At 37.0% G+C, this 144,179-nt stretch overlaps 7 protein-coding genes and 1 long non-coding RNA gene across 8 annotated transcripts; all 8 read left to right on the top strand.

Annotated features, from left to right (window-relative positions):
- The first annotated feature begins 58,476 nt into the window (after window positions 1–58,476).
- Window positions 58,477–60,645, top strand: LOC115925335. The gene is made up of 3 exons (XR_004064634.1): window positions 58,477–58,517; window positions 58,836–59,075; window positions 60,509–60,645. It is a non-coding gene; the product is annotated as an uncharacterized LOC115925335 (long non-coding RNA).
- A 4,863-nt stretch (window positions 60,646–65,508) lies between these two features.
- Window positions 65,509–69,640, top strand: LOC115925251 (flocculation protein FLO1-like). The gene is made up of 4 exons (XM_030988881.1): window positions 65,509–66,673; window positions 67,562–68,173; window positions 68,552–68,865; window positions 69,539–69,640. The coding sequence occupies exons 1-4, from the start codon at window positions 65,509–65,511 to the stop codon at window positions 69,638–69,640; spliced, it is 2,193 nt and encodes a 730-aa protein (XP_030844741.1).
- A 59-nt stretch (window positions 69,641–69,699) lies between these two features.
- Window positions 69,700–74,845, top strand: LOC115925249 (mucin-5AC-like). The gene is made up of 5 exons (XM_030988879.1): window positions 69,700–69,844; window positions 70,616–70,893; window positions 71,332–73,552; window positions 73,625–74,661; window positions 74,780–74,845. Exons 1-5 carry the CDS (start codon window positions 69,700–69,702, stop codon window positions 74,843–74,845), a joined length of 3,747 nt encoding a protein of 1,248 aa, XP_030844739.1.
- Window positions 74,846–75,087: 242 nt separating this feature from the next.
- Window positions 75,088–84,067, top strand: LOC115925248 (mucin-3A-like). Its single transcript, XM_030988878.1, has 8 exons — window positions 75,088–76,648; window positions 77,294–77,905; window positions 78,056–79,264; window positions 79,568–79,846; window positions 80,321–80,728; window positions 80,975–82,684; window positions 82,988–83,223; window positions 83,945–84,067. Exons 1-8 carry the CDS (start codon window positions 75,088–75,090, stop codon window positions 84,065–84,067), a joined length of 6,138 nt encoding a protein of 2,045 aa, XP_030844738.1.
- An 83-nt stretch (window positions 84,068–84,150) lies between these two features.
- On the top strand, window positions 84,151–88,254 carry LOC115925247 (papilin-like). The gene is made up of 3 exons (XM_030988877.1): window positions 84,151–85,114; window positions 85,289–85,959; window positions 86,155–88,254. Exons 1-3 carry the CDS (start codon window positions 84,151–84,153, stop codon window positions 88,252–88,254), a joined length of 3,735 nt encoding a protein of 1,244 aa, XP_030844737.1.
- Window positions 88,255–92,582: 4,328 nt separating this feature from the next.
- LOC115925246 lies at window positions 92,583–93,520 on the top strand. The gene is made up of 2 exons (XM_030988876.1): window positions 92,583–92,911; window positions 93,197–93,520. The coding sequence occupies exons 1-2, from the start codon at window positions 92,726–92,728 to the stop codon at window positions 93,518–93,520; spliced, it is 510 nt and encodes a 169-aa protein (XP_030844736.1). The 5' UTR covers window positions 92,583–92,725.
- A 565-nt stretch (window positions 93,521–94,085) lies between these two features.
- LOC105443580 (mucin-like protein) lies at window positions 94,086–127,544 on the top strand. The gene is made up of 26 exons (XM_030989604.1): window positions 94,086–94,320; window positions 98,859–99,014; window positions 100,945–101,061; window positions 102,369–102,574; window positions 103,787–103,877; window positions 104,515–104,718; window positions 105,314–105,427; window positions 106,312–106,560; window positions 107,288–107,470; window positions 109,732–109,916; window positions 110,975–111,158; window positions 111,763–111,888; window positions 112,283–112,378; window positions 112,782–112,910; window positions 114,398–114,526; window positions 116,117–116,220; window positions 116,705–116,921; window positions 117,754–117,876; window positions 118,782–118,904; window positions 119,859–119,984; window positions 120,430–120,561; window positions 121,289–121,348; window positions 121,999–122,058; window positions 123,407–123,466; window positions 125,214–125,320; window positions 127,296–127,544. Exons 3-26 carry the CDS (start codon window positions 101,004–101,006, stop codon window positions 127,527–127,529), a joined length of 3,300 nt encoding a protein of 1,099 aa, XP_030845464.1. The 5' UTR covers window positions 94,086–94,320; window positions 98,859–99,014; window positions 100,945–101,003; the 3' UTR covers window positions 127,530–127,544.
- A 1,158-nt stretch (window positions 127,545–128,702) lies between these two features.
- LOC105443031 lies at window positions 128,703–136,152 on the top strand. The gene is made up of 5 exons (XM_030989603.1): window positions 128,703–128,731; window positions 130,100–130,235; window positions 131,479–131,641; window positions 132,979–133,023; window positions 134,030–136,152. Exons 1-5 carry the CDS (start codon window positions 128,710–128,712, stop codon window positions 134,066–134,068), a joined length of 405 nt encoding a protein of 134 aa, XP_030845463.1. The 5' UTR covers window positions 128,703–128,709; the 3' UTR covers window positions 134,069–136,152.
- Window positions 136,153–144,179: the final 8,027 nt, after the last annotated feature.

Genomic DNA, 144,179 nt, shown 5'->3' with positions numbered 1-144,179 from the left:
TTCTAAACTTCATAATTTTGAGGAGTTTTTGCTTAACTTACCATTTTGAAACATGTGAAGTAAATGGTGGTCATGAATTCAAATGTATGTTACAATATTTTCCTTGACTCGACATCTCTTCCATTTCAATGTATTATCACCTCGAAATTGACAAACATATTAGCATTCTCGTAGAAAATGTATTGATGTAATTTCCCTGAATTTCTGTTTTCTTGCAGACGATGAAGCACCTATTCTGAACTGCCCAAATATATCTTCTACTACGGATGAGGGACTCCATTCATCATCTACTGTTCTGCTGAATTCTACTGCAACTGATAACGTGGATTTCGATCTAGTTGTGAATTGCTCCCATTCATCCGCAGATAGATTCCTGATAGGGGACACCACTGTGAACTGCTCATCTACAGATGGTGCAGGAAACACTGGCACTTGTCTTCTCGTTGTCACAGTAACAGGTGTGCATATGATTATTCTTCATATCTAAAAGTTCTGTCATTGATCGAGTTTGGGATTTTGGGATATTTAATTTTTTTTTAAATTATAAATACTTATGAGTGGTTAGGTGTTCTAAACTTCATAATTTTGAGGATTTTTTGCTTGATTTACCATTTTGAAACATGTGAAGTAAATAGTGGTCTTGAATTCAAATGTATGTAACAATATTTTTATTGGCTCGACATCTCTTCCATTTTAATGTATCATCACCTCGAAATTGACAAACATATTAGCATTCTCGTAGAAAATGTATTGATGTAATTTCTCTGAATTTCTGTTATCTCGCAGACGATGAAGCACCTATTCTGAACTGCCCAAATATATCTTCTACTACGGATGAGGGACTCCATTCATCATCTACTGTTCTGCTGAATTCTACTGCAACTGATAACGTGGATTTCGATCTAGTTGTGAATTGCTCCCATTCATCCGCAGATAGATTCCTGATAGGGGACACCACTGTGAACTGCTCATCTACAGATGGTGCAGGAAACACTGGCACTTGTCTTCTCGTTGTCACAGTAACAGGTGTGCATATGATTATTCTTCATATCTAAAAGTTCTGTCACTGATCGAGTTTAGGATTTTGGGATGTTTAACATTTTTTGAAAGATAAATCCTTACGAGTTGTTACGTGTTCTAAACTTCATAATTTTGAGGAGTTTTTGCTTAACTTACCATTTTGAAACATGTGAAGTAAATGGTGGTCATGAATTCAAATGTATGTTACAATATTTTCCTTGACTCGACATCTCTTCCATTTCAATGTACTATCACCTCGAAATTGACAAACATATTAGCATTCTCGTAGAAAATGTATTGATGTAATTTCCCTGAATTTCTGTTTTCTTGCAGACGATGAAGCACCTATTCTGAACTGCCCAAATATATCTTCTACTACGGATGAGGGACTTCATTCATCATCTACTGTTCTGCTGAATTCTACTGCAACTGATAACGTGGATTTCGATCTAGTTGTGAATTGCTCCCATTCCTCCGCAGATACATTCCTGATAGGGGACACCACTGTGAACTGCTCATCTACAGATGGTGCAGGAAACACTGGCACTTGTCTTCTCGTTGTCACAGTAACAGGTGTGCATATGATTATTCTTCATATCTAAAAGTTCTGTCATTGATCGAGTTTGGGATTTTGGGATATTTAATTTTTTTTAAAATTATAAATACTTATGAGTTGTTAGGTGTTCTAAACTTCATAATTTTGAGGATTTTTTGCTTGATTTACCATTTTGAAACATGTGAAGTAAATAGTGGTCTTGAATTCAAATGTATGTAACAATATTTTTATTGGCTCGACATCTCTTCCATTTTAATGTATCATCACCTCGAAATTGACAAACAAATTAGCATTCTCGTAGAAAATGTATTGATGTAATTTCTCTGAATTTCTGTTATCTCGCAGACGATGAAGCACCTATTCTGAACTGCCCAAATATATCTTCTACTACGGATGAGGGACTCCATTCATCATCTACTGTTCTGCTGAATTCTACTGCAACTGATAACGTGGATTTCGATCTAGTTGTGAATTGCTCCCATTCATCCGCAGATACATTCCTGATAGGGGACACCACTGTGAACTGCTCATCTACAGATGGTGCAGGAAACACTGGCACTTGTCTTCTCGTTGTCACAGTAACAGGTGTGCATATGATTATTCTTCATATCTAAAAGTTCTGTCATTGATCGAGTTTGGGATTTTGGGATATTTAATTTTTTTAAAAATTATAAATACTTATGAGTTGTTAGGTGTTCTAAACTTCATAATTTTGAGGATTTTTTGCTTGATTTACCATTTTGAAACATGTGAAGTAAATAGTGGTCTTGAATTCAAATGTATGTTACAATATTTTTATTGGCTCGACATCTCTTCCATTTTAATGTATCATCACCTCGAAATTGACAAACATATTAGCATTCTCGTAGAAAATGTATTGATGTAATTTCTCTGAATTTCTGTTATCTCGCAGACGATGAAGCACCTATTCTGAACTGCCCAAATATATCTTCTACTACGGATGAGGGACTCCATTCATCATCTACTGTTCTGCTGAATTCTACTGCAACTGATAACGTGGATTTCGATCTAGTTGTGAATTGCTCCCATTCATCCGCAGATACATTCCTGATAGGGGACACCACTGTGAACTGCTCATCTACAGATGGTGCAGGAAACACTGGCACTTGTCTTCTCGTTGTCACAGTAACAGGTGTGCATATGATTATTCTTCATATCTAAAAGTTCTGTCATTGATCGAGTTTGGGATTTGGGATATTTAATTTTTTTTAAAATTATAAATACTTATGAGTTTTTAGGTGTTCTAAACTTCATAATTTTGAGGATTTTTTGCTTGATTTACCATTTTGAAACATGTGAAGTAAATAGTGGTCTTGAATTCAAATGTATGTAACAATATTTTTATTGGCTCGACATCTCTTCCATTTTAATGTATCATCACCTCGAAATTGACAAACATATTAGCATTCTCGTAGAAAATGTATTGATGTAATTTCTCTGAATTTCTGTTATCTCGCAGACGATGAAGCACCTATTCTGAACTGCCCAAATATATCTTCTACTACGGATGAGGGACTCCATTCATCATCTACTGTTCTGCTGAATTCTACTGCAACTGATAACGTGGATTTCGATCTAGTTGTGAATTGCTCCCATTCATCCGCAGATACATTCCTGATAGGGGACACCACTGTGAACTGCTCATCTACAGATGGTGCAGGAAACACTGGCACTTGTCTTCTCGTTGTCACAGTAACAGGTGTGCATATGATTATTCTTCATATCTAAAAGTTCTGTCATTGATCGAGTTTGGGATTTTGGGATATTTTTTTTTTTTTTAAATTATAAATACTTATGAGTTGTTAGGTGTTCTAAACTTCATAATTTTGAGGATTTTTTGCTTGATTTACCATTTTGAAACATGTGAAGTAAATAGTGGTCTTGAATTCAAATGTATGTTACAATATTTTTATTGGCTCGACATCTCTTCCATTTTAATGTATCATCACCTCGAAATTGACAAACATATTAGCATTCTCGTAGAAAATGTATTGATGTAATTTCTCTGAATTTCTGTTATCTCGCAGACGATGAAGCACCTATTCTGAACTGCCCAAATATATCTTCTACTACGGATGAGGGACTCCATTCATCATCTACTGTTCTGCTGAATTCTACTGCAACTGATAACGTGGATTTCGATCTAGTTGTGAATTGCTCCCATTCATCCGCAGATACATTCCTGATAGGGGACACCACTGTGAACTGCTCATCTACAGATGGTGCAGGAAACACTGGCACTTGTCTTCTCGTTGTCACAGTAACAGGTGTGCATATGATTATTCTTCATATCTAAAAGTTCTGTCATTGATCGAGTTTGGGATTTTGGGATATTTAATTTTTTTTTAAATTATAAATACTTATGAGTTGTTAGGTGTTCTAAACTTCATAATTTTGAGGATTTTTTGCTTGATTTACCATTTTGAAACATGTGAAGTAAATAGTGGTCTTGAATTCAAATGTATGTTACAATATTTTTATTGGCTCGACATCTCTTCCATTTTAATGTATCATCACCTCGAAATTGACAAACATATTAGCATTCTCGTAGAAAATGTATTGATGTAATTTCTCTGAATTTCTGTTATCTCGCAGACGATGAAGCACCTATTCTGAACTGCCCAAATATATCTTCTACTACGGATGAGGGACTCCATTCATCATCTACTGTTCTGCTGAATTCTACTGCAACTGATAACGTGGATTTCGATCTAGTTGTGAATTGCTCCCATTCATCCGCAGATACATTCCTGATAGGGGACACCACTGTGAACTGCTCATCTACAGATGGTGCAGGAAACACTGGCACTTGTCTTCTCGTTGTCACAGTAACAGGTGTGCATATGATTATTCTTCATATCTAAAAGTTCTGTCATTGATCGAGTTTGGGATTTGGGATATTTAATTTTTTTTAAAATTATAAATACTTATGAGTTTTTAGGTGTTCTAAACTTCATAATTTTGAGGATTTTTTGCTTGATTTACCATTTTGAAACATGTGAAGTAAATAGTGGTCTTGAATTCAAATGTATGTTACAATATTTTTATTGGCTCGACATCTCTTCCATTTTAATGTATCATCACCTCGAAATTGACAAACATATTAGCATTCTCGTAGAAAATGTATTGATGTAATTTCTCTGAATTTCTGTTATCTCGCAGACGATGAAGCACCTATTCTGAACTGCCCAAATATATCTTCTACTACGGATGAGGGACTCCATTCATCATCTACTGTTCTGCTGAATTCTACTGCAACTGATAACGTGGATTTCGATCTAGTTGTGAATTGCTCCCATTCATCCGCAGATACATTCCTGATAGGGGACACCACTGTGAACTGCTCATCTACAGATGGTGCAGGAAACACTGGCACTTGTCTTCTCGTTGTCACAGTAACAGGTGTGCATATGATTATTCTTCATATCTAAAAGTTCTGTCATTGATCGAGTTTGGGATTTTGGGATATTTTTTTTTTTTTTAAATTATAAATACTTATGAGTTGTTAGGTGTTCTAAACTTCATAATTTTGAGGATTTTTTGCTTGATTTACCATTTTGAAACATGTGAAGTAAATAGTGGTCTTGAATTCAAATGTATGTTACAATATTTTTATTGGCTCGACATCTCTTCCATTTTAATGTATCATCACCTCGAAATTGACAAACATATTAGCATTCTCGTAGAAAATGTATTGATGTAATTTCTCTGAATTTCTGTTATCTCGCAGACGATGAAGCACCTATTCTGAACTGCCCAAATATATCTTCTACTACGGATGAGGGACTCCATTCATCATCTACTGTTCTGCTGAATTCTACTGCAACTGATAACGTGGATTTCGATCTAGTTGTGAATTGCTCCCATTCATCCGCAGATACATTCCTGATAGGGGACACCACTGTGAACTGCTCATCTACAGATGGTGCAGGAAACACTGGCACTTGTCTTCTCGTTGTCACAGTAACAGGTGTGCATATGATTATTCTTCATATCTAAAAGTTCTGTCATTGATCGAGTTTGGGATTTTGGGATATTTAATTTTTTTAAAAATCATAAATACTTATGAGTTGTTAGGTGTTCTAAACTTCATAATTTTGAAGTTATTTTGTTTGATTTATCATTTTGAAACATGTGAAGTAAATAGTGGTCTTGAATTCAAATGTATGTTACAATATTTTTATTGACTCGACATCTCTTCTATTTTAATGTATCATCACCTCGAAATTGACAAACATATTAGCATTCTCGTAGAAAATGTATTGATGTAATTTCTCTGAATTTCTGTTATCTCGCAGACGATGAAGCACCTATTCTGAACTGCCCAAATATATCTTCTACTACGGATGAGGGACTCCATTCATCATCTACTGTTCTGCTGAATTCTACTGCAACTGATAACGTGGATTTCGATCTAGTTGTGAATTGCTCCCATTCATCCGCAGATACATTCCTGATAGGGGACACCACTGTGAACTGCTCATCTACAGATGGTGCAGGAAACACTGGCACTTGTCTTCTCGTTGTCACAGTAACAGGTGTGCATATGATTATTCTTCATATCTAAAAGTTCTGTCATTGATCGAGTTTGGGATTTTGGGATATTTTTTTTTTTTTAAATTATAAATACTTATGAGTTGTTAGGTGTTCTAAACTTCATAATTTTGAGGATTTTTTGCTTGATTTACCATTTTGAAACATGTGAAGTAAATAGTGGTCTTGAATTCAAATGTATGTTACAATATTTTTATTGGCTCGACATCTCTTCCATTTTAATGTATCATCACCTCGAAATTGACAAACATATTAGCATTCTCGTAGAAAATGTATTGATGTAATTTCTCTGAATTTCTGTTATCTCGCAGACGATGAAGCACCTATTCTGAACTGCCCAAATATATCTTCTACTACGGATGAGGGACTCCATTCATCATCTACTGTTCTGCTGAATTCTACTGCAACTGATAACGTGGATTTCGATCTAGTTGTGAATTGCTCCCATTCATCCGCAGATACATTCCTGATAGGGGACACCACTGTGAACTGCTCATCTACAGATGGTGCAGGAAACACTGGCACTTGTCTTCTCGTTGTCACAGTAACAGGTGTGCATATGATTATTCTTCATATCTAAAAGTTCTGTCATTGATCGAGTTTGGGATTTTGGGATATTTAATTTTTTTTAAAATCATAAATACTTATGAGTTGTTAGGTGTTCTAAACTTCATAATTTTGAAGTTTTTTGTTTGATTTATCATTTTGAAACATGTGAAGTAAATAGTGGTCTTGAATTCAAATGTATGTTACAATATTTTTATTGACTCGACATCTCTTCCATTTTAATGTATCATCACCTCGAAATTGACAAACAAATTAGCATTCTCGTAGAAAATGTATTGATGTAATTTCTCTGAATTTCTGTTATCTCGCAGACGATGAAGCACCTATTCTGAACTGCCCAAATATATCTTCTACTACGGATGAGGGACTCCATTCATCATCTACTGTTCTGCTGAATTCTACTGCAACTGATAACGTGGATTTCGATCTAGTTGTGAATTGCTCCCATTCATCCGCAGATAGATTCCTGATAGGGGACACCACTGTGAACTGCTCATCTACAGATGGTGCAGGAAACACTGGCACTTGTCTTCTCGTTGTCACAGTAACAGGTGTGCATATGATTATTCTTCATATCTAAAAGTTCTGTCACTGATCGAGTTTAGGATTTTGGGATATTTAATTTTTTTTTAAATTATAAATACTTATGAGTTGTTAGGTGTTCTAAACTTCATAATTTTGAGGATTTTTTGCTTGATTTACCATTTTGAAACATGTGAAGTAAATAGTGGTCTTGAATTCAAATGTATGTTACAATATTTTTATTGGCTCGACATCTCTTCCATTTTAATGTATCATCACCTCGAAATTGACAAACATATTAGCATTCTCGTAGAAAATGTATTGATGTAATTTCTCTGAATTTCTGTTATCTCGCAGACGATGAAGCACCTATTCTGAACTGCCCAAATATATCTTCTACTACGGATGAGGGACTCCATTCATCATCTACTGTTCTGCTGAATTCTACTGCAACTGATAACGTGGATTTCGATCTAGTTGTGAATTGCTCCCATTCATCCGCAGATACATTCCTGATAGGGGACACCACTGTGAACTGCTCATCTACAGATGGTGCAGGAAACACTGGCACTTGTCTTCTCGTTGTCACAGTAACAGGTGTGCATATGATTATTCTTCATATCTAAAAGTTCTGTCATTGATCGAGTTTGGGATTTTGGGATATTTAATTTTTTTAAAATCATAAATACTTATGAGTTGTTAGGTGTTCTAAACTTCATAATTTTGAAGTTTTTTGCTTGATTTACCATTTTGAAACATGTGAAGTAAATAGTGGTCTTGAATTCAAATGTATGTTACAATATTTTTATTGACTCGACATCTCTTCCATTTTAATGTATCATCACCTCGAAATTGACAAACAAATTAGCATTCTCGTAGAAAATGTATTGATGTAATTTCTCTGAATTTCTGTTATCTCGCAGACGATGAAGCACCTATTCTGAACTGCCCAAATATATCTTCTACTACGGATGAGGGACTCCATTCATCATCTACTGTTCTGCTGAATTCTACTGCAACTGATAACGTGGATTTCGATCTAGTTGTGAATTGCTCCCATTCATCCGCAGATACATTCCTGATAGGGGACACCACTGTGAACTGCTCATCTACAGATGGTGCAGGAAACACTGGCACTTGTCTTCTCGTTGTCACAGTAACAGGTGTGCATATGATTATTCTTCATATCTAAAAGTTCTGTCACTGATCGAGTTTAGGATTTTGGGATATTTAATTTTTTTTTAAATTATAAATACTTATGAGTTGTTAGGTGTTCTAAACTTCATAATTTTGAGGATTTTTTGCTTGATTTACCATTTTGAAACATGTGAAGTAAATAGTGGTCTTGAATTCAAATGTATGTTACAATATTTTTATTGGCTCGACATCTCTTCCATTTTAATGTATCATCACCTCGAAATTGACAAACATATTAGCATTCTCGTAGAAAATGTATTGATGTAATTTCTCTGAATTTCTGTTATCTCGCAGACGATGAAGCACCTATTCTGAACTGCCCAAATATATCTTCTACTACGGATGAGGGACTCCATTCATCATCTACTGTTCTGCTGAATTCTACTGCAACTGATAACGTGGATTTCGATCTAGTTGTGAATTGCTCCCATTCATCCGCAGATACATTCCTGATAGGGGACACCACTGTGAACTGCTCATCTACAGATGGTGCAGGAAACACTGGCACTTGTCTTCTCGTTGTCACAGTAACAGGTGTGCATATGATTATTCTTCATATCTAAAAGTTCTGTCATTGATCGAGTTTAGGATTTTGGGATATTTAATTTTTTTTTAAATTATAAATACTTATGAGTTGTTAGGTGTTCTAAACTTCATAATTTTGAGGATTTTTTGCTTGATTTACCATTTTGAAACATGTGAAGTAAATAGTGGTCTTGAATTCAAATGTATGTTACAATATTTTTATTGGCTCGACATCTCTTCCATTTTAATGTATCATCACCTCGAAATTGACAAACATATTAGCATTCTCGTAGAAAATGTATTGATGTAATTTCTCTGAATTTCTGTTATCTCGCAGACGATGAAGCACCTATTCTGAACTGCCCAAATATATCTTCTACTACGGATGAGGGACTCCATTCATCATCTACTGTTCTGCTGAATTCTACTGCAACTGATAACGTGGATTTCGATCTAGTTGTGAATTGCTCCCATTCATCCGCAGATACATTCCTGATAGGGGACACCACTGTGAACTGCTCATCTACAGATGGTGCAGGAAACACTGGCACTTGTCTTCTCGTTGTCACAGTAACAGGTGTGCATATGATTATTCTTCATATCTAAAAGTTCTGTCATTGATCGAGTTTGGGATTTTGGGATATTTAATTTTTTTAAAAATCATAAATACTTATGAGTTGTTAGGTGTTCTAAACTTCATAATTTTGAAGTTATTTTGTTTGATTTATCATTTTGAAACATGTGAAGTAAATAGTGGTCTTGAATTCAAATGTATGTTACAATATTTTTATTGACTCGACATCTCTTCTATTTTAATGTATCATCACCTCGAAATTGACAAACAAATTAGCATTCTCGTAGAAAATGTATTGATGTAATTTCTCTGAATTTCTGTTATCTTGCAGACGATGAAGCACCTATTCTGAACTGCCCAAATATATCTTCTACTACGGATGAGGGACTCCATTCATCATCTACTGTTCTGCTGAATTCTACTGCAACTGATAACGTGGATTTCGATCTAGTTGTGAATTGCTCCCATTCATCCGCAGATAGATTCCTGATAGGGGACACCACTGTGAACTGCTCATCTACAGATGGTGCAGGAAACACTGGCACTTGTCTTCTCGTTGTCACAGTAACAGGTGTGCATATGATTATTCTTCATATCTAAAAGTTCTGTCACTGATCGAGTTTAGGATTTTGGGATATTTAATTTTTTTTTAAATTATAAATACTTATGAGTTGTTAGGTGTTCTAAACTTCATAATTTTGAGGATTTTTTGCTTGATTTACCATTTTGAAACATGTGAAGTAAATAGTGGTCTTGAATTCAAATGTATGTTACAATATTTTTATTGGCTCGACATCTCTTCCATTTTAATGTATCATCACCTCGAAATTGACAAACATATTAGCATTCTCGTAGAAAATGTATTGATGTAATTTCTCTGAATTTCTGTTATCTCGCAGACGATGAAGCACCTATTCTGAACTGCCCAAATATATCTTCTACTACGGATGAGGGACTCCATTCATCATCTACTGTTCTGCTGAATTCTACTGCAACTGATAACGTGGATTTCGATCTAGTTGTGAATTGCTCCCATTCATCCGCAGATACATTCCTGATAGGGGACACCACTGTGAACTGCTCATCTACAGATGGTGCAGGAAACACTGGCACTTGTCTTCTCGTTGTCACAGTAACAGGTGTGCATATGATTATTCTTCATATCTAAAAGTTCTGTCATTGAACGAGTTTGGGATTTTGGGATATTTATTTTTTTTTTAAATCATAAATACTTATGAGTTGTTAGGTGTTCTAAACTTCATAATTTTGAAGTTTTTTTGTTTGATTTATCATTTTGAAACATGTGAAGTAAATAGTGGTCTTGAATTCAAATGTATGTTACAATATTTTTATTGACTCGACATCTCTTCCATTTTAATGTATCATCACCTCGAAATTGACAAACAATTAGCATTCTCGTAGAAAATGTATTGATGTAATTTCTCTGAATTTCTGTTATCTCGCAGACGATGAAGCACCTATTCTGAACTGCCCAAATATATCTTCTACTACGGATGAGGGACTCCATTCATCATCTACTGTTCTGCTGAATTCTACTGCAACTGATAACGTGGATTTCGATCTAGTTGTGAATTGCTCCCATTCATCCGCAGATAGATTCCTGATAGGGGACACCACTGTGAACTGCTCATCTACAGATGGTGCAGGAAACACTGGCACTTGTCTTCTCGTTGTCACAGTAACAGGTGTGCATATGATTATTCTTCATATCTAAAAGTTCTGTCACTGATCGAGTTTAGGATTTTGGGATATTTAACATTTTTTGAAAGATAAATCCTTATGAGTTGTTAGGTGTTCTAAACTTCATAATTTTGAGGAGTTTTTGCTTAATTTACCATTTTGAAACATGTGAAGTAAATAGTGGTCATGAATTCAAATGTATGTTACAATATTTTCCTTGACTCGACATCTCTTCCATTTCAATGTATCATCACCTCGAAATTGACAAACATATTAGCATTCTCGTAGAAAATGTATTGATGTAATTTCCCTGAATTTCTGTTTTCTTGCAGACGATGAAGCACCTATTCTGAACTGCCCAAATATATCTTCTACTACGGATGAGGGACTCCATTCATCATCTACTGTTCTGCTGAATTCTACTGCAACTGATAACGTGGATTTCGATCTAGTTGTGAATTGCTCCCATTCATCCGCAGATACATTCCTGATAGGGGACACCACTGTGAACTGCTCATCTACAGATGGTGCAGGAAACACTGGCACTTGTCTTCTCGTTGTCACAGTAACAGGTGTGCATATGATTATTCTTCATATCTAAAAGTTCTGTCATTGATCGAGTTTGGGATTTTGGGATATTTAATTTTTTTTTAAATTATAAATACTTATGAGTTGTTAGGTGTTCTAAACTTCATAATTTTGAGGATTTTTTGCTTGATTTACCATTTTGAAACATGTGAAGTAAATAGTGGTCTTGAATTCAAATGTATGTTACAATATTTTTATTGGCTCGACATCTCTTCCATTTTAATGTATCATCACCTCGAAATTGACAAACAAATTAGCATTCTCGTAGAAAATGTATTGATGTAATTTCTCTGAATTTCTGTTATCTCGCAGACGATGAAGCACCTATTCTGAACTGCCCAAATATATCTTCTACTACGGATGAGGGACTCCATTCATCATCTACTGTTCTGCTGAATTCTACTGCAACTGATAACGTGGATTTCGATCTAGTTGTGAATTGCTCCCATTCATCCGCAGATACATTCCTGATAGGGGACACCACTGTGAACTGCTCATCTACAGATGGTGCAGGAAACACTGGCACTTGTCTTCTCGTTGTCACAGTAACAGGTGTGCATATGATTATTCTTCATATCTAAAAGTTCTGTCATTGATCGAGTTTGGGATTTTGGGATATTTAATTTTTTTTAAAATTATAAATACTTATGAGTTGTTAGGTGTTCTAAACTTCATAATTTTGAGGATTTTTTGCTTGATTTACCATTTTGAAACATGTGAAGTAAATAGTGGTCTTGAATTCAAATGTATGTTACAATATTTTTATTGGCTCGACATCTCTTCCATTTTAATGTATCATCACCTCGAAATTGACAAACATATTAGCATTCTCGTAGAAAATGTATTGATGTAATTTCTCTGAATTTCTGTTATCTCGCAGACGATGAAGCACCTATTCTGAACTGCCCAAATATATCTTCTACTACGGATGAGGGACTCCATTCATCATCTACTGTTCTGCTGAATTCTACTGCAACTGATAACGTGGATTTCGATCTAGTTGTGAATTGCTCCCATTCATCCGCAGATACATTCCTGATAGGGGACACCACTGTGAACTGCTCATCTACAGATGGTGCAGGAAACACTGGCACTTGTCTTCTCGTTGTCACAGTAACAGGTGTGCATATGATTATTCTTCATATCTAAAAGTTCTGTCATTGATCGAGTTTGGGATTTTGGGATATTTATTTTTTTTTAAATTATAAATACTTATGAGTTGTTAGGTGTTCTAAACTTCATAATTTTGAGGATTTTTTGCTTGATTTACCATTTTGAAACATGTGAAGTAAATAGTGGTCTTGAATTCAAATGTATGTTACAATATTTTTATTGGCTCGACATCTCTTCCATTTTAATGTATCATCACCTCGAAATTGACAAACATATTAGCATTCTCGTAGAAAATGTATTGATGTAATTTCTCTGAATTTCTGTTATCTCGCAGACGATGAAGCACCTATTCTGAACTGCCCAAATATATCTTCTACTACGGATGAGGGACTCCATTCATCATCTACTGTTCTGCTGAATTCTACTGCAACTGATAACGTGGATTTCGATCTAGTTGTGAATTGCTCCCATTCATCCGCAGATACATTCCTGATAGGGGACACCACTGTGAACTGCTCATCTACAGATGGTGCAGGAAACACTGGCACTTGTCTTCTCGTTGTCACAGTAACAGGTGTGCATATGATTATTCTTCATATCTAAAAGTTCTGTCATTGATCGAGTTTGGGATTTTGGGATATTTAATTTTTTTAAAAATCATAAATACTTATGAGTTGTTAGGTGTTCTAAACTTCATAATTTTGAAGTTATTTGCTTGATTTACCATTTTGAAACATGTGAAGTAAATAGTGGTCTTGAATTCAAATGTATGTTACAATATTTTTATTGACTCGACATCTCTTCCATTTTAATGTATCATCACCTCGAAATTGACAAACATATTAGCATTCTCGTAGAAAATGTATTGATGTAATTTCTCTGAATTTCTGTTATCTCGCAGACGATGAAGCACCTATTCTGAACTGCCCAAATATATCTTCTACTACGGATGAGGGACTCCATTCATCATCTACTGTTCTGCTGAATTCTACTGCAACTGATAACGTGGATTTCGATCTAGTTGTGAATTGCTCCCATTCATCCGCAGATAGATTCCTGATAGGGGACACCACTGTGAACTGCTCATCTACAGATGGTGCAGGAAACACTGGCACTTGTCTTCTCGTTGTCACAGTAACAGGTGTGCATATGATTATTCTTCATATCTAAAAGTTCTGTCACTGATCGAGTTTGGGATTTTGGGATATTTAATTTTTTTTTAAATTATAAATACTTATGAGTTGTTAGGTGTTCTAAACTTCATAATTTTGAGGATTTTTTGCTTGATTTACCATTTTGAAACATGTGAAGTAAATAGTGGTCTTGAATTCAAATGTATGTTACAATATTTTTATTGGCTCGACATCTCTTCCATTTTAATGTATCATCACCTCGAAATTGACAAACATATTAGCATTCTCGTAGAAAATGTATTGATGTAATTTCTCTGAATTTCTGTTATCTCGCAGACGATGAAGCACCTATTCTGAACTGCCCAAATATATCTTCTACTACGGATGAGGGACTCCATTCATCATCTACTGTTCTGCTGAATTCTACTGCAACTGATAACGTGGATTTCGATCTAGTTGTGAATTGCTCCCATTCATCCGCAGATACATTCCTGATAGGGGACACCACTGTGAACTGCTCATCTACAGATGGTGCAGGAAACACTGGCACTTGTCTTCTCGTTGTCACAGTAACAGGTGTGCATATGATTATTCTTCATATCTAAAAGTTCTGTCATTGATCGAGTTTGGGATTTTGGGATATTTAATTTTTTTAAAAATCATAAATACTTATGAGTTGTTAGGTGTTCTAAACTTCATAATTTTGAAGTTTTTTGTTTGATTTACCATTTTGAAACATGTGAAGTAAATAGTGGTCTTGAATTCAAATGTATGTTACAATATTTTTATTGACTCGACATCTCTTCCATTTTAATGTATCATCACCTCGAAATTGACAAACAAATTAGCATTCTCGTAGAAAATGTATTGATGTAATTTCTCTGAATTTCTGTTATCTTGCAGACGATGAAGCACCTATTCTGAACTGCCCAAATATATCTTCTACTACGGATGAGGGACTCCATTCATCATCTACTGTTCTGCTGAATTCTACTGCAACTGATAACGTGGATTTCGATCTAGTTGTGAATTGCTCCCATTCATCCGCAGATAGATTCCTGATAGGGGACACCACTGTGAACTGCTCATCTACAGATGGTGCAGGAAACACTGGCACTTGTCTTCTCGTTGTCACAGTAACAGGTGTGCATATGATTATTCTTCATATCTAAAAGTTCTGTCACTGATCGAGTTTAGGATTTTGGGATATTTAATTTTTTTTTAAATTATAAATACTTATGAGTTGTTAGGTGTTCTAAACTTCATAATTTTGAGGATTTTTTGCTTGATTTACCATTTTGAAACATGTGAAGTAAATAGTGGTCTTGAATTCAAATGTATGTTACAATATTTTTATTGGCTCGACATCTCTTCCATTTTAATGTATCATCACCTCGAAATTGACAAACATATTAGCATTCTCGTAGAAAATGTATTGATGTAATTTCTCTGAATTTCTGTTATCTCGCAGACGATGAAGCACCTATTCTGAACTGCCCAAATATATCTTCTACTACGGATGAGGGACTCCATTCATCATCTACTGTTCTGCTGAATTCTACTGCAACTGATAACGTGGATTTCGATCTAGTTGTGAATTGCTCCCATTCATCCGCAGATACATTCCTGATAGGGGACACCACTGTGAACTGCTCATCTACAGATGGTGCAGGAAACACTGGCACTTGTCTTCTCGTTGTCACAGTAACAGGTGTGCATATGATTATTCTTCATATCTAAAAGTTCTGTCATTGATCGAGTTTGGGATTTTGGGATATTTATTTTTTTTTTAAATCATAAATACTTATGAGTTGTTAGGTGTTCTAAACTTCATAATTTTGAAGTTTTTTTGCTTGATTTATCATTTTGAAACATGTGAAGTAAATAGTGGTCTTGAATTCAAATGTATGTTACAATATTTTTATTGACTCGACATCTCTTCCATTTTAATGTATCATCACCTCGAAATTGACAAACAAATTAGCATTCTCGTAGAAAATGTATTGATGTAATTTCTCTGAATTTCTGTTATCTCGCAGACGATGAAGCACCTATTCTGAACTGCCCAAATATATCTTCTACTACGGATGAGGGACTCCATTCATCATCTACTGTTCTGCTGAATTCTACTGCAACTGATAACGTGGATTTCGATCTAGTTGTGAATTGCTCCCATTCATCCGCAGATAGATTCCTGATAGGGGACACCACTGTGAACTGCTCATCTACAGATGGTGCAGGAAACACTGGCACTTGTCTTCTCGTTGTCACAGTAACAGGTGTGCATATGATTATTCTTCATATCTAAAAGTTCTGTCACTGATCGAGTTTAGGATTTTGGGATATTTAAATTTTTTGAAAGATAAATACTTATGAGTTGTTAGGTGTTCTAAACTTCATAATTTTGAGGAGTTTTTGCTTGATTTACCATTTTGAAACATGTGAAGTAAATAGTGGTCATGAATTCAAATGTATGTTACAATATTTTCCTTGACTCGACATCTCTTCCATTTCAATGTATTATCACCTCGAAATTGACAAACATATTAGCATTCTCGTAGAAAATGTATTGATGTAATTTCCCTGAATTTCTGTTATCTTGCAGACGATGAAGCACCTATTCTGAACTGCCCAAATATATCTTCTACTACGGATGAGGGACTCCATTCATCATCTACTGTTCTGCTGAATTCTACTGCAACTGATAACGTGGATTTCGATCTAGTTGTGAATTGCTCCCATTCATCCGCAGATACATTCCTGATAGGGGACACCACTGTGAACTGCTCATCTACAGATGGTGCAGGAAACACTGGCACTTGTCTTCTCGTTGTCACAGTAACAGGTGTGCATATGATTATTCTTCATATCTAAAAGTTCTGTCATTGATCGAGTTTGGGATTTTGGGATATTTAATTTTTTTTTAAATTATAAATACTTATGAGTTGTTAGGTGTTCTAAACTTCATAATTTTGAGGATTTTTTGCTTGATTTACCATTTTGAAACATGTGAAGTAAATAGTGGTCTTGAATTCAAATGTATGTTACAATATTTTTATTGGCTCGACATCTCTTCCATTTTAATGTATCATCACCTCGAAATTGACAAACAATTAGCATTCTCGTAGAAAATGTATTGATGTAATTTCTCTGAATTTCTGTTATCTCGCAGACGATGAAGCACCTATTCTGAACTGCCCAAATATATCTTCTACTACGGATGAGGGACTCCATTCATCATCTACTGTTCTGCTGAATTCTACTGCAACTGATAACGTGGATTTCGATCTAGTTGTGAATTGCTCCCATTCATCCGCAGATACATTCCTGATAGGGGACACCACTGTGAACTGCTCATCTACAGATGGTGCAGGAAACACTGGCACTTGTCTTCTCGTTGTCACAGTAACAGGTGTGCATATGATTATTCTTCATATCTAAAAGTTCTGTCATTGATCGAGTTTGGGATTTTGGGATATTTAATTTTTTTTAAATTATAAATACTTATGAGTTGTTAGGTGTTCTAAACTTCATAATTTTGAGGATTTTTTGCTTGATTTACCATTTTGAAACATGTGAAGTAAATAGTGGTCTTGAATTCAAATGTATGTTACAATATTTTTATTGACTCGACATCTCTTCCATTTTAATGTATCATCACCTCGAAATTGACAAACATATTAGCATTCTCGTAGAAAATGTATTGATGTAATTTCTCTGAATTTCTGTTATCTCGCAGACGATGAAGCACCTATTCTGAACTGCCCAAATATATCTTCTACTACGGATGAGGGACTCCATTCATCATCTACTGTTCTGCTGAATTCTACTGCAACTGATAACGTGGATTTCGATCTAGTTGTGAATTGCTCCCATTCATCCGCAGATACATTCCTGATAGGGGACACCACTGTGAACTGCTCATCTACAGATGGTGCAGGAAACACTGGCACTTGTCTTCTCGTTGTCACAGTAACAGGTGTGCATATGATTATTCTTCATATCTAAAAGTTCTGTCATTGATCGAGTTTGGGATTTTGGGATATTTTTTTTTTTTAAATTATAAATACTTATGAGTTGTTAGGTGTTCTAAACTTCATAATTTTGAGGATTTTTTGCTTGATTTACCATTTTGAAACATGTGAAGTAAATAGTGGTCTTGAATTCAAATGTATGTTACAATATTTTTATTGGCTCGACATCTCTTCCATTTTAATGTATCATCACCTCGAAATTGACAAACATATTAGCATTCTCGTAGAAAATGTATTGATGTAATTTCTCTGAATTTCTGTTATCTCGCAGACGATGAAGCACCTATTCTGAACTGCCCAAATATATCTTCTACTACGGATGAGGGACTCCATTCATCATCTACTGTTCTGCTGAATTCTACTGCAACTGATAACGTGGATTTCGATCTAGTTGTGAATTGCTCCCATTCATCCGCAGATACATTCCTGATAGGGGACACCACTGTGAACTGCTCATCTACAGATGGTGCAGGAAACACTGGCACTTGTCTTCTCGTTGTCACAGTAACAGGTGTGCATATGATTATTCTTCATATCTAAAAGTTCTGTCATTGATCGAGTTTGGGATTTTGGGATATTTAATTTTTTTAAAATATAAATACTTATGAGTTGTTAGGTGTTCTAAACTTCATAATTTTGAAGTTTTTTGCTTGATTTACCATTTTGAAACATGTGAAGTAAATAGTGGTCTTGAATTCAAATGTATGTTACAATATTTTTATTGACTCGACATCTCTTCCATTTTAATGTATCATCACCTCGAAATTGACAAACAAATTAGCATTCTCGTAGAAAATGTATTGATGTAATTTCTCTGAATTTCTGTTATCTTGCAGACGATGAAGCACCTATTCTGAACTGCCCAAATATATCTTCTACTACGGATGAGGGACTCCATTCATCATCTACTGTTCTGCTGAATTCTACTGCAACTGATAACGTGGATTTCGATCTAGTTGTGAATTGCTCCCATTCATCCGCAGATACATTCCTGATAGGGGACACCACTGTGAACTGCTCATCTACAGATGGTGCAGGAAACACTGGCACTTGTCTTCTCGTTGTCACAGTAACAGGTGTGCATATGATTATTCTTCATATCTAAAAGTTCTGTCATTGATCGAGTTTGGGATTTTGGGATATTTAATTTTTTTTTAAATTATAAATACTTATGAGTTGTTAGGTGTTCTAAACTTCATAATTTTGAGGATTTTTTGCTTGATTTACCATTTTGAAACATGTGAAGTAAATAGTGGTCTTGAATTCAAATGTATGTTACAATATTTTTATTGGCTCGACATCTCTTCCATTTTAATGTATCATCACCTCGAAATTGACAAACATATTAGCATTCTCGTAGAAAATGTATTGATGTAATTTCTCTGAATTTCTGTTATCTCGCAGACGATGAAGCACCTATTCTGAACTGCCCAAATATATCTTCTACTACGGATGAGGGACTCCATTCATCATCTACTGTTCTGCTGAATTCTACTGCAACTGATAACGTGGATTTCGATCTAGTTGTGAATTGCTCCCATTCATCCGCAGATACATTCCTGATAGGGGACACCACTGTGAACTGCTCATCTACAGATGGTGCAGGAAACACTGGCACTTGTCTTCTCGTTGTCACAGTAACAGGTGTGCATATGATTATTCTTCATATCTAAAAGTTCTGTCATTGATCGAGTTTGGGATTTTGGGATATTTAATTTTTTTTTAAATATAAATACTTATGAGTTGTTAGGTGTTCTAAACTTCATAATTTTGAAGTTTTTTGCTTGATTTACCATTTTGAAACATGTGAAGTAAATAGTGGTCTTGAATTCAAATGTATGTTACAATATTTTTATTGACTCGACATCTCTTCCATTTTAATGTATCATCACCTCGAAATTGACAAACAAATTAGCATTCTCGTAGAAAATGTATTGATGTAATTTCTCTGAATTTCTGTTATCTCGCAGACGATGAAGCACCTATTCTGAACTGCCCAAATATATCTTCTACTACGGATGAGGGACTCCATTCATCATCTACTGTTCTGCTGAATTCTACTGCAACTGATAACGTGGATTTCGATCTAGTTGTGAATTGCTCCCATTCATCCGCAGATACATTCCTGATAGGGGACACCACTGTGAACTGCTCATCTACAGATGGTGCAGGAAACACTGGCACTTGTCTTCTCGTTGTCACAGTAACAGGTGTGCATATGATTATTCTTCATATCTAAAAGTTCTGTCACTGATCGAGTTTAGGATTTTGGGATATTTAATTTTTTTTGAAATTATAAATACTTATGAGTTGTTAGGTGTTCTAAACTTCATAATTTTGAGGAGTTTTTGCTTGATTTACCATTTTGAAACATGTGAAGTAAATAGTGGTCATGAATTCAAATGTATGTTACAATATTTTTCTTGACTCGACATCTCTTCCATTTTAATGTATCATCACCTCGAAATTGACAAACATATTAGCATTCTCGTAGAAAATGTATTGATGTAATTTCTCTGAATTTCTGTTATCTTGCAGACGATGAAGCACCTATTCTGAACTGCCCAAATATATCTTCTACTACGGATGAGGGACTCCATTCATCATCTACTGTTCTGCTGAATTCTACTGCAACTGATAACGTGGATTTCGATCTAGTTGTGAATTGCTCCCATTCATCCGCAGATACATTCCTGATAGGGGACACCACTGTGAACTGCTCATCTACAGATGGTGCAGGAAACACTGGCACTTGTCTTCTCGTTGTCACAGTAACAGGTGTGCATATGATTATTCTTCATATCTAAAAGTTCTGTCATTGATCGAGTTTGGGATTTTGGGATATTTAATTTTTTTTAAATTATAAATACTTATGAGTTGTTAGGTGTTCTAAACTTCATAATTTTGAGGATTTTTTGCTTGATTTACCATTTTGAAACATGTGAAGTAAATAGTGGTCATGAATTCAAATGTATGTTACAATATTTTTCTTGACTCGACATCTCTTCCATTTTAATGTATCATCACCTCGAAATTGACAAACATATTAGCATTCTCGTAGAAAATGTATTGATGTAATTTCTCTGAATTTCTGTTATCTCGCAGACGATGAAGCACCTATTCTGAACTGCCCAAATATATCTTCTACTACGGATGAGGGACTCCATTCATCATCTACTGTTCTGCTGAATTCTACTGCAACTGATAACGTGGATTTCGATCTAGTTGTGAATTGCTCCCATTCATCCGCAGATACATTCCTGATAGGGGACACCACTGTGAACTGCTCATCTACAGATGGTGCAGGAAACACTGGCACTTGTCTTCTCGTTGTCACAGTAACAGGTGTGCATATGATTATTCTTCATATCTAAAAGTTCTGTCATTGATCGAGTTTGGGATTTTGGGATATTTAATTTTTTTTTAAATTATAAATACTTATGAGTTGTTAGGTGTTCTAAACTTCATAATTTTGAGGATTTTTTGCTTGATTTACCATTTTGAAACATGTGAAGTAAATAGTGGTCATGAATTCAAATGTATGTTACAATATTTTTCTTGACTCGACATCTCTTCCATTTTAATGTATCATCACCTCGAAATTGACAAACATATTAGCATTCTCGTAGAAAATGTATTGATGTAATTTCTCTGAATTTCTGTTATCTTGCAGACGATGAAGCACCTATTCTGAACTGCCCAAATATATCTTCTACTACGGATGAGGGACTCCATTCATCATCTACTGTTCTGCTGAATTCTACTGCAACTGATAACGTGGATTTCGATCTAGTTGTGAATTGCTCCCATTCATCCGCAGATACATTCCTGATAGGGGACACCACTGTGAACTGCTCATCTACAGATGGTGCAGGAAACACTGGCACTTGTCTTCTCGTTGTCACAGTAACAGGTGTGCATATGATTATTCTTCATATCTAAAAGTTCTGTCATTGATCGAGTTTGGGATTTTGGGATATTTAATTTTTTTTAAATTATAAATACTTATGAGTTGTTAGGTGTTCTAAACTTCATAATTTTGAGGATTTTTTGCTTGATTTACCATTTTGAAACATGTGAAGTAAATAGTGGTCATGAATTCAAATGTATGTTACAATATTTTTCTTGACTCGACATCTCTTCCATTTTAATGTATCATCACCTCGAAATTGACAAACATATTAGCATTCTCGTAGAAAATGTATTGATGTAATTTCTCTGAATTTCTGTTATCTTGCAGACGATGAAGCACCTATTCTGAACTGCCCAAATATATCTTCTACTACGGATGAGGGACTCCATTCATCATCTACTGTTCTGCTGAATTCTACTGCAACTGATAACGTGGATTTCGATCTAGTTGTGAATTGCTCCCATTCATCCGCAGATACATTCCTGATAGGGGACACCACTGTGAACTGCTCATCTACAGATGGTGCAGGAAACACTGGCACTTGTCTTCTCGTTGTCACAGTAACAGGTGTGCATATGATTATTCTTCATATCTAAAAGTTCTGTCATTGATCGAGTTTGGGATTTTGGGATATTTAATTTTTTTAAAATATAAATACTTATGAGTTGTTAGGTGTTCTAAACTTCATAATTTTGAAGTTTTTTGCTTGATTTACCATTTTGAAACATGTGAAGTAAATAGTGGTCATGAATTCAAATGTATGTTACAATATTTTTCTTGACTCGACATCTCTTCCATTTTAATGTATCATCACCTCGAAATTGACAAACATATTAGCATTCTCGTAGAAAATGTATTGATGTAATTTCTCTGAATTTCTGTTATCTTGCAGACGATGAAGCACCTATTCTGAACTGCCCAAATATATCTTCTACTACGGATGAGGGACTCCATTCATCATCTACTGTTCTGCTGAATTCTACTGCAACTGATAACGTGGATTTCGATCTAGTTGTGAATTGCTCCCATTCATCCGCAGATACATTCCTGATAGGGGACACCACTGTGAACTGCTCATCTACAGATGGTGCAGGAAACACTGGCACTTGTCTTCTCGTTGTCACAGTAACAGGTGTGCATATGATTATTCTTCATATCTAAAAGTTCTGTCATTGATCGAGTTTGGGATTTTGGGATATTTAATTTTTTTTAAAATTATAAATACTTATGAGTTGTTAGGTGTTCTAAACTTCATAATTTTGAGGATTTTTTGCTTGATTTACCATTTTGAAACATGTGAAGTAAATAGTGGTCATGAATTCAAATGTATGTTACAATATTTTTCTTGACTCGACATCTCTTCCATTTTAATGTATCATCACCTCGAAATTGACAAACATATTAGCATTCTCGTAGAAAATGTATTGATGTAATTTCTCTGAATTTCTGTTATCTTGCAGACGATGAAGCACCTATTCTGAACTGCCCAAATATATCTTCTACTACGGATGAGGGACTCCATTCATCATCTACTGTTCTGCTGAATTCTACTGCAACTGATAACGTGGATTTCGATCTAGTTGTGAATTGCTCCCATTCATCCGCAGATACATTCCTGATAGGGGACACCACTGTGAACTGCTCATCTACAGATGGTGCAGGAAACACTGGCACTTGTCTTCTCGTTGTCACAGTAACAGGTGTGCATATGATTATTCTTCATATCTAAAAGTTCTGTCATTGATCGAGTTTGGGATTTTGGGATATTTAATTTTTTTTGAATTATAAATACTTATGAGTTGTTAGGTGTTCTAAACTTCATAATTTTGAGGAGTTTTTGCTTGATTTACCATTTTGAAACATGTGAAGTAAATAGTGGTCATGAATTCAAATGTATGTTACAATATTTTTCTTGACTCGACATCTCTTCCATTTTAATGTATCATCACCTCGAAATTGACAAACATATTAGCATTCTCGTAGAAAATGTATTGATGTAATTTCTCTGAATTTCTGTTATCTTGCAGACGATGAAGCACCTATTCTGAACTGCCCAAATATATCTTCTACTACGGATGAGGGACTCCATTCATCATCTACTGTTCTGCTGAATTCTACTGCAACTGATAACGTGGATTTCGATCTAGTTGTGAATTGCTCCCATTCATCCGCAGATACATTCCTGATAGGGGACACCACTGTGAACTGCTCATCTACAGATGGTGCAGGAAACACTGGCACTTGTCTTCTCGTTGTCACAGTAACAGGTGTGCATATGATTATTCTTCATATCTAAAAGTTCTGTCATTGATCGAGTTTGGGATTTTGGGATATTTAATTTTTTTTTAAATTATAAATACTTATGAGTTGTTAGGTGTTCTAAACTTCATAATTTTGAGGAGTTTTTGCTTGATTTACCATTTTGAAACATGTGAAGTAAATAGTGGTCATGAATTCAAATGTATGTTACAATATTTTTCTTGACTCGACATCTCTTCCATTTTATGTATCATCACCTCGAAATTGAAAAACATATTAGCATTCTCGTAGAAAATGTATTGATGTAATTTCCCTGAATTTCTGTTATCTTGCAGACGATGAAGCACCTATTCTGAACTGCCCAAATATATCTTCTACTACGGATGAGGGACTCCATTCATCATCTACTGTTCTGCTGAATTCTACTGCAACTGATAACGTGGATTTCGATCTAGTTGTGAATTGCTCCCATTCATCCGCAGATACATTCCTGATAGGGGACACCACTGTGAACTGCTCATCTACAGATGGTGCAGGAAACACTGGCACTTGTCTTCTCGTTGTCACAGTAACAGGTGTGCATATGATTATTCTTCATATCTAAAAGTTCTGTCATTGATCGAGTTTGGGATTTTGGGATATTTAAATTTTTTTGAATTATAAATACTTATGAGTGGTTAGGTGTTCTAAACTTCATAATTTTTGGGGTTTTTTTGCTTGATTTACCATTTTGAAACATGTGAAGTAAATAGTGGTCATGAATTCAAATGTATGTTACAATATTTTTCTTGACTCGACATCTCTTCCATTTATATGTATCATCACCTCGAAATTGACAAACATATTAGCATTCTCGTAGAAAATGTATTGATGTAATTTCCCTGAATTTCTGTTATCTTGCAGACGATGAAGCACCTATTCTGAACTGCCCAAATATATCTTCTACTACGGATGAGGGACTCCATTCATCATCTACTGTTCTGCTGAATTCTACTGCAACTGATAACGTGGATTTCGATCTAGTTGTGAATTGCTCCCATTCATCCGCAGATACATTCCTGATAGGGGACACCACTGTGAACTGCTCATCTACAGATGGTGCAGGAAACACTGGCACTTGTCTTCTCGTTGTCACAGTAACAGGTGTGCATATGATTATTCTTCATATCTAAAAGTTCTGTCATTGATCGAGTTTGGGATTTTGGGATATTTAATTTTTTTGAATTATAAATACTTATGAGTTGTTAGGTGTTCTAAACTTCATAATTTTGAGGAGTTTTTGCTTGATTTACCATTTTGAAACATGTGAAGTAAATAGTGGTCATGAATTCAAATGTATGTTACAATATTTTTCTTGACTCGACATCTCTTCCATTTTAATGTATCATCACCTCGAAATTGACAAACATATTAGCATTCTCGTAGAAAATGTATTGATGTAATTTCTCTGAATTTCTGTTATCTTGCAGACGATGAAGCACCTATTCTGAACTGCCCAAATATATCTTCTACTACGGATGAGGGACTCCATTCATCATCTACTGTTCTGCTGAATTCTACTGCAACTGATAACGTGGATTTCGATCTAGTTGTGAATTGCTCCCATTCATCCGCAGATACATTCCTGATAGGGGACACCACTGTGAACTGCTCATCTACAGATGGTGCAGGAAACACTGGCACTTGTCTTCTCGTTGTCACAGTAACAGGTGTGCATATGATTATTCTTCATATCTAAAAGTTCTGTCATTGATCGAGTTTGGGATTTTGGGATATTTAAATTTTTTTGAATTATAAATACTTATGAGTTGTTAGGTGTTCTAAACTTCATAATTTTGAGGAGTTTTTGCTTGATTTACCATTTTGAAACATGTGAAGTAAATAGTGGTCATGAATTCAAATGTATGTTACAATATTTTTCTTGACTCGACATCTCTTCCATTTCAATGTATCATCACCTCGAAATTGACAAACATATTAGCATTCTCGTAGAAAATGTATTGATGTAATTTCTCTGAATTTCTGTTATCTTGCAGACGATGAAGCACCTATTCTGAACTGCCCAAATATATCTTCTACTACGGATGAGGGACTCCATTCATCATCTACTGTTCTGCTGAATTCTACTGCAACTGATAACGTGGATTTCGATCTAGTTGTGAATTGCTCCCATTCATCCGCAGATACATTCCTGATAGGGGACACCACTGTGAACTGCTCATCTACAGATGGTGCAGGAAACACTGGCACTTGTCTTCTCGTTGTCACAGTAACAGGTGTGCATATGATTATTCTTCATATCTAAAAGTTCTGTCATTGATCGAGTTTGGGATTTTGGGATATTTAAATTTTTTTGAATTATAAATACTTATGAGTGTTAGGTGTTCTAAATTTCATAATTTTTTGGGGTGTTTTTGCTTAATTTACCATTTTGAAACATGTGAAGTAAATAGTGGTCATGAATTCAAATGTATGTTACAATATTTTTCTTGACTCGACATCTCTTCCATTTATATGTATCATCACCTCGAAATTGACAAACATATTAGCATTCTCGTAGAAAATGTATTGATGTAATTTCTCTGAATTTCTGTTATCTTGCAGACGATGAAGCACCTATTCTGAACTGCCCAAATATATCTTCTACTACGGATGAGGGACTCCATTCATCATCTACTGTTCTGCTGAATTCTACTGCAACTGATAACGTGGATTTCGATCTAGTTGTGAATTGCTCCCATTCATCCGCAGATACATTCCTGATAGGGGACACCACTGTGAACTGCTCATCTACAGATGGTGCAGGAAACACTGGCACTTGTCTTCTCGTTGTCACAGTAACAGGTGTGCACATGATTATTCTTCATATCTAAAAGTTCTGTCATTGATCGAGTTTGGGATTTTGGGATATTTAATTTTTTTTAAATTATAAATACTTATGAGTTGTTAGGTGTTCTAAACTTCATAATTTTGAGGAGTTTTTGCTTGATTTACCATTTTGAAACATGTGAAGTAAATAGTGGTCATGAATTCAAATGTATGTTACAATATTTTTCTTGACTCGACATCTCTTCCATTTTAATGTATCATCACCTCGAAATTGACAAACATATTAGCATTCTCGTAGAAAATGTATTGATGTAATTTCTCTGAATTTCTGTTATCTTGCAGACGATGAAGCACCTATTCTGAACTGCCCAAATATATCTTCTACTACGGATGAGGGACTCCATTCATCATCTACTGTTCTGCTGAATTCTACTGCAACTGATAACGTGGATTTCGATCTAGTTGTGAATTGCTCCCATTCATCCGCAGATACATTCCTGATAGGGGACACCACTGTGAACTGCTCATCTACAGATGGTGCAGGAAACACTGGCACTTGTCTTCTCGTTGTCACAGTAACAGGTGTGCACATGATTATTCTTCATATCTAAAAGTTCTGTCATTGATCGAGTTTGGGATTTTGGGATATTTAAAAATTTTTGAATTATAAATACTTATGAGTGGTTAGGTGTTCTAAATTTCATAATTTTGGGGTGTTTTTGCTTATTTACCATTTTGAAACATGTGAAGTAAATAGTGGTCATGAATTCAAATGTATGTTACAATATTTTTCTTGACTCGACATCTCTTCCATTTATATGTATCATCACCTCGAAATTGACAAACATATTAGCATTCTCGTAGAAAATGTATTGATGTAATTTCTCTGAATTTCTGTTATCTTGCAGACGATGAAGCACCTATTCTGAACTGCCCAAATATATCTTCTACTACGGATGAGGGACTCCATTCATCATCTACTGTTCTGCTGAATTCTACTGCAACTGATAACGTGGATTTCGATCTAGTTGTGAATTGCTCCCATTCATCCGCAGATACATTCCTGATAGGGGACACCACTGTGAACTGCTCATCTACAGATGGTGCAGGAAACACTGGCACTTGTCTTCTCGTTGTCACAGTAACAGGTGTGCACATGATTATTCTTCATATCTAAAAGTTCTGTCATTGATCGAGTTTGGGATTTTGGGATATTTAATTTTTTTTGAATTATAAATACTTATGAGTTGTTAGGTGTTCTAAACTTCATAATTTTGAGGAGTTTTTGCTTGATTTACCATTTTGAAACATGTGAAGTAAATAGTGGTCATGAATTCAAATGTATGTTACAATATTTTTCTTGACTCGACATCTCTTCCATTTTAATGTATCATCACCTCGAAATTGACAAACATATTAGCATTCTCGTAGAAAATGTATTGATGTAATTTCTCTGAATTTCTGTTATCTTGCAGACGATGAAGCACCTATTCTGAACTGCCCAAATATATCTTCTACTACGGATGAGGGACTCCATTCATCATCTACTGTTCTGCTGAATTCTACTGCAACTGATAACGTGGATTTCGATCTAGTTGTGAATTGCTCCCATTCATCCGCAGATACATTCCTGATAGGGGACACCACTGTGAACTGCTCATCTACAGATGGTGCAGGAAACACTGGCACTTGTCTTCTCGTTGTCACAGTAACAGGTGTGCACATGATTATTCTTCATATCTAAAAGTTCTGTCATTGATCGAGTTTGGGATTTTGGGATATTTAAATTTTTTTGAATTATAAATACTTATGAGTTGTTAGGTGTTCTAAACTTCATAATTTTGAGGGTTTTTTGCTTGATTTACCATTTTGAAACATGTGAAGTAAATAGTGGTCATGAATTCAAATGTATGTTACAATATTTTTCTTGACTCGACATCTCTTCCATTTTATGTATCATCACCTCGAAATTGACAAACATATTAGCATTCTCGTAGAAAATGTATTGATGTAATTTCTCTGAATTTCTGTTATCTTGCAGACGATGAAGCACCTATTCTGAACTGCCCAAATATATCTTCTACTACGGATGAGGGACTCCATTCATCATCTACTGTTCTGCTGAATTCTACTGCAACTGATAACGTGGATTTCGATCTAGTTGTGAATTGCTCCCATTCATCCGCAGATACATTCCTGATAGGGGACACCACTGTGAACTGCTCATCTACAGATGGTGCAGGAAACACTGGCACTTGTCTTCTCGTTGTCACAGTAACAGGTGTGCACATGATTATTCTTCATATCTAAAAGTTCTGTCATTGATCGAGTTTGGGATTTTGGGATATTTAATTTTTTTTTAATTATAAATACTTATGAGTTGTTAGGTGTTCTAAACTTCATAATTTTGAGGAGTTTTTGCTTGATTTACCATTTTGAAACATGTGAAGTAAATAGTGGTCATGAATTCAAATGTATGTTACAATATTTTTCTTGACTCGACATCTCTTCCATTTTAATGTATCATCACCTCGAAATTGACAAACATATTAGCATTCTCGTAGAAAATGTATTGATGTAATTTCTCTGAATTTCTGTTATCTTGCAGACGATGAAGCACCTATTCTGAACTGCCCAAATATATCTTCTACTACGGATGAGGGACTTCATTCATCATCTACTGTTCTGCTGAATTCTACTGCAACTGATAACGTGGATTTCGATCTAGTTGTGAATTGCTCCCATTCATCCGCAGATACATTCCTGATAGGGGACACCACTGTGAACTGCTCATCTACAGATGGTGCAGGAAACACTGGCACTTGTCTTCTCGTTGTCACAGTAACAGGTGTGCATATGATTATTCTTCATATCTAAAAGTTCTGTCATTGATCGAGTTTGATATTTTGGGATATTTAAATTTTTTTGAATTATAAATACTTATGAGTTGTTAGGTGTTCTTAACTTCATAATTTTGTGGAATTTTTGCTTATTTACCATTTTGAAACATGTGAAGTAAATAGTGGTCATGAAATCAAATGTATGTTACAATATTTTTCTTGACTCGACATCTCTTCCATTTTAATGTATTTTCACCTTAAAATTGACAAACATATTAGCATTCTATTAGAAAATGTATTGATGTAATTTCTCTGAATTTCTGTTATCTTGCAGACGATGAAGCACCTATTCTGAACTGCCCAAATATATCTTCTACTACGGATGAGGGACTCCATTCATCATCTACTGTTCTGCTGAATTCTACTGCAACTGATAACGTGGATTTCGATCTAGTTGTGAATTGCTCCCATTCATCCGCAGATACATTCCTGATAGGGGACACCACTGTGAACTGCTCATCTACAGATGGTGCAGGAAACACTGGCACTTGTCTTCTCGTTGTCACAGTAACAGGTGTGCACATGATTATTCTTCATATCTAAAAGTTCTGTCATTGATCGAGTTTGGGATTTTGGGATATTTAATTTTTTTTGAATTATAAATACTTATGAGTTGTTAGGTGTTCTAAACTTCATAATTTTGAGGAGTTTTTGCTTGATTTACCATTTTGAAACATGTGAAGTAAATAGTGGTCATGAATTCAAATGTATGTTACAATATTTTTCTTGACTCGACATCTCTTCCATTTTAATGTATCATCACCTCGAAATTGACAAACATATTAGCATTCTCGTAGAAAATGTATTGATGTAATTTCTCTGAATTTCTGTTATCTTGCAGACGATGAAGCACCTATTCTGAACTGCCCAAATATATCTTCTACTACGGATGAGGGACTTCATTCATCATCTACTGTTCTGCTGAATTCTACTGCAACTGATAACGTGGATTTCGATCTAGTTGTGAATTGCTCCCATTCATCCGCAGATACATTCCTGATAGGGGACACCACTGTGAACTGCTCATCTACAGATGGTGCAGGAAACACTGGCACTTGTCTTCTCGTTGTCACAGTAACAGGTGTGCACATGATTATTCTTCATATCTAAAAGTTCTGTCATTGATCGAGTTTGAGATTTTGGGATATTTAAATTTTTTTGAATTATAAATACTTATGAGTGGTTAGGTGTTCTAAATTTCATAATTTTTGGGGGTGTTTTGCTTAATTTACCATTTTGAAACATGTGAAGTAAATAGTGGTCATGAATTCAAATGTATGTTACAATATTTTTCTTGACTCGACATCTCTTCCATTTATATGTATCATTACCTCGAAATTGACAAACATATTAGCATTCTCGTAGAAAATGTATTGATGTAATTTCTCTGAATTTCTGTTATCTTGCAGACGATGAAGCACCTATTCTGAACTGCCCAAATATATCTTCTACTACGGATGAGGGACTTCATTCATCATCTACTGTTCTGCTGAATTCTACTGCAACTGATAACGTGGATTTCGATGTAGTTGTGAATTGCTCCCATTCATCCGCAGATATATTCCTGATAGGGGACACCACTGTGAACTGCTCATCTACAGATGGTGCAGGAAACACTGGCACTTGTCTTCTCGTTGTCACAGTAACAGGTGTGCATATGATTATTCTTCATATCTAAAAGTTCTGTCATTGATCGAGTTTGATATTTTGGGATATTTAATTTTTTTTGAATTATAAATACTTATAAGTTGTTAGGTGTTCTTAACTTCATAATTTTGTGGAATTTTTGCTTAATTTACCATTTTGAAACATGTGAAGTAAATAGTGGTCATGAAATCAAATGTATGTTACAATATTTTTCTTGACTCGACATCTCTTCCATTTTAATGTATTATCACCCTAAAATTGACAAACATATTAGCATTCTATTAGAAAATGTATTGATGTAATTTCTCTGAATTTGTGTTATCTTGCAGACGATGAAGCACCTATTCTGAACTGCCCAAATATATCTCTACTACGGATGAGGGACTCCATTCATCATCTACTGTTCTGCTGAATTCTACTGCAACTGATAACGTGGATTTCGAAGTAGTTGTGAATTGCTCCCATTCATCCGCAGATACATTCCTGATAGGGGACACCACTGTGAACTGCTCATCTACAGATGGTGCAGGAAACACTGGCACTTGTCTTCTCGTTGTCACAGTAACAGGTGTGCACATGATTATTCTTCATATCTAAAAGTTCTGTCATTGTTCGAGTTTGGGATTTTGGGATATTTAAATTTTTTTGAATTATAAATACTTATGAGTGGTTAGGTGTTCTAAACTTCATAATTTTGGTGGTGTTTTCGCTTAATTTACCATTTTGAAACATGTGAAGTAAATAGTGGTCATGAAATCAAATGTATGTTACAATATTTTTCTTGACTCGACATCTCTTCCATTTTAATGTATTATCACCCTAAAATTGACAAACATATTAGCATTCTATTAGAAAATGTATTGATGTAATTTCTCTTAATTTCTGTTATCTTGCAGACGATGAAGCACCTATTCTGAACTGCCCAAATATATCTTCTACTACGGATGAGGGACTTCATTTATCATCTACTGTTCTGCTGAATTCTACTGCAACTGATAACGTGGATTTCGATGTAGTTGTGAATTGCTCCCATTCATCCGCAGATATATTCCTGATAGGGGACACCACTGTGAACTGCTCATCTACAGATGGTGCAGGAAACACTGGCACTTGTCTTCTCGTTGTCACAGTAATAGGTGTGCACATGATTATTCTTCATATCTAAAAGTTCTGTCATTGATCGAGTTTGGGATGTTGGGATATTTAAATTTTTTAAAATTATAAATACTTATCAGTTGTTAGGTGTTCTAAACTTCATAATTTTGAGGAGTTTTTGCTTGATTTACTATTTTGAAACATGTGAAGTAAATAGTGGTCATGAATTCAAAAGTATGTTAAATTTTTTTCCCTGACTCGACATCTCTTCCATTTTAATGTATCATCACCTCGAAATTGACAAACATATTAGCATTCTCGTAGAAAATGTATTGATGTAATTTCTCTGAATTTCCGTTATCTTGCAGACGATGAAGCACCTATTCTGAACTGCCCAAATATATCTTTTACTACGGATGAAGGACTCCATTCATCATCTACTGTTCTGCTGAATTCTACTGCAACTGATAACGTGGATTTCGATGTAGTTGTGAATTGCTCCCATTTATCCGCAGATACATTCCTAATAGGGGACACCACTGTGAACTGCTCATCTACAGATGGTGCAGGAAACACTGGCACTTGTCTTCTCGTTGTCACAGTAACAGGTGTGCACATGATTATTCTTCATATCTAAAAGTTCTGTCATTGATCGAGTTTGGGATATTTAAATTTTTTTGAATTATAAATACTTATGAGTGGTTAGGTGTTCTAAATTTCATAATTTTTTGGGGTGTTTTCGCTTAATTTACCATTTTGAAACATGTGAAGTAAATGGTGGTCATGAATTCAAATGTATGTTACAATATTTTTTTTGACTCAACATCTCTTCCATTTATATGTATCATTACCTCGAAATTGATAAAACATATTAGCATTCTCGTAGAAAATGTATTGATGTGATTTCTCTGAATTTCTGTTATCTTGCAGACGATGAAGCACCTATTCTGAACTGCCCAAATATATCTTCTACTACGGATGAGGGACTCCATTCATCATCTACTGTTCTGCTGAATTCTACTGCAACTGATAACGTGGATTTCGATGTAGTTGTGAATTGCTCCCATTCATCCGCAGATACATTCCTGATAGGGGACACAACTGTGAACTGCTCATATACAGATGGTGCAGGAAACACTGGCACTTGTCTTCTCGTTGTCACAGTAACAGGTGTTCACATGATTATTCTTCATATCTAAAAGTTCTGTCGTTGATCGAGTTTGGGATTTTGGGATATTTAAATTTTTTTGAATTATAAATACTTATGAGTGGTTAGGTGTTCTAAACTTCATAATTTTTGGGGGTGTTTTCGCTTAATTTACCATTTTGAAACATGTGAAGTAAATAGTGGTCATGAATTTAAATGTATGTTACAATATTTTTCTTGACTCGACATCTCTTCCATTTATATGTATCATTACCTCGAAATTGACAAACATATTAGCATTCTCGTAGAAAATGTATTGATGTAATTTCTCTGAATTTCTGTTATCTTGCAGACGATGAAGCACCTATTCTGAACTGCCCAAATATATCTTCTACTACGGATGAGGGACTTCATTCATCATCTACTGTTCTGCTGAATTCTACTGCAACTGATAACGTGGATTTCGATGTAGTTGTGAATTGCTCCCATTCATCCGCAGATATATTCCTGATAGGGGACACCACTGTGAACTGCTCATCTACAGATGGTGCAGGAAACACTGGCACTTGTCTTCTCGTTGTCACAGTAACAGGTGTGCATATGATTATTCTTCATATCTAAAAGTTCTGTCATTGAACGAGTTTGGGATTTTGGGATATTTAATTTTTTTTTAATTATAAATACTTATAAGTTGTTAGGTGTTCTTAACTTCATAATTTTGTGGAATTTTTGCTTAATTTACCATTTTGAAACATGTGAAGTAAATAGTGGTCATGAATTCAAATGTATGTTACAATATTTTTCTTGACTCGACATCTCTTCCATTTTAATGTATTATCACCTTAAAATTGACAAACATATTAGCATTCTATTAGAAAATGTATTGATGTAATTTCTCTGAATTTGTGTTATCTTGCAGACGATGAAGCACCTATTCTGAACTGCCCAAATATATCTTCTACTACGGATGAGGGACTCCATTCATCATCTACTGTTCTGCTGAATTCTACTGCAACTGATAACGTGGATTTCGATGTAGTTGTAAATTGCTCCCATTCATCCGCAGATACATTCCTGATAGGGGACACCACTGTGAACTGCTCATCTACAGATGGTGCAGGAAACACTGGCACTTGTCTTCTCGTTGTCACAGTAACAGGTGTGCACATGATTATTCTTCATATCTAAAAGTTCTGTCATTGATCGAGTTTGGGATTTTGGGATATTTAATTTTTTTTGAATTATAAATACTTATGAGTTGTTAGGTGTTCTAAACTTCATAATTTTGAGGAGTTTTCGCTTAATTTACCATTTTGAAACATGTGAAGTAAATAGTGGTCATGAATTCAAATGTATGTTACAATATTTTTCTTGACTCGACATCTCTTCCATTTATATGTATCATTACCTCGAAATTGATAAAACATATTAGCATTCTCGTAGAAAAAGTATTGATGTGATTTCCCTGAATTTCTGTTATCTTGCAGACGATGAAGCACCTATTCTGAACTGCCCAAATATATCTTCTACTACGGATGAGGGACTCCATTCATCATCTACTGTTCTGCTGAATTCTACTGCAACTGATAACGTGGATTTCGATCTAGTTGTGAATTGCTCCCATTCATCCGCAGATATATTCCTGATAGGGGACACCACTGTGAACTGCTCATCTACAGATGGTGCAGGAAACACTGGCACTTGTCTTCTCGTTGTCACAGTAACAGGTGTGCATATGATTATTCTTCGTATCGAAAAGTTCTGTCACTGATCGAGTTTGGGCTTTTGGGATATTTATTTTTTTTTTAAATATAAATACTGATGAGTTGTTAGGTTTTCTAAACTTCATAATTTTGAGGAGTTTTTGCTTAATTACCATTTTGAAACATGTGAAGTAAATGGTGGTCATGAATTCAAATGTATGTTACAATATTTTTCTTGACTCGAATTCTGTTCCATTTCAATGTATTATCACCTCGAAATTGACAAACGTATTAGCATTCTCGTAGAAATGTATTAATGTAATTTCCCTGAATTTCTGTTTTTTTGCAGACGATGAAGGACCTATTCTGAACTGCCCAAATATATCTTCTACTACGGACGAGGGACTCCATTCATCATCTACTGTTCTGCTGAATTCTACTGCATCTGATAACGTGGATTTCGATCTAGTTGTGAATTGCTCCCATTCATCAGCAGATATATTCCTGATAGGGGACACCACTGTGAACTGCTCGTCTACAGATGATGCAGGAAACACTGGCACTTGTCTTCTCGTTGTCACAGTAACAGGTGTGCATATGATTATTCTTCATATCTAAAAGTTCTGTCATTGAACGAGTTTGGGATTTTGGGATATTTAATTTTTTTTTAATTATAAATACTTATAAGTTGTTAGGTGTTCTTAACTTCATAATTTTGTGGAATTTTTGCTTAATTTACCATTTTGAAACATGTGAAGTAAATAGTGGTCATGAATTCAAATGTATGTTACAATATTTTTCTTGACTCGACATCTCTTCCATTTTAATGTATTATCACCTTAAAATTGACAAACATATTAGCATTCTATTAGAAAATGTATTGATGTAATTTCTCTGAATTTGTGTTATCTTGCAGACGATGAAGCACCTATTCTGAACTGCCCAAATATATCTTCTACTACGGATGAGGGACTCCATTCATCATCTACTGTTCTGCTGAATTCTACTGCAACTGATAACGTGGATTTCGATGTAGTTGTAAATTGCTCCCATTCATCCGCAGATACATTCCTGATAGGGGACACCACTGTGATCTGCTCATCTACAGATGGTGCAGGAAACACTGGCACTTGTCTTCTCGTTGTCACAGTAACAGGTGTGCACATGATTATTCTTCATATCTAAAAGTTCTGTCATTGATCGAGTTTGGGATTTTGGGATATTTAATTTTTTTTGAATTATAAATACTTATGAGTTGTTAGGTGTTCTAAACTTCATAATTTTGAGGAGTTTTCGCTTAATTTACCATTTTGAAACATGTGAAGTAAATAGTGGTCATGAATTCAAATGTATGTTACAATATTTTTCTTGACTCGACATCTCTTCCATTTATATGTATCATTACCTCGAAATTGATAAAACATATTAGCATTCTCGTAGAAAAAGTATTGATGTGATTTCCCTGAATTTCTGTTATCTTGCAGACGATGAAGCACCTATTCTGAACTGCCCAAATATATCTTCTACTACGGATGAGGGACTCCATTCATCATCTACTGTTCTGCTGAATTCTACTGCAACTGATAACGTGGATTTCGATCTAGTTGTGAATTGCTCCCATTCATCCGCAGATATATTCCTGATAGGGGACACCACTGTGAACTGCTCATCTACAGATGGTGCAGGAAACACTGGCACTTGTCTTCTCGTTGTCACAGTAACAGGTGTGCATATGATTATTCTTCGTATCGAAAAGTTCTGTCACTGATCGAGTTTGGGCTTTTGGGATATTTATTTTTTTTTTAAATATAAATACTGATGAGTTGTTAGGTTTTCTAAACTTCATAATTTTGAGGAGTTTTTGCTTAATTACCATTTTGAAACATGTGAAGTAAATGGTGGTCATGAATTCAAATGTATGTTACAATATTTTTCTTGACTCGAATTCTGTTCCATTTCAATGTATTATCACCTCGAAATTGACAAACGTATTAGCATTCTCGTAGAAAATGTATTAATGTAATTTCCCTGAATTTCTGTTTTTTTGCAGACGATGAAGGACCTATTCTGAACTGCCCAAATATATCTTCTACTACGGACGAGGGACTCCATTCATCATCTACTGTTCTGCTGAATTCTACTGCATCTGATAACGTGGATTTCGATCTAGTTGTGAATTGCTCCCATTCATCAGCAGATATATTCCTGATAGGGGACACCACTGTGAACTGCTCGTCTACAGATGATGCAGGAAACACTGGCACTTGTTTTCTCTTTGTCAAAGTAACAGGTGTGAAGATGAATATTTCTATATCTAAAAGTTCTGTCACCGATCGGGCCAAAGATTTTGGGATATTTAATGTCTTTTGAAAGATGAATCGTCATGAATGTGTATGTGTTCTACATTTCTTAACTTCGAGGAGTTTTTGCTTGATTTAACATTTGGAAGCATGTGAACAAAATTGTGGTCATGAAATCAAATGTTACTTACTATTATTTTCTCGACTCGATATCTGTTCATTTTCTCGATATCATTACCTTTAACTTGACGAACATGATCGGTTCTTGAAAGTATGCATTGATGTAATTAGTCTGAATTTTATTTATGTGCAGACGATGAAGCACCTATTCTGAACTGCCCAAATTTATCTTCTACCACGGATGAGGGACTCCATTCATCATCTACTGTTCTGCTGAATTCTACTGCAACTGATAACGTGGATTTCGATGTAGTTGTGAATTGCTCCCATTCATCCGCAGATATATTCCTGATAGGGGACACCACTGTGAACTGCTCGTCTACAGATGGTGCAGGAAACACTGGCACTTGTCTTCTCGTTGTCACAGTAACAGGTGTGCATATGATTATTCTTCATATCGAAAAGTTCTGTCACTGATCGAGTTTGGGATTTTGGGATATTTAATGTCTTCTGAAAGATGAATCGTCATGAATGTGTATGTGTTCTACATTTCTTAACTTCGAGGAGTTTTTGCTTGATTTAACATTTGGAAGCATGTGAACAAAATTGTGGTCATGAAATCAAATGTTACTTACTATTATTTTCTCGACTCGATATCTGTTCATTTTCTCGATATCATCACCTTTAAGTTGACGAACATGATCGGTTCTTGAAAGTATGCATTGATGTAATTAGTCTGAATTGTATTTATGTGCAGATGCTGAAGCACCTATTCTGTACTGCCCAAATATATCTTCTACCACGGATGAGGGACGCAATTCATCATCTACTGTTCTGCTGAATTCAACTGCAACTAATGATAAGGATTTTCATCTCGATGTGAATTGCTCCCATTCATCCCAAGATACATACCCGATAGGGGACACCACTGTGAACTGCTCATCTACAGATGATGCAGGAAACACTGGCACTTGTTTTCTCGTTGTCACAGTAACAGGTGTGAATATGATTAATTCTAAGTCTAAAAGTTCTTTCACTGACCAGGCTTAGGATTTAGGTATATGTATTTGTTTTTGAATGATGAATCCCCATTCAGTTTCAGTTTCAGTTTATTTTTTATATTTCTCACATGATGTATAGTACATCATTACATATAGTATGTTACATTTTGAACTCATTTTAAGATGCGTTTATAGAAAAAAAAAGAATGATACATCAGACTAAGTTGAATAAGGGAAGAAATATGATGGAGCCTAAAGATAAAGCAATGCTTGTAGGTCATAGGCTCCGAAAGTTACAACAATGACATAGTCTTGTGTATATTAAAGAAAAACGTAATTTAATTAAGTTGAAACTTATTATGAAGAAAAATAAACAATATTCATACAGTTAGCAATATTTGTATAACATTTTCACTACCCGTACGCAATGGCAATTCACAGGGTAACAACAGCAAACTAAAAGAAACATTCAGTTTGAACATCGACAGTAATTATTAAAAGTAACATCATGCTTCTTCTACCATTAAAGCTTAATTGCTTAGGAGATGACATTTCAGCTTGTGCTTGAACGAATATAGTGAGGTTGATTCTTTGAATTCAATGGGGAGGTCATTCCAAAGTTTAGGGCCCGTAAAAGTGATATTTTTTTTAGCAAACAAAGTTCGTGTAAGGGGAAGGTGAAATAGGTTACGTTGGCGAGTGGAATAAGAATGGATTGTATTATTTCGTACGAAGAGTGCACAAATTACAGCAGGTAACTCATTTATAGTTAATTGATACATAAACACTCCTACGCTGTACACATACACATCACCAATTCGGAGAACTTTGTTATTAAAAAACAGTTGACTAGTATGGGAAAGGAATCCCGCATGATTTATGTTTCTTATTGCCCGTTTTTGAATAATGAGAAGTTTTTCAAGTTGGGCTTTGGTCCCGTTTCCCCAGGCAAGAATACCGTAGTTAAGGTAAGGTAAAATTAAGGTGTTATACAGAGATAACAAAATATGGGTTGGGAACTCGTGTTTTAGTTTATTTAAAATACCTATGTTTCTAGAAATCAGTTTGCACAAATAGTTAACGTGTATCTTCCATGATAAATCACTGTCAATGTAGATACCAAAAAATTAGTGGATTCGGCCTGGTTTAAATTTGTATTGTCTATTAAAATATTACCGGGTAGGGATTTTATACAATTGCTAAACAGCATAAAGTGGGTTTTACTGACATTTAATGATAGTTTGTTTGCATTTATCCATGCTTGTATCCGCTTAAGTTCACTATTAACGGTCCTCAGGAGATATGAATATGTATGTATTCTACATTTTATTTTTCCGAGGAGTTTTTGCTTGATTTAACATTTCAAAACATGTAAAAATCCTGGTCATAATATAAAATTCATCTAACAATTAATTTTTTCACTCGATATCTTTTCTTTTTCAAGATATTAAAGCCATGAAGTTGACAAATATGGTACCATTCTTGTAAAATATATATTGATGTGATTTTCTGTTATATTGCAGATGATGAAGCACCTATTCTGAACTGCGCAAATATATCTTCTACTACGGATGAGGGACTCAACTCATCGTCTACTGTTCTTCTGGATTCTACTGCAACTGATAATGTGGATTTTCATCTCAATGTGAACTGCTCCCATTCGTCCAAAGATATATTCCCGATAGGGGACACCACTGTGAACTGCTCATCTAACGATGATGCAGGAAACACTGGCACTTGTCTTCTCGTTGTCACAGTAACAGGTGTGAATGTGGCTATTCTTTATATCTAAAAGTTCTGTCACCGATCTAACTTGGGATTTTGAGATATTTCAATTCTTGTGAAAGATTAATCCTCATGACTTTGCATGTGTTCTAAAATTCATGATTTTGAGGAGATTTTGCTTGATTTTATGTTTTGAATTATATGAAAGAAATCCTGGTCATGAAACGAAATGTAACTAACACTTATTTTCTCAACTCTATGTCTGCTCCTTTTCATGATATCATCGCCTCTTAGTTGAAAAACATGATACAATTCTTGGAAATATGCATTGGTGTAATTAGTCAGAATTGTTGTTATATTGCAGATGACGAAGCACCTATTTTGAAGTGCCCAAATATATCTTCTACTACGGATGAGGGACTCCATTCATCATCTACTGTTCTGCTGAATTCTACTGCAACTGATAACGTGGATTTCGATCTAGTTGTGAATTGCTCCCATTCATCCGCAGATACATTCCTGATAGGGGACACCACTGTGAACTGCTCATCTACAGATGATGCAGGAAACACTGGCACTTGTTTTCTCTTTGTCAAAGTAACAGGTGCGAATATGAATATTTCTATATCTAAAAGTTCTGTCACCGATCGGGTCAAAGATTTTGGGATATTTAAATCTTTTGATAGATGAATCGTCATGAATGTGTATGTGTTCTACATTTCTTAACTTCGAGGAGTTTTTGCTTGATTTAACATTTGAAAGCATGTGAACAAAATTGTGGTCATGAAATCAAATGTTACTTACTTTTATTTTCTCGACTGGATATCTGTTCCTTTTCTCGATATCATCACCTTTAAGTTGACGAACATGATCGGTTCTTGAAAGTATGCATTGATGTAATTAGTCTGAATTTTATTTATGTGCAGATGCTGAAGCACCTATTCTGTACTGCCAAAATATATCTTCTACCACGGATGGGGGACGCAATTCATCATCTACTGTTCTGCTGAATTCAACTGCAACTAATGATAAGGATTTTCATCTCGATGTGAATTGCTCCCATTCATCCCAAGATACATACCCGATAGGGGACACCACTGTGAACTGCTCATCTACAGATGATGCAGGAAACACTGGCACTTGTCTTCTTGTTGTCACAGTAACAGGTGTGAATATGATTAATTCTAAATCTCAAGTTCTTTCACTGACCAGGCTTAGGATTTGGGTATTTGTATTTGTTTTTGAATGATGAATCCTCATGAATATGTATGTATTCTACATTTTATTTTTCCGAGGAGTTTTTGCTTGATTTAACATTTCAAAACATGTAAAAATCCTGGTCATAAACTAAAATGCATCTAAAAATTAATTTCTCCACTCGATATCTTTTCTTTTTCAAGATATTAACCCATGAAGTTGACAAATATGATACTATTCTTGTAAAATATATATTGATGTGATTTTCTGTTATATTGCAGATGATGAAGCACCTATTCTGAACTGCGCAAATATATCTTCTATTACGGATGAGGGACTCAACTCATCGTCTACTGTTCTGCTGGATTCTACTGCAACTGATAATGTGGATTTTCATCTCAATGTGAATTGCTCCCATTCGTCCAAAGATATATTCCCGATAGGGGACACCACTGTGAACTGCTCATCTAACGATGATGCAGGAAACACTGGCACTTGTCTTCTCGTTGTCACAGTAACAGGTGTGAATGTGGCTATTCTTTATATCTAAAAGTTCTGTCACCGATCTAACTTGGGATTTTGAGATATTTCAATTCTTGTGAAAGATTAATCCTCATGACTTTGCATGTGTTCTAAAATTCATGATTTTGAGGAGATTTTGCTTGATTTTATGTTTTGAATTATATGAAAAAAATCCTGGTCATGAAACGAAATGTAACTAACACTTATTTTCTCAACTCTATGTCTGCTCCTTTTCATGATATCATCGCCTCTTATTCGAAAAACATGATACAATTCTTGGAAATATGCATTGGTGTAATTAGTCAGAATTGTTGTTATATTGCAGATGACGAAGCACCTATTTTGAAGTGCCCAAATATATCTTCTACTACGGATGAGGGACTCCATTCATCATCTACTGTTCTGCTGAATTCTACTGCAACTGATAACGTGGATTTCGATCTAGTTGTGAATTGCTCCCATTCATCCGCAGATACATTCCTGATAGGGGACACCACTGTGAACTGCTCATCTACAGATGATGCAGGAAACACTGGCACTTGTTTTCTCTTTGTCAAAGTAACAGGTGCGAATATGAATATTTCTATATCTAAAAGTTCTGTCACCGATCGGGTCAAAGATTTTGGGATATTTAAATCTTTTGATAGATGAATCGTCATGAATGTGTATGTGTTCTACATTTCTTAACTTCGAGGAGTTTTTGCTTGATTTAACATTTGAAAGCATGTGAACAAAATTGTGGTCATGAAATCAAATGTTACTTACTTTTATTTTCTCGACTGGATATCTGTTCCTTTTCTCGATATCATCACCTTTAAGTTGACGAACATGATCGGTTCTTGAAAGTATGCATTGATGTAATTAGTCTGAATTTTATTTATGTGCAGATGCTGAAGCACCTATTCTGTACTGCCAAAATATATCTTCTACCACGGATGGGGGACGCAATTCATCATCTACTGTTCTGCTGAATTCAACTGCAACTAATGATAAGGATTTTCATCTCGATGTGAATTGCTCCCATTCATCCCAAGATACATACCCGATAGGGGACACCACTGTGAACTGCTCATCTACAGATGATGCAGGAAACACTGGCACTTGTCTTCTTGTTGTCACAGTAACAGGTGTGAATATGATTAATTCTAAATCTCAAGTTCTTTCACTGACCAGGCTTAGGATTTGGGTATTTGTATTTGTTTTTGAATGATGAATCCTCATGAATATGTATGTATTCTACATTTTATTTTTCCGAGGAGTTTTTGCTTGATTTAACATTTCAAAACATGTAAAAATCCTGGTCATAAACTAAAATGCATCTAAAAATTAATTTCTCCACTCGATATCTTTTCTTTTTCAAGATATTAACCCATGAAGTTGACAAATATGATACTATTCTTGTAAAATATATATTGATGTGATTTTCTGTTATATTGCAGATGATGAAGCACCTATTCTGAACTGCGCAAATATATCTTCTATTACGGATGAGGGACTCAACTCATCGTCTACTGTTCTGCTGGATTCTACTGCAACTGATAATGTGGATTTTCATCTCAATGTGAATTGCTCCCATTCGTCCAAAGATATATTCCCGATAGGGGACACCACTGTGAACTGCTCATCTAACGATGATGCAGGAAACACTGGCACTTGTCTTCTCGTTGTCACAGTAACAGGTGTGAATGTGGCTATTCTTTATATCTAAAAGTTCTGTCACCGATCTAACTTGGGATTTTGAGATATTTCAATTCTTGTGAAAGATTAATCCTCATGACTTTGCATGTGTTCTAAAATTCATGATTTTGAGGAGATTTTGCTTGATTTTATGTTTTGAATTATATGAAAGAAATCCTGGTCATGAAACGAAATGTAACTAACACTTATTTTCTCAACTCTATGTCTGCTCCTTTTCATGATATCATCGCCTCTTATTCGAAAAACATGATACAATTCTTGGAAATATGCATTGGTGTAATTAGTCAGAATTGTTGTTATATTGCAGATGACGAAGCACCTATTTTGAAGTGCCCAAATATATCTTCTACTACGGATGAGGGACTCCATTCATCATCTACTGTTCTGCTGAATTCTACTGCAACTGATAACGTGGATTTCGATCTAGTTGTGAATTGCTCCCATTCATCCGCAGATACATTCCTGATAGGGGACACCACTGTGAACTGCTCATCTACAGATGATGCAGGAAACACTGGCACTTGTTTTCTCTTTGTCAAAGTAACAGGTGCGAATATGAATATTTCTATATCTAAAAGTTCTGTCACCGATCGGGTCAAAGATTTTGGGATATTTAAATCTTTTGATAGATGAATCGTCATGAATGTGTATGTGTTCTACATTTCTTAACTTCGAGGAGTTTTTGCTTGATTTAACATTTGAAAGCATGTGAACAAAATTGTGGTCATGAAATCAAATGTTACTTACTTTTATTTTCTCGACTGGATATCTGTTCCTTTTCTCGATATCATCACCTTTAAGTTGACGAACATGATCGGTTCTTGAAAGTATGCATTGATGTAATTAGTCTGAATTTTATTTATGTGCAGATGCTGAAGCACCTATTCTGTACTGCCAAAATATATCTTCTACCACGGATGGGGGACGCAATTCATCATCTACTGTTCTGCTGAATTCAACTGCAACTAATGATAAGGATTTTCATCTCGATGTGAATTGCTCCCATTCATCCCAAGATACATACCCGATAGGGGACACCACTGTGAACTGCTCATCTACAGATGATGCAGGAAACACTGGCACTTGTCTTCTTGTTGTCACAGTAACAGGTGTGAATATGATTAATTCTAAATCTCAAGTTCTTTCACTGACCAGGCTTAGGATTTGGGTATTTGTATTTGTTTTTGAATGATGAATCCTCATGAATATGTATGTATTCTACATTTTATTTTTCCGAGGAGTTTTTGCTTGATTTAACATTTCAAAACATGTAAAAATCCTGGTCATAAACTAAAATGCATCTAAAAATTAATTTCTCCACTCGATATCTTTTCTTTTTCAAGATATTAACCCATGAAGTTGACAAATATGATACTATTCTTGTAAAATATATATTGATGTGATTTTCTGTTATATTGCAGATGATGAAGCACCTATTCTGAACTGCGCAAATATATCTTCTATTACGGATGAGGGACTCAACTCATCGTCTACTGTTCTGCTGGATTCTACTGCAACTGATAATGTGGATTTTCATCTCAATGTGAATTGCTCCCATTCATCCCAAGATACATACCCGATAGGGGACACCACTGTGAACTGCTCATCTACAGATGATGCAGGAAACACTGGCACTTGTCTTCTCGTTGTCACAGTAACAGGTGTGAATATGATTAATTCTAAATCTAAAGTTCTTTCACTGACCAGGCTTAGGATTTGGGTATATGTATTTTTTTTTGAATGATGAATCCTCATGAATATGTATGTATTCTACATTTTATTTTTCCGAGGAGTTTTTGCTTGATTTAACATTTCAAAACATGTAAAAATCCTGGTCATAAGATAAAATGCATCTAACAATTAATTTCTTCACTCGATATCTTTTCTTTTTCAAGATATTAAAGCCATGAAGTTGACAAATATGATACCATTCTTGTAAAATATATATTGATGTGATTTTCTGTTATATTGCAGATGATGAAGCACCTATTCTGAACTGCGCAAATATATCTTCTACTACGGATGAGGGACTCAACTCATCGTCTACTGTTCTGCTGGATTCTACTGCAACTGATAATGTGGATTTTCATCTCAATGTGAACTGCTCCCATTCGTCTAAAGATATTTTCCCGATAGGGGACACCACTGTGAACTGCTCATCTAACGATGATGCAGGAAACACTGGCACTTGTCTTCTCGTTGTCACAGTAACAGGTGTGAATATGATTAATTCTAAATCTCAAGTTCTTTCACTGACCAGGCTTAGGATTTGGGTATTTGTATTTGTTTTTGAATGATGAATCCTCATGAATATGTATGTATTCTACATTTTATTTTTCCGAGGAGTTTTTGCTTGATTTAACATTTCAAAACATGTAAAAATCCTGGTCATAAGATAAAATGCATCTAACAATTAATTTCTTCACTCGATATCTTTTCTTTTTCAAGATATTAAAGCCATGAAGTTGACAAATATGATACCATTCTTGTAAAATATATATTGATGTGATTTTCTGTTATATTGCAGATGATGAAGCACCTATTCTGAACTGCGCAAATATATCTTCTACTACGGATGAGGGACTCAACTCATCGTCTACTGTTCTTCTGGATTCTACTGCAACTGATAATGTGGATTTTCATCTCAATGTGAACTGCTCCCATTCGTCCAAAGATATATTCCCGATAGGGGACACTACTGTGAACTGCTCATCTAACGATGATGCAGGAAACACTGGCACTTGTCTTCTCGTTGTCACAGTAACAGGTGTGAATGTGGCTATTCTTTATATCTAAAAGTTCTGTCACCGATCTAGCTTGGGATTTTGAGATATTTCAATTCTTGTGAAAGATTAATCCTCATGACTTTGCATGTGTTCTAAAATTCATGATTTTGAGGAGATTTTGCTTGATTTCATGTTTTGAATTATATGAAAGAAATCCTGGTCATGAAACGAAATGTAACTAACACTTATTTTCTCAACTCTATGTCTGCTCCTTTTCATGATATCATCGCCTCTTAGTTGAAAAACATGATACAATTCTTGGAAATATGCATTGGTGTAATTAGTCAGAATTGTTGTTATATTGCAGATGACGAAGCACCTATTTTGAAGTGCCCAAATATATCTTCTACTACGGATGAGGGACTCCATTCATCATCTACTGTTCTGCTGAATTCTACTGCAACTGATAACGTGGATTTCGATCTAGTTGTGAATTGCTCCCATTCATCCGCAGATACATTCCTGATAGGGGACACCACTGTGAACTGCTCATCTACTGATGATGCAGGAAACACTGGCACTTGTCTTCTCTTTGTCAAAGTAACAGGTGTGAATATGAATATTTCTATATCTAAAAGTTCTGTCACCGATCGGGTCAAAGATTTTGGGATATTTAAATCTTTTGATAGATGAATCGTCATGAATGTGTATGTGTTCTACATTTCTTAACTTCGAGGAGTTTTTGCTTGATTTAACATTTGAAAGCATGTGAACAAAATTGTGGTCATGAAATCAAATGTTACTTACTTTTATTTTCTCGACTGGATATCTGTTCCTTTTCTCGATATCATCACCTTTAAGTTGACGAACATGATCGGTTCTTGAAAGTATGCATTGATGTAATTAGTCTGAATTTTATTTATGTGCAGATGCTGAAGCACCTATTCTGTACTGCCCAAATATATCTTCTACCACGGATGGGGGACGCAATTCATCATCTACTGTTCTGCTGAATTCAACTGCAACTAATGATAAGGATTTTCATCTCGATGTGAATTGCTCCCATTCATCCCAAGATACATACCCGATAGGGGACACCACTGTGAACTGCTCATCTACAGATGATGCAGGAAACACTGGCACTTGTCTTCTTCTTGTCACAGTAACAGGTGTGAATATGATTAATTCTAAATCTCAAGTTCTTTCACTGACCAGGCTTAGGATTTGGGTATTTGTATTTGTTTTTGAATGATGAATCCTCATGAATATGTATGTATTCTACATTTTATTTTTCCGAGGAGTTTTTGCTTGATTTAACATTTCAAAACATGTAAAAATCCTGGTCATAAGATAAAATGCATCTAAAAATTAATTTCTCCACTCGATATCTTTTCTTTTTCAAGATATTAACCCATGAAGTTGACAAATATGATACTATTCTTGTAAAATATATATTGATGTGATTTTCTGTTATATTGCAGATGATGAAGCACCTATTCTGAACTGCGCAAATATATCTTCTATTACGGATGAGGGACTCAACTCATCGTCTACTGTTCTGCTGGATTCTACTGCAACTGATAATGTGGATTTTCATCTCAATGTGAATTGCTCCCATTCATCCCAAGATACATACCCGATAGGGGACACCACTGTGAACTGCTCATCTACAGATGATGCAGGAAACACTGGCACTTGTCTTCTCGTTGTCACAGTAACAGGTGTGAATATGATTAATTCTAAATCTAAAGTTCTTTCACTGACCAGGCTTAGGATTTGGGTATATGTATTTGTTTTTGAATGATGTATCCTCATGAATATGTATGTATTCTACATTTTATTTTTCCGAGGAGTTTTTGCTTGATTTAACATTTCAAAACATGTAAAAATCCTGGTCATAACATAAAATGCATCTAACAATTAATTTCTTCACTCGATATCCTATCTTTTTGAAGATATTAACCCATGAAGTTGACAAATATGATACTATTCTTGTAAAATATATATTGATGTGATTTTCTGTTATATTGCAGATGATGAAGCACCTATTCTGAACTGCGCAAATACACCTTCTGCTACGGATGAGGGACTCAACTCATCGTCTACTGTTCTGCTGGATTCTACTGCAACTGATAATGTGGATTTTCATCTCAATGTGAACTGTTCCCATTCGTCTAAAGATATTTTCCCGATAGGGGACACCACTGTGAACTGCTCATCTACAGATGATGCAGGAAACACTGGCACTTGTCTTCTCGTTGTCACAGTAACAGGTGTGAATATGATTAATTCTAAATCTCAAGTTCTTTCACTGACCAGGCTTAGGATTTGGGTATTTGTATTTGTTTTTGAATGATGAATCCTCATGAATATGTATGTATTCTACATTTTATTTTTCCGAGGAGTTTTTGCTTGATTTAACATTTCAAAACATGTAAAAATCCTGGTCATAAGATAAAATGCATCTAACAATTAATTTCTTCACTCGATATCTTTTCTTTTTCAAGATATTAAAGCCATGAAGTTGACAAATATGATACCATTCTTGTAAAATATATATTGATGTGATTTTCTGTTATATTGCAGATGATGAAGCACCTATTCTGAACTGCGCAAATATATCTTCTACTACGGATGAGGGACTCAACTCATCGTCTACTGTTCTGCTGGATTCTACTGCAACTGATAATGTGGATTTTCATCTCAATGTGAACTGCTCCCATTCGTCTAAAGATATTTTCCCGATAGGGGACACCACTGTGAACTGCTCATCTAACGATGATGCAGGAAACACTGGCACTTGTCTTCTCGTTGTCACAGTAACAGGTGTGAATATGATTAATTCTAAATCTCAAGTTCTTTCACTGACCAGGCTTAGGATTTGGGTATTTGTATTTGTTTTTGAATGATGAATCCTCATGAATATGTATGTATTCTACATTTTATTTTTCCGAGGAGTTTTTGCTTGATTTAACATTTCAAAACATGTAAAAATCCTGGTCATAAGATAAAATGCATCTAACAATTAATTTCTTCACTCGATATCTTTTCTTTTTCAAGATATTAAAGCCATGAAGTTGACAAATATGATACCATTCTTGTAAAATATATATTGATGTGATTTTCTGTTATATTGCAGATGATGAAGCACCTATTCTGAACTGCGCAAATATATCTTCTACTACGGATGAGGGACTCAACTCATCGTCTACTGTTCTGCTGGATTCTACTGCAACTGATAATGTGGATTTTCATCTCAATGTGAACTGCTCCCATTCGTCTAAAGATATTTTCCCGATAGGGGACACCACTGTGAACTGCTCATCTAACGATGATGCAGGAAACACTGGCACTTGTCTTCTCGTTGTCACAGTAACAGGTGTGAATGTGGCTATTCTTTATATCTAAAAGTTCTGTCACCGATCTAGCTTGGGATTTTGAGATATTTCAATTCTTGTGAAAGATTAATCCTCATGACTTTGCATGTGTTTTAAAATTCATAATTTTGAGGAGTTTTTGCTTGATTTCATGTTTTGAATTATATGAAAGAAATCCTGGTCATGAAACGAAATGTAACTAACACTTTTTTTCTCAACTCTATGTCTGCTCCTTTTCATGATATCATCGCCTCTTAGTTGAAAAACATGATACAATTCTTGGAAATATGCATTGGTGTAATTAGTCAGAATTGTTGTTATATTGCAGATGACGAAGCACCTATTTTGAAGTGCCCAAATATATCTTCTACTACGGATGAGGGACTCCATTCATCATCTACTGTTCTGCTGAATTCTACTGCAACTGATAACGTGGATTTCGATCTAGTTGTGAATTGCTCCCATTCATCCGCAGATACATTCCTGATAGGGGACACCACTGTGAACTGCTCATCTACTGATGATGCAGGAAACACTGGCACTTGTCTTCTCTTTGTCAAAGTAACAGGTGTGAATATGAATATTTCTATATCTAAAAGTTCTGTCACCGATCGGGTCAAAGATTTTGGGATATTTAAATTTTTTGATAGATGAATCGTCATGAATGTGTATGTGTTCTACATTTCTTAACTTCGAGGAGTTTTTGCTTGATTTAACATTTGAAAGCATGCGAACAAAATTGTTGTCATGAAATCAAATGTTACTATTATTTTCTCGACTGGATATCTGTTCCTTTTCTCGATATCATCACCTTTAAGTTGACGAACATGATCGGTTCTTGAAAGTATGCAGTGATGTAATTAGTCTGAATTTTATTTATGTGCAGATGCTGAAGCACCTATTCTGTACTGCCCAAATATATCTTCTACCACGGATGGGGGACGCAATTCATCATCTACTGTTCTGCTGAATTCAACTGCAACTAATGATAAGGATTTTCATCTCGATGTGAATTGCTCCCATTCATCCCAAGATACATACCCGATAGGGGACACCACTGTGAACTGCTCATCTACAGATGATGCAGGAAACACTGGCACTTGTCTTCTCGTTGTCACAGTAACAGGTGTGAATATGATTAATTCTAAATCTAAAAGTTCTTTCACTGACCAGGCTTAGGATTTGGGTATATGTATTTGTTTTTGAATGATGAATCCTCATGAATATGTATTTATTCTACATTTTATTTTTCCGAGGAGTTTTTGCTTGATTTAACATTTCTACGGATACGGATTCGACGTACGAGTCAGGATTTTAAGCGAGTCAGGATTTTATGCTGGAATAGTGATTTTTTAGCGGTTTTTAGACCTTGTTTTACCATCATATTCTAGCCAGCCATCATCAGGATGTATATGGAATATTTAGTAAACTTATATTGTGGAGTAGTTTGGATCTAAGCAGAAAGGCAAGTTTGTGTAATAATTGACCGTTTTTACATTTAGCCCCACATATGACATTTTGTGTTGCTTCTTCACTGTTCTGGTCACCGGTAACAGCATTGACTCCCAAGACATTCCATCAAAGTACAATTCTATTGTCATTTTAATTCTAGTCAACGTCCAATGCCTAGTCACCCCGGCCCCGTAAGTCAACACATAGCTCGTTACAGTAACAACAATCATGTCAATGGAGTTGCGTGATCGACCGGGTGGGGGTGCTGGGTCCGCTAGCAATAAGGACAAGACAAAGATTCGGTCAGTGAGTGTTGTTGAAGAATCTGACTTTGAATCATTTGTTCGTCAGCCACTAAAGTCTATTCTATCTGGCCAGGACTCGATGAGAGCAAGTATTAAAGAACTGAAAACCAAGCAAGTAGAGCTGGAAAACTCTATTGAGTTTCAAGCCGCTAGAACAAGTGTGGTTGAGAGAAAAGTGACGCCCCTCACAAAGCGAATGTCTTCATGTGAGGCTGACATAAAGCACCTCCAAGACGTCAACAATAAGCTGGAGAGACACTCTCGGAAGTGCAATCTGATCCTCTGTAATTATGGCCCAGAGAAAAAAGACGAAATCCCCTCAGGAATAGTGAATAGTGTTTTGAAGGACCACCTCGACATCGACACGAAAGTGGAGATAGCCCACAGACTTGGAAAGAAGAAGGATGGTTCAACAAGACCCATCATCTTCAAGGTCGGCTCTGTGGAAGACAGGGATAGGATCATTCGAGCCAAACGCAAGCTGCAAGCAGCAAAGGTACCTTTCTACATTAAGCAGGATGAGACACTTGCAGACCGTAAGGTAAAACAGCAACTGAAAAACGTCGCATCTGAAGCATACAACTCAGGCAAGAAAACTCTGTTCAGAAATGGCAAACTCTTCATCGATGGAGTGGAGTTCAAACCCCCTAATGATCCCATCGCGGACGCATCAGCTAGTAGTAGTAAGGAGAATTTGTAGGATAACGATGGCTATTCCCAGCTTGGTGTCGCCTGTTGGAATGTTGGCGGTTGGTCGGATACATGTTCAATAAGGAAAAGCATCCTTGTGAAATGTGATTTTGATATTATTTGCCTAGTGGAAACTCACCTTACTAAAAGTCAATCAATTTCAGTTCCCAATTATGTGTGGTTGGGTCATGACCGACTACATCTGCATAAAAATGCTAGGAGAGGATCCGGTGGGGTTGGATTTCTGGTCCACCGTCGCATTCTTCGCTCATTTTCACTAAAGTGTGTGGAAAAATCATATGATGGAATTATGTGGCTTCAACTGAGAGATAAGCGGCAAAACGATTCATTTTATATTTGCATATGTTACCTACCCCCAGAGAACTCGAGCAGAGGTGGACATGCAGAAGAGTTTTTTGATAAGTTGTTTTCAGGATTGTACAAGTATAAAGATCTGGGTAAAATCCAGATATGTGGTGACTTTAATGCCAGAACCGGAGGTTTACAAGACTTTATTGAAGGCATAGACCCAATGAGACAGAGAAAGACTATAGACTTTGAAGTAAATTTTCAAGGTAGACTGTTTGCAGATTTTTGTGTAACCTCAAATTTTTGCTGTCTGAATGGTCGATATACAAATGATAATTTTACCTGTGTGTCCTACAAAGGAAAATCAGTTGTGGACTATTGCATTGTACCTTACCATGACATAAATTTGTATTTCAATTTTGATGTTTTGTTAGTTGCTGATCTACTAGACAAACACTCAATCCCAGTGGTGGGTTCAGTGCCAGATCACTCAATACTATGTTGGCATTTTTACAGAAAAACAGTGTGTAGAAATAGTGATAACCAGATGCACTCTAAACCCAGTTTTCAAAATTTACCCAAGCGATACCAACTGAATGATATTAATGATTCCTTTATGTCCGATGAAGAAAGTAAAAATGCAGTAAGTGAGCTTATAAGTAAACTTAACTGTGGTCTATCATCGCAGAAACATTTGGACGATGTGTATTATGGCTTTGAAAAAGTAATCCAAAAATGTGTTCATAAATGTTGTAGGGAAAGGAAAACTAGTAGACCCCAAAAAGGTCTTCCCCATTCACCTAAGGTCTGGTGGAATAATAATCTGCAATCGTTATGGAATTGTGTTAAATGTAAACAAAAGGAATGGTTGAAGTGCAAGAATACTGAGGGTAAAAAAGTGATGTTTATTGATTACAAAAATGCACATAAGATTTTTGATAAAGCGGTCAGAAAAGCTAAGAGAGCTTACCAGTATAAAAAAATCAATGCTCTTGATGCAATGGTAAATAAAGACTCTTGTTCATTTTGGAAAGAGATTGGTCGAATAGGGTCAGATGAAGAAAAGAAGTACCAAAATATACCAATGGAAATAATAAATGATGATGGAGAAATAAGTGAAGACTATGATAATGTTATGAGTAAATGGGAAAATGATTTCCATTCTCTGTTTAAAGATAATGGCAGTGGTTTCGATGATGGGTTCTTATCACATGTTAACACACAGTTGAAAATCCTAGAGTGTAATGTTCAAGAATCTGATACTAGAGGAAATGATTTAAACCTTCCTATTGAATTAACAGAGGTGACTGCAGCTGTAAAGAGGGCAAAATTAAACAAAGCTGCCGGAATAGATGGTATCGTTTCGGAGATGGTAAAAAACAATGCTTCAATACAATTCCTTCATGCCCTCCTCTCCTTTTGTTTTGAACGTGGTATTTCCCCTACAGCTTGGCAAAAAGGCATAATCCATCCAATTTTAAAACCTGGAATGGATGAACGTGAACCATTAAGCTATAGAGGTATAACTCTGATATCGGTGATATGTAAGATTTATTGTGATATCATAAGAGAAAGACTAACTCATTTCCTTGAAAAAGAATGTATTATTAAGGAAGAACAGAATGGATTCCGTAAGAAAAGGAGTTGTCTCGACCACCTGTACAGTCTTTACTCTATGATTGAAAACAGAAAGCTTTGTAAAAAAGACACTTTTGTTTGTTTTATAGATGCAAAAAAAGCTTTTGATCGAGTTAATAGATCTTTGCTATGGTACAAGTTGAGATTAATTGGTGTTCATGGTAAGCTTTACAATTGTATACAGGCTCTTTACCGGGACACTACGTGTACTGTGAATGTTAGTTTTTTTAAAGTAGAGTCAGGGGTCAAACAGGGTTGCCTTTTGTCTCCCGTTCTTTTTAACATTTTCATTAATGATTTAGTTGACAATGTCATGCTATGTAATGGGGGGATTCAAGTACTAGATACAAATATTGACATGCTTATGTATGCAGATGATATTGTGGTACTTGCTGAAAATGAAAATGACCTTCAACGTATGTTAGACAATATTGGCGCTTGGGCTCGCAAGTGGAGGATTGAATTTAATGCCTCAAAAACCCAAATTGTACATTTTAGACAGAAGTCCCAAGCTAAAACCTCAGCACTATTCAATTGTAATGGAGAAAAGCTTGATATTGTGGACTCCTACAAATACCTTGGGCTGTGGTTTGATGAATTCCTTAGCTTTCAGAAGGGTACCAGAATGCTAGCTCAGTCTGCATCCAGAGCATTGGGTGTTGTTATAAGTAAATTCAAATTGATTGGAGGCTCTTTATTCAAGACATATAAAAAACTTTATGATGCCATGATTTTACCCATACTACAATATGCAAGTGGTATCTGGGGTGTGGATGAATATTCTGTTATAAATAGTGTCTTTTTCAGAACATGCCGTTTTTACTTAGGAGTGGGGAAATATACACCTAACAATGCAGTATTAGGGGAGATGGGTTGGGACCCACCATTCTATCACCAAATTCAATCGGTTGTTAGATTATGGAGTAACTTAAGTAAACTCAATAGTGACCGCTACCCAAGTAAAAATCTTTTCTTGGTCTAAATCTCTAGCAAACAATGGAGTCAAAAACTGGTGTTTCAGAGTCAAAGAGCTTTTTTCAAAATTACAATGTGTACATGTTTTACCTTTAGCTAATCTTGTTAGTACAGACAATTTTGTAAAAACTGTGTCATCGTCATGTAAATTATTTATCGAGAATAGATGGAGAAATTCAATTTTTGACGATAAAAGGAAGAAAGCTCATGCTAAAAATAAACTTAGAACTTATCGAAATTGTAAACAATCTTTGAACACGTCAAAATATGTAATAGAATGTCAAAATAGATCAAACAGACGTGCTTTGGCTTTGTTTAGATGCGGTTGTGCCCCTATAGCTCTTGAAACTAGGCGTTATCAAAATGTCCCATATGAAGAAAGATACTGTGTTTTTTGTAATTCTAGTAACATAGAAGATGAGTTCCACTGTTTTATGATTTGTTCTGCATATAATGACATCAGATCACAACTTCTTTATGATATAATAGAACATGACCATACGTTTTCAGATCTTTCCACATACCAACAATTTATTTACCTAATTTCAGCTGACTCACTAAGCAGTTTAATAGCCAGTTTCGCAAACCAAATCCTAACAACTCGCCAAGAACTTTTGTACTACTTAAATGATTTTTTTTTTTTTTTTTTCCCTGTGATTGTAATTATGTTATACTTATATTTGTACTATGTTATCATGTCAAATTGTTTATGACTGTTATTTTTGATGTATCACTCATAGGCCTTTTTAGGCCGGCCGTCTGATGACGGGTGTGATTTTTTAATAAAGAAATAAACTAAACTAAACTAAACTTTCAAAACATGTAAAAATCCTGGTCATAAGATAAAATGCATCTAAAAATTAATTTCTCCACTCGATATCTTTTCTTTTTCAAGATATTAACCCATGAAGTTGACAAATATGATACTATTCTTGTAAAATATATATTGATGTGATTTTCTGTTATATTGCAGATGATGAAGCACCTATTCTGAACTGCGCAAATATATCTTCTATTACGGATGAGGGACTCAACTCATCGTCTACTGTTCTGCTGGATTCTACTGCAACTGATAATGTGGATTTTCATCTCAATGTGAATTGCTCCCATTCATCCCAAGATACATACCCGATAGGGGACACCACTGTGAACTGCTCATCTACAGATGATGCAGGAAACACTGGCACTTGTCTTCTCGTTGTCACAGTAACAGGTGTGAATATGATTAATTCTAAATCTAAAGTTCTTTCACTGACCAGGCTTAGGATTTGGGTATATGTATTTGTTTTTGAATGATGAATCCTCATGAATATGTATGTATTCTACATTTTATTTTTCCGAGGAGTTTTTGCTTGATTTAACATTTCAAAACATGTAAAAATCCTGGTCATAAGATAAAATGCATCTAACAATTAATTTCTTCACTCGATATCTTATCTTTTTCAAGATATTAACCCATGAAGTTGACAAATATGATACTATTCTTGTAAAATATATATTGATGTGATTTTCTGTTATATTGCAGATGATGAAGCACCTATTCTGAACTGCGCAAATATATCTTCTGCTACGGATGAGGGACTCAACTCATCGTCTACTGTTCTGCTGGATTCTACTGCAACTGATAATGTGGATTTTCATCTCAATGTGAACTGTTCCCATTCGTCTAAAGATATTTTCCCGATAGGGGACACCACTGTGAACTGCTCATCTACAGATGATGCAGGAAACACTGGCACTTGTCTTCTCGTTGTCACAGTAACAGGTGTGAATATGATTAATTCTAAATCTCAAGTTCTTTCACTGACCAGGCTTAGGATTTGGGTATTTGTATTTTTTTTTTAATGATGAATCCTCATGAATATGTATGTATTCTATATTTTATTTTTCCGAGGAGTTTTTGCTTGATTTAACATTTCAAAACATGTAAAAATCCTGGTCATAAGATAAAATGCATCTAACAATTAATTTCTTCACTCGATATCTTTTCTTTTTCAAGATATTAAAGCCATGAAGTTGACAAATATGATACCATTCTTGTAAAATATATATTGATGTGATTTTCTGTTATATTGCAGATGATGAAGCACCTATTCTGAACTGCGCAAATATATCTTCTACTACGGATGAGGGACTCAACTCATCGTCTACTGTTCTGCTGGATTCTACTGCAACTGATAATGTGGATTTTCATCTCAATGTGAACTGCTCCCATTCGTCTAAAGATATTTTCCCGATAGGGGACACCACTGTGAACTGCTCATCTAACGATGATGCAGGAAACACTGGCACTTGTCTTCTCGTTGTCACAGTAACAGGTGTGAATGTGGCTATTCTTTATATCTACAAGTTCTGTCACCGATCTAGCTTGGGATTTTGAGATATTTCAATTCTTGTGAAAGATTAATCCTCATGACTTTGCATGTGTTTTAAAATTCATAATTTTGAGGAGTTTTTGCTTGATTTCATGTTTTGAATTATATGAAAGAAATCCTGGTCATGAAACGAAATGTAACTAACACTTATTTTCTCAACTCTATGTCTGCTCCTTTTCATGATATCATCGCCTCTTAGTTGAAAAACATGATACAATTCTTGGAAATATGCATTGGTGTAATTAGTCAGAATTGTTGTTATATTGCAGATGACGAAGCACCTATTTTGAAGTGCCCAAATATATCTTCTACTACGGATGAGGGACTCCATTCATCATCTACTGTTCTGCTGAATTCTACTGCAACTGATAACGTGTATTTCGATCTAGTTGTGAATTGCTCCCATTCATCCGCAGATACATTCCTGATAGGGGACACCACTGTGAACTGCTCATCTACTGATGGTGCAGGAAACACTGGCACTTGTCTTCTCTTTGTCAAAGTAACAGGTGTGAATATGAATATTTCTATATCTAAAAGTTCTGTCACCGATCGGGTCAAAGATTTTGGGATATTTAAATTTTTTGATAGATGAATCGTCATGAATGTGTATGTGTTCTACATTTCTTAACTTCGAGGAGTTTTTGCTTGATTTAACATTTGAAAGCATGTGAACAAAATTGTGGTCATGAAATCAAATGTTACTATTATTTTCTCGACTGGATATCTGTTCCTTTTCTCGATATCATCACCTTTAAGTTGACGAACATGATCGGTTCTTGAAAGTATGCAGTGATGTAATTAGTCTGAATTTTATTTATGTGCAGATGCTGAAGCACCTATTCTGTACTGCCCAAATATATCTTCTACCACGGATGGGGGACGCAATTCATCATCTACTGTTCTGCTGAATTCAACTGCAACTAATGATAAGGATTTTCATCTCGATGTGAATTGCTCCCATTCATCCCAAGATACATACCCGATAGGGGACACCACTGTGAACTGCTCATCTACAGATGATGCAGGAAACACTGGCACTTGTCTTCTCGTTGTCACAGTAACAGGTGTGAATATGATTAATTCTAAATCTAAAAATTCTTTCACTGACCAGGCTTAGGATTTGGGTATATGTATTTTTTTTTCAATGATGAATCCTCATGAATATGTATTTATTCTACATTTTATTTTTCCGAGGAGATTTTGCTTAATTTAACATTTCAAAAAATGTAAAAATCCTGGTCATAAGATAAAATGCATCTAAAAATTAATTTCTCCACTCGATATCTTTTCTTTTTTCAAAATATTAAAGCCATGAAGTTGACGAAAATGATACCATTCTTGTAAAATATATATTGATGTGATTTTCTGTTATATTGCAGATGATGAAGCACCTATTCTGAACTGCTCAAATATATCTTCTACTACGGATGAGGGACTCAACTCATCGTCTACTGTTCTGCTGGATTCTACTGCAACTGATAATGTGGATTTTCATCTCAATGTGAATTGCTCCCATTCATCCAAAGATATATTCCCGATAGGGGACACCACTGTGAACTGCTCATCTACAGATGAGGCAGGAAACACTGGCACTTGTCTTCTCGTTGTCACAGTAACAGGTGTGAATATGATTAATTCTAAATCTAAAAGTTCTGTCACTGACCAGGCTTAGGATTTGGGTATATGTATTTGTTTTTGAATGATGAATCCTCATGAATATGTATTAATTGTACATTTTATTTTTCCGAGGAGTTTTTGCTTGATTTAACATTTCAAAAAATGTAAACATCCTGGTCATAAGATCAAATGCATCTAACAATTAATTTCTTCACTCGATATCTTTTCTTTTTTCAAAATATTAAAGCCATGAAGTTGACGAATATGATACCATTCTTGTAAAATATATATTGATGTGATTTTCTGTTATATTGCAGATGATGAAGCACCTATTCTGAACTGCGCAAATATATCTTCTACTACGGATGAGGGACTCAACTCATCATCTACTGTTCTGCTGGATTCTACTGCAACTGATAACGTGGATTTCGATGTAGTTGTGAATTGCTCCCATTCATCCGCAGATACATTCCTGATAGGGGACACCACTGTGAACTGCTCATCTACAGATGGTGCAGAAAACACTGGCACTTGTCTTCTCGTTGTCACAGTAACAGGTGTGAATGTGGCTATTCTTTATATCTAAAAGTTCTGTTATCGATCGGGCCAAAGATTTTGGGATATTTAATGTCTTTTGATAGATGAATCGTCATGAATGTGTATGTGTTCTTCCATTTTAACTTTGAGGAGTTTTTGCTTAATTTAACATTTGGAAGCATGTGAACAAAATTGTGGTCATGAAATCAAATGTTACTTACTATTATTTTTTCGACTGGATATCTGATCCTTTTCTCGATATCATCACCTTTAAGTTGACGAACATGATCGGTTCTTGAAAGTATGCATTGATGTAATTAGTCTGAATTTTATTTATGTGCAGATGCTGAAGCACCTATTCTGTACTGCCCAAATATATCTTCTACCACGGATGAGGGACGCAATTCATCATCTACTGTTCTGCTGAATTCAACTGCAACTAATGATAAGGATTTTCATCTCGATGTGAATTGCTCCCATTCATCCAAAGATATATTCCCGATAGGGGACACCACTGTGAACTGCTCGTCTACAGATGGTGCAGGAAACACTGGCACTTGTCTTCTCGTTGTCACAGTAACAGGTGTGAATTTGGCTATTCTTTATATCTAAAAGTTCTGTCACCGATCTAGCTTGGGATTTTGAGATATTTCAATTATTGTGAAAGATTAATCCTCATGACTTTGCATGTGTTCTAAAATTCATAATTTTAAGGAGTTTTTGCTTGATTTCATGTTTTGAATTATTCTGTATGAAAGAAATCCTGGTCATGAAACGAAATGTAACTAACAATTATTTTCTCAACTCTATGTCTGCTCCTTTTCATGATATCATCGCCTCTTAGTTGAAAAACATGATACAATTCTTGGAAATATGCATTAGTGTAATTAGTCAGAATTGTTGTTATATTGCAGATGACGAAGCACCTATTTTGAAGTGCCCAAATATATCTTCTACTACGGATGAGGGACTCCATTCATCATCTACTGTTCTGCTGAATTCTACTGCAACTGATAACGTGGATTTCGATCTAGTTGTGAATTGCTCCCATTCATCCGCAGATATATTCCTGATAGGGGACACCACTGTGAACTGCTCATCTACAGATGATGCAGGAAACACTGGCACTTGTCTTCTCTTTGTCAAAGTAACAACAGGTGTGAATATGAATATTTCTATATCTAAAGGTTCTGTCACCGATTGGGTCAAAGATTTTGGGATATTCAATGTCTTTTGATAGATGAATCGTCATGAATGTGTATGTGTTCTACTTTTCTTAACTTCGAGGAGTTTTTGCTTGGTTTAACATTTGGAAGCATGTGAACAAAATTGTGGTCATGAAATCAAATGTTACTTACTATTATTTTTTCGACTGGATATCTGTTCCTTTTCTCGATACCATCACCTTTAAGTTGACGAACATGATCGGTTCTTGAAAGTATGCATTGATGTAATTAGTCTGAATTTTATTTATGTGCAGATGCTGAAGCACCTATTCTGTACTGCCCAAATATATCTTCTACCACGGATGAGGGACGCAATTCATCATCTACTGTTCTGCTGAATTCAACTGCAACTAATGATAAGGATTTTCATCTCGATGTGAATTGCTCCCATTCATCCCAAGATACATACCCGATAGGGGACACCACTGTGAACTGCTCATCTACAGATGATGCAGGAAACACTGGCACTTGTCTTCTCGTTGTCACAGTAACAGGTGTGAATATGATTAATTCTAAATCTAAAAGGTTCTTTCACTGACCAGGCTTAGGATTTGGGTATATGTATTTGTTTTTGAATGATGAATCCTCATGAATATGTATTTATTCTACATTTTATTTTTCCGAGGAGTTTGTGCTTGATTTAACATTTTAAAAAATGTAAAATCCTGGTCATAAGAAAAAATGCATCTAACAATTAATTTCTTCACTCGATATCTTTTCTTTTTTCAAAATATTAAAGCCATAAAGTTGACGAATATGATACCATTCTTGTAAAATATATATTGATGTGATTTTCTGTTATATTGCAGATGATGAAGCACCTATTCTGAACTGCGCAAATATATCTTCTACTACGGATGAGGGACTCAACTCATCATCTACTGTTCTGCTTGAATCTACTGCAACTGATAATGTGGATTTTCATCTCAATGTGAATTGCTCCCATTCATTCAAAGATATATTCCCGATAGGGGACACCACTGTGAACTGCTCATCTACAGATGATGCAGGAAACACTGGCACTTGTCTTCTCGTTGTCACAGTAACAGGTGTGAATATGATTAATTCTAAATCTTAAAGTTCTGTCACTGACCGGGCTTAGGATTTGGGTATATGTATTTGTTTTTGAATGATGAATCCTCATGAATATGTATGTATTCTACATTTTATTTTTCCGAGGAGTTTTTGCTTGATTTAACATTTCAAAACATGTAAAAATCCTGGTCATTAGATAAAAGGCATCTAACAATTAATTTCTTCACTCGATATCTTTTCTTTTTCAAGATATTAAAGCCATGAAGTTGACAAATATGATACCATTCTTGTAAAATATATATTGATGTGATTTTCTGTTATATTGCAGATGATGAAGCACCTATTCTGAACTGCGCAAATATATCTTCTACTACGGATGAGGGACTCAACTCATCGTCTACTGTTCTGCTGGATTCTACTGCAACTGATAATGTGGATTTTCATCGCAATGTGAATTGCTCCCATTCATCCAAAGATATATTCCCGATAGGGGACACCACTGTGAACTGCTCATCTACAGATGATGCAGGAAACACTGGCACTTGTCTTCTCGTTGTCACAGTAACAGGTGTGAATGTGGCTATTCTTTATATCTAAAAGTTCTGTTATCGATCGGGCCAAAGATTTTGGGATATTTAATGTCTTTTGATAGATGAATCGTCATGAATGTGTATGTGTTCTTCCATTTTAACTTCGAGGAGTTTTTGCTTAATTTAACATTTGGAAGCATGTGAACAAAATTGTGGTCATAAATCAAATGTTACTTACTATTATTTTCTCGACTCGATATCTGTTCCTTTTCTCGATATCATCACCTTTAAGTTGACGAACATGATCGGTTCTTGAAAGTATGCATTGATGTTATTAGTCTGAATTTTATTTATGTGCAGATGCTGAAGCACCTATTTTGTACTGCCCAAATATATCTTCTACCACGGATGAGGGACGCAATTCATCATCTACTGTTCTGCTGAATTCAACTGCAACTAATGATAAGGATTTTCATCTCGATGTGAATTGCTCCCATTCATCCAAAGATATATTCCCGATAGGGGACACCACTGTGAACTGCTCGTCTACAGATGGTGCAGGAAACACTGGCACTTGTCTTCTCGTTGTCACAGTAACAGGTTTGAATCTGATTATTTTTTATATATAAAAGTTCTGTCACCGAACAAGCTTTTGATTTTTGGATATTTTTATTCTTCTCAAAGATAAATCGTAATGAATTAGAATGTGTTCTGAAATTCATAGTTTTTTGGAGTTTTTGCTTGATGTAACATTTAGAATCATGGAAAGACTACCTGTTCATGAATGAAATGTATCTAACATTCATTTTCTCGACTCTATATCTCTTCTTTATCAAGATATTATCACCTCAAAAGAGGCAAACATAATAGCATTCTCTTAACATATCTATTAAATGTAATTTTTCTGAATTTCGGTTATATTACAGATGATGAAGCACCTGTTCTCAACTGCCCAAATAAATCTTCTACTACGGATGAGGGACTCAATTCATCATCTACTGTAATGCTGGAAACAACTGCAACTGATAATGTGGAAAATCCTCTAGATGTGATTTGCTCCCATTTATCTGGGGATACATTCCTAATAGGGGACACCACTGTGAACTGCTCGTCTACAGATGGTGCAGGAAACACTGGCACTTGTCTTCTCGTTGTCACAGTAACAGGTTTGAATCTGATTATCCTTTATATCTAAAGGTTTTGTCACCGAACAAGTTTTTGATTTTTGGATATTTTTATTCTTCTGAAAGATAAATCATAATGGATTAGAATGTGTTCTGAAATTCATAGTTTTCTGGAGTTTTTGCTTGATGTAACATTTAGAATCATGGAAAGACTACCTGGTCATGAAATAAAAAGTATCTAACATTTATCTTTTCGACTCTATATCTCTTCTTTATTAAGATATTATCCCCCAAAAGAGGCAAACATAATAGCATTCTCTTAACATATCTATTAAATGTAATTTTTCTGAATTTCGGTTATATTACAGATGATGAAGAACCTGTTCTCAACTGCCCAAATATATCTTCTACTACGGATGAGGGACTCAATTCATCATCTACTGTAATGCTGGAAACAACTGCAACTGATAATGTGGAAAATCCTCTAGATGTGATTTGCTCCCATTTATCTGGGGATACATTCCTAATAGGGGACACCACTGTGAACTGCTCGACTACAGATGGTGCAGGAAACACTGGCACTTGTCTTCTCGTTGTCACAGTAACAGGTTCGAATCTGATTATTCTTTATATATAAAAGTTCTGTCACCGAACAAGCTTTTGATTTTTGGATACTTTTATTCTTCTGAAAGATAAATCGTAATGGATTAGAATGTGTTCTGAAATTCATAGTTTTCTGGAGTTTTTGCTTGATGTAACATTTAGAATCATGGAAAGACTACCTGTTCATCAATGAAATGTATCTAACATTTATTTTCTCGACTCTATATCTCTTCTTTACCAAGATATTATCACCTCAAAAGAGGCAAACATAATAGCATTCTCTTAACATATCTGTTGAAGTCATTCTTCTGAATTTCGGTTATATTACGGATGATGAAGCACCTGTTCTGAACTGCCCAAATATATCAGACAAAGCTAATTGTTTTGAAAGCCTCGAAGTGCATCAAATATGAAGGTTATGAAGATTGTCAAAGAAATATTGTAATTTGATGATATTTTTTTACTTTTTCAGAAATTACATCAACTGCTCCATCAACAACAAGTATCACTACCAATGGTCTGACTACTGAGGAGGAGAGAACTGAATCAGGAACAACTGAGGGATTCACCTCAGATATGACATCTACTGCTCTACCAACATCAGATATCATTACCAATGGTCTGACTACTGAGGAGGAGACAACTGAATCAGGAACAACTGAAGAATTCACCTCAGATGTTACATCAACTCTGCCGTCAACATCAGATATCACTACTAATGGTCTGACTACCGTGGAGGAGACAACTGTATTAGGAACAACTGAGGAATTTACTTCAGATGTTACATCAACTGCTCCCTTAACAACAGATATCACCACAATTGGTATGTCTACCAAGGAGGAGACAACTGAATCAAGAAGTACTGAGGGATTCACCTCAGATGTTACATCTACAGCTCTACCCACATCAGATATCACAACGAATGGTCTGACTACGGAGGAGGAGACAACTGAATCAAGAACTAGTGAGGGATTCACTTCAGACATTACTTCAACTGGGCCGTCAACATCAGATATAACTACCAATGGTCTGACTACCGAGGAGGAGACAACTGAATCAGGAAAAACAGAAGGATTCACTTCAGACATTACTTCAACTGCTCCCTTAACAACAAATATCACCACCATTGGTATGTCTACCGAGGAGGAGACAACTGAATCAAGAACTACTGAGGGATTCACTTCAGACATTACTTCAACTGGGCCTTCAACACCAGATATCACTACCAATGGTATGACTACCGAGGAGGAGACAACTGAATCAGGAACAACAGAAGGATTCACTTCAGACATTACTTCAACTGCTCCCTTAACAACAAATATCACCACCATTGGTATGTCTACCGAGGAGGAGACAACTGAATCAAGAACTACTGAGGGATTCACTTCAGACATTACTTCAACTGGGCCTTCAACACCAGATATCACTACTAATGGTCTGACTACCGAAGAGGAGACAACTGAATCAGGAACAACAGAAGGATTCACTTCAGACAAAACTTCAACTGGGCCGTCATTATTAGATATCACTACCAATGGTATGACTACCGAGGAGGAGACAACTGAATCGGGAACAACAGAAGAATTCACCTCAGATGTTACATCAACTCTGCCGTCAACATCAGATATCACTACTAATGGTCTGATTACAGAGGAGAAGACAACTGAATTAGGAACAACTGAGGGATTCACCTCAGATATAACATCTACTGCTCTACCAACATCAGATATCACAACCAATGGTCTATCTACTGAGGAGGGGACAACTGAATTGGGAACAACAGAAGAATTTACTTCAGATGTTACATCAACTGCTCCCTTAACAACAGATATCACCACCATTGGTATGACATCTACCGCTCTACCAACATCAGATATCACAACAAATGGTATGACTACGGATGAGGAGACAACTGAATCGGGAACAACAGAAGAATTCACCTCAGATGTTACATCAACTGCTTCCTTAACAACAGATATCACCACCAATGGTCTGACTACTGAGGAGGAGACAACTGAAATAGGAACAACTGAGGGATTCACTTCAGACATTACTTCGATTGGGCCGTCTACATCAGACATCACCACCAATGGTCTGACTACGGAGGAGGAGACAACTGAATCAGGAACAACAGAAGGATTCACTTCAGACATTACTTCAACTGGGCGGTCAACATCAGATATCACTACCAATAGTATGACTACAGAGGAGGAGACAGCTGAATCAGGAACAACAGAAGGAATCACTTCAGACATTACTTCAACTGGGCCGTCTACATCAGACATCACCACCGATGGTCTGACTACGGAGGAGAAGACAACTGAATCAGGAACAACAGAAGGATTCACTTCAGACATTACTTCAACTGGGCCGTCAACGTCAGATATCACTACCAATGGTATGACTACAGAGGAGGAGACAACTGAATCAGGAACAACAGAAGGAATCACTTCAGACATTACTTCAACTGCTTCCTTAACAACAAATATCACCACCATTGGTATGTCTACCGAGGAGGTCACAACTGAATCAAGAACTACTTTTGGATTCACTTCAGACGTTACTTCAACTGGGCCTTCAACATCAGATATCACCACCGATGGTCTGACTACCGAGGAGGAGACAACTGAGGGATTAACCTCAGATATGACATCTACCGCTCTACTAACATCAGATATCACAACAAATGGTATGACTACGGAAGAGGAGACAACTGAATTAGGAACAACTGAGGAATATACTTCAGATGCAACATCAACTGCTTCCTTTACAACAGATATCACCACCAATGGTCTGACTACTGAGGAGGAGACAACTGAAATAGGAACAACTGAGGGATTCACTTTAGACATTACTTCAACTGGGCCGTCTACATCAGACATCACCACCGATGGTCTGACTACGGAGGAGAAGACAACTGAATCAGGAACAACAGAAGGATTCACTTCAAACATTACTTCAACTGCTTCCTTAACAACAAATATCACTACAATTGGTATGTCTACCAAGGAGGAGACAACTGAATCAAGAACTACTGAGGGATTGACTTCAGACATTACTTCAACTGGGCCGTCAACATCAGATATCACCACCAATGGTCTATCTACTGCGGAGGAGACAACTGAATCGGGAACAATAGAAGAATTCACCTCAGATGTTACATCAACTCTGTCGTCAACATCAGATATCACTACTAATGGTCTTACTACCGAGGAGGAGACGACTGAGGGATTAACCTCAGATATGACATCTACCGCTCTACCAACATCAGCTATCATAACCAATGGTATGACTACGGAGGAGGAGACAACTGAATCGGGAACAACAGAGGAATTCACCTCAGATGTTACATCAACTGCTCCCTTAACAACAGATATCACCACCAATGGTATGACAACCGAAGAGAAGACAACTAAATCAGGAACAACTGAAGAATTTACCTCATTTGTTACATCAACTCAGCCGTCAACATCAGATATCACTACTAATAGTCTAACTACCGAGGAGGAGACAACTGAGGGATTCACCTCAGATATGACATCTACCGCTCTACCAACATCAGATATCACAACCAATGGTATGACTACTGAGGAGGAGACAACTGAATTAGCAACAACTGAGGGATTAACCTCAGATGTGACATCAACTGCTCCCTTAACAACAGATATCACCACCAATGGTATGACTACCGAAGAGGAGACAACTGAATCAGGAACAACTGAAGAATTCACCTCATTTGTTACATCAACTCAGCCGTCAACATCAGATATTACTACTAATGGTCTGACTACCGAGGAGGAGACAACTGAATTAGGAACAACTGAGGAATTTACTTCAGATGTAACATCAACTGCTCCCTTAACAACAGATATCACCACCATTGGTATGTCTACCGAGGAGGAGACAACTGAATCCAGAACTACTTTTGGATTCACTTCAGACGTAACTTCAACTGGGCCTTCAACATCAGATATCACCACCGATGGTCTGACTACCGAGGAGAAAACTGAGGGATTAACCTCAGATATGACATCTACCGCTCTACCAACATCAGATATGACAACAAATGGTATGACTACGGAAGAGGAGACAACTGAATTAGGAACAACTGAGGAATATACTTCAGATGTTACATCAACTGCTCCCTTAACAACAGATATCACCACCAATGGTATGACTACCGTAAAGAAGACAACTGAATCAGGAACAACTAAAGAATTCACCTCAGATGTTACATCAACTCTGTCGTCAACATCAGATATCACTACTAATGGTCTGACTACCGAGGAGGAGACGACTGAGGAATTAACCTCAGATATGACATCTACCGCTCTAGCAACATCAGATATCATAACCAATGGTATGTCTACGGAGGAGGAGACAACTGAATTAGGAACAACTAAAGAATATACTTCAGATGTTACATCAACTGCTTCCTTAACAACAGATATCACCACCAATGGTCTGACTACGGAGGAGGAGACAACTGAATCAGGAACAACAGAAGGATTCACTTCAGACATTACTTCAACTGGGCCGTCAACATCAGATATCACTACCAATGGTATGACTACAGAGGAGGAGACAACTGAATCAGGAACAACAGCAGGATTCACTTCAGACATTACTTCAACTTCTCCCTTAACAACAAATATCACCATTATTGGTATGTCTACCGAGGAGGAGACAACTGAATCAAGAACTACTGAGGGATTCACTTCAGACATTACTTCAACTGGGACTTCAACAACAGATATCACTACCAATGTTATGACTACAGAGGAGGAGACAACTGAATCGCCAACAACAGAAGAATTCACCTCATATGTTACATCTACTGTTCTACTAACCTCAGATATCACAACCAATGGTCTATCTACTGAGGAGGAGACAACTGAATCGGGAACAACGGAAGAATTCACCTCAGATGTTACATCAACTCTGCCGTCAACATTAGATATCACTTCTAATAGTCTAACTACCGAGGAGGAGACAACTGAGGGATTCACCTCAGATATGACATCTACCGCTCTACCAACATCAGATATCACAACCAATGGTATGACTACTGAGGAGGAGACAACTGAATTAGCAACAACTGAGGGATTAACCTCAGATGTGACATCAACTGCTCCCTTAACAACATATATCACCACCAATGGTATGACTACCGAAGAGGAGACAACTGAATCAGGAACAACTGAAGAATTCACCTCATTTGTTACATCAACTCAGCCGTCAGCATCAGATATGACCACCTATGGTCTGACTACCGAGGAGGAGACAAATGAGGGATTAACCTCAGATATGACGTCTACCGTTCTACCAACATCAGAAATCACAACAAATGGTATGACTACGGAAGAGGAGACAACTGAATTAGGAACAACTGAAGAATATACTTCAGATGTTACATCAACTGCTTCCTTAACAACAGATATCACCACCAATGGTCTGACTACTGAGGAGGAGACAACTGAATTAGGAACAACTGAGGGATTCACTTCAGACATTACTTCGATTGGGCCGTCTACATCAGACATCACCACCAATGGTCTGACTACGGAGGAGGAGACAACTGAATCAGGAACAACAGAAGGATTCACTTCAGACATTACTTCAACTGGGCCGTCAACATCAGATATCACTACTAATGGTCTGACTACCGAGGAGGAGACGACTGAGGGATTAACCTCAGATATGACATCTACCGCTCTACCAACATCAGATATCACAACAAAAGGTATGACTACGGAAGAGGAGACAACTGAATTAGGAACAACTGAAGAATATACTTCAGATGTTACATCAACTGCTTCCTTAACAACAGATATCACCACCAATGGTCTGACTACTGAGGAGGAGACAACTGAATTAGGAACAACTGAGAAATTCACTTCAGACATTACTTCGATTGGGCCGTCTACATCAGACATCACCACCAATGGTCCGTCTACCGAGGAGGAGACAACTGAATCAGAAACAACAGAAAGATTCACTTCAGACATTACTTCAACTGGGCCTTCAACATCAGATATCACTACTAATGCTATGACTACAGAGGAGGAGACAACTGAATCGCCAACAACAGAAGAATTCACCTCAGATGTTACATCTACTGTTCTACTAACCTCAGATATCACAACCAATGGTCTATCTACTGAGAAGGAGACAACTGAATCGGGAACAACAGAAGAATTCACCTCAGATGTAACGTCAACTCTGCCGTCAACATCAGATATCACTACTAATAGTCTAACTACCGAGGAGGAGACAACTGAGGGATTAGCCTCAGATATGACATCTACCGCTCTACCAACATCAGATATCATAACCAATGGTATGACTACGGAGGAGGAGACAACTGAATTAGCAACAACTGAGGGATTAACCTCAGATGTGACATCAACTGCTCCCTTAACTTCAGATATCACCACCAATGGTATGACTACCGAAGAGGAGAGAACTGAATCAGGAACAACTGAAGAATTAACCTCAGATGTTACATCAACTCAGCCGTCAACATCAGATATCACTACTAATGGTCTGACTACCGAGGAGGAGACAACTGAGGCATTAACTTCAGATATGACATCTCCCGCTCTACCAACATCAGATATCATAACCAATGGTATGACTACCGAGGAGGAGACAACTGAATCAGGAACAACAGAAGGATTCACTTCAGACGTTACTTCAACCGCTCCCTTAACAACAAATATCACCACCATTGGTATGTCTACCGAGGAGGAGACAACTGAATTAGGAACAACTGAGGAATTTACTTCAGATGTAACATCAACTGCGCCCTTAAAAACAGAGATCACCACCATTAGTATGTCTACCGAGGAGGAGACAACTGAATCAAGAACTACTGAGGGATTCACTTCAGACATTACTTTAACTGGGCCTTCAACATCAGATATCACCACAGATGGTCTGACTACCGAGGAGGAGACAACTAAGGCATTAACCTCAGATATGACATCTACCGCTTTACCAACATCAGATATCACAACAAATGGTATGACTACGGAAGAGGAGACAACTGAATTAGGAACAACTGAGGAATATACTTCAGATGTTACATCAACTGCTTTCTTAAGAACAGATATCTCCACCAATGGTCTGACTACTGAGCAAGAGACAACTGAATCAAGAACTACTGAGGGATTCACTTCAGACATTACTTCAACTGGGCCTTCAACATCAAATATCACTACTAATGGTCCGACTACCGAGGAGGAGACAACTGAATTAGGAACAACTGATGGATTCACCTCAGATATGACATCTACTGCTCTACCAACAACAGATATCACAACCAATGGTCTATCTACTGAGGAGGAGACAACTGAATTGGGAACAACAGAAGAATTCACCTCGGATGTTACATCTACTGTTCTACTAACCTCAGATATCACAACCAATGGTCTATCTACTGAGGAGGAGACAACTGAATCGGGAACAACAGAAGAATTCACCTTAGATGTTACATCAACTCTGCCGTCAACATCAGATATCACTACTAATGGTCTGACTACCAAGGAGGAGACAACTGAGGGATTAACCTCAGATATGACATCTACCGCTCTACCAACATCAGATATCACAACCAATGGTATGACTACAGAGGGGGAGACAACCGAATTAGCAACAACTGAGGGATTAACCTCAGATGTGACATCAACTGCTCCCTTAACAACAGATATCACCACCAATGGTATGACTACCGAAGAGGAGACAACTGAATCAGGAACAACTGAAGAATTAACCTCAGATGTTACTTCAACTCTGCCGTCAACATCAGATATCACTACCAATGGTCTGACTACCGAGGAGGAGACAACTGAATTAGAAACTACTGAGGGATTCACTTCAGATGTTACATCAACTGCTCCCTTAACAAAAGATATTACGACCAATGGTATTACTACCGAAGAGGAAACAACTGAATCAGGAACAACTGAGGGATTCACCTCAGATATGACATCTACTGCTCTACCAACATCAGATATCACAACCAACGGTCTATCTACTGAGGAGAAGACAACTAAGGGATTAACCTCAGATATGACATCTACCGCTCTACAAACATCAGATACCACAACAAATGGTATGACTACGGAGGAGACAACTGATTTAGGAACAACTGAGGAATTTGCTCCCTTAACAACAGATATCACGACCATTGGTATGTCTACCGAGGAGGAGACAACTGCATCAAGAACTACTGAGGGATTCACTTCAGACATTACTTCAACTGAGCCTCCAACATCAGATATCACCACCGATGGTCTGACTACCGAGGAGGAGACAACTGAGGGATTAACCTCAGATATAACATCTACCGCTCTACCAACATCAGATACTACAACAAATGGTATGACTACGGAGGAGACAACTGATTTAGGAACAACTGAGGAATTTACTCCCTTAACAACAGATATCACCATCATTGGTATGTCTACCAAGGAGGAAACAACTGAATCAAGAACTACTGAGGGTTTAACTTCAGATATTACTTCAACTGGGCCTTCGACATCAGATATCACCACCAATGGTCTATCTACTAAGGAGGAGACAACTGAATCGGGAACAACAGAAGAATTCACCTCAAACGTTACATCAATTCTGCCGTCAACATCAGATATCACTACCAATGGAATGAATACGGAGGAGGAGACAACTGTATTAGGAACAACTGAGGAATTTACTTCAGATGTTACATCAACTGCTCCCTTAACAACAGATATCACCACCATTGATAAGTCTACCAAGGAGGAGACAACTGAATCAAGAACTACTGAGGGATTCACTTCAGACATTACTTCGACTGGGGCTTCAACATCAGATATCACCACCGATGGTCTGACTACCGAGGAGGAGACAACTGAGGGATTAACCTCAGATATGACATCTACCGCTCTACCAACATCAGATATCACAACAAATGGTATGACTACGGAGGAGGAGACAACTGAATTAGGAACAACTGAGGGATTTACTTCAGACGTTACATCAGCTGCTCCCTTAACAACAGATATCACTACCATTGGTATGTCTACCAAGGAGGAGACAACTGAATCAAGAACTACTGAGGGATTCACTTCAGACATTTTTTCAACTGGGCCTTCAACATCAGATATCACCACCAATGGTCTATCTACTAAGGAGGAGAAAACTGAATCGGGAACAACAGAAGAATTCACCTCAGATGTTTCATCAACTCTGTCATCAACATCAGATATCACTACTAATGGTCTGACTACCGAGGAGGAGACGACTGAGGGATTTACCTCAGATATGACATCTACTGCTCTACCAACATCAGATATCATAACCAATGATATGACTATGGAGGAGGAGACAACTGAATTAGGAACAACTGAGGAATTTACTTCAGATGTAAAATCAACTGCTCCCTTAACAACAGATATCACCACCATTGGTATGTCTACCGAGGAGGAGACAACTGAATCAAGAACTACTGAGGGATTCACTTCAGACATTACTTCAACTGGGCCTTCAACATCAGATATCACCACCGATGGTCTGACTACCGAGGAGGAGACAACTGAGGGATTAACCTCAGATATGACATCTACCGCTCTACCAACATCAGATACTACAACAAATGGTATGACTACGGAGGAGACAACTGATTTAGGAACAACTGAGGAATTTACTCCCTTAACAACAGATATCACCACCATTGGTATGTCTACCGAGGAGGAGACAACTGAATCAAGAACTACTGAGGGATTCACTTCAGACATTATTTCAACTGGGCCTTCGACATCAGATATCACCACCAATGGTCTATCTACTAAGGAGGAGAAAACTGAATTGGGAACAACAGAAGAATTCACCTCAGATGTTACATCAATTCTGTCGTCAACATCAGATATCACTACTAATGGTCTGACTACCGAGGAGGAGACGACTGAGGGATTAACCTCAGATATGACATCTACCGCTCTACCAACATCAGATATCATAACCAATGGTATGACTACGGAGGAGGAGACAACTGAATTAAAAACAACTGAGGAATTTACTTCAGATGTAACATCAACTGCTCCCTTAACCACAGATATCACCATCATTGGTATGTCTACCAAGGAGGAAACAACTGAATCAAGAACTACTGAGGGTTTAACTTCAGATATTACTTCAACTGGGCCTTCGACATCAGATATCACTACTAATGGTCTTACTACCGAGGAGGAGACAACTGAGGCATTAACTTCAGATATGACATCTACCGCTCTACCAACATCAGATATCATAACCAATGGTATGACTACCGAGGAGGAGACAACTGAATCAGGAACAACAGAAGGATTCACTTCAGACGTTACTTCAACCGCTCCCTTAACAACAAATATCACCACCATTGGTATGTCTACCGAGGAGGAGACAACTGAATTAGGAACAACTGAGGAATTTACTTCAGATGTAACATCAACTGCGCCCTTAACAACAGAGATCACCACCATTAGTATGTCTACCGAGGAGGAGACAACTGAATCAAGAACTACTGAGGGATTCACTTCAGACATTACTTTAACTGGGCCTTCAACATCAGATATCACCACAGATGGTCTGACTACCGAGGAGGAGACAACTAAGGCATTAACCTCAGATATGACATCTACCGCTTTACCAACATCAGATATCACAACAAATGGTATGACTACGGAAGAGGAGACAACTGAATTAGGAACAACTGAGGAATATACTTCAGATGTTACATCAACTGCTTTCTTAAGAACAGATATCTCCACCAATGGTCTGACTACTGAGCAGGAGACAACTGAATCAAGAACTACTGAGGGATTCACTTCAGACATTACTTCAACTGGGCCTTCAACATCAAATATCACTACTAATGGTCCGACTACCGAGGAGGAGACAACTGAATTAGGAACAACTGATGGATTCACCTCAGATATGACATCTACTGCTCTACCAACAACAGATATCACAACCAATGGTCTATCTACTGAGGAGGAGACAACTGAATTGGGAACAACAGAAGAATTCACCTCGGATGTTACATCTACTGTTCTACTAACCTCAGATATCACAACCAATGGTCTATCTACTGAGGAGGAGACAACTGAATCGGGAACAACAGAAGAATTCACCTCAGATGTTACATCAACTCTGCCGTCAACATCAGATATCACTACTAATGGTCTGACTACCAAGGAGGAGACAACTGAGGGATTAACCTCAGATATGACATCTACCGCTCTACCAACATCAGATATCACAACCAATGGTATAACTACAGAGGGGGAGACAACCGAATTAGCAACAACTGAGGGATTAACCTCAGATGTGACATCAACTGCTCCCTTAACAACAGATATCACCACCAATGGTATGACTACCGAAGAGGAGACAACTGAATCAGGAACAACTGAAGAATTAACCTCAGATGTTACATCAACTCTGCCGTCAACATCAGATATCACTACTAATGGTCTGACTACCGAGGAGGAGACAACTGAATTAGAAACTACTGAGGGATTCACTTCAGATGTTACATCAACTGCTCCCTTAACAAAAGATATTACGACCAATGGTATTACTACCGAAGAGGAAACAACTGAATCAGGAACAACTGAGGGATTCACCTCAGATATGACATCTACTGCTCTACCAACATCAGATATCACAACCAACGGTCTATCTACTGAGGAGAAGACAACTAAGGGATTAACCTCAGATATGACATCTACCGCTCTACAAACATCAGATACCACAACAAATGGTATGACTACGGAGGAGACAACTGATTTAGGAACAACTGAGGAATTTGCTCCCTTAACAACAGATATCACGACCATTGGTATGTCTACCGAGGAGGAGACAACTGCATCAAGAACTACTGAGGGATTCACTTCAGACATTACTTCAACTGAGCCTCCAACATCAGATATCACCACCGATGGTCTGACTACCGAGGAGGAGACAACTGAGGGATTAACCTCAGATATGACATCTACCGCTCTACCAACATCAGATACTACAACAAATGGTATGACTACGGAGGAGACAACTGATTTAGGAACAACTGAGGAATTTACTCCCTTAACAACAGATATCACCATCATTGGTATGTCTACCAAGGAGGAAACAACTGAATCAAGAACTACTGAGGGTTTAACTTCAGATATTACTTCAACTGGGCCTTCGACATCAGATATCACCACCAATGGTCTATCTACTAAGGAGGAGACAACTGAATCGAGAACAACAGAAGAATTCACCTCAAACGTTACATCAATTCTGCCGTCAACATCAGATATCACTACCAATGGAATGAATACGGAGGAGGAGACAACTGTATTAGGAACAACTGAGGAATTTACTTCAGATGTTACATCAACTGCTCCCTTAACAACAGATATCACCACCATTGATAAGTCTACCAAGGAGGAGACAACTGAATCAAGAACTACTGAGGGATTCACTTCAGACATTACTTCGACTGGGGCTTCAACATCAGATATCACCACCGATGGTCTGACTACCGAGGAGGAGACAACTGAGGGATTAACCTCAGATATGACATCTACCGCTCTACCAACATCAGATATCACAACAAATGGTATGACTACGGAGGAGGAGACAACTGAATTAGGAACAACTGAGGGATTTACCTCAGATGTGACATCAACTGCTCCCTTAACAACAAATATCACTACCATTGGTATGTCTACCAAGGAGGAGACAACTGAATCAAGAACTACTGAGGGATTCACTTCAGACATTTTTTCAACTGGGCCTTCAACATCAGATATCACCACCAATGGTCTATCTACTAAGGAGGAGAAAACTGAATCGGGAACAACAGAAGAATTCACCTCAGATGTTTCATCAACTCTGTCATCAACATCAGATATCACTACTAATGGTCTGACTACCGAGGAGGAGACGACTGAGGGATTTACCTCAGATATGACATCTACTGCTCTACCAACATCAGATATCATAACCAATGATATGACTATGGAGGAGGAGACAACTGAATTAGGAACAACTGAGGAATTTACTTCAGATGTAAAATCAACTGCTCCCTTAACAACAGATATCACCACCATTGGTATGTCTACCGAGGAGGAGACAACTGAATCAAGAACTACTGAGGGATTCACTTCAGACATTACTTCAACTGGGCCTTCAACATCAGATATCACCACCGATGGTCTGACTACCGAGGAGGAGACAACTGAGGGATTAACCTCAGATATGACATCTACCGCTCTACCAACATCAGATACTACAACAAATGGTATGACTACGGAGGAAACAACTGATTTAGGAACAACTGAGGAATTTACTCCCTTAACAACAGATATCACCACCATTGGTATGTCTACCAAGGAGGAAACAACTGAATCAAGAACTACTGAGGGATTCACTTCAGACATTATTTCAACTGGGCCTTCGACATCAGATATCACCACCAATGGTCTATCTACTAAGGAGGAGAAAACTGAATCGGGAACAACAGAAGAATTCACCTCAGATGTTACATCAACTCTGTCGTCAACATCAGATATCACTACTAATGGTCTGACTACCGAGGAGGAGACGACTGAGGGATTAACCTCAGATATGACATCTACCGCTCTACCAACATCAGATATCATAACCAATGGTATGACTACGGAGGAGGAGACAACTGAATTAAAAACAACTGAGGAATTTACTTCAGATGTAACATCAACTGCTCCCTTAACCACAGATATCACCATCATTGGTATGTCTACCAAGGAGGAAACAACTGAATCAAGAACTACTGAGGGTTTAACTTCAGATATTACTTCAACTGGGCCTTCGACATCAGATATCACCACCAATGGTCTATCTACTAAGGAGGAGACAACTGAATCGGGAACAACAGAAGAATTCACCTCAAATGTTACATCAATTCTGCCGTCAACATCAGATATCACTACCATTGATATGTCTACCAAGGAGGAGACAACTGAATCAAGAACTACTGAGGGATTCACTTCAGACATTACTTCAACTGGGGCTTCAACATCAGATATCACCACCGATGGTCTGACTACCGAGGAGGGGACAACTGAGGGATTAACTTCAGATATGACATCTACCGCTCTACCAACATCAGATATCACAACAAATGGTATGACTACGGAGGAGGAGACAACTGAATTAAGAACAACTGAGGAATTTACTTCAGATGTAACATCAACTGCTCCCTTAACCACAGATATCACCATCATTGGTATGTCTACCAGGGAGGAAACAACTGAATCAAGAACTACTGAGGGTTTCACTTCAGATATTACTTCAACTGGGCCTTCGACATCAGATATCACCACCAATGGTCTATCTACTAAGGAGGAGACAACTGAATCGGGAACAACAGAAGAATTCACCTCAAATGTTACATCCATTCTGCCGTCAACATCAGATATCACTACCATTGATATGTCTACCAAGGAGGAGACAACTGAATCAAGAACTACTGAGGGATTCACTTCAGACATTACTTCAACTGGGGCTTCAACATCAGATATCACCACCGATGGTCTGACTACCGAGGAGGAGACAACTGAGGGATTAACTTCAGATATGACATCTACCGCTCTACCAACATCAGATATCACAACAAATGGTATGACTACGGAGGAGGAGACAACTGAATTAGGAACAACTGAGGAATTTACTTCAGATGTTACATCAGCTGCTCCTTTAACAACAGATATCACCACCATTGGTATGTCTACCAAGGAGGAGACAACTGAATCAAGAACTACTGAGGGATTCACTTCAGACATTACTTCAACTGGGCCTTCAACATCAGATATCACTACCAATGGTATGACTACAGAGGAGGAGACAACTGAATCGGGAACAACAGAAGAATTCACCTCAGATGTTACATCAACTCTGTCGTCAACATCAGATATCACTACTAATGGTCTGACTACCGAGGAGGAGACGACTGAGGGATTAACTTCAGATATGACATCTACTGCTCTACGAACATCAGATATCATAACCAATGGTATGACTACGGAGGAGGAGACAACTGAATTAGGAACAACTGAGGAATTTACTTCAGATGTAACATCAACTGCTCCCTTAACAACAGATATCACCACCATTGGTATGTCTACCGAGGAGGAGACAACTGAATCAGGAACAACTGAAGGATTCACTTCAGACATTACTTCGATTGGGCCGTCTACATCAGACATCACCACCAATGGTCTGACTACGGAGGAGACAACTGAATCAGGAACAACAGAAGGATTCACCTCAGATGTTATATCTACTCTGCCGTCAACATCAGATATCACTACCAATGGTATGACTACCGAGGAGAAGACAACTCAATCAAGGATAACAGAAGGATTCACTTCAGACATTACTTCAACTGCTCCCTTTACAAATATCACCACCATTGGTATGTCTACCGAGGAGGAGACAACTGAATCAAGAACTACTGAGGGATTCACTTCAGACATTACTTCAACTTGGCCTTCAACATCAGATATCACCACCTATGGTCTGACTACCGAGGAGGAGACAACTGAGGGATTAACCTCAGATATGACATCTACCGCTCTACCAACATCAGATATCACCACCAATGGTCTATCTACTAAGGAGGAGACAACTGAATCGAGAACAACAGAAGAATTCACCTCAAACGTTACATCAATTCTGCCGTCAACATCAGATATCACTACCAATGGAATGAATACGGAGGAGGAGACAACTGTATTAGGAACAACTGAGGAATTTACTTCAGATGTTACATCAACTGCTCCCTTAACAACAGATATCACCACCATTGATAAGTCTACCAAGGAGGAGACAACTGAATCAAGAACTACTGAGGGATTCACTTCAGACATTACTTCGACTGGGGCTTCAACATCAGATATCACCACCGATGGTCTGACTACCGAGGAGGAGACAACTGAGGGATTAACCTCAGATATGACATCTACCGCTCTACCAACATCAGATATCACAACAAATGGTATGACTACGGAGGAGGAGACAACTGAATTAGGAACAACTGAGGGATTTACCTCAGATGTGACATCAACTGCTCCCTTAACAACAAATATCACTACCATTGGTATGTCTACCAAGGAGGAGACAACTGAATCAAGAACTACTGAGGGATTCACTTCAGACATTTTTTCAACTGGGCCTTCAACATCAGATATCACCACCAATGGTCTATCTACTAAGGAGGAGAAAACTGAATCGGGAACAACAGAAGAATTCACCTCAGATGTTTCATCAACTCTGTCATCAACATCAGATATCACTACTAATGGTCTGACTACCGAGGAGGAGACGACTGAGGGATTTACCTCAGATATGACATCTACTGCTCTACCAACATCAGATATCATAACCAATGATATGACTATGGAGGAGGAGACAACTGAATTAGGAACAACTGAGGAATTTACTTCAGATGTAAAATCAACTGCTCCCTTAACAACAGATATCACCACCATTGGTATGTCTACCGAGGAGGAGACAACTGAATCAAGAACTACTGAGGGATTCACTTCAGACATTACTTCAACTGGGCCTTCAACATCAGATATCACCACCGATGGTCTGACTACCGAGGAGGAGACAACTGAGGGATTAACCTCAGATATGACATCTACCGCTCTACCAACATCAGATACTACAACAAATGGTATGACTACGGAGGAAACAACTGATTTAGGAACAACTGAGGAATTTACTCCCTTAACAACAGATATCACCACCATTGGTATGTCTACCAAGGAGGAAACAACTGAATCAAGAACTACTGAGGGATTCACTTCAGACATTATTTCAACTGGGCCTTCGACATCAGATATCACCACCAATGGTCTATCTACTAAGGAGGAGAAAACTGAATCGGGAACAACAGAAGAATTCACCTCAGATGTTACATCAACTCTGTCGTCAACATCAGATATCACTACTAATGGTCTGACTACCGAGGAGGAGACGACTGAGGGATTAACCTCAGATATGACATCTACCGCTCTACCAACATCAGATATCATAACCAATGGTATGACTACGGAGGAGGAGACAACTGAATTAAAAACAACTGAGGAATTTACTTCAGATGTAACATCAACTGCTCCCTTAACCACAGATATCACCATCATTGGTATGTCTACCAAGGAGGAAACAACTGAATCAAGAACTACTGAGGGTTTAACTTCAGATATTACTTCAACTGGGCCTTCGACATCAGATATCACCACCAATGGTCTATCTACTAAGGAGGAGACAACTGAATCGGGAACAACAGAAGAATTCACCTCAAATGTTACATCAATTCTGCCGTCAACATCAGATATCACTACCATTGATATGTCTACCAAGGAGGAGACAACTGAATCAAGAACTACTGAGGGATTCACTTCAGACATTACTTCAACTGGGGCTTCAACATCAGATATCACCACCGATGGTCTGACTACCGAGGAGGGGACAACTGAGGGATTAACTTCAGATATGACATCTACCGCTCTACCAACATCAGATATCACAACAAATGGTATGACTACGGAGGAGGAGACAACTGAATTAAGAACAACTGAGGAATTTACTTCAGATGTAACATCAACTGCTCCCTTAACCACAGATATCACCATCATTGGTATGTCTACCAGGGAGGAAACAACTGAATCAAGAACTACTGAGGGTTTCACTTCAGATATTACTTCAACTGGGCCTTCGACATCAGATATCACCACCAATGGTCTATCTACTAAGGAGGAGACAACTGAATCGGGAACAACAGAAGAATTCACCTCAAATGTTACATCCATTCTGCCGTCAACATCAGATATCACTACCATTGATATGTCTACCAAGGAGGAGACAACTGAATCAAGAACTACTGAGGGATTCACTTCAGACATTACTTCAACTGGGGCTTCAACATCAGATATCACCACCGATGGTCTGACTACCGAGGAGGAGACAACTGAGGGATTAACTTCAGATATGACATCTACCGCTCTACCAACATCAGATATCACAACAAATGGTATGACTACGGAGGAGGAGACAACTGAATTAGGAACAACTGAGGAATTTACTTCAGATGTTACATCAGCTGCTCCTTTAACAACAGATATCACCACCATTGGTATGTCTACCAAGGAGGAGACAACTGAATCAAGAACTACTGAGGGATTCACTTCAGACATTACTTCAACTGGGCCTTCAACATCAGATATCACTACCAATGGTATGACTACAGAGGAGGAGACAACTGAATCGGGAACAACAGAAGAATTCACCTCAGATGTTACATCAACTCTGTCGTCAACATCAGATATCACTACTAATGGTCTGACTACCGAGGAGGAGACGACTGAGGGATTAACTTCAGATATGACATCTACTGCTCTACGAACATCAGATATCATAACCAATGGTATGACTACGGAGGAGGAGACAACTGAATTAGGAACAACTGAGGAATTTACTTCAGATGTAACATCAACTGCTCCCTTAACAACAGATATCACCACCATTGGTATGTCTACCGAGGAGGAGACAACTGAATCAGGAACAACTGAAGGATTCACTTCAGACATTACTTCGATTGGGCCGTCTACATCAGACATCACCACCAATGGTCTGACTACGGAGGAGACAACTGAATCAGGAACAACAGAAGGATTCACCTCAGATGTTATATCTACTCTGCCGTCAACATCAGATATCACTACCAATGGTATGACTACCGAGGAGAAGACAACTCAATCAAGGATAACAGAAGGATTCACTTCAGACATTACTTCAACTGCTCCCTTTACAAATATCACCACCATTGGTATGTCTACCGAGGAGGAGACAACTGAATCAAGAACTACTGAGGGATTCACTTCAGACATTACTTCAACTTGGCCTTCAACATCAGATATCACCACCTATGGTCTGACTACCGAGGAGGAGACAACTGAGGGATTAACCTCAGATATGACATCTACCGCTCTACCAACATCAGATATCACCACCAATGGTCTATCTACTAAGGAGGAGACAACTGAATCGAGAACAACAGAAGAATTCACCTCAAACGTTACATCAATTCTGCCGTCAACATCAGATATCACTACCAATGGAATGAATACGGAGGAGGAGACAACTGTATTAGGAACAACTGAGGAATTTACTTCAGATGTTACATCAACTGCTCCCTTAACAACAGATATCACCACCATTGATAAGTCTACCAAGGAGGAGACAACTGAATCAAGAACTACTGAGGGATTCACTTCAGACATTACTTCGACTGGGGCTTCAACATCAGATATCACCACCGATGGTCTGACTACCGAGGAGGAGACAACTGAGGGATTAACCTCAGATATGACATCTACCGCTCTACCAACATCAGATATCACAACAAATGGTATGACTACGGAGGAGGAGACAACTGAATTAGGAACAACTGAGGGATTTACCTCAGATGTGACATCAACTGCTCCCTTAACAACAAATATCACTACCATTGGTATGTCTACCAAGGAGGAGACAACTGAATCAAGAACTACTGAGGGATTCACTTCAGACATTTTTTCAACTGGGCCTTCAACATCAGATATCACCACCAATGGTCTATCTACTAAGGAGGAGAAAACTGAATCGGGAACAACAGAAGAATTCACCTCAGATGTTTCATCAACTCTGTCATCAACATCAGATATCACTACTAATGGTCTGACTACCGAGGAGGAGACGACTGAGGGATTTACCTCAGATATGACATCTACTGCTCTACCAACATCAGATATCATAACCAATGATATGACTATGGAGGAGGAGACAACTGAATTAGGAACAACTGAGGAATTTACTTCAGATGTAAAATCAACTGCTCCCTTAACAACAGATATCACCACCATTGGTATGTCTACCGAGGAGGAGACAACTGAATCAAGAACTACTGAGGGATTCACTTCAGACATTACTTCAACTGGGCCTTCAACATCAGATATCACCACCGATGGTCTGACTACCGAGGAGGAGACAACTGAGGGATTAACCTCAGATATGACATCTACCGCTCTACCAACATCAGATACTACAACAAATGGTATGACTACGGAGGAAACAACTGATTTAGGAACAACTGAGGAATTTACTCCCTTAACAACAGATATCACCACCATTGGTATGTCTACCAAGGAGGAAACAACTGAATCAAGAACTACTGAGGGATTCACTTCAGACATTATTTCAACTGGGCCTTCGACATCAGATATCACCACCAATGGTCTATCTACTAAGGAGGAGAAAACTGAATCGGGAACAACAGAAGAATTCACCTCAGATGTTACATCAACTCTGTCGTCAACATCAGATATCACTACTAATGGTCTGACTACCGAGGAGGAGACGACTGAGGGATTAACCTCAGATATGACATCTACCGCTCTACCAACATCAGATATCATAACCAATGGTATGACTACGGAGGAGGAGACAACTGAATTAAAAACAACTGAGGAATTTACTTCAGATGTAACATCAACTGCTCCCTTAACCACAGATATCACCATCATTGGTATGTCTACCAAGGAGGAAACAACTGAATCAAGAACTACTGAGGGTTTAACTTCAGATATTACTTCAACTGGGCCTTCGACATCAGATATCACCACCAATGGTCTATCTACTAAGGAGGAGACAACTGAATCGGGAACAACAGAAGAATTCACCTCAAATGTTACATCAATTCTGCCGTCAACATCAGATATCACTACCATTGATATGTCTACCAAGGAGGAGACAACTGAATCAAGAACTACTGAGGGATTCACTTCAGACATTACTTCAACTGGGGCTTCAACATCAGATATCACCACCGATGGTCTGACTACCGAGGAGGGGACAACTGAGGGATTAACTTCAGATATGACATCTACCGCTCTACCAACATCAGATATCACAACAAATGGTATGACTACGGAGGAGGAGACAACTGAATTAAGAACAACTGAGGAATTTACTTCAGATGTAACATCAACTGCTCCCTTAACCACAGATATCACCATCATTGGTATGTCTACCAGGGAGGAAACAACTGAATCAAGAACTACTGAGGGTTTCACTTCAGATATTACTTCAACTGGGCCTTCGACATCAGATATCACCACCAATGGTCTATCTACTAAGGAGGAGACAACTGAATCGGGAACAACAGAAGAATTCACCTCAAATGTTACATCCATTCTGCCGTCAACATCAGATATCACTACCATTGATATGTCTACCAAGGAGGAGACAACTGAATCAAGAACTACTGAGGGATTCACTTCAGACATTACTTCAACTGGGGCTTCAACATCAGATATCACCACCGATGGTCTGACTACCGAGGAGGAGACAACTGAGGGATTAACTTCAGATATGACATCTACCGCTCTACCAACATCAGATATCACAACAAATGGTATGACTACGGAGGAGGAGACAACTGAATTAGGAACAACTGAGGAATTTACTTCAGATGTTACATCAGCTGCTCCTTTAACAACAGATATCACCACCATTGGTATGTCTACCAAGGAGGAGACAACTGAATCAAGAACTACTGAGGGATTCACTTCAGACATTACTTCAACTGGGCCTTCAACATCAGATATCACTACCAATGGTATGACTACAGAGGAGGAGACAACTGAATCGGGAACAACAGAAGAATTCACCTCAGATGTTACATCAACTCTGTCGTCAACATCAGATATCACTACTAATGGTCTGACTACCGAGGAGGAGACGACTGAGGGATTAACTTCAGATATGACATCTACTGCTCTACGAACATCAGATATCATAACCAATGGTATGACTACGGAGGAGGAGACAACTGAATTAGGAACAACTGAGGAATTTACTTCAGATGTAACATCAACTGCTCCCTTAACAACAGATATCACCACCATTGGTATGTCTACCGAGGAGGAGACAACTGAATCAGGAACAACTGAAGGATTCACTTCAGACATTACTTCGATTGGGCCGTCTACATCAGACATCACCACCAATGGTCTGACTACGGAGGAGACAACTGAATCAGGAACAACAGAAGGATTCACCTCAGATGTTATATCTACTCTGCCGTCAACATCAGATATCACTACCAATGGTATGACTACCGAGGAGAAGACAACTCAATCAAGGATAACAGAAGGATTCACTTCAGACATTACTTCAACTGCTCCCTTTACAAATATCACCACCATTGGTATGTCTACCGAGGAGGAGACAACTGAATCAAGAACTACTGAGGGATTCACTTCAGACATTACTTCAACTTGGCCTTCAACATCAGATATCACCACCTATGGTCTGACTACCGAGGAGGAGACAACTGAGGGATTAACCTCAGATATGACATCTACCGCTCTACCAACATCAGATATCACCACCAATGGTCTGACTACTGAGGAGGAGACAACTGATTTAGAAACAACTGAGGGATTCACTTCAGACATTACTTCGACTGGGCCGTCTACATCAGATATCACTACTAATGGTCTGACTACCGAGGAGGAGACAACTGAATCAGGAACAACAGAAGGATTCACTTCAGACGTTACTTCAACTGCTCCCTTAAAAACAAATAGCACCACCATTGGTATGTCTACCGAGGAGGAGACAACTGAATCAAGAACTACTGAGGGATTCACTTCAGACATTACTTCAACTGGGCCTTCAACATCAGATATCACTACCAATGGTATGACTACAGAGGAGGAGACAACTGAATCGGCAACAACAGAAGGATTCACCTCAGATGTTACATCAACTCTGTCGTCAACATCAGATATCACTACTAATGGTCTGACTACTAAGGAGGAGACGACTGAGGGTTTAACCTCAGATATGACATCAACTCTGCCGTCGAAATCAGATATCACTACTAATGGTCCGACTACCGAGGAGGAGACAACTGAATTAGGAACAACTGATGGATTCACCTCAGATATGACATCTACTACTCTACCAACAACAGATATCACAACCAATGGTCTATCTACTGAGGAGGAGACAACTAAATCGGGAACAACAGAAGAATTCACCTCAGATGTTACATCAATTCTGCCGTCAACATCAGATATCACTACCAATGGTCTATCTACTGAGGAGGAGACAACTGAATCGGGAACAACAGAAGTATTCACCTCAGATGTTACATCAACTCTGCCGTCAACATCAGATATCACTACTAATGGTCTGACTACCAAGGAGGAGACAACTGAGGGATTAACCTCAGATATGACATCTACCGCTCTACCAACATCAGATATCACAACCAATGGTATGACTACAGAGGAGGTGACAACTGAATTAGCAACAACTGAGGGATTAACCTCAGATGTGACATCAACTGCTCCCTTAACAACATATATGGCACTTAGAGAGAGAGAGAGAGAGAGAAGCAGTTTTGAGAATGTGTCACATTTAATATATGTCATTCCCAAAGACACACAGCAACTGCTAATCAAGTAAAGTAAGCGCAGACATTTTGAATAAAGGCATTTAGTTCTGTATTAGTACATATTACATTTACTTTTTTCCTTCGGGAACAACTTTAGAATCAACACCTGAAACAACAGCTGGAAGTACAACAACTACAACACCTGGAACAACACAAATGCCAAACAGCAATTGATAACCATGTACAAAATATGCACATAAATCTTGAATAAATATGTATAGGTTCTTTAGTTTTGAGTTTAACATTTATTTTTATCCCTCAGGAAAAATACCGGGAACCACACCAACTACTCCTCCACCAGAACTCTATTTCCCTTATAGAGCTTCTAACCAGCAAACAGCTTTCGAGACTGCTGCACTCGATTTCATGACTGTGGAAATAGAAACTGGAATACCTATAGGCGAGAATTCATTGTACTCCTTCGTGACGGTAAGCTCAACTTCTCATTCCTCTTCAATCAAGCCTCATTCAAATATGAAGCGGTTGTAATGACGCATGTAAAGCTTGACCCGCGCTTTAAACTTATGTGAAGTCTGACTGAATAGAATAACATTGATTACTATTGGATATGGAACACTAATGAATTCCTATCCTTTGACTTGAGCATAAACTGTCTCGAAATAGATTCTTCCTTGAAATAATACCTCCGGTTTTGTAGTTCTTTTTCTTCTTCTTTTTTGTTGTTGTTTTGTTTGGATAAGTTTTATTTGCAATTCACATTGTCACAAAAGATAACCTCAAAATAAATACATATTTTTCACTTCAAAGATACAGAGACATGATTGAATAAAATGGAAAATCTCCTAAAATGACATTGAGTAAGATTTTAATTATGCTATACAGATACTATTCCATATTTTCTTATGGAATTCTAAACGGTTGAGTTTAAAAGATAGCATGCGTTCTGTTTTTTTCTAATTGTATTCCAGAAAATTGGAGGGATTTAAATAAAGGAACGATGTCTTGACATTTACATAAAAAGATAAAATATTTTCCATATAATATAATGTTTACCAGATAAAAGTATTCTCCTACTAATGTTCCAAAGTAAATTTCTATACGTGATAATCTAATGAGTCACATCTTTTTAGAAATCAAGCCAACTGTACAGATCATTCCAGAATCTTGAGACAAAAAGGCATTCAAAAAATAAATGAATTATTGTTTGTTCATTTTGATTAAACATTTATATTTTGATCAAAATTTCAGATTTTATACAAGAAGGAATTCGTAGCAATTTTCTTATGAATACATTTGAATTGAAAATTTCTAAATTTGTTATATATTAAAACGAAACCTCCATACTTCGTCGACTGATAATTATAGTGACAGATAATTTTCCCATTTGAGTTGTTGATCTGTTTCTGACAAAGCAATAGTATAACTACGTAAAAAGGTAGAGTAACAAAGTTTTAAAACTTGTTTGTGCTTAAGGAAATTGTGAAATCGGTCATCATGTGGTTCACTTCATTCATTTTTCCATAGATTGGCTCCTTATTTCCTTTTTCAGTTTATTCGGAGTGTTGGCTCAGTCAGTAGAGCGTCCGCATTACAACCGGGGGGTCATGGGTTCGAACCCCGGCCGCGTCATACAAAAAGACGTTAAAAGATAGGAGTTGATGCTACCTTGTTTGGCGTTCAATAATAAGGGATAGAGCAACGTCGATCTGTCGCTGCTCGGTGGCTGCCCGGCTCACGATCAATTGGGCAAAAAGAATTTCCGTTTCGGATTAACTTAATAAAATTTGGAGTGGACATAAGAGATTAAGAGATTATTATTATTTGGGATGGTAGATATAAGTGAATTATATATTGTTCTTCTTTTTTTCTTGTATTCGCTGGTTGTTTTCAAAGTTAACGTAAACTCAGAATCATTGCTGAACTTGAATGATTTTTAAGGGTTATAGACAGCTCGGAGATCTCATGTATCAACAAATTATCCCAAAATATCCACACATTTTTTTTTTTAGATATTGAGAAGCCGAGCTTTGTGTATTTTAGAATAATCACTGCCAAAGTTATAAAGGCAGCTTTGGCTACCTAGGTACATAACTGAAAGCCTATATTGCCATTTATTAATTGAGCTTCCCTTATATTGTCCGACTTCTGTTTTCTGATCATTTTTGTGTTCTACTCAAATGAATGCAAGACGTGAAGCTTCAGTATGTACTGTATTTGCTGCTATATTATTCGATTGTGTAGTACCGACCATTATTATCATTATTGTTATTATATACTGCGCTTTTCCAGAGCGGCCCAAAGCGCTTACAACAAGAAGAATCCTACATAAAAAATGAGAATGAAAACTTACAGAATCCTAAACATCTGGATTAAAAAAAGAAATATTTGTTAAGTCCCTTTTTAAATAAAGAGGCAGATGGTGATTGCCTGAGTATTAAAGATAGTCTATTCCAATATTTAGATGCAGTTATAGTGAAAGTCCTATCTCCAGGTAGTTTCCGTGTGATGTTGTATGTAAGACGGAGTGGGTCACTGTAGGCTCGTAGATGCCTGCGAGGGGTGTATAGGGTCAAACAATCATGTAGGTATTAAGGGGCCTGTTTATTAAGGGATTTATAGACTAAAACAAGTAATTTAAAAACGATACGATGTCTTACAGGAAGCCAATGAAACAAGTCAAGGAGTGGTTTAGGAGAGTGAGATCTCGTAACCTGATAAATAAGCCGGGCTGCATAATTTTAAGTCGTTGGATACGATCTAATTGAGTACAGGGATAGTGGAAAGAAGGCCATTGCAGTAATCTAAACGAGACAGAACTAGAGAACGAATTACATTGTTTCAGGCGGATTGATTTATGTATATTCTTATTCAAGAAATGTTCCTTAAAAGAAAAATTGCAGTAGTACATATTTGAGAGACGCGATCTGACATTGACATTTCTCTATCCAAGAGTACGCCTAGATTCTTAACAGTGAAGGGCTTATGAATACATTACCAACTTTTAACTTAAGATCTGGTAGATTGCGTTAACTGTGAGGAGAGGCTACTACAAATAATTATTACATCTTCGTCTTCGAGTCACTCAAATTCAATTTATTAACTAACATCCAATTTACAATATCTGAAATGCAATATCTTTTTCATTTGTTTTTCTTTTGATAATTTCAGGCCACAACAACAGGAGTTATCCAGTTTTCTAAGCAACGTCCTACAAGAATGATACTCAATCAATTCACAAATCCTTCAAGATTCGATATAATAGATCAATACGTATCAGATCCTGCTGTTGCCGTGTTTGGGGCACCTGTTGACGCTTATATCGGCAGCCCGAGCATATATCATGAGGTATGTATGCAGCCCGAGTATATATCATGAGGTATGTATGTGGGCCGAGTATATACCATGACGTATTTATGCTGCACGAGTATTTATCATGAGGTATGTATACGGCACGAGTATTTATCATGAGGTATGTATGCGGCACGAGTATATATCCTGAGGTATTTATGCAGCCCGAGTATATATCACGACGTATTTATGCGGCACGAGTATTTATCATGAGGTATGTATGCGGCACGAGCAGACCCAGAATCAACGGGAAAGAGAATGTCAAGAACTGGAGTGGACTAAAACTGCAATAGTGCACCAGAATGGCAGAAGAAATGTTGCAATCAACCTCTGAACCGGGAGAAGATACTTAGATAGATTTATGCAGCCTGAGTATATATCATGAGGTATGTATGCAGCCTTGCTATAACATGAGGTATGTATGCAGCACGATTATATATATTTAGGTATGTATGCAACACAAATAATTATCATGAGGTATATATGCATCTCGAGTATATATTATCAGGTATGCATGCAGCCTGAGTATTTATCATGAGGTATGTATATATGCATCTAGAGTATATATTATCAGTTATCTCTTATCAGGTACCTCTTTGTGCCACACAAATAATCTCTCTGCCACACAAATAATCTCTCTTCATTCATGGGACAGCCATACCAAAAGGCTTCCAGATTATTGAACTGTCGTATTAAGGTTATGGAATTGCAAAACCATTACATATGCACAATTTCACGTGTGGCAAACGAGCAACCGTGTAGATGTGCTAAGTGATTTTTGCCATTTTGAAATTTTACCAAAACATGAACAATACTTAGTCTCAAACAGCTGCACATCGCTGATTATTACAAAATGTTGAGTACCAACAAATTACTATTGGTAATGATACCTACAATGCCAAATTGATTCAATTTTACGTATGACATTATTGAAACAAAATTGAGATGAGTTTTATTTTTTCTTCCCACTTCGGATCCTAATAAGTTTTTTTGTTTTTGAATCAAGTAAATTGGAGATCCTGTACGAAATCTTAACATTACTGAGGCAGCATAATTGTTAGATATTTAGAAAACTTGTTTATAAACATTTATTGGCATAAATTACATCTATTTTCAGGTGGAGCAAAGTGTGATTGTAAAAACCTAGTCTGTTTGTTTATAACGTAAGTTGTCATGTTTTTCAAGGTGTTCGAAAGCAGCACCGATGCAGGATTTTTCTCAGCCCTGAGGAACAGACTGAGAACATTAGAGGCAAGTCCATGGGGCGCGGATAACAATGACGTCATTGATACGCTTAGCACTGCTGTGATGTTTACATGGAAGGACTTTCAACCCCCCGGTTCAATTCCTGGGGAAGAGGTATGATGATTCGATCATTAGTCAAATTTAATGTTACGAATTTCATGCAAAGATCATACAAAGGTTATCAAAGGTTCAAAGAAGTTCCTCTTCTTTTCAGAAACAACCTTTTATCTTACACCTGTCACTTCTGTGTTATTGCTTCAAATACGTTTAAATTGATTTTGATATTTATTGACTCAATGGCATATTTGTAAACTTATACCCCCCTCCCTTTACTCTCTTTCTCTCTGTTTCTATCGATCTGGCTTATTCTTTTCAATATACATTTACTCGACATTGCAGTTGTTGACGTACCAGGCCATAGTATTTACTAACGGAGCAAGAACAGGCGTACTGATGTTCTATGAGCAAGGTAGTTTCAGCTGGGATCCCCAATCCAAGGCGGTTCCAGTTAGGATTGGTTACAACTCTAGGTATGCATGGGTGAACCGGTTTCAAGAATCCGATCTTAACGAAAGCTACAAACCAGACCAGTCTATTGGATCACAGTCGGGGACTCAGGTATATACAGTAAATTATATGATATTGAATGGCCTTCAGTCGGTCCAGGGTATATACAATATACTGATCAAGCATAATACATTCCAGCTCGGTATGATGGTCTAAGTATTCATTTGCAAGCAAGCGAGCAAAAGTTATACAAATTGTGAGATCGCAGTGCAAAAAATGACATGTTGTAAAGAGAAGAACAAAACCATGTTCGGTTTTAAGCACAATCCAAGTCGCTATAAATTAGGGGCGCATGCTATGAAGAAGGGTCAAAGGGAACATTTATCAGGAGGGGATGAATAGGACATGTTTCATTAAAAAAGGCTATTGATAATGAGTGGAAATGTGGCACTTCTCGCACTTAAAAAGGGGGCACTCACCAAGGTTTAAGGGGGTAACTTATGAGAATGAAAAAGGGTATCTATCAGATTTGTATAGAGGCATTGGTCATTGATCTTATTAAAAATGAAAAGAGGTACCTATCACATTTTAATAGGGGCATTTATCAAAGATGGAAAGGGTCATTTATGAGAATGGGAGGGGGCTATCATTTAAAAAGAAAATGGGCACGTGTCAACGGAAAAGTGGTACATATCAGATTTTAATAGGGCATTTAGCAGAGGTGTGACCCGTTCGAGCCTGTATACATATCCAAATTATTTCTCTTTTGTAATTGCAGGGAATACTAATTTACAGACTCGACAACAACCCAAGCACGTTCGTTAACTCAGCACTGTTTTGCTCTAACTGGTACACGGACGACAAAGCCACCCTGTGGCCATCGTTGGAATTACGAATTTCATTTACACCTCCATGTCCGTGTTCTGCTTGGCAGGCCGTATTTGATCGTAGATATGGTTTCTGCAGATATTTGTTTGACCAATCAGAGCTGTCTGTGCAGAATAGTATTTTCTTTGGTAAGTTTGCACACATTCTCCAGTATACTGTTCATTTGCTTTCAAAGGCGCAGTTTGACTTCTCCCTGTGTCACTCGTACACAGCATTTTTAAACCGGCGTACTAAGGCTGTGTAAAACTACACAGATACATCGCTAACGAATACAATATTTTCAATACAAATTTGCATCGGCTAGGTTTAAGCGTTGGTCACATCCCACCGTGCGTGTTTTTACTCCGTACGGTTTTGGGGGAGGCCACGGCCGCCACGTTTTTTGAAAACGTAGGGAGGGAGTGGCAAAGGCAGGGAGTGAGTACCGGCAAAGCACGTCACACGCACGGTGTAAGTACGTGGCCCGTACGCCACGCCTGGCCTAGAGCGGTTGCGTACATCGTACGTTGCGCACGTGGTAAGTGCGTTGTACGTGCTTACAACGTGCTTACTACGTGCTTACAACGTACGGTCTCCGTGCGGTTACCACGTTATCTTACGGAGGCCGTACTTACACGTGCTGCTCACGTACGGTGTCCTTACTCACTCGCACGTTGTAATTGCGTGCACGTACGAAGAACTTGGTGAGTCGGGGTATGTCGAAGTATATAGGACGACATTCCCATTTTCTCTAGAAGTCCCAGCTGCTGCTGCCTCCTCATGATGCCGCCCATTCCACCGCAGAGACTCCGGGTTATGATGCTGCAAGAACACATTCAAGTGGCAGCGCATGAGCACGACGTGGTATTACTTGCCTTGATACGGGAGAGAGAGAGGCAACAGAGATGCCGACGCAGGAGATGGTGGGTTCGCCCATGGATCGAGAGGAGGAAGCTTTTCGGGCAGTACGAAACGTTGTTCCAAGAGCTAGAGCGTGAATCGCGGGGGGACTATGTCGAAAACATCCGAATGGACCCCAATCTCTTCGCCGAGCTCCTGCTCCGAGTGACCCCTCGAATCACCAAGTGCCCAAGGTGTGTGTCTTCATTTCTGCCATAACAAATTCTTGGTTTTGCTTTGTATTTGCTTTAAAATTTACGACTTCCGGGTGGCACACAACAGCATATCCACGTTCGTGCCGGAGGTCTGCACCGCCATCTACAAGGAACATAAGGAGGAGATGTTCAACATGCCCTCCACACAGGACGAGTGGAAAGCCGTCGCCAGCCAGTTTGGAACGCGATGGAACTTTCACCACTGTTATGGGGCGATCGATTGGAAATATATCGCCATCAAGAAGCCCAATAAAAGTGGATCGCTCTATTACATTATTATAAGCGCTTCTGTTCTGTGGTGCTCCTGGCCATCGTGGATGCTAACTATTCCTTCTTGTGGTGCAAGGTGGGGGCAAACGGCTCTTCCTCAGACGCACGCGTGTTAAACGAGTCCACCCTCCGGGAGGCACTGGAGGATAACACCATTGGATTCCCAGCACCGGATCCACTTCCAGGCGACGACCGGAACTTTCCCTACTTCATCGTAGGCGATGATGCTTTTCCCCTGCGAAAGTGGCTCTTGAAGCCATACAGTCGCCGTGCCATGACCCACAAAGAGAGCGTGATGAACTATCGGACCTCTCGGGCCCGTCGGGTTGTGGAGAACGGCTTCGGGATATTGGCTCACCGGTGGCGGTGCCTACTCACCACCCTGCTGTTGGAGCCTGACACAATTGGCTGCGAAAGCGCCGGCCCGGACTACAGGACCTTAATTTGGACCACGAGGATGAGGATGGCAACGTGGTCCCCGGGGCCTGGAGGGAGGATGTGCAGATGACCGAACCCAACCAGATGGTCGGCCAACGGGCCTCAAGGGAAGGGAAAACCCTGGGAAACTTTTCGAAGAAGACCAGATTGACATAGAAGAACTCAACCAGGCGCTGCTCCTGTTTCGCCGAGTACGAGCAGTTGGCCTTTTCCTTTGTCACACCCTTTTCATGTGACCCCTTCTCCGATCCACCAGCAGCACCCTCCTCATGATCAGACGCTATGGCGTCACCATCTGACTCTTTTTCGCTCCTCCTCTCCTCTTCCTCTCTGGCCCTCTCATCTTCCGCGGCCCGTTTCTGTTGGGCCTCTCTGGCCTTCTTATCCGCTGCCTTTTGAGCTGCAGATGCAGCTGACCCCTTATTCTGTGTCTTCTTCGGCGCCATCTTGGAGACGAAATGTTGGCACTCTTCCGTCGGCTCGGCTTTTGTATACTGCATAACGTGCGTTGTAAGTGCGGAGCACGTGCTTACTCGGTACGGTCCACGTGAGTTCTGCGTGCTCATTAGAAAGTTAAACTGGGGAAGTGGCGAGTAAGCACGGACCACGCGCTTATCACGTGCGCAGCACGCACGTGCTAAGTGCGCCTTCCGTAGAGCAAGTGATCGTGGGAAACAAATTTAAAAACGCACGGAGTCAGCGCGTTGTGCGCTCGTTGGCAGTACCGGGCACGCACGTCACGCGCACTGGGGGTGAATCAGTAGCCCGAACGCAGCGAAAGTTCCTCGTGCACTAAAAGTGCTACGGTGTGTCTGCGTGCTCCCAAATCCGTACGGAGACGGTACTCACCACGTACCGATACCCAAATTTTGCCCACGTTTTTGCACGTAGACAGCACGCACTTGCAAGTACGGCGGGATGTGACCACCGCATAGCCATCATTTTTCAAGCTAGGTACCAGGCTATTGTTATTATAATTTTTTTTTTATTTACTGATTACATTATTATTATTATTATTGTTATAGGTTTTCCCGCCCAACTTCGTAAACTTAGCATCCGAATTAACGTTACGTTCATTCAAGTTCGTGCGAAATTTAATGACTATGTAGATCAACATTTAAAAAGCTAATTGCGTCATTCAATTTGATTTAGTAGCATGCGATTTCATACTCTTGTCACGGAGACGTGCAAAACGAGCATTTAATTTAGAAAAGCGTGCAAAGAGCATTCTAATTGGCGCCGGACAGACGGTGGTATTTCTTCGTGCATTCAATTTCGTGATTAGGCATACATATGTGAGAATTGTGCATTGCTTTTCGTTTGATGTTAATTTGTTACTTTACTGTTTGAATTATTTTATGCAAAGTTTACTTGGAGGAATGACATGCGTATTCTTTCTCTCATTACACAGGTAACTGTCCCCAGAGAAGGTGCACAATTTGTGACTTCTCTTCTAAGCACAAGCTATATATATACAGATCTTTGACAGAGATAAAGTTCAGGTTTAATAAACATGGACATGATGGAAACAAAATACAATAATGGATAAAGAAAAGTATGAAAAGAAAAAAAAAGAAAAGAAAAGAAAAGAAAAAAGAAAGAAAAGAAAATAAAGAAAGATCACCTACTCAATCAAGATTGATAAAAACAAACCATTTTTAAAATAACCCCTATTAAGGCATTGATAATGAAAAATATAAAGATATAAATAAAGAGATGTTTCAACAAAAATAAAGAATGTCGAAAAAAGAGAAAACATAAACTGTAATATAAATATATCAGACAAATAAGAAGATTGCATTTGTGAAATCATGTCAGAAAAGATCATAGAGAAAAAGAATAAATACTATGATTATGAGGTCTAGTTTTAATTTGAATGACCCGATTGCGAAAGAGGTTGCCCATAGACGAAAATGAAACCGCAATTCGCCATAGAATTCACCTCCCACTCAACATTGGCGAAATTGAATGACCCTTTAATACGCATTTCCAAATTGACTGAACCAAGCTTTAATTTGAATGTGCATGTTTAGAAAAATCGATGACTCGAAACGAAATTGAATGCAACAAGTTTAAAAATGAAACAGGTGAGCAATGAGTGGAGACAAATTGCTCGAACATGAATGCACGTTAAAGAAATTGATTGTTGCTTATACGAAATTGGCCGGGAAAACATATATTAAAGGCCAAAGTTTTGGTATGGGGTCATGAATTTGGTTCAAATGAACTTATTGGAAGCATATGCGATCCTACAATATTCAGTGATCGTTGTCGCGGTTGAAATCGAGTCTAAAGTTATGAATTTGTAAATAATAAACTCTTTATGTTGTTTAGCTCTCTCTCTCTCTCAAGGTCATGATATTAATTAAGCGATAGAACAATGTTTCTTCACTTAAATCGACCGATTAGCTATTTCCGTTTGGAAATTATATATCAAATCTACATATTCTTAAATTTGCATGGTCGCAGCTACCATTGTACTGCCGTAGGCGCTATTTGAAATTTATCGAAATTTCCCGGGAGCACCGGTAATTTGTTATATTCATTTTTTTCTCAAAAGCAGAAATGTTTTAGGGTCTAATTTTTCTAATGCTTATAATACATCCACAGGGGCATCCAAATAAATCAAATTTGTGAAGAAACACTATCCGACAAATTTTCCAAAACTTTGTATTACCTTTAATATAATTATATTTGTAAGTCGTCATCATTGTTTTAAATAGTATTACTATAACATTATAATGTTTTTATTATAATTGTTATTTTAAGTACTGATATCATTATCATTATTATTATTAATCACTGTTTTTTTAATTGTCATTATTATCATCGCATGATCCGAACTACACTTTATCTTCATCAAGGTTTCATATTCCCATACTGCCAACAACACCGATGGCTGTTTTTCGGGGGTGGCTACAGGTGTACGTACTTCTTTGGGCTTCTACCTGGCTACGTAATCGACTTATGGTGGAGTTCTCATTATGAAGCGTATACCTCCTCCTATCAACAGTGGCTTGGTAAGGAGGAATTACACAGTTGTATTTTATATGATTTTTGTTTAATTACCTTAACGCCTCGTTCAGATATCAGGCGGTATTAATAAAGAGAGTGTAAATACACTGCATATGTTGTAGCTCAGACAATACTCGTAGTTGTAGATTCATTAATTTCCAGCTTATACAAATTATTTTTAAAAATGAAGACAAAAACGAATGATTTTTAAGTGCAAAGAAACAAAACCTTAGTTACCACTTCATATCTGGACCATCTTGCTCATGATATCTAAGTGGTGATAGTAGCTAATGGAATTAGAAGAATAATTACTATTTATACTGCTACTAGCGCTACTAATACTGCTGCTACTACTACTACTTCTACTACGCCTACGACTATTACTACTTTATAATACTACTACCACTACTGCAATTAATTGTCTGTATTTTTTTTCATTAAAATATATTTAATCAGGAAAACATGAATCAGATATGCATTGTAGATTTTTTTTTTTTAATTTGTTTTACTTTATTGTCCTGAACAGAATAAAAATGTAGTAGACGGATAAATAGATAATGAATATCACTAAAGCTAACAAGTAAAGGTTAAAAACAGTATCAAACTTACATATGAGAATAATATGCATTAAAAGTAGTAAAAAGCACAAAATAATTAACAAAAAACGACAATGTGATATTTAAAATCAACAGCGGAAAAGCATCAAATCACTTTAATAAAAGGCATTGAAATATCACCAAAAAGATTAAAAGAGGAGAAAAGATACAAGGAAATTGGTATAAAGTAGAGAAGAAAAGAGAGAAAGAAAGAAAGAGAAGGAGAGGGGGAAGGGCGAGAGAGAGAGAAAGAAAGAAATAAGCCGCGTCAAGAGCAGTATAGGAATCGGCATTGTATCACACAGGTTTTAAAAAAAATTGTCGATGTACATACGTTTAACACTGATAATAACCTCCTACTACTGGTAGCCTACGACTACTACTACTACTACAACTGTTACTACTGCTGCTACTACTACTACTACTACTACTATACTAACAACTAGCTACTACAACTACTACTGGTACTACTCTACTACAGCTACTACTGCTACTAATACGCTACTACTACTACTCTACTATTGTTACTACTACTACTACTGCTACTGGTACTAATACGCATACGACTATTACTGATAATACTTTATAATATTATTACCATTACTGCAATTAATGCTGATCCTATAATCCTACTAATGGTACTACTGCTACTACTTCTACTACTACTTCTACTACTACTACTACTACTAGCTAATACGACTACTATTGGTACTACTCTACTACTGCTACATCTACTCCTACTACTTGTACTATTTCAACTACTACTTCTACTATTACTACTACTACTACGCCTACGACTATTACTACTTCTAATTTCTAATACTACATGTACTACTGCAAGTAATACCGATAATATACTTCTACTACTGGTACTACTACTATTACTATTACTACTAATACTTATATTACTACCATACTCTTATAACTATGCCTTCTAATAGTACTGCTACTACTACTACTACTACTACTACTACTCTACTACTGCTTCTACTACCACTACTAATATTGCTTCTGCTACTACTACTAGCTGGTTTGGCTCCATAACTCCAGAGCCTTGTTTATAGGGCAATTACTAAAAAAAGGGCAACATTTCTGCAAATAATGCATGACCATATTGTTTGATGCAGGGAATTCAGTTATCCTTAAAACCCTAAATTGGTTACACATTGATAGCTGGGTTCAAGAATGAGACAACGCTTCTACCCATGTATAATGTTTTCAGAGACTTTATGTATTATTAGAACAATGTAGCAACAGAAAGATAAATGTGTTTTGTTGTCAATTCGTGGAACAACATGTTTTGAAAGGAATAATCAATTTAACTTTTTTGTTCATACAGCAAATGACGTGCTCCCAAGGTATCACTGCTGCCAAGTAGCTGATGGAGATTTCTGTGATATGTACGAGGAAAGACGCCCTCCTTCGACATGCTCACGATATAGACCTCCGCGAATTGGTAAGCTCTTTATATTTTGTTTCAAAAATGTCTTTTGTTGAAAATAATTATCAGTATTAAAGCAAGCTTCACGGTGAGCAAAATTCCTAAAATGCTAGAAAAAAGGCGTATCATTGTCGTTTTTTATGCAGTTATAATGTGTTTTAAACACGCGATGCACAAACCTCATCAATGTAAGTAGCTACAAAACGGACATAGAACAGAAGATTTTTCGTAGAAAAAAACAGCGGTTCTAAATCATGGAATGCCACAGTAACCATAAATGATGACAAAATAGCGAGAAAACAGCTGTTAAAAAAGACAAAATACCGAGAACAACAGAATCCTGAATAGAGCTCTCTGTCCTTGTGATTTTCATATCTGGAAACATGCAAGCCATCTTGTCAAAGAATGGTAGGCCTTAATCAGGAAGTCTCGACAATATGAAATTATAAATACTGAGTTGTTGCGATCTTAAGGATAACTCAAGGGTTCAATAGCTCAATTTAAGGAATTGAGAACTTCGTTGTAAAGCAAATGATGCATGTTCTTATTCTTTCAATGCAGGATATAAACGCTCTCGTAAATGTTGTCTATGAGCTTCCCATACGAAGCCGCATAACCAGACCCAACTTAAGTGCGGATAGATAGTATATAGATATAATATTAAAACTTATTTGTATACATCATTTCCCGCCCCCCCCCCCCCCCCACTTCGGGGTCGAAATGACCGCATGCGTTTTACCAAAATGTCCGGTAAAGGGGTACTTTTCGTGCAACAAAGTTTGGCCCGAGAATTGTAAAAAAAAAGGGGTGTATTTGACTTTTCACCCGGAGATTTCTTTAAAAAGGGGGTGATTTTTTTTCTTTCTCTCATCTCTTTGGACTCCTGAGAAATTATTCCGAATTTAGGGGGGTACATTGAGCATTTTTCCGGATTTAGGGGGGTCTCCAAGGCAGGAAAAGCCTGCGAAAACTCCGTGAAAGGAGGGTTCGGAAATATTGGTAGTCCTCAGATAGGGGGTGCTTTCAAAAAGAGGGAACAAGCATATGCGTATCCTAAATAACACTGAGTGGGGGGGGGGGGGGACATCATTTGTATACTATAAGTTATATTGTTGAGCACGATATGTTACTTGTATGACCACGCCAGCAACTGCCGTGGTTGTAACGCACCACGAACATGATGAAATATCGTCAAAGATTTCAACGAAGAGTGCAGTCGCTATTGACTGTGAATTCATCGGATGTGTAATGGGCATCAATGATAATTATCGTGATAATGATTATGATAATGATGATAATGATGATGACAATTTTTTTTACAGCATGGTTCTGGGGCGACCCCCACATCAATACATTGGATGGAAGAATGTATACTTTCAATGGTCTTGGGGAGTACACTATGTTGGAGTACAATAACAACGATACATTCGTTCTGCAGGCCAGGACTGGCAAAGCCTTCAATAATAGCAAGCCCATCGAAACAGGAACTGTCTTTACCGGATTCGCTGCTACACAGGGCATCACAGTGGTAAATCTCGGTTAACACTTGTTCAGATATGCAGCGATATAAATTGCATTGATTTTTGTTGTTTCTTTCTTGTATAATTGCGTAAAGATCAGAGTTGTATGTACGCTTTATTTTCTGTATCGTGAAACACATAGCTTGAGTGAGTACACACGTAAAACCTTTGGTGCAGCCAGATGCCATTCATTTCAACTTATAGACAAAACACTGTGGGTAACTGTGTCATATCTAAACAAGCTTTTAAGGTTAAACCTGTATCTAAAGACTGCTAGAAAGAAACAGCAACAATTGTATTTGTAGCCGGATGATCCTTATTGACATGTTCCTTTAGTATGTTTTTCAAAGAAAAACAGTGGAACCTTGATAATTATACAGAAACTAGATCAAGGGAGACAATAATTGCAGTCTCTGTAGACAGGACAGGTCTTTATTGACAAGTTCTTTTAGTATGTATTTGAAACATAAATTAATAGAAAATTTACTTATAGATCGGGAAAAGGAGATAATGAATTATCGCTCTCACCAATAACTTTAAATACAGACCGTGAGGGGGAAACAACGAATTTCCGGTATCGCCAATCATAAACAAAATGTATACTTCCAAATGTTCGGATGTACGTATACTCGTGGACGTAATTTCGATCCACTTCTATAGTTGACGTAACATTCATGTGCATTGCACGTAAGTACATGTACGTGTCGAATAGCTGTCCCAGGTTGCTTAGTTTTAGTGACGGCATCAACGGAAAACAAGAGAAAGATACTTCAAATCATATCTACGACCAGTTTGAATTAAACAATGAAAGGTCATTCTTGTAACTTCAACAAATGACAAGCTTAACTTTGGATTACCCGACCAAAACTTAGGCAAAGGAACCATATATTGAATCCCGTCTGTTGGTATTTTAGAAGGTTTTTTTTCACATGCCAATGAACACAATCAAATAAATTTGACGTTATAATTATTCTGCTTTAACTTGCTCTTGCCCATCAAACATTCAAATATCTAATTGTTGGTATATTCAACGATATTTCCATACGTTTTTGGTAATAATTCACTCCTGAAATCGCTTGAAATTCGTAATAAATAATTGTCATAACTATCGGAAAATACAGTACACACTTCATTTTCTATCGTTTATTATCATTTAGTAATGTTGTATGTGATACGTGTTGCCATGCTGACTTTGTTCTCTTTTATATGTTAAAAAACAGGTGGAGTTTTCCCTGAATGACAACAGAACTGACATGAGGATCCTCATTAACAGAACCGAAGAGATAACTGACTTGACTGAGTTAGAAGGAGGTATAAATAAACCCATAAGCATTGTTCAGGGAAGAGCGGTGCAAAATCAAGTTTTGTTGTATTGCACCCTATCCTATATAACAAAATAATTGATGGATGGTGTTACTTACCATTGCATAGGCTTGGGGATCATAAATATTATCAATATTGTTGTTTGTATTTTAGCCGAGTCTTTTATCATGCATGTTTAAGGTCTTCAATCCTTCCTCGCCTAGGTAAAGTATTTAGGGGTTCATTATTTGAGTTACATAAGTGTACATATTACTATTATCATTGTTATTTTAAATAGTGGTAGTAGTAGTAGTAGCAGTCGTAAAAAGAAGTAGCAGCAGTATTAGTAGTAGTAGTAGTAGTAGTAGTAGTATCATATGGCTAATACTTTTACTTCTATCGCTACTTATATTATTAATAGTATTATCATTGTTATTGTTGTAGTAGTAGTAGTAGTAGTAGTAGTAGCAGTAGTGACATAAAGTTATTTATTTTAACTAAATGATAATTAAAACAAATATTTTGGATTTAAGTAGCGTCTAATCAATCAAAGATGTCTCGGGTGCTTCACATATTCCTTCTTATTATAATCATTAGATATGTTTTCAATATTTTCCCTTCCTTTTTTCTCTCCGTCGTGACAAAGACGGCTTTGCCTCCGCAGATTCTTCATTTTCTTTAACGCGTGAGAATGGAACCACTGTGGACGAAATCAAGGTCAATGCTTACTTTCAGGTTGGTAACACACCCGCTACGTCTTTCACCGTTACCTTTTCTAACGGGATTCTTCTCGTGACCATCGAAGCACCGCCGGAATACGATGAAGATGGACCTGGCAGAGGTCTTCTAGGTTAGTATTCAATAACAAGAGCGTTTTAACACAAAGCTGTCGCAACACCTTATAAAATCGTGTGTGTGTGGGGGGGGGGGGTACAATTTGCCGACAAGCATGAAAAGTCAACTGAAAATTCAAAAACTTATCGACAAGTAAAACATGACGATTTTCCAATTGTAAAATATGCCGACATCCTATAGAATTGTTGAATTTTTGCTTACAGAAATATTCTTAAATGTGTTTCGTGCCTGGTCATGGGATACATTTGGAAAGAAACTGTTCTCAAATTTCAATGAACAGGTGATGCACTTGGCTAATAAAGTTACCTCAGGTTTCTTGTCATCATGTGTGTCTAACTCTATACATATATTGCTGGATCCCAAACCATTGTTGAACGTAGCATGTTTAAACTGTTTCATCCGCCCTTTGAGAATGATGTCCATCCTAAAGTACTAGGCATTTAGGGGACACGTAATAATGAACTCATTCGCTCACGATGCTTTCTAATAACAGGTGGGTGAAATCATTAAAAAAGAGGCACTTCAAAATACGAAAGCATTACATTTTATTAAATATTAAGAAAATTGTCAATTTCATTTCATTTCTCCAGGTAATATGAATGGCGATAGTTCAGATGATTTCCTGCTCCGAAATGGCACTACTCTTGAGGATTCGCTAGCCACAAACCTCACGGACAAGGAGATATTTGACTTCGGACAGTCATGTAAGTATATTTTCTTTACTGTGTTACGATTGCAAAATTCTCTGACCTAAGCCTAGTACAGATATGGAGCGGTTAACCGCAGTAATTTGTTATCATGTAAAATTGGCAACAGCGCGACAAACGTCCTTTGCGTATTCACTCGAATAGGTCTGTGTCATATTGCAGATACTGTAATGTGAAGCATTTTCATACAGGGGTACGTTAAAGGCAGGCTTTACTACTTCAGCTAAGAGGGATTAGACCACCCAGTGAGTCAGCGAGGTCACTGTGACAGGTGGCTATCTCATTAACTCAGCTCTCATTTAACATAAGAAAAAGAGGATCATGGGGGACCAACAGGCACCGATTGGGGAAGTTTTTTTTATATAGAGGGAGCAAGTAGCTACAAGTAGGACAGTGTGCCTTTAAATAAAGACGATAACAATTGTAGAATTCCAATAATATTATATCTTGGGTGAATAAGATATTACATGTATAAACTATTCTTTTTCTATGTAGTACAAAATAATAATCCCATTTTTAAATGTGTGCTATAGTACTTTGATTTTGTTCACAAAAGTCATTTATGAGGTAACTATAATTACTAGCAAATTTATTGATATGATTACCACTTCTGAAACAATTCTCAGATTGCTTTCATTATTCCTTATAATAGTTAGCAGGAAATCCACGGTGAATAAGCGAGGTAACTACTCAAATAAACGAGGATTAATCCTTTTTTCATTTCCACAATCTTTCTCAAACCATTATATGATTATCACATCTTGTCAAATTATTCTTATAGGTTCTTCCACAAATGATTTGTGATCACCTCTTAAAATATTGCAAAAATAGGCTGGTATGACCTTATTCCAATCGCCTTATTTCTTTATTGCTAACTTCAGGGCAAGCCAGCGAGGCCGAGTCCCTCTTCGAGTACGGCGAGAGGAACTGGACCTATTACAACCCGGCAAACTACACACCGATATTCCTGAGTGAACTCATGGCTCAGGACTCCGAGCGGACAGCTGCTGCAAGGCAGGCGTGCGGTGACGATGAAATGTGCTTGTTTGACTACCTTGCCGTAAGCCCAGAACTGGGAGCAATGACTATGGAGGCCGGGAATACATTTGATGACAACCTTGCCAACCTAGGTATCGATTTAAGCCGTGCCACCCTTTTCGTCTTGTTCACATAATTTGCTGCGGTAAACCGCAGCGGGTTATCCCAAGGAGGTTTTTATTTGTATGTACTAGATAATGAATGGCTAGAGGGAATACAAATTTGTAGATTCACAAAACAACGAAACAAACGTCCTACGCGTTCTCTTCTGTGTGTCGTATAAAGAAACGTTGTTAACCGCAATGATTACAGCGGCATATGTGAACAATTGGGGGGGGGGTCTGGTATAAAAGTCAATAGACATTCAGCAGTTCAAGTTACAAATACGTCAAACATAATTCAAAATAAGTTATGGTAATATCAAATGAGGGTAACGCTTAAAGTAGAAACAAGTGGAGTAATATAGGGTAGCCAATTTCAGGATAAGAATTCATGTAAACAGCGTTCATAATGTTGTATGAGTTTAATTGAGCTGAGTGCATCTTACGTTATCCGAGCCAAGATTCGGGATGGTATTATTTCATTTCGCGATTGCGATTTCTTTCATTTCGTACCTACTGCAGGCTTAAGGGATGGATTTATCCACAAATCCGTACGCATCGATGGTAGGCCCAGCTTAACCTTTCGTTTAGCTAGGTGTAGAAATTTCGAAAATATGCAATCTTCAGCTTGCAGCAGGTTTCGGGAAGATCGTGGTGGTGAAGTAAATAGAAAATTGAATTGTCCACTTCTTTTGTTATCTTCTTATTTCCTTCTCAGACAATTTCCCGCCGAACGTAACTATGATCACTGATCCCAACAATGTTCTTCAAAACAAAGTACTTTGTGTAGAGGTTAACGTAACTGTTCAGCTGACGTTAACGGCTGAAGATCCTAATGACGGGGATATGGTCAATTTTACTTTAGCCGACTCTGTTCCCGATGGTGTAGCTATCAGCTCTGGTAAATACAAAAAAATATTTTAATAATTGTATTTCAGTAGCCATAATGTAGTTTTCATACATTAGTTGCAGCTGGGAAGTACAAACATTATGGCTTGTGCTACTAATGCCTAGGTCACATTTGCTCTACAGCTAGGATACGGCGGCCGTACGCCCCCAAACACAAGAGATACTTGGGGCGGCCGCAGAAGATCTGGGCCTCAGGGTAACCTTAGGGCGTATCCCTATCTTTGCGGGCCGGACGGGTCGCTGTGGGATAATAACGCCGAGTTATTACTGTTTACATTTCTAGTTTTGCCGTAGCGATTAGACACGCCGTACGGTAGCCTTGCGTTGTATATACTCCAGGGGTGCAGCGGTAGCATCAGCCTGCCGTGTGGGCACTTGACGGCTACCTTGCGTCTGCCGTAGTGTTTTGTCAAAAAGCTTCAGCCGCCGCAGGGACGCCCCAAGGACCTTCTAAGGCAACCGTGCGTCATCACTTCAAAGGCCGTACGGCAGTCGCAGATGTTGTGTTTCCACAAATTCAAAATACGCCGTGCGGCTACCCTAACATATGTAACCGCTACCGTATGTGACCGTGGGAATGCTGCGGCGGTCCTTTGATTGCTATTGGCCGTATATATTTAAGACCGCACGACCGCCACGGCAAATTTGACCTAGGCATTAACAACAATTAATGTATACAATTTGCATTTCGACTATTGTATATAGTTACCAGCCCATAACCAGTCAATGAAAGGATTTGTAATGAGGCACTTCACGAAGATATATGCATTATATTTACATACATTACAAGCATAGCCTATTGTAACATGTCCCGTAATGCTCCAAAACCTCTGCCTATTGTTTTAACAAACAAAAAGACTAAAATGTCAATTTTTCAAAAATGTTTTTACTAATGAGGGTCTTTTCTATTAAGAGGACCTATGAGATAAATGGTTTCCATAAAGTAATTGATAAGTGCCCAAAGAGATAAGTAACTTTAGAAAAAGATAATGATGTGTGTGTACATTATAAACGGGAGAGTTCTCCATGGCTGTGTCACAGTCCATTGACCATTTACCTACTGTGAGATTTACAGGTTTTTATAGTGATCTCCAATTTCTAGCGTTCTTAACTTTCTTATAAGCTTATTATTCGTCAGATTTATTACACTCTTTAGCAATTACGTTTCTCTTATTTTCTGTTTTATGAATCTATTACAAATGTTGGATTGCCCTTAAAAGCAATAATGAACTAAGAAACTTTCTGCTTTAGCAAACTGTATATTGCACGGTCCAATTTTATGGTCAACTTTCCGACAGTGCAATGCCTAATTCCTACTTTGCAAGCAGGGGAGTCGATGCGAGAACGCGCCCCCCCCCCCCACCCCCCCCCCACTCAGTGTTATTTAGGGTACGCATAATTATGCTTGTTCCCTCTTTTTGAGAGCACCCCCTATCTGAGGACTGCCAACATTTCCGAACCCCCCTTTCGCGGGCTTTACGCGGGCTTTTCCTGCCTTGGAGACCCCCATAAATCATGAAAAATGCTCAATGTACTCCCCTAAATTCGGAATAATTTCTCAGGAGTCCAAGGAGATGAGAGAAAAAAAAAAGAAAAAACACCCCCCTTTTTAAAGAAATCTCCGGGTGAAAAGTTCATACACCCCCTTTTTTTTTTTTTTACAAATCTCGGGCCGGACTTTGTCGCACGTAAAGTAACCCTTTACCGGACATTTTGGTAACACGCATGGGGTCCGTCCGTTCTCGAAGTGGGGGGGGGGGGGGTGCGATAACCGATTAGAGGAGGCGAGTTGGCTCAGTCGGTAAAGCATCTTCTGGGCAAACCGAAGATCGTTGGTTCCAACCCAGGAGAATGAATGAAGCCTGTGTTTTGTGTTAACATGCCTCTTCCTTGTTTCATAGACGCAGGCTATGTTAAGTGGAGAACACTCTATCCCGTTCTTGGGATAGGATGTAGAGAATAGTCACTACCTGTGCACGTTAGGAACCCACTGCACATTTCGTATACCAGTGAACTGGTAAGTTGTTAAATACAGCCATACTGTAAAAACAGAGTCATCTTTATACAGAGTTAGGCCAACATGGTTTAACTGGTTCACAGCATAGCGTATATTCTTTTGTTTTGTGCTTGCCCAAAAAAGCAGTAGTCGCCACATTGTGTCCAACTCGAACCGGGTTGGCCAAACTCTGTGTATAGATGGCTCTGTTTTTACAGTATGGCTGTATTTAACAACTTTCTTGTGTTACCTTTCAGAGGGCTTATTTGAATGGACACCATCGAGTCTCGATGTATCAAGGATTGAAGTCGTGGTCAGTGATGGCCGAGGTGCGCAATCGGTGGTCTCCTTTAAGGTCAAAATATGCGAATGCATGAACGAGGGAGTATGTGACTTCCAGACTCTAGCCGTAGGCCAGAATCTCAACGCTAATGGATCCGCGGTGAGTTGATTGGTATTTCAAAGTCCTAACGACGTATGTGCTTAAAGTTCAGATTACTGGTCGAAATAACATAGCCTGAGTATGCGATTCAACACGAAATATTTCAAGCAACGGGCTGGGTTAGGGTAAAATTAGTGTTTGGAAACATTAACCTTGACAACTTGTCCAGTACGACACTTTGGTATTCTATTGTTTCATGTTTTACATGACCTCCAATTAGAACAAACAGTATTGATTTAATGACCGACCTACCATAAAAATTACTTGATATATGTATGTATATATATATCAAATCGTACATAAGATTGGTTACGTGATCATGTATTTAGATGTGTAATATTTTATGTTGTAACATGAAATTGTACGCACGGTTAATCATCTGGATCATCTGTTCATAAATTTGCATAATTGTTGCATTTTCAGGATGTCAAGCGCATTCGTACCGACGGTTTATTCAGGCGAGCATGTATATAGTTGCATGTTCTTTTTTTCAGGGGCCTTATTCTAAAATCAATATGATAATTATAAGGAGAAATGATGTAAATTGTTATAACGTACTGAAATTACACAGAACAAACAATTTTCATTGGTGGTCGCCTATTTAAATTTACGCATGCGCAGCTGCACTTGTGCAATTTTACACCTAACTTGTCCCAAATTTGGATAGTTAATATTGATTTACGGACATGAAATATATCTCAGTATTAAGAATATCACCCCAGGTTGTCACATGTAATGTAGAAAGGGTTGGTTATGTGATCACGTTTTAAAAATATATTAATATTTAAGGTTGTCACATGAAATTGTAAATGCGAACTATTGCCATTTCAGGTATCAACAGATTGCTGTACGTACGTCAATGTAAGGCCTTGTGAGGAGAGTCACAAAGAGGCCAATCAAATTGGTTCGCTGCAGCTCAGATAATGTTATATTTCATTAATGTATTAAAAAAAAAAAAGTAACTAATAATTTGGTTTTAAGACACATATGAAGTGTACGATCTGATGAGCAAATAATGTATGAATGTGTACATTTATTTACATTTTTTAAACATTCAGGTTGTCGTGTGCAATTGTACCATCGGGTGGTCAGGTGACCATTGTGATGTAGAATTTGACGCATGTGCAGAGTCTCCCTGCTACGATAGTGTACTATGTATGGACAACCCTGCTGGGGTGACGCCTGACTTTCAGTGTGGTGCCTGCCCGCCAGGCCTGCAGGGTGACGGGGAAACATGCTATGGTATGTGATACCAAATCATTATAGCTTTGTTCTAACCAACTTAAAACAAACAATTTGCTCCCTCCACCCTCCCATTTGGTTTAATCGGTAATAATAATTAGATCATATGCCTGAAACCAAATCAGAGAATAGGGGGAGGTAGAAGAAAAAGAAAATGAAGAGAACGAAGAAGAAGAAGAAGTAGAAAAAGAAGAAGAGGAGGAGGAAACGGAAGTGGAAGAAGAAGACAAAGAAGACAAAATATGATAGTGACCGGACCTCTGTAAGCTTTCAATTCACATTATAAGATGTGTAAACTTAGTTTTATTTGTAAAAACTAAACATTAGCACATGTACATATACATGCATTTTATTAGCAACGAAGCCCATCATGGAACTCACATTTTTTTGCAAGACATTCGTCTACATTTCCAACTCTCACCCAAGTGTTACATGGGTACCAGGTTTGATGAACCTATTGCAATTACGGCTACCAGAGCTAAAGCCACCCTCCAAACTTATTTTGAAGCACATACGGATAATACATGAATATAAATATGATATGGGCTACACTAGAACACTTTTTTTTGTATCATTTATCATGATTTCTCCTTCGGAATATAAGATATCAACGAATGTGAAAGCAACACGACCAACGACTGTGATCAGACCTGCCACAACATCCTCTATGGGTACTACTGTTCTTGCGACGTTGGATTTACTCTTTCTCTGGATACACGTGCATGTATAGGTATGAATGATGGAGGACCGTCGAAAACTAGGGCTCCTGCAGGGCCATGTTTCATTAAACTTTCATTAAACTTGAGAATTAGAGAACAAGTTGAATTAAATGATGCTTAAGTGAGAGTAGTAAGACTTGTGATTGTTGTTGTTGCTGTTATTAATATTATTAGTAGTATACTTATAGATATAATCATCATTACATTATCATAAGCATGTCAAACATTAACTCATGTTAATGGTCATGGTGTATACGCTTGTTTAAATTCACAGAAAAATATCAGTTTTCATACGTCTTCCTATCTATTAGCTTAAATATATTTGTATGTCTCTTTCAAATCCTGATGAAACTAATTTTGTTATCTTTTTTGTAACAAATATATATATATTTGTTTTGGAAACAGACAACGCAGGTTGTACGCCCGCTGCAATGAGCAATACTGGTTCTCCGAATTGTACATGTGCCCCTGGTAACGAGTTTGATAATGGAACCTGTTCAGGTGAGATCTCTTGAATTACATGTGTATACATAAGTTATGTAAAATTATATCTATATCACATGCAGGTAAATAGCTCTCGCTTAGTTTATTCACATGTTATAAACCTACTGATTTCAAACGCGATAGCGACCAATTTCTTAAAATCAACCTAACATAATTACAATAGCTGTGTGATGAAAAGTATCTGAAGTTGGACATGTATATACAAAAAAAGTTTTTATATAACTCTGCCATGGTCTCCAAATATCATGTAAATGTAAGTAAAAGTGTGTTTTGTGTCGTGATTAAAAGATGGACCCGGGCAGCGTTTCATGAAGCGTTATATATATGTAAACGTTTACAGACATTCCATTGCAAAGTGTTTTAAATTAAAAAAACACAATTCATGGCTATTTTTATGCAGATTTCGACGAATGTTTGGGAGAAGTTGATGACTGCCCTGAGGTTTCAACATGTATAAATACAGACGGGGGTTACTTTTGTAGCTGCATTGATGGATATAATACAGTCAACGAAACAAAGTCATGCGAAGGTAAAAATATAATACCATTACATGTCATGAACATAGCGTATTGAGAGAGATAGTTGTGACATGCCAACGCATATGATCATTGAGTAGCGTGCGCGTGTATGTTCGCTACAACTATATCACTCAACACGCTATGGCCATGAGGGTTCGGCGAAAATTATCATAACTAGCAGTAGTAATAGGAGCAGTGGTATTAACAAAATATATTATTGGATGCCCTTTCAGTATGTAATACAGGCATTTTGATATTGATAATAGATAATTGATAATAATTGTATTAGATGCTGCTTGTAAGTGTCGGCTTGTATGGTGATGTAGATATACAGTAGGCTTGCGGGTGCACCGTGTGACAGCAAAACGGACGAGCCGACCATCCATGTCCACTCCGATGACTCAAGCCCGCACGGTCATGTATTTTTCCCTGACGTCCGCACCCCGGTGACTTAAGCTCACGCACGCCAGCTATTCTCCATTCCTGCCGACGGATAGTCAACCTGTCCGAAACGTCGAGCCACTTCCGCCACTCGTCCTCTCCAAGCGCTATAGTTCTCCTTAAAACTATGAGCTAAGAAAGACAACCAACAGTCTTTTTCAAGACTATACCAAACAGTCCTTTCCAGGACTCCTCAATCCTCCCTCTCTCTCACATGGTGCACCCGCAAGCCTACTGTATGATAAATGTAATGATTGTTATATCATATTTTCAAACATACGTATTCATGTGCAATAATATTACATTTACATTTGATTCATTTACATTTAATACAATTTATACAATGCAATACATGACATCGTATGGAAAAAGAATCAAATTGCACGCTTAATTCATATATGAATAAGATTAATATGATATTGCAGAGCCACATCATAAACGTGAATCCTGATGTGCTAGCTGCCTTCTATTAAACTACACAAAAAAAGATAAGACTTGCTGTTATAAGAAAAATAGGAAAAAAAGGGGATGTATTGGGTACCCCATTCATCAAGCCTTGGCTTTTAGGGGTATCCTGACCATTTAAACTGTACAATTCTCATACATGCATGATTTTTATATTGATTTTTTTTAATTTTTTTTAAATGGTTTAATAAAACGAATTGAATTGAAAAATTGAATTGAACACTTTTTGTTCTAGCTACAGCAATAATAACACCTGTTAATATATTGAGACGAGTTTATAAAGTTAATGAATATAGGGGTTAAACCTATATGTTGCTTTGCTATTATACCCATCTGATAACCATACCAGCATTATATACATAACTTTAGCTATTTTGGTGACGTTTTTATTCATTTAAATTTCATCCCTTGATCAATTTTAGTATATGTTTTCATTTTGTATTGAATGTATTTTGTATGTGTTATTTTGGGGGTGTTGATACTATCATGTCTTTCAACTACAGGACTAAGATTCAAAACAGTCCTGCAACTAATTATGTCATGATAGATAGATATGATTGAATAAATGAAATATTTGATTTGTCCCCTTTAGATATCGATGAGTGTGCAACTAGCAACCACATGTGCAACGAAAGTTTGAATCGTGTGTGCATGAACACCGTGGGGAACCACACCTGTATCTGTAATACGAGTTATGCCCTTGTCGACGGATCATGCGAATGTAAGCTTTGATATAGTACAATATTTTTACATTTATTTAGGTATAAATAATGATATTCTTGCTCAGTGTACACATATTTGAAAAACACCTTTTATAAACCGTATCAATGAATTCATGCAAATAAAGATAGGGCTATTTACATAGGGCAGATTACAGGATTTTGAACTATCATAGAGGGATACAATGACGAAAAGATATCATTTGTTTCAGTGCTTATTTGTTAAATTTACAATAAGCTTCTTTGAATGGAACAACCTTTCAGAACCGCCTGCTTCTGTATCATATATCATCAGGAATTGATGAATTTATTCAATTTATTCAATCAACAGCATCATAGAAATGCAGTGCGCCAAATGCAAAGCCGCAGCGTTAAAAAGCAACGAGCTAAATGTTAAGCGCGAAGCGCAAAAATGCAAAAAAGAAGTAGAGAGACAGAGAGGATAATAACCCAGGTAGCAAGCCCATGTGGGACCCACATGGGTCCCATATTCTCTGAAACATGGCCCCATATGGAAAACCATCTGGGGCCCTAAGGCATCTGCACCCAAGAAGCATATGGGACCCATTTGGGTAAACCCATATGAGACAGATGGACCCAGATGGGACCCATACCAAACTGAGACCAAATGGGTATGCCCAGCTTAATCCCATCTGGTACCCATATTGGTTAACCCAGATATATCCCATGTGGGTTAACCCAGATTTTCCCGATGTGTTACCCATATGGGCATATTCATATTCTACCCATAACTACAATACTTGTATTTCTCGAAGTTTCACTTTCCTATAATATCAGCTAAAGAAATCAGAGGTTTAAAAACAATTTAGCCTTAGGCCCCGGGTTTATAGGGTTAAATTGGTAGATATTGGGACATTTAATTTTGTCGATAATTGGGGGCTAGTTTTGTCGGTAATCGTTGGCCTCTACACCCCCCCCCCCCCCCCCCCCCCACTGAAAACGTCTAGCGACGCCCCTGGGTAGGCCTACACTGCAGACAAGAGTCAGGATTAACATTTAGCATGTTATTAATTTTATTACCACTGTTATATTCTCTGAAATGTTAACTTTAGTGAGGGTGAATTGAAAAAGTTAATAACTTGGAAGGGAAGGGGGTGCAACCTGCCACACGCTTCTTCCTCTTGGTTGCTTTGATCCATTGCCGAAAATATTTTGGCACCTATCATCCCCTCCAACCACGGATACAAATCGACACCCTTGTGCACGTGCCATGCTCAGAGAAGCTCGACACGTAGAAAATATTATTTTTGTGTCTGCCTGTAGAGGAGAAAAGAAAAACTTCGATCGCGGAATTCCAGTACGAAAAAAGACATTTCCATCTTGTGAAATCAGAGCTTTCTGTCCCCCCGTGGTAAATCCTACATACATGAAATGCCCTCACTCATTTGACTTCCGTGTTGTTAGGTCAACGAACTGAAACTTTTCGCACCACAACGTTTAATTAATCTATCTAAAATTCATGCAGTTTTCATTTTATACTTCTTGTCTCTATAATGCTTACGCAGTGATATAAACTAATGAGGGTGAGCTGACTGCTTTGAAATGTATATCATATAATTTTGTACTGATAGCTGCTTACTCGTACACTCTGGAACTGAGGTTTGACTTCATCAACGACATAGCAATCAAGCATTATACAGACACTGCACAAAACCAAAACCGACTAGCCGAACAGGTAAGGCACATTATCACATAGTAGTTCTTGGCATCTACCCGATTACTAAACTTGTTGCAAGCGCCATGAAATAAATTTGCTCTTAGACTCGTTCAATCAGATACCATGACTTCAGAAGCTTCTTATAACAGTTACTGAAAGATGTTATTGATAACAAGCTTCATGAAACATGACCGAATACTCGTAATTAAATAAATATTGTATTAATTAGAACATTACATTTAGGCCAACCTACAACATAATGATAACCTATTGATAAGAAGATAAATGGTATTATTCACACTTTCATTTGATAAAAATGAAAAATAGGATTTTTCTTTACGAGGACAAATAATTCCATACAACACTTCTGGGTGTTATTTTCCTTTCGTGAAATTTCATTTCCTACGATTAATATAGTTACAAAGTCGGGGGTTTAAAGAAAACAGGTTCATTAAGAATCCCTTAGAATATGTATCGACTCAAAATGCTTGACCCATTACAGGTGTTTGACCAGCTTAACAGTACATCTGTTATAGAAGATGGGAAACTCGCAGATGTTTTTGTGACTAATTATACCGTGGTCGGTGGCAACGCTTTCGTCGAGTTCCGGATCGATTCGTTCAACTCTATGCTGGACGCGGCTATTTTAGAGTCGGTGTTCTCTGATTCCCTTCCCCCTAGTCGAGTATTTGGCTCGAATAATCGGATCGTCGCAGAAGGTAAGATTTTTTTTGTGTGTGTGTGTGTGTGAAAAGTATTAAATCCAAAGCAATTTGTTTAAAGACCAATAGTAGTGGGCCCTCATGGGGAAATACACAATAACAAATGTTGTCAGTCACCAGGATTTGCCTTCAATATCAGGACCAACATGCCTCATGTAATGCCTTGCACCTCCACTCATTTTTCCCTCACCCGAAGACCCTCCGAGAGGCTAAGATTTGTTGTGTGCAGACTTGTAAACACATTAATGGTATCTCCACCAAGTCTTGTGTATAAGCAAAATATGGCCTTGTGCACATGAAAACTGACGACCTAATTCCATTTATAAGAAATGTCTGCCTCCTAACTACAAGGCTGATTTTCAGCAACTCCAATATATTTTTGTTTCATAATCAATGTTCCATCCAATTTTATTCCTCAAAACTAGTAGGAATATATTCTCGATGGAATTTATTTAAGTCAATGTTTACTTTTGTGGTCGCTTAAGTTAGTGGGAAGTTATAAAATAATTGATTGGCAGTGTATGCCATGTTTGTGTGTGTGAACGGGGATGGGGCGCAGGGTAGTGCGATTTTAGAACCCACTTGTCCCATATACATCATGTTCGGAATTATAATTTTCATGTTTAAATAGTTGACTAACAGGCTTTTGAAATTGCCTTTTTCGTAATAGGTTCATTTTTCAAACGCCGTTTTTATCCTGTTATACATGTATGTAATGTAATTGCTAATAATAATTAGTAATTACAAATGTACTTACAGAGGATAGAGAAGACAATATTATTATCATCAATATTCTTGGTACTTTTTTGATCTCACATTGATGTTGTAGACGTCAACGAGTGCTTAGAGTTTCCCGATGCTTGCCGTAACGGGAATTGTACGAACATATACGGGAGTTTCTATTGCACGTGTAACGACGGCTTCAAGGGAACGGGTACGGATTCTTGCGAAGGTAAGAACATTATGTTTTAATGATTACGGAAGCTATAATGAGAATATATCCCCTTCAATTCAAGCCCTTAAAATGAAATCCTTTATCTCTTATCTTGCATCTAAAGAGATTCTTGCTTGATGACTTAATTATACATCTTTTGTTTTCCCGTGCTATTTAAATTTGCTTTCTTACTTATGGGCTTCATTTAAAGAACTTTATTATTTGCTAACACTTTTGTAGGATATTTCCTAATAATAGAATAATTTAAATAGATATGTATTATTATATCAATCAATTACTTGGTTACAGATTATATTTTTCCCAATTACTTCCTGAAACAAACATATTATTTATAAATATATATATATATATATAGTGTACATTAGCCTTATTATGAGGACTGAGTAATAGATAAGCACAGCTCTGCTATAACATGAGAAAAGCATGGGAAATGGATGTATACTTTAATGTTTCAGAATGAAAATGATGAGTAATCGACTAAAATCTAGCTAAAGGTCTTACATCATGCACGTGTGCAAGCAGAGCCTCGTTTCATGAAATTAATTATCAAGAGCAAGTTACAAATAGTTGTTAAAATCTATTGAAATCGTGCCATTTTATTGGCTGAGACCAAAATTGTCATAGAAATTTAACATTTATTTATATGTATCTTTTATGAAATGTGGACAAGAACGAAAGTTTGGTTCAAACATTCTTAGCTATTTTTTGTCATAACGCGTTAATAAAATTGTAAGGCATCTGACGATCAATCTTTGTCAATGGACATTCTTCTATGATATTCTTCCAACTAAATTATTAGAAATTCACAAATTAATTTGAATCTTTATCAGAGCTCAATCTTCTCTTTAAATCTTTGAAAAATTTGCAAATGCCTTTGTTATACTTTGTGTTTTGATGAACAGATATAAACGAATGTGTGCAGGGGGCGAATGACTGCCAGCAAATATGTTACAACGAGGAGGGTGGATACTCATGTGCGTGCTGGAATGGATACGAGATGGATGGTAGCGGATTTAATTGCACGGGTAGGTTCGATCAAGCTAAAATTTACTTTGAATGTGTTAACGTGTTTCATGACTAAAACTAAAATGTTCTGTGTTTTAAAAGTAACAGTACTACGGTCATAACACATTCACCATTATTACTTTTGTTAAGAGATTTCCCAAGTTGAAATACACTCTAAAGTTAAATAAAAATGAGCAAATTGTGAATAGATTACCTGATGCACTCGTCCACGCTCGCATAAAAGGGCTCGCACGGAACCCAAATCCGACTTGGGTTTAGGGTGCCAGGCTTTATATTAAAATCCTTTCTTTGTTTTGGGGCTCTTTATATGTTAGCCATAGAATGCCAGATGCAATATGTTGGAATTTTCTGAATATACAGGAATAAAAATCCACTTTTTGCAGAGTCATATTTGTGGTATTTCACTCATTTTGTTGTGGAAATCAAGGCTAAATATAGTGCAATCCACACTCAAAAGAATCCTAGCATTTGGTTCAACTCGTAACAAAGTGATTCTATTAAGCGTGATTCGACATTTATATAATTATGGAGATACACATATTTCAGCTTTCCAATCATTAAATATTCAATTGGAAAGAGAAAGTTCATTTAAGGATAATTATCTGTCACCTTTTAATTTCTTAGAAGTAGATATAGCTTCATTTTAATGTCTTAAATATAAACAAAGGGAATGTAATTATTTTTACTAATACAATTGTAACATGATCACGAATACTTTTGTGAAACTAATACAAAGGCAATTTAAATACCCTATTGCAATGCCCATTGATTTAATTTTTGTAATATATGGTTTTTTAATGACTCATTGTAACGATCGCACGTTGCAATAGGTGATGGTCAAGGCTAGTGAAATCATCTTGGGGGTGATTTTGTAAAAGTCTTTGTGAACTTGAAGCCGCAACATGCAAATGTCAGATTGCCAAATTAAAAACAAGAATGTTTACTTCTCCTAGATGTTGACGAATGCTCCAGGAATTCATCGGCCTGTGAAAATGGAATGTGTATGAACCTGGTCGGCTCTTTCAACTGTTCATGTAACTCTGGATATGAAATAAGCAATGACAACATTACTTGCAGTGGTAAGGATTTAATATGAAATTAGTGTCACCTTTTCATCGCATATTTAAAATCTAGATATGAAATAAACACTGACGGTTTTGCGTGAAAAAGTAAGGATGTAATTTCACATTAACGTCACCTTTAGGAGAAGCCGGAAAATTCGATCCGCTTCTGTTACGTTGTGCATTTATAATAAAGAGCGATTTGATTAAAATAATCATTACACTCTCTCTAAATTAGTAATGCAGAGTGAAATTTGTTAGCACTATTTTCGTGAACAAATTTGCAATTTCTTGTTGATTTTCACAATATTTCACAATATTTCATTTAACTTTTTTTTTTTAACTATGAAAGAGTGGAGATTAAAGTAAGTGTTGCCAATTTAAACGGAAAAGCTGATTTATCTAGATCTTTAAAAAAACTCTTAACTGTTGTTGGTGAAGAAAAAATGTTTGCTTTTCCTAGATATTAACGAATGCTCTGCGATTCCATCCGTCTGTGATTCTGAAAATGGAGTGTGTACGAACTTAATGGGCTCTTACAACTGCTCATGTACCCCTGGATATGAATTAAGCACCGATGGTATTACGTGCAATGGTAAGGATAAAATGTCAAATCAGTGTCACCTTTTAGAGACACTTGAAATTGTGATCTACTTCTGTTACATGTTGCCCTTCATGAAAAAGAGCAACTTAATTAAGAATAATCATTTAGCTTCCTAAATTAGCAATTTCAAGTAATGTCGGTAGGGATGTAAAAAAATTGAATTGGTTTTCAGAGATTGTAGAGTGGTTAAAAAAGCTGTCTCCACACAGTTTTAATACCTATTTTGCATTCAAAAAATGAATAAAGACAATATTTTGCTAGATTATGTTAGATTTTTTGTCTCTCAAGATTTTTGAACTTCGGTCTTACCACCTACAGGTGTTTGAATAATAATTTGAAGGATTGTTCACGTTTTAGTAAAACCCTTGGCACAGCAAGAGTAAGAGGCGATTCGACAATTGGACTCTACCCCAATTTGAGTGAAAAGCATTGGAGAGATATTAAGATAATTATGAATATTTGAAATATGAGATCACTAAAGTCTAAACAAATCTCAAAGAGGCAATTTGTTCGGTGGATCGTGATGTATTCAATATATCCCTTTTAAGGGAAGGGGCTCGTCCTGACAAAACAAGGTTGCTTCAAAAGCTAATTGTAATGTGTAAGAAATATATTTATCGTGGTAAACGATACTGCATAATTCAGATGTAAATCATGTGATTAAATAGTGTTTTATTATGTAGAATATATATATATACCTTTTTCGTCTTTATTCCAGTGACATCAAGTGCCACAACTATGCAGCCTGAAACAACACCTAGTGCCACCTCACAAATTGGTAAAGGGATAGGTTTAGTAAACAAATTTCACAATTATCAGTGTCTTGACTGATTAGTACAACATATAAATAAATTAATAATGACAGTCTTGGCACCGGTAAGGATGTAATGAATTTGAATTGCTTTATTGAATTCTTTTAGATTCTTTGTCTCTCAAGATCTGATGTGCCTTGCATTAATACTATAGGAGTTTTAATTCTTGATTTGCCGATGTCACACTTTTAAGGGAAGGGGCTCGTCCTGACAAAACAAGGTTGCTTCAAAAGCTAATTTACAATTGTGTAAAAATATATTTATCCTGGTAAACGATACTGCATAATTCAGATGTAAATCATGTGATTAAATAGTGTTTTATTATGTAGAATATATATATATATACCTTTTTCGTCTTTATTCCAGTGACATCAAGTGCCACAACTATGCAGCCTGAAACAACATCTAGTGCCACCTCACAAATTGGTAAAACGATAGGGTTTAGTAAACACATTTCACAATTACTAGTGTCACGAAAGATTACTACAAAAATTGAATCAAGTAATGATGGCATTCTTGCCATCATTAAGGATGTAATGAATTTGAATTTGAAATCGTGTGAATATATAATGGTGTATAATGTACAATAACTATACCTTCTTTGTATCTTTTCCAGTTTCATCAAGTGCCACAACCATGCAGCCTGAAATAACACCTAGTGCCACCTCACAAATTGGTAAAGGAATAGGTTTAGTAAACGAATTTCACAATTATCAGTGTCTTGACTGATTAGTACAACATATAAATAAATTAATAATGACAGTCTTGGCACCGGTAAGGATGTAATGAATTTGAATTGCTTTATTGAATTCCTTTAGATTCTTTGTCTTTTTTAAGATCTGATGTGCCTTGCATTACTACCATAGGAGCTTTAATTCTTGATTTGCCGATGTCACATTTATGAGAGCCTATTAATGTATATTGTTAATGTTTTGTATTATATATCTGTTTAGTTAACTTTGTATCATTCCTCAATCTACATGTAATCGAGTCAAATATCCCTGCCAAAGGAAAATTGGACATATAATACATTGAATTGAATCGTTTAGAGATTAAACGAAGCGTTATTAATATCTAAGAGTTATTATATTCTATGATATAATTTTGTTGTCGAGCCAACTGCAAACTGTGCCTAAGGTCAACCTTAACTGTAACAGTTATTACTTGTAAAAACATGAGGAACTAACATAAAAAGCACTATTAAACAGATACTCACTTTTTACAATAATGAACTTTAGTGTGGTTTTCATTAGAATGGTAAAATATTTTAACTACTTTTGCACACATACTACATGATGGAGTGACCAAAGTTCGCGAAGATTAAAAATATTCGGAAATGTATTTTTTGGTCCAAATTTGTTCTTATTCTACACAGATTTATTTAGTTCAATCTTTGCTTAATGTCCCTCAAATTTGTTTACTAAAAATTGGTGTCATTAGAAAATGTATCGTCAAAGAATTCTGGAGTTATCGCGATCTAAACATTCGATGTTGGATTAGAATGCGCGGCAACTCGAGAATTGTTTTATTTATTTTTAAAGCGGGGGCCTTAATTCCCGTTAAGGAAGTTTACAGCTTATTTATCACAGAAAGCCTGTTTTGCAAGGCAAGATATACAAGTTTGTACCACTTTTTAAGTACAATACCGAAGGCATCTTTTGTCACTATTTTCATAATTCACCCCCAATTCGACAGCAAATTTCGTTTCTGGTCAATTTTAATTTCCCATCTCCATTTGTGGTATTAGATCTTTCTTTTTTTAAACTACCAATCAATTTGGTCGGTAGATTGTGATGTATTCACTATTAGCAGTGAAATGCAAAGAGCGAAGTCCTTTTAAAGGAAGGCGCTTGTCCCCTTGTCCTGACCGAAAAAAAATGTTGCCAAAAAAAGCTAACTATTCAACCTGTGTAATAAAAATGTATTCACCGTGGAATACGATATTGCAAAATTCAGATGCTGATTATGTACAAATACAGTGTCGTATTATGTAGAATAAGCATACCTTTTTGTCTCCTTTCCAGTGTCATCAAGTGCCACAACCATGCAGCCAGAAACAACACCTAGTACCACCATACAATTTGGTAAAGGAATAGGTTTAGTAAATTCATTTCACAATTACCAGTGTCTTGACTGATTCGTACCAAAAATTACAATCGAAAATGAATGTCTTTTTATTGAAATAACAATTCAGCAGGGATGATTAACATCATCATACAGTTATACTTCATAATAATAATATCTCCGCTTTTATATAGCGCTTACAAAATATATGATGTCTCTATGCGCTTTACAGATATATTATTACCCCGGTCATTAGATTCAATACTTGTCCGCACACACTGTGTGCACAATCTCCACTCCCTGGGGAGCATTCCAGCCATGCGTTACTTGACACTTAACACTGTTTGACCAACAATGACGGTCGCATCTTACCGGGTACCCATTAGACACCTGGGTGGACGGTAGCAAGTGCAGGTTAATATGTTGGACATTGGTGCCGTGTCGGGATTCAAACCCTCGAGCTTCACATCTCCAGTCCAGCGCCTTAAATCAATCGACCACGACATTCCTACCTGGATATGGTACCCTTGATTCCATGTATAATAATTTGCATCTGCTCTGTACCTATAGGGATTAAATGAAAATGACCTTGAACTTGAACTGAGTTATGCAATAACTGACGTTTGCGGTAGATTATGTAGATGACGTAGTCGAGTGGTCTAATCACTTGACTGGAAAATGCAACGTTCATGCGCTCAAGCCTCAGCACGGTAGTTATGTCCCTGAGCAAGGCATTTCATCTGCATCGCTCCCTTCCATCCACGTGCTAAATGGTTAGGGTGCGAAGGTCAATGTAAAAAGACGACTATATCTGGAATAGTTTTTAGGGTTTGGATGATGTGCACTGTAATTTGTGAAATAGTAATTGAGTCCAGTGCCTGGGGTAATGATACTGTAGGCGCGTTGGGCGGTTAGGTCTGGGGTTATGGTCTTGGCTACAATTTGGATTCAGGTTAGGTTTAGAACTAAGGTTGGGTTATGGTTAAGGTTGCAGTTGAGGTTTAGGGGCAATTATTATGATTATGAAGATGGTGATTATTATTGTTATTGTTATCATTATTTCCGCTAAAAATCATCATCATTAATAGTTATGAAAATGCAATCCAACCCTTGCAATAATTTGATTCGTAAGAAAGCAGTACAATAACAGAAACATATTGGCAAAAGTTTGAAATAAATTGAACCAATAGTCAGGAAGTTACGAATGTTTAAAATAAGAGATCACTTAATCTATGTCAATCTCAATTTGACATTTTTGGTGGGTCGATTGTGATGTATTAAAGATTTATACTCAACTGCAAAGAGCTTTAAAATTTTGGTAAGTAGATTGTGACGTAGGACGTGGATAAATCTCCTATTTGCCATGAACCAAATATCACTAATTTCTCTTTTGCTCGTAAGTTCCTTCTCTCTTGGGGCACTACTCAAAATATATTATAGCTAGCATATTGTTATAGATCATCTAAAAATAATAGACCCCCGTGAACCATGAATTTTTGAAACTTTTGTTATTCATTTTATATGTACATGTAGGAACAAATTGGAAATTAGTATGGTACTACATTCACATTGACGCTTTAGCCAATTTGAAGTGCCCATACGTATAGTGATTTTAACTTTCAAAATCATAACTTTCTTATATTTAGTCAGATTTAAATAAAACTTTCATCAGTTTGCTTCTCTGATTTTTCTGTTTTTGTTTAGCGTAGTTGTATGGGTTGGATTTCCATTTATATGTTTTTTACCGATTTCTTCATTCAATTACAGATGTTGGAATTTTCATTTTCGTCACCTTCGAGAACATATTCCAGAACGATCTTGCAGACCCATTGTCTACTGCGTTCATCAATTTGGCAAATGCTCTCTGCAACCGTGTAAGTTTTTACTATGGTTTAACCTCACAGTTTCAGTTTAATTTGTTTTTTTATATTTCACATACATTTTACGCTTAACAATAATTTCACAAACATAATGGTCATAGTTATTCCACACGTCAGGCGCAAGCATATCACTTGCCTCTTGTTCGTAATTTGCCCTTACTACTGTGGGGTCCACTGGACCTAGGTTTTGGAATTCCCTTGAACCAAGAATAGCGCAATCAGTCAGTGTTTATGTATTTAAGCGCAAACTGAAGTTACTATATTTGAGTCGATATCGTCTAGATTTATAGTTGTGATCAATATTTAAGAAAATTAATTTCTATACATGTATAGTTTAGCATAATTCTACTCCCATCTCTCACATCTATTCATCTGTCTGTCTTTGTTTTTGTCTGTGTTTCAGTCCTGTTGCTCGTTGTTTTTTCCTGTTTCTCTTGTTTATAGCCATTATTTAGTAGTCAGTAGATTTTATTATACTTATTTATGTTTATATTTTATCAGTTGTTTAGTTAGTTTAGTTTGTCAGTACTTAAATGTATGCATTATTCTTATCTGACGAGTTTTGTTCTTTTAGGACATATTCATAAGCTACTCATGAGGGACCTTAAATCCACAAGCCTTGCTTTCAACCAAGGTCACCTCGTCTTTCTTTTATAACGCCATATTCTGTAAACTTGTTATATTCATGTCATATGTGTAAAGTGTGTTATGAAAGAAAGATAAATAAAACTTGAACTTGAACTTGAACTTGAATAAAAATCAATCTTTATTACAGAGACAAAAAACGAAGCAGAAAGTGAATACCTTATATAAATTAGCTTGAATGTAATGATTAAAAGATTGAACGAAAAAGAATATTAAAATTGAAAAGAAGAGTGAAATATGGAGTGGCCTATGGAGAAAAATATGCCTGTGTGTTATAGTTATTTTCACTATAGGCTTTCCTCCTAAAGGGACGAGCAATAAATGTCAATCACAGCAATATAATTCGTATTAATAAAGGGCATTGTTAAAGTTAATTTTGTTAAAACAATGTCGCAAATTAGATTATTTTAATAAATTTGCATTACCTGTACAAGATATTAGATAGCATCAGAACTTCCCTGATGTATTTGGATTTGATGTGATTTGACTTAATGTTTATCTATGGCCATATTCCTCATCACAATATGTTGGTATAGTCACATCACATTAAACAGGATGAACCACCCTCTCCACCCCTCCCCACCCCTCCAACAAAAGCACATGTGATCTGCAATTTTAACTAAATATTTTCTTTGTTTTTTGTTTTATCCGGTGGGAAAGTTGTTCAAAAAACTATTTAACAATACCAAGATCTTTTATTTTTTAATGTAGTGTTTTCTTTGGCACGATTTGCTAGTTTTCTACCGAGTCATATTTAAAAAAATGAGAAATATGCCTATGACACATTCCCACATAATCAGCCTAATCATGAATAAAGATTATCATAACATGAACAGTAGACAAGACGGGCATTAGACAAACTTGGAACTAGACTTAATTTTTAAATCGCCGCAAAGAGGTCGGGACTACAATATTGACAAGTGCATATCTGGTTATAAAACCAGAAGAACAATAGACCAAATGGGTAGCAGACTAATCGAAGATTTGACTAAATGGAAATTAGACTAAATGATTATTAGCCTAGATTGTCAATAGAAAACATGATAAGTGAACAAAATGATTATTATAGACGAATTGCATGTAGACCAAAATGAAAACTCAGCGCGCCTGAGTTACGTAGCCAGGGTATAGAAACAAAAATGTTCCTTTCTGACAAAGAGAGTAAAAATTGAAACTTGTTGTAAATACATGTATGCAAATATATGAAACTAATACAAACTGGAAAGTTAACTCTCTAACCTAAAACAATTTGTATAGGGTGAGCCAAACTGTAGTGACTAGTGAATAGCTTTGGGTTTTTCTTCTTCTTCTTTTCTCTAAACAGTTGACCGAGTATTTCAGGAACCTGACAAGTGGCGATATCACGTGCGTCGTACTACGGTTTACAAGCGGCAGTATAGTGGCAGATGTTAACCTGACCTTCCCTGCTAACGACGCCTCCCAGGCACAGAACATCATTGATAATGTCGGAAACGTTACCGCGGTGGATATAGGAAACATTATAGTCAACAATGAAATATACATCACAATCGCCGTCAACTCAAATGGTAAAATGTGACGCACGCGGTAAACCGCAGCGTATTTTTTTTTCCTTGTAATGATAATAACGCAAGTGTTTGCTTCACATTTTCGGTATCTGATAACACAGACCTAAATTGATTACGGGTAGGACATACGTTATGCGCAGTTCCCATTCATGTACACGATATTGAGAGATACTGCCACGGTTTACCTCTTCGTACCTGAACGAACCTTTAACGGCCAGGGCATTGTGTCACGAAACCAATACACACGTTACGTTTTAATGGCATCTCGTTGAAGTTGTACTTATAACGTTTCATGAAAAAAAGCTTCAAAGATCTTTGGAAGCGCATAGAGATGTTATTTCATAACGTAGTATGCGCTATACAAGAATTGAACTATTATTAGTAGTAGTAGTAGTATTTTAATTCAAATACTAAGCTTACTTCTTTTTATTTGTACCTGTATAATACTCACGTATATTACAATTATAATACATGTGAAAGGTAAATTAATATTTTGTTCCCATTGTTATCTTTTGGTGATTATAATATACTACTCAGTAATTGATTCATACGACTGCCAATCAATGTGAATGCATCTGAACCATTATTGCTATTATTGAGTATTTAGCGCCATCTGTGCCAGAGAGGCGTAAAGCGAACTGAGTCACTGCCCTCTGGGTTCTTCTCCCACTACAATGAGGTTTCCCCTACTCTTATACGAATAGTGCAATGGGTTCTTTTCGTGTTAAGGTGCCAATTCTCCTGTACACATGCAGGGCTTTCATTTAACATCTTATTCGAGAGACTACAGTGTTTTCCGCATAAGCCTGCGTGTATGAAACAGGGGAGGTGTGCGTTGACGCACAACGCAGGCTTCATTTATCCATCTGAGTTATAGAGTGGACCCCAAAGATCTTTGGTTGGACAGGCATACCGACTGATTCAAAAGAAGAAGAAATAGTTATTATTTTTAGTATAGTTGCTGTTAGTATTTGTCATCATCTGTGCCAGGGACGGAGAAAGCACATTATATAGGAATAGTTGGAGTAGTAATTGGAGCGCCTTGAGCACCAGGCATGGGCGATATGTGCGCTATATGAATATCCAATATTATTATTATTGTAAGCTTATCTGAGCCTCGACCTCTTGGTGTATTCTTTTCATTGTATATCTTCTTTTTTTTCTTTTCATTCAATAGTTGGGCCAACTACCATGCCAACAGAGACAACAACAGGTAGGCACACTAAATATTTCTAGGCCTTCTATTTTCTATTTACTTCTTTCTCTTCTTCTTCATCTTCATCTCCTCCTTTTTATTTATTTTGTTTCCTTTTCTTCTTTTAATTGTTTTTTTCTTCTTTTTCTTCTTCAACTTCTTCTTTTTCTTGTTCTTCTTATATTTCTTCTCACTTTGTTTCTCGTTTTCTGTCCTACCTTTTCATAATAGTAGTAGTAGTTGTATCAGTAGTATTATAGTAGTAGTGGTGGTGGTACTATAGTAGTAGTAATATTAGCATCATCAGGAGCAGTACTAGTCTTAGCAGTATCAGTAGTAGTACTAAAAATAGTAGTGTTAGTAGTAGTAGTAGTAGTAGTAGTAGTAGAAGTAGTAGTAGTAATAGTAGTAGTAACAGTAATACTAGTATAAGTGGTAGCAGTTGTTGCCATGGTAATAGAAGAAGAATAAAAAAAGAAGAGGTAGTAATAGTAATACATGTAGTAGTATATGATGTCGTGGTACAATAAGTGATAATAATCGACTACGGTAGTAGTCTAATAGGAGTAGTAGTATGGTAGAAGAAGTAAAAGTATAGTAATAGCGGTAGTAATAGTAGTAGTTGTAGTAGTAGTAGTAGTAGTAGTAGTAGCACGTGTAGTAGCAATTGTTATTGTTGCCGCAACAAATTCTTCAGATATATGACAATTCTGCTCTTACCAAATGAAATATAGGGAATTCAGTAGCTTATACCAATTATTATATCTTATCATTGATTACCAGGTTTTATGAAACAGGGTCAAGGGCATCCTTTTTATCAAAACTGTCAGAAGTACAAATTCATGGACATCCTTTTGAACCCTGTGTATTTAATAAAATTAACGCATCTTTCAATCGGATGTCGGAGAACTTGTACTTATGAAAGCTTTATGAAATACTGCCCTGTTGACTAAATTTACTGTATTTTTAATTATGCTCGTTTCTTTCCCGAACCCTTGGTTACCAACTATGCAATGCACAATGCCATCGTCCATAGTTGTGATATATCTGACATGCTTCGGGCAAGGTTTTCGGTCACAAAACGGAAATTTCGTTAGAAAAAATATTCATACAATTTACAAAACAGGTCAATTCCTCCCACTGATTGAGGTAAGCATCAATTCTAAAATAAAAATTTACAATTATGTTTCTCAAATAATTTGAAATAAACATTTAAAACAAATTAATTAGGTAATTTGAAACTATCCCATTGTATTTGATTGCTCACTTTGTAAAAGAATCCGCCAAACAAGAGGATTATTTTTCTGAAATTTAACTCACAAATTCAAAAAATTATGATAAGATAATGTTTCAAACTAACAATTTATAAATCCATTCACGTTGCAGAGCCAGGTGGATTGTCGAATGGAGCGATCATCGCGACCGTGCTAGGTGTCATTGCGAGTCTTCTTGTCATCATTGTCTGCACATTTGGTCTCTTGATACAGGTATCGCGGAGAAACGCAGCAAAGCTTGCTCTAGGGTAAGCCAATTACCACTGTGAATCCAGGGGGTGGGGAGTTTGCAGGCATAGCGATACTTTACCACAGTTCTTGGAGCCTTGAGTAGAGCCTTGAGTAGAGCCTAGCTCCGTCAGTCTCCGATTCTATCAAATACGAACCGGAGCAGCTAAAACGTTCAGAGCATATGCTAGTACGTCATACGCCTAGTATGGCAGTGCAGGCACTGCTAGGCAAAGTGACTGACAAGTGATTGTGCCTGCAAACTTTAGGGTGGGCTATGGAAAAATGTATAGAATAATATATTTTTAAGTAGCTTTCTTTAATTTAAAGGTGAAATTCAAAGAAATTCACAGATATGTCAACTAATGTATCACTAGAAACTGGTAAGCTAAAAAATGTAATGGTATGTCAAACCATTCAAAAGGGGATATGACCCGATTCTGATAACTAAAATCTTTTGCTTGTAAATACACAGGATAGGGGTTAATTAACAATCAAAGAAACCAGACTTTCAAATTGAAAACCCCCCGGAATGATATTAAGGACGGCATTTGTTCCCTCTTCAAACGCCGAACATACCGCAGTGTGTGCAACTGAATATACAATGGCGTCTTATTTTGTTTACAAGCGACAGATTCCTTTTTTTTTGTATCGCTGCATTTGTCATCAGAATAAAACAATGCGTGGGGTTTAGAGTGAGGCAATAGATTATACATTTAGCCTGACGGTAGTGAAGTAAGAATAAGAACTCAAGAGAAGATGAATACACGGGCACTGAAAATGTGTGAGATGTCATGGGACATCGTCTGCTTGTGCAAATCATGTCCATACTGTGATCTCACATATCTCAGCAGCGTTCGGAGAGCTCTTCAGGTGCTATGCCAGGGCTGTATTTAAGTGTTTGTAATTTATAATAATCATTACTTCGAATGTTTCCAAGCATTGAATTTTGATAACCTTGTCGAATCAAAGTTTCAACTTTTCAATAATGAGAATAAAGTTAGTTTTTTAAATCAATGAATATCTACTTCAACATTTAACACAAAAATATCAAAAATGGTGTTATCATTATAAATGTCACTCAAAGTATTTGTATTATAATCATTAGTAGTAGTATTATTCATTATTATCATTACTGTTATCATTTTCATCAATTTTACTCTGTATAATTTTCAATATTTGTATTAGTTTTATTATTGTTATTTTTATCATTATTATTGTTTTCATTTATGTAATCATTATTGTTATTCAATATTTTCACAGAGAGGCGTACCAAAGTCCATACAGCAGGCAAACCCCTGCCCCTTCTTTCTACGGTGATGATCCGTGGGAGAATTCGACGAGCTATAATTCTCTCGATCGCCGCGAATATGCAGTTGGCCGAGCGGTAGAAAGACTCGCACACGACCGTGGATACGGACAAGATGTAAGTTATTTGGATAAAACTTTACTAGAAATACTAAAGGTAGAGGAAAATTGCAGTTTTTTATGTTGGATCTTGTGGGTGACCTGGTTAGCACTTTTACGGCAACATTACAGGTCATAAATGACTATTGCCGTAAACGCCGATAACGTTGGGTGACCTTAGTCCTAAAGGGGAACTGCTCTACTTGTAGCTACTTGCGCCCTCTATATAGAAAATAATTCCTAAGCGGGACCCGTTGGTCCAGCCCTGCTTTATCTATTTTATATTTAGTATGGATTTGGAATCTTAACTTTATTTCACATCTTCAAATATTATATACTTTATTATATACCTCACTTAAGAAATCCAGCCATCTGATTGGTCGAAATTGCATTCATAAACTTCAACTATTTCTGTAAAATTCCCAGTAACCATGGTTATTGGGAAAATAGTTCAGTCTCCATGGTTACCCCATAGGTTTACATGTTAAAAAATGGTCTGAGCGATCGAGGATACCGTACGTGTGCGAAGAATTGGTCGGTAATTTCAATACAATTGAATCTCGATCGATCTTACCGACAATTTTATCTTGCATTGTTCACATGAAGACGAAAATAAACTTCCAAAAACACAAAAACAACATCTGCCGATAGATCTTGATCTAAATTCGTGCCAATATGCATTGCAAAAGTAAAAGAAGGGCCTGTTTAATGGAGCAGCCGCGAAGCATCCACCACGCGAAGCCGTTTTCAATTCATTGTAATGTATAAATAAGAAAAAAACTGCTATGTACGGTAACAGAGCGCGATAGCCGAGCGGTTTAAGGCGCTGATTTTAGATACATCACCTGTTTTACGCAAGAGATCGAATCCCATCTTCGACAAAAGTTTTTTTTTTTTTTTTTTTTTTTTTTTTTTTTTTTTTTTTGGCATATAAAAGTATTAATGACTGCTTTAACATTCGAGAAATAGTTGTTTTTATACGCTGTCGGGAAGGTTACAATTGGGCTATTGCCCTCGGCACGCCTCGGGTAATAGCACAGTTCTAACCTTCCCTTGAGCGTATATAAACAACTATTTCTCTCAAAACAGTCATTAATACTATACTATAAAAAAAGGTATAATAAATCTAACGTCATATACCTGTATAAAAATTGATATTAAAAGCAATCAATTCAAATCTGAATTTAAATACTTAGATTAATATGAAGGCTAGAAAACTAAATGTTTTGAGGAAAATATGGTAATATATCGTTTATAGTTAAGGCGTAGTATGGCATAAGAAAATATAGGCAAAATTTGGTAATTTTTTTTGTGATTGGTGTGTTAAAAGTTTTCATGTGATTTCCTTTTTTTCAGTACGATCAATTCGAGATACCATACGTCGTTGGAGGAGATGAAGTTGTGAGTATCTTAGAAACACCATTAACTTGTAAAATGTATATAATCTTTTAGAGGCTAATTGTGTGTAAACTTGTAACACGATCGAAAATACTTTTTTGTAAAATCATCCTACTCAATAGCCTTGTTTAGCATCTAGTGACGGGGCCCGCCCCCCCCCCCCCCCCCCCCTCCGAGAACGGACGGACCCCATGCGTGTTACCAAAATGTCCTTTGGTAACAAAATAAAAAGGTCGACCCTTATTGACTTTACACACCAGACTTTTGCTGAAAGGGGGGGGGGGGTGATGAAAAGGCTCGTATAACAAAAGCGTACCCTAAATAATACTGAGTGGGGAGTGGGGGGCCGGGTGACGGGGAAGTCCACCCTGATATTAAGTGGGTTATACTAGAAGCAGAAAAGAGGTCAATAAAAGTTTGAGCAAATTCCCATTAAAAGTATTAGAAAGTTAAAGTATTTTTGAAATTTCGATCAATCAAACAAAAATTGAATTAAATACACATGTTACATGTAGGTTACATGTTTCTTAAAATGTAAACAGAACTTAATATAAATGGCAACTTCCAACTAACCTATTAAATGGCTGTGTTGGGGTCTGAATTCAAAATGGAGGAAATTCCCATGTGCACAGTAATTTATGGCGTAGAAGTAGTTCATGACATGAAACTGAAAAACTGAAATATGCTTAAACTATTTTTGTCTTTCTCCTTCTTGTTCTCTTTATCTTTTTCTTTTTACTTTCTTTTCTTCTTCTTCTCGTTATCTTCTTCTTTCACTCCTTCTTCATCTTTTTCCTCTTCTCCTAGTTATCTTCTTCTTCTTTCACTCCTTCTTCATCTTCTTCCTCTTCATCTCCTCGTTATCTTCTTCTTCTTTCACTCCTTCTTCATCTTCTTCCTCTTCTTTTCCTCCTCGTTATCTTCTTCTTCTTACACTCATTCTTCATCTTCTTCCTCTTCTTCTCCTTCTTAACTTATCTCTTCTCCTTCTTGTCTTTAAATTCAACAGCGTGGTGTTGAACGGAACCCCTTTGCCTTCTACTATTGAAGAAATGTTTCAGACGATGGATTAGGAAATCAATGATTATTATTTTTTAAGAAGGCTCTGGGAAAGATAAAGAATTTTTTTATGAGCTGTATGTAGGAATATTCTATGGAAAAATACCTCTTAAAACAAATTCCACTTCAAATGCTTATATATTCAACATTATTTCGACAACAAATTGCTAAAGTTTTTGGACTCTCAGTAATACCGAGGCGATTTTTTTAATCATTTTTATGATTCTAAAACCTAACAGAAAACACCAATTGTTATATGCTTACCCCGTAATTGTTTTCTTCTAATTACTATCAAACACTTCTTTTTTACAATGAAGTCACATGAGCAGAAACGAGCTTATCTTTAAGTAGCGTAATTTTGTTACTTGGATTGCTCATTTTGCATTTGCCCTTTTTTTCTTAATCTGATCAACAAATCACCTTCCACTGAATGATTTATTGATTCATTATTTTCATTTATAGATGTTGCTTTAATTATATATAAGGCAATTAATACTTGCTTTTGGGAGAGACAGGGTTTCGTCTGTTTTTTAGCTAACAAATTTATAATCGGATGAAAACCATGACGATGTCTAGTTATGTTATATATATAATCTGGCAGTACATGTATAATTTTAATGTACCGGGATTACAGGTGTATAAGGCAATTAATACTTGCTTTTGGGAGAGACAGGGTTTCGTCTGTTTTTTAGCTAACAAAATTTATAATCGGATGAAAATCATGACGATGTCTAGTTATGTTATATATATAATCTGGCAGTACATGTATAATTTTAATATACCGGGCTTACAGGTGTATTAGTAATTCAAATGCAGCTGTGTTTTTTTTTAATCACTTTAACAAAAACAAGTAGATACCCAGTACTCCACAAAAGAATGAAGTTAAGGACTATGAAGATAACATATTTAGGACAATTTTAGAAAATGCCTTCGCACAAACCTCACACGAACATAAGTCGTTGTTGTTTATATTTATCTTGAAGTAGCGCCATTTTGTTATTTGTATCACTCATTTTGCGATCATTCATATCATAAATATATATTACTATAATTATATGCAAGGCAATGGATACTTGCCCAGTGGGAAAGACAGGGTTTCGTCTGTTTTTTAGATAACAGTTAGAGTGTATATATAATCTGGTAGTTCATGTGTATGGCCTAGAAAGAAAAAAAGATGTTGTATTGCCATTTAGGTGCCAGAACCTTGGTCAGTCGGTCGGATTTTTGTTTTCCCCTCAAAACAGCACCGTCACCCCAAAAAATAGAAACCGAGAACGTCGCCCAAATCTCGCTGGTGTCTAGCTGGTGCAGTGCATGGTATATACACGTACACGAGATTTCAAACTAGGGCCGCAGAAGACGTGTGAGAATTTGGGGAAAATTTGATGATTTTATTCATTTATAATTATATCCCAATTTGAGCACCAAAAAAAAAAAAGTTTTTTAATTCAATAAACATTTATTTTCTAAAATATGGTTTTAGACAAAATATTAAAAAGCCGACCGTACATTTTGTTTTAGATGTTTGGGTCGGTCACGAAGGGCAAAACAACATCTGATTTTTACGCCTTATGTTAATGTAGCAGGCTTACAGGTTTATTAATAATGTAGGTGCTGGTATTTTGAAATCACTTTAAAATGGTGAGTATTTTACGGACGAATGGTTCAGGAGTATTAAGATAACATACATAGGACAACTTTAGAAAATGATTTTGCACAAAACCTATAAGGTATATAAGTCGTTGTTGTTGTTATTATTTTATTTATGGTTTGCAACTAGTCTTCATTAATTATATTTGCAAAAAACATTCTTTTTTTAATTTAGGTTGATGTTATGTTTTTATTTAACTGCTAAGAAAGCGTGTGTATGCTTGTAAGTAAGCAACAGGCTTTTAAGAGAAGTTTAAGTTCTGGGGAGAGGTGAAAACTTAAAAAATGTATAGACTTCGACTTTTACTTCGTATTATCTCTACACTGTTGTCGGAATATTATTTGTACTTCTTTTCTTAAAGGTATCCGATAACTTTGTCTTAGATCCTTTTAACAAATCCTTGATATAGCTCATGCTGCAATGATAATTATAAACCTTTAGGTCAGTCAGGAACCCCCTGACTTTTGCAAGCCGATCGCCTGTCTGATTATCAAGATATTTATGATTGAAAATCGAAATCACATTTTGCGTTTGCCAAACGGTATAACACTACAGTCTATTAGGGAAAACGAGTAAAGTAAAACCGATCACTCAAAGTTTTGATTTACTTTTTTGAGGCACTTCCCGGCAGTGATTGAATTTTTATAGCGCTTAGAGACTTCGGTGGTAAGCGCTTTATAAGTAACGTTTTTATTATTATTATTATTATTATTACTTCGTGACAAGTTTGAAGCACTTCTTGATAAGTTTGAAGCACATTTTGTTTAGGGTTAATATAACACCATTCGCAGACACTGATAACTCGTAGGGCCGTGCATCTCAGATTTAACATTGTTAAACGATCCCTTTAACATGATTGTAACAATATTATTCATTCTTGATAGATAAAGGTATATCTCCTCATGACCTAATAGCACTATACATGACTCTTTAGATCGATCAGTTAAATAGTATAATTCATCCGAAGATCCTCGCGTGAAAGCTAGGTGGGAATTTTTCATGGTAAAGTGGATCATTCACCTGATTCTCAATCCAAGGGTTGAGGGTTCGAATCCCAGTCCAGCGATTATGCTATTTAGCAAGACATATAATCCCACATTGCTTCAGTCCACCAAGATGTAAATGGGTATCTGGCAATTGATGGGGTTATGCTAATAACAGGGCCTTCAGGAACAACGTCACCAAAGTTGAGTAGAAGCAGTTTTAGTAGTAATAGTAGCATCTTCATCATCAATATTGTTATTACTATTATTAATCGTACTATAATTACTATTATTGCTATTTTTACTAAGAAATATTGTTAGGCTTCTCTCTTTTTAATCTAGGATCATGTTTGTTCAAATAAAAGTTTAAATTCCAATTTGCTTAAAGGGATAGTTGAGTTCTGTTGCAGAGGGCGCCACACAAAATAATTATGTGTGAGATAATGAAAAACTGAGTGTCCAATTTGAGAGAACATACAATTTAAATGACAAAATCATCTTTGTTTGATCAAAATCGGTTCAGAGACGGCTGAAATATCCATAAATCATAACGATTTCTTATACTTGGTTACCACCACAAATATTCGATAATTTAAAAAAGCCGTTGAAAAAAAACGAAATAGCGCCTTTTTCGTCGTATATCAGCCAATGCCGATGTTTGCTTTTTTTGTTGTTGGCTTTTTTTGTGTTGGTTATATTACGCACAACCAGCCGGCCCATGTATAGTTATTTTTAATTAATAAATGAATTAACGGTCACCGTATTTTTTTAAAAGTAGAGCTGAAGGGGTATGATCGTATTGGCTAAATTTCACACATTTTGGGGTCTAACATTACCTTCATAACAATTTAAGGTCTTAAAGGGGCACTAGAAATGCCATATATAAGAATAAGAGCAATAACCATGCACTTTGAAGGCATTTGCGGTCTGAAAACCGAACTTAACTATTCCTTTATGCTGTTGGAATCACATGAATTGCTCAATTTAACTTGGCATTCCTATACATGTTGTCAACATTTTCTGCTTTAACTTAGACAGTAAACGTATTATTCTTATCATGGTACCAGTGTCTTCCATCATGTATAATCTTTAAAGGTTGACACGTAATAAAGGGTTATATTTTGCATACTACTTAAAAGATTGTAACTTGTAGTTTATGCTCCGATCGTGAGTGTTGTACTGTGGAATAGTGATCATGGTTATACATACATTAGGGACTTTTAGATTCGCACGAAGACAATGTAGATTGCTACGATCGACGTCCTTTTAATGCACTGCCTTGGATGGACGTCACACGTATCAGTCCACGCAAATTTAAAAGTCCCTATAAATTATGTATGCACGACGCTTTTAATTGACTTTAGTCCATGATAAGACTTTTATAATAAATATATAATAACAGCGGTATTAAATCACTGATATTTCTTCACAATTTTTTTATTTTTTACAAAAAATAGATCTGGAGCAGACTTATCCGGTCGAAATGCACCATTAAGCATCAGAATGAGCTTTTGAGTGAATGTGTGTGTTGGGATGTGTGTGTAATTATACAACTTCTAATGATTTACATAATGCTCATTTATTGGTGGTACTAAATCGGTCTTTATTTTTCTCAAAACTCAACACTCTCCCATTGATATATATACAGTGCGCCCCAGAAAAAAAACGAAACCGAGAATTGTTGCATCTGCTCTAGTGTAAGAGCAACAAGAGCACTACGTCATCTGCGAAGAAGAGTTTTCTCACGAGATTTGTGTAGACTTAGATTCGAAGTGTTTACTGTATATGTATATACTACGTATTTAAGTACGCACTTGTGTATGTGTATATGTATATTAAAACCGGCTCACACTATGACAAATAGGGTGTACCGCAAGCTACGTTAAGCTGCCAATAGCAATATTGAATTTCCCGTCAATCATCGTTTGTTGCCTTCAATTGTCGCTGTTGTCAACGACCATTGACGGCAAAACAACGGCAAGTGACGTCACATCTCGAACCCTGACGACACATCGCGCGGCAAGTAACGAAATTGTAACGATCTTAGTGCGGCGATGGATTGCATATTTTGGCCGTAGGGTGACGGTTGATGACTGTTGATGGCGAGCCGTTTGCGAGTTCCTGCGGCATTGCAACGATGATCTGCGATGGGTTACGATTTTGTGACGAAAGTCCAGGATTTTAAAATTTTAGTGCGATATATTTCACGTTTTGTGACTTCAGTGACCCGCACATTGATGTCGGCCGCTGAATCACGTCATCGTCGCCGAAACCCAACGTCAGCCGCCGTTCCTTGCCGCCGGCCAATCCGCTGCCAGTCGTCTGACCTCGTTCCTTGTTGCTGGGCTCCGTCGAGACATCGTCACTCGCCGCCCAGACAACGTCCGATTTTGGTCGTCAGACGTTCCCTCCTGTATCCATTCGTCCCTTGTCGTCGTGTTGTCGCTGAAGGTCGTTCCCACCCGTCAGCGAATCTTGGTTTTCCCCATTTTGCCGTCGCTTTACCGCCAAACTGTAGTGATTGTCACGTCCTTCGACTTTCGCGGGATCTTTGTCGCTACTATGTGAGCCGGCCTCGGTAATTGTACCAATGGCTGTGTGTGTTATTTATTTAAACGGTCTAATTTAAAATGTTTTTGCTTGCGAATAGGATCGAGTAGGTTTAGTCCGAGGTCAATTATTATAGTTCTTTTACAATGTTTCTTATTTCAAGATGACATATTAAAAGTAATCCATATATTTAGTAGCCATTTTGTTGCCATTAACCGAACGTTAGGTTCAAAATGTAATCGAAAAAATGATAACAGAAAAGTGGAAAGGTAAAGTAGATTGCAGCATTTCATTTGAACAACCTTTTTGTTGATATTTACAACTGTGAATGTTAAGCCCCCCCCCCCCCCACCCCCACTTTTTTTCTCTCTCTCTCTCTCTCTTCTGCCCCCATATATCTCTCTCTTTCTCTCTTCTTCTCTCTCTCTCTCTCACACTCTCTCGCCATTGAAATTCGAATAATTTATTTTAATAGGTAGATTTAATTTCTATCATGGAGCACTATTTTACGAACTTCATGTCGTCGACGACCGAAAGTAATTTCTATGTCACTCTTTACAGTTAGCTAACAAGAAATCTAGCTACCCAAAATAAATCTTTATAAAAACACACTCTCGTAATGTACAACTCAGTCTTATTTTTGTTCTTATCATTTTAAATGCTTCGACAAATATATTTATGCTGATGAGTGACATTCTCTCAACATCTCAACGTTCCAATATACTGGGAAAAGATGTTACTTATAATTAAAATGAAACACATATATCACGTATAGAGATTGCCTCATAGGAGAAACAAAAGCCAATTTCCTCGATCATTAATTTCACTGCTGATGTTTTGAAGACGGATGAACATTTCCACCACGTTTCATGTCAGTATTAGAATTAGTTTCTCTTCCATCTCTCCGTAAACTACACTCCAGTTTCCTCTGTTACTATCAAGAATAATTCCAAGTTCGTCAACACACCCACGGACACTCTTACGCAGAAATATATGGTTGAACGAGAGCCTTAGTATAAAATATAATACATTTTCATTATAAACAGATTCGTTTCATGTCAGTATTAGAATTAGTTTCTCTTCCATCTCTCCATAAATTCACTCCACTTTCCTCTGGTACTACCAAGAGTAATCCCGAGCTCGTCAATACACCCATGGACACTCTGTCGCAGGAATATATGGTTGAACGAGAGCCTATGTATGAAATATAATACATTTTCATTATAATGAAATTCACATGAAGAAATGGATATATTGTAACATTCAAATGTGATAGTATGATAACTAAATCTTAATTGTAACAATCTACAAGCACTGGGCAACGTCCGGTAATGAGGGCATTCTGTTAGCATGACATACTACATAATCCACATGTTAAAAAAATATCTCATGGCACAAGCCTTGAAAACAACATATATAGAAGATAATTGTTTTCCCAACTGCTAAGAAAGCATGTATATGATTGCAAATATGCAACCAGTGGACCGACGGCAATAGGGACTTTTAGATTTGCGTGGACTGATACGTGTGACGTCCATTCAAGGCAGTGCATTAAAAGGACGTCGATCGTAGCGATCCCCATTGTCTTCGTGCGAATCTAAAAGTCCCTATTAACTCCTCTCCGATGGACTTGGTATTGAGGATGAATGCCTTATCAAAGGGCACTAGTACATTGACATGGTTTTAAACCCGCGAGCTCCCGGTAACAATACCACTGCTCTGACAATGATCCACACATATTGTTCACTTCATGCTTTGTGCACTTGTAAGCATTTATCAGGACGCCAATGATTGAATTCTTGATATCAAGAAATAGGAATAAATGTTAAACGGCTTTTCATAGACACGCACGATCAGTGGATGTTTACGCCGTTCTCGCCCACTCAATCTAAAAGTCCCTCATGGTTCTTGAGCCAGGTGAGTGGCCAGCTTGATATGTTAGCTGATCGTAGCTAATCAATTTATGAGGTACAAAAGCAGATCACACTTATCAATTCTTTTATAAGTATTTAGTGTTGCAATTGAATACATGTATATAATATTCCTAATTATATATATGTTTAATTGAGTAAACCTTGAAAACAACCTTGTACTAATTTTTCATGCAAGCCTGTTTTGAAATGTTTGAACAAGATATAAGTACTAATCTGAAGATAACTGTGAAAACAGCTATTAAACGAAACTAAACTTGCGGAGCTATAACCTATGCTTCCCTGAATCCATGGACCGCTTCTCCTGCTACCCATTGTACCTCTCCGTTCTCTCTCTTCCGGCCCCTACATTATTACATTGTGCTCTGATTGATGTACGCTGCTATTTGTACACAACACCGCAAACTATTTAAAAAAGATATTATCATTGACCTCAGGGCATAGTTAATTATGTCACAAATATTTTTGAAAAATATTATTCGGTTGGTTCTATGCTAGTGCATATTGTACGGAATATTTAATCACACCCCCACCCCCAATCTTTTGAACCGAACCATCCTTTACAAATTATTTTTACTTGCTCGCGCAAGTAACTTCTTTATTGAACGGAAACAGGATCATGTACGTGTATAATAATTGTCTGCTATACATATCTTATAACACCCACGCCTTCAGAGACAAAAAAGGCATTTTCTGTACGAGTAAATATATGAATCAGACGCCTTACTGGCTCCGAACAGATGTATCGTTTAACAATTTAATTCATCGTGACGCCATATTAAGGGCAATCACTGTTATGGAGTTAGATAAGAACAAATTAATTCACAAATAAGTTTGTTTTTATCATTCCTTTCGGCTGTATCAGTGAATTGACCATGTGTGTGTAATGGTAACAAGCAGGGCCTCGCAATCCAACCCTCGTTTCATTTGTATGAAACAGGAAGATTTGAAAAACAGAATGGAAAAAGTTTGAAATAAATTGGAAAAATTATGGGTGTTTGAATTCATGCAAATCGCAAATTACTTATTTGGTCACTGGATATTAACGTAGGGCCACGGACAACTACCCCATCTGTCGATTACAAAAATGTCATATTTTTTGGTTTTCTTCGAATTATCTTCTCCCTTGGGGCATGTCTCAAAGTATATGGTGGGTTCTTTAAAAAGAAAAGACCCTCCTGACTCTTACATTTTGGAAGATGGACAGTTTAGTCATTTTGTGTTGGAAAAAATGGAAAAGTTGTCCGGTACTTTGTCACAGTGGCACTACCGATTTAACCAATATGAAGTCCCTATTTTTCAAATTTCAAAAAATCTAAACATTTCTGTCAGCTTTCATCAATCTAATTATTTGTTTTGTTATGTTATCTCTTAGAGTAGTCTACTTTAAAAATTGGATTTCTGTTTAGCAGTCAACAATTTTGTTTCTAATGCGATAACCTTGTCAATAAAACATTAACAGATTTATATACACATAGAAAGTCAAGTTTTAATGAAGCTTAAATATATTGTTTATGTATTTCATAAATGAAAACGTTACCATACTACACATGTGAGAAATTGGATGATACATCGACATGCAAGAATCAAATAGGACGCCAATGTTCATTATTGTTTTGAAGAGCTAATCAGTGTGCCACCAACATCAAACTGAACATTTGAAACTTTGCAGATTGTGAGCTGAAGCAGCAACTAAACATTAGTCTTTGAATTAATCTTAAACTATTTACTATACCATTTATTGCCTAATATCTGAATTACAACTTTGAAGATTGATACATGCGTTATCAAGAGCTCTTAGGATTAAAGGTAACTGTATGTCATCACATCAGCATAACGATTATAGCTAATACTGTAGCATGATGTCAGACGATATCTCAAATAGGAAGAGTGTAGATTTAGTACCATATAGGTCCTATTATAAAATGGCTCTAGTATGTTAAGCATCGTGATTGGTCACATGACATGCACTTTTTTTGATGCATGGATAATACGTGCCTTCACGGTTGTTTCATCGCAAAGCATGCCGGGACATAATTCTAGTCCATTTTCACCTTCGCCGTGATCAGCTGTCCTGTTACCCGATCCCTTTAAATGTGTTTGCATTAAAGGTGGTACCCCCCCCCCCCTTCTCAGCAAAAGTCCAGTGTGTAAAGTCAATACTGGCAGATCTTTTTCTTTGTTACGAGCCAGAGATTTTGGGAACACGCATGCGGTACCTCCGTTCCCGTTCCTGGAGGGGGGGGCGGGGATGGTACTACTTCTTCATAAGATGTCAACTTATATGCATTGCATTAAACCTGTTGATATTGATCTAACTTGTATTCATCTCATGGTTATATTTATTTTATCAATAAAATAAAACAACACAGAGAAGGTTGTAGATGAGTACTAAGCAATCATTACTGTATGTAGGACGCCGAGTTGAAGTTATTCATGATTTATTCAAGAGAGGAAGGTCAGGCAGACCTGATGTTTTAAATATTTAACAAGAGAAAAATCATAGAAACAGAGAGAGGCATCGAGAGAGATGTCGACGCTTAATGAAAGAGAAAGAGTGATAATAAGGAGAGAGGAGAGAGAAAGAGACAGAGAGGGGAGGGAGAGATAGAGAGGGAGAGCAAGAATTAGGTGTAAAGAGGAAGATCTAAGAGAACAAGAGATTAAATTTGACAAATGTACACGTTTCCATGTACCTTTACTTAATTTATATTATAATGTAAACGATATTGTGATGGTCTTTGCTTAATTTTAGTTTGCCTTCTTTCCTTTAGCTTTATCTTCTAATTTACTATTCTAATTTAGTAAATGTTAGTATAAATATAATTTTGATTTCTATCTCTTCCCCTATGTCATAGCCTCCATTCTTGCTCTCCCTTCCTCATGTTAGTCCATCTCTCTTTCTCTCTCTGTGTAATGATAACCCCTCTATCAATCTTTTCTCCATAAACTCATGATATGTTCCTCCTCTTCTCCTTCTCGTTC

This window comes from Strongylocentrotus purpuratus, unplaced genomic scaffold (genome assembly GCF_000002235.5).
Source record: "Strongylocentrotus purpuratus isolate Spur 01 unplaced genomic scaffold, Spur_5.0 spur5_scaffold_18, whole genome shotgun sequence".
Lineage (NCBI taxonomy): Eukaryota > Metazoa > Echinodermata > Echinoidea > Camarodonta > Strongylocentrotidae > Strongylocentrotus > Strongylocentrotus purpuratus.
The sequence above is the reverse complement of the archived record's forward strand: the minus strand, read 5'-3'. Positions and strand labels throughout refer to the sequence as shown.

Bases quoted from the DNA above. Each gene is read 5' to 3' on its own strand.
- LOC115925249 (XM_030988879.1), top strand. From the start codon at position 69,700: ATGACATCTACCGCTCTACCAACATCAGATATCACAACCAATGGTATG. The intron at 69,845-70,615 runs GTATGACTACCG...CGTCTACATCAG, and splicing joins AACATATATCACCACCAATG to ACATCACCACCAATGGTCCG. The intron at 74,662-74,779 runs GCTCTACCAACA...CCTTAACCACAG, and splicing joins CCTCAGATATGACATCTACC to ATATCACCATCATTGGTATG.
- LOC105443031 (XM_030989603.1), top strand. From the start codon at position 128,710: ATGCCAACAGAGACAACAACAG. The intron at 131,642-132,978 runs GTAAGTTATTTG...CCTTTTTTTCAG, and splicing joins ACCGTGGATACGGACAAGAT to TACGATCAATTCGAGATACC. The intron at 133,024-134,029 runs GTGAGTATCTTA...TAAATTCAACAG, and splicing joins TCGTTGGAGGAGATGAAGTT to CGTGGTGTTGAACGGAACCC.
- LOC115925251 (XM_030988881.1), top strand. From the start codon at position 65,509: ATGTCTACCAAGGAGGAGACAACTGAATCAAGAAGTACTGAGGGATTC. The intron at 66,674-67,561 runs GTCTGACTACTG...CGTCTACATCAG, and splicing joins AACAGATATCACCACCAATG to ACATCACCACCGATGGTCTG. The intron at 68,174-68,551 runs GTCTAACTACCG...CCTTAACAACAG, and splicing joins ATCAGATATCACTACTAATA to ATATCACCACCATTGGTATG.
- LOC105443580 (XM_030989604.1), top strand. From the start codon at position 101,004: ATGTACGAGGAAAGACGCCCTCCTTCGACATGCTCACGATATAGACCT. The intron at 116,221-116,704 runs GTAAGGCACATT...GACCCATTACAG, and splicing joins AAAACCGACTAGCCGAACAG to GTGTTTGACCAGCTTAACAG. The intron at 122,059-123,406 runs GTAAAGGAATAG...TCTCCTTTCCAG, and splicing joins TAGTGCCACCTCACAAATTG to TGTCATCAAGTGCCACAACC.
- LOC115925247 (XM_030988877.1), top strand. From the start codon at position 84,151: ATGACTACGGAGGAGGAGACAACTGAATTAGGAACAACTGAGGGATTT. The intron at 85,115-85,288 runs GTCTGACTACCG...CCTTAACCACAG, and splicing joins ATCAGATATCACTACTAATG to ATATCACCATCATTGGTATG. The intron at 85,960-86,154 runs GTTACATCCATT...TCAGATATGACA, and splicing joins CAGAAGAATTCACCTCAAAT to TCTACCGCTCTACCAACATC.
- LOC115925248 (XM_030988878.1), top strand. From the start codon at position 75,088: ATGTCTACCGAGGAGGAGACAACTGAATTAGGAACAACTGAGGAATTT. The intron at 79,847-80,320 runs GTATGTCTACCG...TACCAACATCAG, and splicing joins AACAGATATCACCACCATTG to ATATCACCACCAATGGTCTA. The intron at 80,729-80,974 runs GTATGACTACGG...CGGGAACAACAG, and splicing joins ATCAGATATCACAACAAATG to AAGAATTCACCTCAGATGTT.
- LOC115925246 (XM_030988876.1), top strand. From the start codon at position 92,726: ATGTTTTTCAAGGTGTTCGAAAGCAGCACCGATGCAGGATTTTTCTCA. The intron at 92,912-93,196 runs GTATGATGATTC...TCGACATTGCAG, and splicing joins GTTCAATTCCTGGGGAAGAG to TTGTTGACGTACCAGGCCAT.